The sequence below is a fragment of the Coloeus monedula genome (assembly GCF_965178545.1).
Source record: "Coloeus monedula genome assembly, chromosome: 4".
In the NCBI taxonomy this organism is placed as follows: domain Eukaryota; kingdom Metazoa; phylum Chordata; class Aves; order Passeriformes; family Corvidae; genus Coloeus; species Coloeus monedula.
This window is the reverse complement of record NC_138784.1, coordinates 64,331,783-64,453,678: the sequence shown is the minus strand read 5'-3', so window position 1 is coordinate 64,453,678 and position 121,896 is coordinate 64,331,783. Positions and strand designations below refer to the sequence as shown.

Below are 121,896 nucleotides of genomic sequence, written 5' to 3'. Positions count from 1 at the left end.
TAAAACCAGGTGGTATCAACTACCCTCTGGAGTTCTTACATTTCCTCATTAACTAGAAGGAGCCTAGACAAAAAACCTCACACTAGAACCCTATTTTCAAAGCAGCTGAAGCTCAGTGAGACAAAATTCAGACTGATGTGTTCATCCTGTGCTGTCCCTGTCTACAGTCTCTGCTCTACAGTGCTGCTACCTTACATTTTGAAGGAATGCTTTTGTGCTAAATATTTCTTTCATTTTACAATAAAAATGATAATGGAAAGGCATCTAAAAAGTGAAAGAAATTTAACTGATCTGTTGATTTATGCATTATTATACCAATTATCAAGAGAATTGCAACTGTTGCAAAGTATTGACACAGTCCTCTTGCAATTCAAATGAAGTCAAAACTGAAAGATCACAAAGGAAAAAAGGGCAAGTTTCTAAACCCTACTGATGAATCTCAATCAGGCTGGAGCTGGAAGAATAAACATACAGCCAAGAGCTCCTCCAACAGCTGTTGAGACAGAGTGTGCTCACAGGGCTTTCATCAGCGCTAGCAGGGGTTAGTCTGTGGAAAGAACAAAGGAGCCTCAGAGCCTGGGCCATGGAGGGAGAAGCAGCGGAAACAAAAAGGCCACTTGGACGACAGTCAGAGACTTCCCTAAGTCCCATTCTCTTCCCCTCCCTTACTTTGAGGAATACCTTAACTGTTTCAGGAGCCTTGTTCACTCAGGTTACTGGCTTGAGCATGGTACTGACTTCAATGAAGCTATTTAAAAAAAGGTGCTGTTCAACATGAGCGTGAATAGCAAGATGTTTTTTTTTAGTAGTAGTTGAGAGACTCTTTCCTATGATGAATTATTAAACAAAGCATACAAAAGCACCTCCATGAAGGACTGGCTTCCATAGCAGATGCTGACTGATTTCAGTGAAATAACTCCAATCCATGCTGATATTCAGCGATTAAAGAGAATAAAAAAAGGTATTCTCACACACCAAAATAAAGGCATTTTATTCTACCAACTCTGAATCGCACACTTTGGTACTAAAATATTGATTTCAAATTGCATCTTATTTGTGTTGCCAGGAGGATTTAGTAAACATATTAAGCACCAACTTGAGGAAGAAAACTTATGTATATTTTTTGTGTTTGACTGGAGCAAAACATTCTTCAAGGAAACAGCTGTCTAGACATGATGACAATAAACCCTCTATTACTGGAATGGCGGGAAAAGAGGTTGCCCTCAGTAAGCAGTACTTCCCAAAAATTCATGAACTGTTTGCCAGGCTGTCATGTGCTTAAATAATTATTTCAGATATTCATTCTTCATAAGAAGCCTTATGTATTATTTCCCAGTGTGGAACACACTGATGGTTTACGGGTTTTTTTCCATGAACAAAGCTTTGCTCTGTTGAGAGAGCTGAAAGGTACATTACACCCATCACTGCCGTGTCAGGGGGCAATGCTTCATCAGCCCCACACTTGTGTCATGGTATAATTTTGTAATTCTTGCCTTATGAACTGTGTGAAAAGGGATTATAGGCACACAGGAAATTAGCACAAAATTTGTTGTTAGCAGTAAAATAATGCTGATAATGGTTACAATGCAATCAGTAGGGCCATTACTGCTCTCTAATGATTTCCCTGTGGTCAAGACTCAATCCAGATAAAAATTCGAGGGAGATCCTCCCGTTACTAAGGCAGGAACAGATTTCTGATTAAAAAGAAAACAAAAACATTTAATTTGTCCCTTTTTAATGAGAGCTTTAGTTTCACATCCCACTTCTGGGAGTTGCTCCATCAGGATCACCTCCTGTGCCTGCACAGCTTCAGATTGGAACTAAAAAACCAAAACTAACCCAGTCAGATAATCAGAAAAGGAAACTGAGTATAAATTGAGAGCAAAACTCACAATTTCGTTTCATGATGCAAGCAAAAGGGACAAATGGGTTACAACATTAATTCCACCTGACAGAGATAAGAAATTGGGTTGTTTCTTTAAACCAAGAGCTTCTTTCTACATCTAAGAAAGTTGGGAGATGTTATCAAGAATACATCGTGTTCCATCTTAATGCAAAGAGTGCTGAAGAAAGACTAAGGGTTTTTTTAGATGCTTACAGCTTTTGCACCAACTTTTTAATTTTATGTATCAGTTTTAAGGTGGCCTGATACACCATACTGAGTTATTATCTGAGGATCTCTGAATGAGTCAGCTTTGTGGTTTCTAAGGAATGTGTTGTGCTTCTAGGAATTCAACCAGGAGCTCCTGGTCTGTAGATAAGGCCTCTGATGTGCATAGCCAGACTGATGGCTCAAGGAATATGGATAATAATATTTACATAATAAGGTCTAAATCTGTGAATTAGTATTTATGGTCGTGAAAGAATTAGGTATTAATTAATGGTAGAAGTGAAAAAAACCCCAAAAAACAACAGATAAAAGTGGAAACACAGGAAGAGAAAGAAGAAATACCATTTCACTTCAAAGCCTTAGGTGCTACTCAGATGACAGCAGCAGTAGCAAACACTCAGTAGTATCTTGAGGTAAAAGAACAGCAATGGATTAAGTTTTCTTCATGGTATTACAAATTCTTATGCAAGACCATTCACTTTTCCTTAAAAGTAGGACTGTAAAGACCCTAACCTGTGATTGTCTCTTTTTACTCAAAGATTGGCTTTGATAAGTAGGCACTTTGTTGAAGGCAAAGTTTAATGCTCACATCAACTGTGAGTGTTTTATGATGTTTCCTGTGATAATTTAAAATTAATCAAGTAAAATTAACCAATTTTGAGAAAGTACAGATAATTACACCATGGAATCATAATGACCTTCCCAGGGTTATCAGCAGTTTTGGACCTTTAGGAGTCACAAGGAAACCTTTACATTTGAACCAAAGAAATTTGCAGAAGTAATAACTGTCTGTTTATTGGATAAGCCACCTGAAACTAGTGGATTTCAAATCAACTACTGGACTACAAGAAAAATTAGGAATCCTTACTACAATTCTGGGAAGATTGACTTCAGTTCTATGTTGGTTATAAACCTTCGTCTCGTCTTTCCAGATTCCCTCGTCTTCATTCCCTTCTATTCGGGCTCTTTGCTCCCATCTATTCCTTCAGTTTCTGCTGGTATGCTGGTCTTTCCCAGATCTACATGGTTGTTCCTGTCATGTTTCTGTATCTCTACACCCTGATAGTAATCATTAATCACCTCATCCCTTTCTGTTTCTCAGATCTCTTCACCTGTCAAGCTACTACTTCCTTTTTCTCACTGAAAAGATGGGGAAACTTCTGTGAGAATTTCTCCTGCCTTAGTTTCAGGGACTAACATCAGAGAAGCTTCCAAGTTCCCAGGATGATGCACTGGAGATAAGGTGCCACTCTATGGCTTGAGTGAGGAGTGCCTAGGAGTGCCCAAGAGTCTTGAGAACCTTATGTGAAATAATGGAAACATATTTGGCTTACAAAAATAATGAAGAGTCCTTTTTAGTGAAAGCACAGTCTGAGAGAAATTTTGTTAACTACTTTCACAACAAGAAAAGCTTTTCCTACTACACACCTGACTGTGATGTCTTGCACAAACTCCTCCACCAACCTGTACAAATCCTTCCAGTTCTTTCCCAAACAACGACTGTAGGATGGATTTTACACACAGGCCACAAGTGAATGGCTGTCCTCCACACCCACTTGTCCACACAGCTGCTCACCAGCTCACATCATGACAGACCCAGCAGTCTGCTGGGTAAACTACATGTTAACAACATGCAGCTCCTATTGTCCCAAAGGCCTTTAACATCCTGTGTAAGATTCTCTAAGGGACTGTCATATGGTTCTTGATCTGTAAATATTAGAGAATAGTTCATCCATCAGTTCTGTTGGCTCTCTTTCAAGAACTATAACAAGTGGCATGGTCAGCATTGAAACAAAAGAACAGTGACAGTTGCTTTGTTTGGGGTTTTTTGTTGTAATCCAGTACCATTGTACTAGTCAAACATACCTAATTTTCTTTCTCCTCCTTCTGCACTTGGAGTCCTGTTGTTAGAGGCAGACTCTTTATTACTCATTTCCATATTTCTTTCTGTTATGTTTTACAGCAGAAGAAAACTTCTGTCAGTTGACCTCATCTGGCCTTAAATGAACTCCAGATCTGGGTGCAGGAGACTTTCTCCAAGTCAAAGTCTCCCCTTTTTCATATACTTACAGAATCAGTCATTTCATTGGCTGTTTTTCACTCCTTTGCTTGCCTCTCCAGTTGTGTCATTCCCAAATACTCATGAATTAGCCCCATCTCATCTCTCTAAAATTGCATCCATTTGGGAGCTCTTGTCTGTTTTCTACTTTTGCATCCAAAATAAATATTCCGGTCACATTTTCAAGCTTTATTTCACAACGGTGAAAATATAAGCTGAAATTCTTGCCCTTGATCTAAGGAGCTTTAAGAAAAATGCTGATTACGAAACTTGTGGTAAAATTGTAAAAGTTGGCAATATGGAGATTGAGAAGAAAAGCATGTCTGCTTTGCATTTTGATTATCAATCTGCTTTTCATCCACGCTTTGCAGACATACCTGATCCTGATCTGGCCTTTTTATAGCTCCAGAACTTAGCAGTGATGGGGAAAAACTTGGTACAGGATTAGCTCTTAGAACAGGCTCAAGCTGTTCTGTATTTGGGTACATCAAGCTTGGTGTGTGTGCCCTCACAGCCTCTCCACTCATATGCCACCTTTAGCTGGCCGATATCAGCCAGCACATTTCAGAAGGGAAATGGTAATTACAGGCAGGCTATAGATAACCATGGAGTAGTACCATATCAGTGCTACAAATACTTTCAACAGCTAAAATAACCCCAAGCAAACAAACCACAACCCCCCCTAAGATTACACGAAGTTTTACCTCCTTTGCAGATGAAAAGCAGGATCAGGCCAGGCCTAGTCTGAGAGGACACCCCAAGTTCTGCCAGCAGTTTACAGACAGAGACTCCATCTATTCAACAAGCAACTTCAGAGTGCACAGCCTCAGAAAACAGGGATGCTACTTGAAGTTCTGGAAAACAGCTAATGCTGCCTGGGGGATCACAACCAGGGCAACCCATCAGGGGGCCTCCTGATCCTGGTGAACACCAGGTGACTACAACTCCAGGCCTCACTGACAGGCTGCTGTCTGAGGCACTTGGATTCACTTCGTGATGAAGCTTCCAAAAGGATTGCCCCATCTTCTCTCTGGTGACCAGTGACAGTAAGGAATTACCTGGAGTCGTGTCAGGGAAGGTGTAGGTTGGATATTAGAAAGAGGTTTTTCGTTCAGAGGCCGGATGGGCACTGGAACAGGCTCCCCAGGGAAGCGGTCACAGCACCAAGAAGCGTTTGGACAACGCTCTCAGGCACATGGTGTGATTCTTGAGGCTGACCCGCGCAGGGCCAGGAGCTGGACTTTGATGATGTTTGTGGATCCCTTCCAACTCAAAATATTTTGTGATTCCGTGATTCTTCCAGTGTGCCCGAGGGGGAGCCTGGGCGCCCGCTCCATGGGGAAAACGAGAGCCTTCGAGTCCCGCGGGTCACCTGCACGGCGGCCGGCCGCCGCGGGAGGCTCGGAGGCGCTGTCCCGCCGCTGCCGTGCCCGGTAGGAAGCGGAAGGGCCGGCGACGCCGGGAGCGGGCCGGGAACCGCCGGAACACCCGATGGGCGCCCCCCCCACCACGGGGCGGGCTGAGGGCGGCGGAGTCGGAGCGGCGCCGGGCCGGGCCGGGGCGATGCTGCTGCGCCTGGCGCCCGAGTTCGAGCTGCGAAGGGACGTGGTGCCCTGGCTGGCAGAGCGGGGCTGCGCCGCGGCTCTAGGTAACGCTCCGGGAGGCCGAGGAGAGCCCCATCCCTCAGGCCGGCCGTCCCTTCCTCTCTCCGGCCGCCTCCGTGCCCGCCCGCCCGCGGAGGAGCCGGGCTGCGCGAGGCCCCGGGTGCGGGTCCCCAGCGGGACCTCGGGCCGCGGGGGCCGGGGGATGGCGGCTGGGGAGCGGCCGGGGCCCGAGGGAGCGACCCTCGGGTGCCGGGGGACTCGAGGCAGGCAAGTTTGGTGTCCTCAAGGAACTTCTCACATGCCGAAAACACTTTTACACATCTGCTACACTCCACAACTTGTTTCTTCTTCCTGCTTCTTCACACGTTTGGGGCTTTCTCTTTTTTTCCTCCCCTCCTCCCCCTTCAAAAAAAAAAGTTTTATCATTGCTCCCTCTCCCACGCTACTCCCCTTTCTGGGAGGAAAAACCCCACAGCCTGAACACTTTCGTGTGTCTGGTAAATGAGTGCTAGTTTAAAATTAGATGCAGCGTCAGCTGTCACAGCACCGTGCGATCGCCAGCATAGCGAGCGCTCGGGGTAGTGGTTGGAAAAAAGTGACCTCCCGTATTCTTGGCACTGTGGCTTTTTGCTTGTTATTAATCTGCAGAGCAGCTGGCTCAGTTCTGCTTTTCAGAAACCGATGAAAACTTTATTCTAATAAAATAATAATACTGTAATTGTTAGTGCTTCAGTAGAAATATCATCATGCACGGTGTGATGAGCTTGAAATGCCTTTAGTTGCTTTTACTTTACTCAAAATACTTAATTTGCTTCCCACATTGAGGGTCTGTTATGAAATAGACTCCTAAGATTTTGTTTGGTGACAAATCAGAAAGTATCATCTTGGAAAATAAGAGTATTATTTACCAAGCCACCATTTACAAAATCTGTTAAAAAGTACTTTGCATTTTCTACATTTACTGAACAATTGTTGAAATGTGTACTGGAGGGATCTGAGGTACAATTCTGAAATTCTCCATGCATAACTGATTAATCTATGAATTTATTAGTTCATCAGTGATTAATTCAAAGATAAATCAACCTATATGTTAATGGCATAAAGGTCTCAAAATGGCACTGACTTCTTTTTGGGAAGGGGAAAATTGTATTGAGTCTTTTAAAATGTAATAGACTCTTCATTCAGTAATGTTCCTGGTGATACAGAATCATAAAAATCTAGTTTGGAAGGTGCATCTGATCAAATACCAGCACTGCTGTATTTCATTTTAACTCATCTTTGTGTAGTGACTTCTTCCCCCTCATGCAATGCTGTCATATTAGGAATGTGAAGGTGGGAGGTAGGGATTTGAAAAGATTAATTTAAACATCAAAGAAATATCTAATCACAGAAAGCAAGTAATTTTCAGGAGTCATGGTACTTTTGTGTCAGTTTTCAGATGTTAGTTATTCATATTTATTATTTTCTTTCCTAAGGACTTGAAAGCACTTGATAGCATGTGAGAACTGCAAATTGCATGAGAGCTGGGAGTAGCTGTGATGAGAGGAAGGGAGTGGCAAGTGAAGGGAACCAGCCTTGTTCTCTTTATTCCACTTACTTTCATATGAGCTGCATATAATGGCCTTCAGGAAATCCAGCTCTGCATTCTCCTGATTATGTTGATAAAAGCTGGGTGCTGGGCTGGCAGGCTGGGTTGGTTCTTTTGCAGCCCTTCATCTGCTGGTCTTGGCTGTGGGCATGAGGAAGGAGTTGTAATTCTATGTGCAGGGTTTTACTGCAGGACTTTCCAAGGGCAGAGGCTATTGCCACTTCTTTGCCTCCATATTCCCACTGACTGTTCAGTGATGTGAAACTTTCTTCTGATTCAGAACTTTTTCAGCACCTTTAGAATGTCTATGTCAGATGATAGGGAAATTCATTGACACAGAGATTGCTCATGGACCTTCTCTACCAAAATTCTGTTCTGAAGAAGTTTTTCATGAGGGAATATGGAGACTGTAGTACTCATCTTGAAAGTTTGAGGTAGTGGTTAAGTTCCAGGAAGCTTCTGATAACAGAAAAAAAAGAGTATATTGTTATCTTAGACTCTCCCAGCTGTCACCATCTAGCCCTAATGTAGTGGTATTGTAGTGTACTTCAAGTGATCTGAAACCAATAGAAAGTGATGTGTTGCTCAATGTACAGGAAGGATTTTCATTGTCATCCCACAACAAAATAGAAAATTTACTTCCTTCTGATAATACTTGAAAACAGTTTTTTCAAGTTTTATCACTGCAAACTGTACAAGCCAGTTTATAGTATCAGGCTTGTTAAAATAAGTTTCAGTGTCTTCCTTCTAGCAACACTTTGTGATAACCACCAGGTAAATAGTGTCAGACTTGATTAAATGCTTACAGAGGGTTGTGGAGAGTTCTCTATATTGATGCTTACTGACCTCCAGTCCACCTTTATTATAAAATTAAGACCAGTAATGCAGCTTCAACCTTACTAAGGGCAAAATCCCAGCTTTTAGTAAAAATTCCATCAGAGATGCATACATTTTTGATGGCTGAAGTGATTACAAAACATAAAAGCAGTATCAGGAAAAGCATGCTTTTTTGTCACCTTGAGTACAATATTTTATCCTTTTTTCTGGTGGTTTTCTTTTTATTTTGTACTGCTTTGTCTAGATAAGCTCTTTTCTTTCTGTGTCCATCGTAGCTTTCGACTCATTTGTTTCCATTTTAACTGTACTCTTTCATTCACATCCCATATGTCCTTCATTGTTTAGTTCCCTGTACTTGTAGGTAGGTTGCCTATCTCTCTATATGGTATTTAATCTTGTGGTTCTTTGGGTTTTGATTGTTTTTTTCTTTACTTATTTCTTTTTGGAGGAGGAGAGGCTAAGAATGGCACAGAAATGTTGGTGTTGTAGAACTAATGTCTAAAGATGTAGTTTATTTTCAGGTTTTTCTTTGAGATGCTGAAGGAGCAGGTGTGAGCAAATGATATATTCCTCAGGCTAACTGTCTTCCTGAAGTGTGTGGAGAACTGGAGTATGACTGGACTGTTTGAACCCCATGTTGTGTATAATGAATAAATGCGAGGGGGTCTTTTGGTTTGTTTTTTTTTATTCTTTGAAAAAGCACATTCCATTTTCATAACAAAAGGTACTGGCCATTAGAATCACAATTGTAATGAAGAGGTAGGAGTTTACAGAAATAATTTTTTTCTTGCATGTTTTGAAATCCTGTGACTATTTGTGTTGAAGTTTATCAGGTTTAAATCATGATGTAAGAAGTACTCTCTGTTTTTCCAGAAGGGAGTAATTTTGGGAGTAATAAAATGCAAATAAGTATTTACATGTAAAAATATATTTAGCATATTTGCTTAAAATGTACATAAATTATATTATGAACCATCTGAAATGAAAATCCTGCGCCTTTTTGTACTTCTTATTTCAGACACTTCTGAGAATTCATCAGCACTTTACATTGTAAATGTTGAAAGAAATGGAAAAATTATTTATACCTGGAAGGTAAGTCCATCTTGGAACTTTATAAAAATATAGTTGAGAATAATACTGTATGTGAATTGAATTCAGTTCTTGTAGTTTGATTGGTTTTGCAGTGAGTGTTAGAACATGGAAACACGACTGATTACAACCTGGGTGGTTGGGCAATGGGAAAATACCTGTCTCCACTTCAGACAAAGGTTAAGAATGATGAAATGGAGAGTAAAGTACTTACCTGATTAAATCCATAGGGTTTTTGCCCTTGAGTTTTTGTTGGGCCAGAATCTCCCCATGAATGAGATGCAATTTTTTAAAATCACTTCACAAGCAGCACATAATTTCATCCTCAATTTCTCGGCAAAGCTTAGCTATTAAACTGTGAGCAGTGTTTTAGTTAAATATTTTCTCCTACTAAGATGTCTTAGGATACCATTTATCTAACCCTATTTCTGCACATACCTTTCTTTAAGATTTATCCATAACACTTTATTGAAGTAGTCTGAGGTAACCACTGTGATGTCCTGAAGTATCTAGAGCCGACTTCTTAACATAGGATTTTGCTCTCCATATATTTGTAGTTTTACATCCAAGTGGGTTTTCTAATGGTTTCAGAAGGTGAAACTTCATCTCATTCCCATCATTTCCTTGATGAGACAAGCTGTGCTCCTTGACTGTGCAGCTCAGAGGAGTCTGTAGATCCAGCTGGAATCTGGAGGATCTTGTTTCTTGAGGAGTACAGATATGAGGTGAACTCCAGTAGAGTAGGGCTGCTTTCATTCCCCTCTGGCTCAACAATGCTAAAACTCTCCAGCTTCCCTAGGGTTAAGGGAAGAGGTGAGGCCTTCATCAAGGTGTAATACACGTTAACTGTGGGTGGATGTTTCCTTTGGTACAAGCATAGGGAGGGGAGTCTGTACAAGACAATAGTAACCATAAAACCAATTCTAAAGTGTGTGTCAAATTTTGGGATTTTTTCATTGCTCAAAACTCTAGAAGACTTAATGCAACTAATCATCTAGCTCAGCAGAAGATCTGGTACTCTGTGTGTGTGGTGTTGCTGCATTCTGGTACCTGTGGAATCTCACACTAAGCTTTTCTGGGCCTCTGACAGTCTAACTGCCTTATGTGCTCTTCAGGCTCTTGCAACTGGCACAAGGGATGAGTTGTAGCTCAAGGTTCACACATCTATATGTAGGTGTCTGCCTGCATGCTGGGTGTCTAAGCTCCCACTGTAGTCTGTAGGGATCTGGTCAAAACAGTTGGTGGAGCTTAGGGAACTGGCCACTTGTTGCCTGTTCTTTGGGAAGAATTGTATGGCACTTACACAGGATGTAAACTAGACTGAGCTGGCCTGGCTTGTTCCCCAATAGATACAAATAGAAAACAACCTTTGTCTTCTAAGTGAGAGACAGTTAAGTGTATTCTGTGTGAAACTAGGAGAAGGTGGAGAATGAGTTTTATTTTCAAGCTCATTTTAGAGTATTATGTTGTACAGGGGCTTTGACGGTGTCTGTATTTTGTGACATTAGTAGTGTAAAGGAAGATATTTTTAACAGAAGTGAATTCTATTTGCAAGATAATGCAAGAATCTTCAGAGTGCACATGAAAACAAGTATCCTAGTTTATGCATGGCCATGGGCATTGATGTAGTTCTGTTACCAGTTTTGTAAAGTGTATTTTTCAGTATCTAAGTACAGAAGGTGTTAACGTTTCAGACACACTTGAAAAAAAAAGTTATTTGTGAAAGCATTTGCCTAATCTTAAATTAGGAAGGCTGGAGCCTGTGTCTTAATATAAAGACATTTTGTTTTCCTTGTTTAAATCAGAAGTCAAAGACTTTTGTCATTGCCACAACAATAATGAGACACTCAGAAATAGACCCCTTAGGAAGCGAATACTCAGGCTTTTGTTTCAAATTCACAAAGACACCATAAATTTGTAAATAACCACAGATCTCTCCCCTCTCCCCCTAAGCAGTTGTTAAAAACAATGATGCTCACTGTGTAAGTTGAAGCCTGTGTGGCTGGATTTAATTTCAGCAGTTTAGCAATTTAGTGCCTATACCCAGAGTACATTAATAGACATCAGTTTAATTTGCTATCCAGTGTATGCTGCAAAGCAGAATTTTCTTTTTTAATATATTTTGAAAATTTAAGGCATGGTAAAAATTAAGAAGTAGTAAAGTTGTGATTTGTAATCCCAAACATTTGTAAGTGCCCCAAACAAAATCATCATATATTAATTATCAATAAGCTAGAAAGGGTATGTATTATGTTACTCTTCAAAGGCAGAAGGCTAATGGTGAACTTGTAAAATACTTAGCCTTCAAAAAATCACTTCCTAAGACAGACCTGAAATCCTTTTTCCAGGCTACAGCCAGATCACTGGGAGATGATTTTTGGTGATGTTTGATGTTTCTGTGCTCCCTTTTGGAGCAATGACCCACCAAGTTGGTGAAGTTTGGAATACCAGCCTTAAGTCTCCAGGGGCCGCAGCATCCCTCTTGATTCTTGTACAGACATCTCTTTTCCTGGCCTTACTGCCTATAACTAAAACCAGTTTAGAAGCAAAGTGAGAGAGAGGCACTTGGTTTATGCAATGGCTTGTGGGCTGTGGATTGGCCACATTTCAGCTTTATCCCATGGGTTAGTTCTAAAAGGAAAAAATAAATCTTTGTTCTCTTGGAATTAGAATTTGCTTTCTTGGAATTAGATAATTGACTGCCTGTTTATATGTAGGACAGGGAAGTGTGTGAGGATGTGTGTCAAGGGGCAGGGAGAACAGGGGAAAAAAAAAGAGCAATGTTTAACTTTGTGTATATTTATATTGCTAGTGCTAATTTGTTCTCATCCATAGGGAAATCAGAGAAATACTCACATTGGATTGTACGATCTTCAAACTAAACAAAATGAGGTGAGAGCAATGCCAGGTTTCTCTCTGGTGAAAGTGCTGTAGTGTTTCAGATTTTGATGCTTTGCAACACAGTATGTTATGTCCTTAAGGAGTGTATCCTTGTTTGAAATAGAAAAGATACTGGAGAAGGTATTGGTACAATTCTCAGTAGTATTAAAATGCACCACACTGCAGAACATCTGAAAGGCTTGAGAGTAAAGCATCATGTCTGCAATCTTTATTTCTAAACAACCTTCTAAACAACAAGTCCTTTCTACTCCTTTTCACATTGCACACATGTGCCAAGAAGTAAATGCTTGGGTTTTTCTTTATATGTGCATTCTTGGTCTGTTTGATGCTACCATTTGTAAGAGATTATTTTATTCTAAAACTAAATATACTACAATTCAGTAACTAGAACCATGATAACAGGCCTTTGCAAGTGTCCCCATAATAGTATGAAATGAGTGAAATTTTGTATTTACATAAAAGTCTGCTGTACTGCTCAAGTGGCAACATAGAGCTTAAAAGAACTCATAAAAAACAAACATGAGAGAAAGGAGAGCTGTTACAACTGAGCCTTGAAATATGGTTCTTCTGGCCATGAAAAGATTTGGTTTAAAGGCAGAAGCTGTGTACTGGACAGTAGCATTTTCCTAAGAAGTAATTAGATTATTTCCTTTATGGAGTTTAAAAAAGCACTGTTATTAACATTACCATGTTTCTCTGTAGCACCTCTATGTGTTTGAGAAGGATCTGCACATAATCAGCTGCTCAGTCAACAATGAAAGGACGTTATTGGGTAAATATATGTTTTATCATTAAATTTTTTTGATAAAGATTTAGTTTAGTAGGATGATTCATTTGGGTTTAGAATTACTTATATCTATTTTGACCTATGTGTTGTCTGCAGCAGTTTATGAATTTCAGTGGATCCATCATCAGATAATGTAGGTAACAACATAAAGACACAGCTGTGACAATATTGCTGTTTTATTAAAACATCTAAGACACACTGACCCTTTGTTTGCTTCCTCCTCCTGCATTCACGCATGCCTCCTACATCTAGAAGGGCTTCTGTTGTTCCTTTAACATGTATGGTTTTGGTAAAAGAATTGTGATGCTCATTTTTCAAGGATGTTTAGTAATATTACTATCAAATATGAACACTCACTGTGGTTGTGTTGGTTTTTTCTCCCCCCACAGCAGTCAGCTTCTGTCAATATACAGAGGAAGAAAGAGCAAGTCAGGTCTTACAGTCAGGTACTGCAAGTGGATTGTATTATACTATTTGAAATATTCAACCCTTTTGCTCTCTTTCTCATGTAATTTCTGTTTGGAAAACAAACTTGTGTACATAAGAGACTGTTATCTAAAACATATTATTTTTGCAGTATCCAAGTATTTAACCTTGCTAATCGAAGTTCATCCCATTAATAATGTGAGAGTCCTAAAGGCTGTGGATAGCTCTGTTCGAGTACAGGTAAATTATTCACCTAATCTAAGGATAAGCCTTTTTTGATATGCTGTGCTAGGGAGAAAACATGGTTTAGTGCAGAAATACCTCATTTTATCTTGCATCTGTTACAGAGATAATGTCACCCTGTTTCTTCACAGAAATAAAAAAATGAAACTTCTTAAAATGTTTGGTGTACAATATTTCTCCAACATGAAGGCTCCTTTTTTTTTCTCTTCAGTCTTCCACGGTTTGCAGTTATAGTGACTGATGACTATTAATATGTAATAATAGCTATTTTTATTAATTGAATATCATTAGTGTGTCTGATTTAATTTAAAAATACATAAATATCCAGAAAAAAAACCCCAAAACATTTTAGATAACTGTTCTAAACTACTTTGGTTTTTTACTTACTTTTGTGAAACTTTCTGTGTAGTTTCTTTATCCAGTTGAAGGCAGAAATTCTTCTACAGAAAGTCGTCTCTTGCTAGTTTCAGAAGATAAATGTGAGTTAATATTTTCAAAGTACATTGTTATTCTTTTCTTGAAGATGATTGTTATAGATTATGGTTTTGGTATACTTAAATTGGGGAAAAAAAACGGGAAAAAGAAGGGTGTGAGTTATTCTAGGTATTCCTAAGGTCTTTCAAAAACTGTATCATTTACTGGATTTTTTTCAATGTTAACAGAATGGCCATCTTTGTCTACAATTAGTTGCTTAGCTCATGCATTCATCAGTTATCTTTATTTCTAAAAAAGCTAAAATAGATTTGTTATAGCTGCCTATGTAAATTCAGAGCAAATCAATTGACTGAAAGATGGACTGTCATTTAACATGTGAAGTGGGATTGGAATGGGACAATAGTTCCTTGGATTCAGCTAACATTGCATGTTGAGCCTAATCTAATGGCAGGGAATGGATAAAGGTGGGCACTTGGAAAAGGCTGGGTTTTTCCTTCTTATTATAGAGTGAGATTGCTTTCCCATCCCCTTGGAGAGGCCCATCTTCCCTGAGCTAGACACCAGCCCTGGGTAGACTGAAGTGGACAGAGCTAAACAGAAACACAAGATCTGCTGGGTGAATCTTGCACTTCTCATGCAGGCCAGCTGTGGATAACTTTAAGGAATTTTGTGTTGGAAAGGACTGTGAGGGGTATTCGTGATAGGAAGTGAAACAGGTCAGGGATAGTCTCAGACATGGGCATGCTGCTCTGCAGACTCTTTCTTTCCACGTGTGCTCCTTGGCTTGGTTGGGCACATTCCAGTCATTGCTCTTTGTGCCTGTGCTGTATGATTTGGGCAGGGAACTGTGTCCACAAGGTGTTATGGCTGAGGCCACTCTCAACTGAGGAAAGGAAGAGAATCCAGATCTCTGTCTAGGCACCTGTGCTCATGTATCACAGATTTCCTCTTACACTGAGTTGAACTTTCCTGGCCCTAAAGTGTTCTTACAGAATTCTCAGAGGTGGGCTTGTGTAATAAGCTGCATAAAAGCATTTGAAAATGTTTGTTTGTAATTATTTTTTTAATATTTTAAAGATATTGAACAATTTGACATTCGTGTTGTTGCAGAAGAAGAACACAAAGTGGTAAGATTGAAAAATCATTGGGTATGAGGTTTTCTACTTTAATTAATTAACTGAAAGCCTTTGTAGTTTTATACTTGGGCAACACATAGTTTATAAAGAAAACATTGATTAGTATGGCAACTTATGCAGGTAACCACAAAGCTGATTGAAAAACTTTACACCTTGTAATCTATGAGGAAAGTTACTTATTTTATTGGTTTTTTTATGTGTTGCTGAATGCTTCTGTATGTTAGAAGTTGGGAGTAAACATAGTGTTTATTCATTTTTAAACCATTTAAAATATTTGCAACCATTTAAAATATTTTCAGAGTCACCTTCCTAACCTTGCCTTTTGTGAGTCTGTGTGAACCCAGTAAAGGATTCACTTAAAAAAACAAATGAACAAAATATGTAAAACTTAGATACAGTCCAAGTACAGTGAATTTTCCAATCTCTTTTTCCCCTCATCTCTTTTTCTGTTTTTAACATGAATTTGTCATCAACTAATTGTGGATGCTCTGCTTGAAAGACTTACTATTAATAAACATTCATCTAATATAGTAAATAATTGTGTCCTCAAAGCCTATGTTTTGCATTATGGAGGTGAATGTAGGCTTTGAAGGAAAAGTTAAGGACCTGACTTTGGTCACTTTACAATCTTTCATGGTTTTCTCAGTTTATCATGGCCTTTAAAGCAGATGGGTTTTATATGCTAGACTACAGTAGTGGAGTAAAGACTTAAGTATAACCAGAAAACGGATTGATCTGATGTCCTTCAGACAAACAGATTTGTTTTGGTTGAAATTAAACCTCCCTATATCATTCAAGTGTGCATGTATACAATCCCAACAGTTTTCCATCGTTCTAGTCTTTTCCTTACTTCCAGCCCTCTCTCTCAAATGGCTGAGACTTTGGATAGAAATCTCTTTTAGAGCTGATACATCTTCCTTCAGTAGTTAATGTAGCTGAATCTGAACTAACTGTGGTATTTCTCTCCTCTCTGAGGAAGGGTGCCGCTGCTATTCTTCATTCACTTTGAGTAGTTTAAATGGTGTATTTCTTGCAAGCAAGGAAGCCTGAACGAAAAGATTTGTTAGTAGGTGTACCCTGAAAACTGTGCTTCCGATCTCTTTAAACTGAGCACCTTGCACACAACAAAGGTGGACTTCGTGCTGCTGAGATGGAGTCTGTTCCTTCCAAGCTCCTTACTGTTTGTGCCTCTTCTCTGACTGCCTTTCTCTTTAAAGCACAGACTGTGCATAATTTTTACAAAACCTTATTTGATGGTTTCTAATATTTTTATTCTTTCCCTCTAGGTGATTCAAAAGTCAGGTCAGCTACCAAGAGCCAAAGTTGTAGATGACCTCGTTTGGGCACAGTGGGATATGATGGAACAAAGACTCTTCTACATTGTTCCAAAGGTGAGATGAAAGTCATTCTTGCAGTTTTGTTCCTGCCTATCTAGAGACAGTGAAGTTTTGAGTGTGTGGGGTAGGAAGTAGGAGTTTGTTTTCATTAGGATAGTCTGTCTTGTTCCTGCCTCAAATAACCCAAAGCAGAAGCCAAACTTGCCTTAGCTGCTATTGTGCTTAGTAAATTGCAAGAAGACTTCTGGTCTTAGTGCTTTCTATAAAAAAGGTGGGCTTGTAAATTTTTTTTTTTTCTTTAGAAAAGTCTATTATTCAAAACTATCTAAATCTATCCAAAACTGTTGAGAGTAATACCTCTGTTCTAGAGAATTCACATCTAGAAAGTATTTTGTATGCAGACTTATTGAGTGACCAAATGAGGACAGGTTCTTGGCAAGAAACTCTGAAACTCTTAGAGTTCGGATTTTTTATTTTGTCTGAGGGGCTATTTGCACCTGATGCATTCTCTGTAAATAAAAAAGGGTTTTTATTTACTCTTCTTAGCCATGAAAAAAGTGAATGTTAGGAAATAACAGGAAGTGAACTGTGATGGAGAAATGTATTCATGTTTTTGTTTCAGAGATACCCTTTTTGAGCTGGCCAAAGTAAGATACAGTTCTTTTTGCCATATAGGTAGATATGGAAAATATTTTTTAAACTTTCTAAAATGTGTGAGACATGTATTGCTGTGCTTCAAGTGAGAGCCCACGCAATTATATATGATTGGCAGATAATGATCTGGGACAGGAAGGAAGCATGTCATTGTGCTATTGTGAGGGATTATATGTGGTTTTTAAATTCTTTTGTCCCCTAACTTCTGCATATCTGTTAGCAAAGCAGTTTGAGTGTGAAGAATGGTTCTGAGTATCCAACCACTTTTCAGTCTATACAATATACTTTCTTACTTTAAAAACATGTCCTTTTTAATTCCAGGAATCAAAGAGTACTTTAAGGTGTGTCCAGTTTTATCCTGATGAAAATTTTAACTCAATAGTAAGTTCTGAGTATTTTATTATATAATGGTTTTTAGTGGGATGTAATTATGTTTTCCAGGTACTGGTACAGAGATCTGTTTGCCTTTTTTATCAATGAAACTTTTTCATAGGAAACCCAGGGTTTGTATTTCTGTTTGTTTTTGGGGATTTTTTGCATTAGTTTCTTATCAAGAATACATTCAGTCAGATTCAGATTTTGCCACAGTATGGTAACTTTAGTGGAATTACACTTTTATTGACCTAGAAGGCAGTAAGTGACACTCATGACACTATTCTGATCTAATACTCAGCTTTTGAAAAAGCAGACTTATCAAGTGCACTAGACAAAGAAACTATGTACTGATTTTTTGTCAGTTTTAAGTGACAAGAACGTTTGTTGCAGTTAAAATACAAAGAACAGAACATAAAAATTACAACATGTCATTGTTACTAGACCTTTGACCCAGTGGCTGAAAATTCCTGCAATGCAGTGATTTTTTTTCTCTTTTTAAAAGAGAATCTGTTTTATGGGGGTTTTTGAAGTGGCTGTAAGGATTTAGAGGAGGATAAATAAACTTGTTAAAATGTTGAACCTGGTGAAATGTGACTATGACGCATTTTACTGGTCTGAAATACTAAACAGAGTATATTGATCTCTGTAAAGAACAAGTTTGTTTTCTTTTTTGTTTAACAGCTGGAATCACACCTGGATATTGCTGTAAATGACACACAATTGAAGTAAGTTGTTTGGTTTTTTAATGTTTTGTTTTGATTTCTTTTTAATATACATGGTAACATTTTACAAACCCATGTAAAATTTGTCCAAGCCACAATATCTTTGTTTGCAGTTGCTTGCATGGTACTGGAACATAATAACATGAAAACTGTGTCCAGACCTCCAGTTCTTATTTTCATCAGGGTCAACTGTAAAAAGTAATTTAATCCTTGACTGCTTCTTAGTGCCATTTAAAAAATTATTTGTCTGAAGAGCAATTTGTCTCTAGCTATAGGTTAAATCTTCTGAGTATGCTACACCTATTTAAATTAATTTGTTTTAACCTTGGGCATGTTGTAATGGTGATGTCGAAATTTCTGTCAAGGGAAGCTCTGCATTTTTAATTGCTATTGCAAGTTTCATTGGGCAGTTAACCAAACGAGTAGCTCCTTTTTATAGCCTGTGAAGACACTGCCTGTATTCTGTTCTCCTCCAGCATGCTCTTTCCATCAGCCTGCACTTTTAAAGACGAAGATTTGTCTGATTCTGTGTCTGCCATGCACATGACTGCATCTGAGCTTGTCTCCTGAGGGCTCCCTTTTAATTGAGGGAAAAATCTAGTCAGGATGGTTTAACTCTGTCATAATCCTCATTGATCTTTACATTCCAAAAGGGCTTGTGTATTTTTGTGAATAAAAAGGGAGGCCAGAGCTGTTAGGTCAGGTATCAGTAGCTGAAGGTAGTTGAGTTTTACCCTGCCCAAGCTGTGGCTCTTGGAATGCCTCAGTGCTGTGCATGAGGCCCAGTGTGGTGCTCCTGCATGTGCAGGCTGCCCCATAAAAGGGCAGTGTATCCTCTTGCAGTTGGTGCTGAAAGAACACAGCTCTTGTAAGAGCTTCAGTGCTGTATTTTACTTTATTTTATTTTTTTCAAAATTACTGCAGAAGACCTAGGGGAAAATCCCTCCAGGATCAAAATACTTTCTGGAAAAAAATACAACCAAACAAAAAACCCACCCAGCAACACAAAAACTAGAGCAGACTGACTACAATCTTCTGCTGGGTGTTTGTTCTGCAGGGTGAAAATAGGCTTTGTAAATTTAAAGATACATAAGACCATTAAAGCACAGGCAGCATGAGACTGAAAATGTAATGGTGTAACAAATTCTGTGTGAGTGTGATTTTGTGCTTTTCTTTTCAAGCATTTCCACTGAAAGTAGTGTCCGTATCGCAGATTAAAATGTAGCTTTACAGACATGGGCTGTACAGTTAGTCTGCAAAACCTTTGAGTTATCAGTGTCACAAGTATTTGGATTTACAGTATGTCATGAGAACTTGCTTTCACTTCAAAGTATGGGAATGGCTGGACAATGCAGTAAGTGAATATGAAGTTGTCAGGTATGTTATAAATTGTTGGATAACAGTGTGCAGTTTTGGGATTCTTGTTTCTAACAGCGTTGAGCAAATTGGTTAAAGCCTAATTTAACTTTCATTACAGAACATTTGATTATAATTTAATTAGTATATTTTGATTACATAGTGACTATTCTGGTGATATTTTTGTTGTGATAAATCTCTGTGGATGAAGTGATTTACTTAGTGATCTTTATTTGATCATAGACTTGTGAATTTTGGATATGATTACTGTCAAGATCAAGATGTTGCATCTAAGTCTTTGAACCTTCAAGTTTTTACAAGTAAAGCAGGTAATGAACAAATACAAATATGGTCAAAATTACATCCACTAGTAATTATCATGCAGTATAGTCCTAATTGATTACTGAATTTCTTCATACAATATTGAAAACCACACAAAAATACAAACATTTATAATGTGAGTGTGAGATTTGTATTCCTTTAGAGCATACTTGACAGGTAACTGTGAGGAGAGGGAGAAGGCAACTGTGCTTTATTTGCCTTAATAAATTTTACCTTCTGAAAGCTGCAGTGAAGTTGAGCTGAAGTACCCAGGGTTTTACATATCAACACCAACAACAAAACAGTCACCCAGAAACTTTTTAGTAGCCCAGCTTCAAAGAGCTGGTACCATGCCCTCCTCTAGTGAAATATCTCAGTCTAAGAACACCGTAGCATTTTCCAGTCAGTTTCAGAACACCAAAGTATGGTGTTGTGTGTTACATTAAAGCAATCTAATGTTAAAGCTGACCAGAATTGTGTTAGAAAGTAAATTCAAGGAAGGTTTTGTCTGGGTCTCTGATCTAGTATATATTTGTGTTACAGAGTGGACATATGTACACAGAGCATGCGCAATGCAGGCTTTAAGAGTTTCGTATTGCTGTTAGTATGTGGTGTTTAGAGGGCCCAAGTATGTGATACTAAACTTGGTATGTGCTACTCAAGGATTTAGTATATATATATGATTCTTTAAAGTAAAACCTAACATGTTTGTTAAACCTTTAGGATTTTGGAGTTTCCCTTCATCCTAATGTATGCCATGAACTTTTTTGCATTAAAAACTGGTCTCAAGAGGTACCTGTTCATCACAGCTTTTTCCAGCTTCTGAATTAGACCACACAGGCAGGCAGAGATGGTATCTGTTTAACCTTTGAGTAGTCAGCAGAGTTGTACCGGGAAGTGTTGCAGGAGAGGCTTTACATGTCACTCCCCAAGGCCTGCTGTGCACATCAGTGAACTTCTGAGCTGTCTGCCACTTGCGCTGAACTTACCATTAATGCAAATCAAGTGAAATACAACTTCCTTACATGGGTTTTTCTCCTACCAAGGCAAACTGCACACTTATAAAGAGTAGAGGGAAGGAATTAGAAGTAAGAGAAAGACAAGTTTCTATCTTTCAAATGTAGATTAGGCTTTTTCTCTCTTAGCAAGGCAATTTCTTATATAAACAGCCAGTCCAATAATGGAAAATATTATTGATTTGTGTATATGTTTCCTTTTAAACTGAAAGTCCTCTGGAGTTTATTCAGATTGAAGCACCTCCTTGAGTTTAGGATGAAATTCAGTCATCCTCCAACAAGACTCTTATTTGGTTACTCTGAAATAAAATGTTTTTTTCTGTCTGGTGACACAATATTTAAAGTCTGTGTGGAACCTTTCACAGGTGCTTTTCACTGCACTTACTGTAAAACGCATAATTTGAAAATTGCACTGACTAAATGAGTTTACTCTATGTGGCTTTTCCTTGAATGTTGCTTGAAACTGAGGATTACCTTGCACGTGTCATTTTGGGTAACTAACAGTTTGGAGCAAGTTATTTTGGTGCTAAACCATACCTAGTTGCTGAAGAACACTGTGGGTAATCACACTAAAGTTCCCTTTTGTGCCTCAGTGGTGATTTGCAAGACTGGACTGCAAGTTCTTTGTGGTGCAGACTGTACCTTCTGCGGGACTGCTAGCACACCTCTGATATTAATGCCAGTATCCCTCCTTGTACCATTCAGCCATCCCTGGCAAAGCATAATTGGCAAAACTTCAGACTGGAATATTCCATGCAATTTCCCATTTTTATGAAACTGTTATTGGCTCCTGTCAATCTGAACTCTGAATGAAATCACTTTTCCTTTCTCACTTCTCCATTCCACAGCAGAAAAGTAACTCTGTTCCTTACACTCAGCACAGATGAAATCTCTCCAGATAAATACCCCCATGTACTTCTTGAGTAGCTGAGATCAAGCAGTTCCAGTCTCAGAATTAACTTCGCATGTCCAGAATTCAGTGGTTATTAAGGAAACACTGTGCTGTTATGTTTTCTCTTAGTGCTTTAAAAATATTTTTCTATTGAATTTGCGCAGTATTAAAAAAAATGCAGGCAGTAAGAGGTCTCAATTAGCACTGCAATAGGCACTGTTTTACCATCACCTAACCATCTGCCTGAAAGTTAGGCATCTGGACTATGTTTCTAAAGAGAAATAGGCATCTCCAGAGGGTGATTGTTTCAATCCTTCTTTCTTTGTTAGCTGTATAGGAGTCTAAATGAGAGATGTTTGGATAGCTGAAGTGAGGCAAGTCACTTCTAAGTCAGTACAACTAGACAAAATGCCCTGGGGCAATGTTGTATTTGAGTTGTGGCATTTGGATGCCCTGTTGAGATGCTGTTACAGCCTCATGTCTTGAGTTTTTGCTTGAACAGAAATGAAGAATTTAAAATTAAAGTTTCCTTGGGAAAACTTAATGTCTGCATATCATAGGTGACTCTTAGAGTCTCAGTGGGGTGACTTTATTGAGTGCCAGAGCTGTAACTGCCATTTCCTGAATAGGAGTAGAACTTAATTTTAAAATTTTTCTCTTTCCTTTTCCTTTTCCTTTTCCTTTTCCTTTTCCTTTTCCTTTTCCTTTTCCTTTTCCTTTTCCTTTTCCTTTTCCTTTTCCTTTTCCTTTTCCTTTTCCTTTTCCTTTCCTTTCCTTTCCTTTCCTGTCAAGATCTTTTTTCCCTTTTATTTCTGGAAAGATAAATGTCCATCTAAGTATATTTTCACGTGTCTTCTCACCTCGAGACATTCAGCTACAGCTTTTACTGTTTGCAAGTGATTTTGAAATGGGTAGTGTGGAAGATCTGGCTTTTCACACTAAACACTTACCATACAGGTGCGACAGGCTAACAAGCTTTCCCTGCAGCAGCACAACCCAGCTCTAATTTGCAGAGAGCACTGCTAAGGGTAGGAAATGAGTCTGTGGTGTATTCTCAGTCTCTGGCTGCTCTACTGGGATTGCCAGAGCTGTGTCAGGTGTAACAGCGCTTGGACACTTGCTGGTCTGAGGCTGCCATGTTTCTGCCTGTATTAACAAAGCACCATTTGTTATTTCCGGTTGTTTGTAGTTCAGCTTGTTGACACATGGACCAAAATTGTTGAGTTGAAAGATGCACATCCTGTTAATAATCCCCCATAGCTGCTGTTTCTGTGGTCAGCTTGCACATTACACACTGACACTTCAGTCTGAACATGCTCGCTTGCATGTTGTGCCATTTTATAGAGCAGTGTACGCAGTAGCCTCCAGCATGCAAGAAAGAAATGTACAGTGCTGGAAGGGAGCTGTTGATAATAAAACAGCCTTGTGGGTTGCTGGAGCTTTTCCAGTCTTCCTCATGAGTCCTGATGCTGCTACTTTAAAAATTATGCATGTTCTGAAAGAAGCCAAGTGCTCTGGCAAAATGCCCTGTCTGTTGTCTGAATGAATCAAATATCCAAGCAAAACTGTATCAAACAACATTCAGTCAGCTAAGAATAAGCAGAAAGAAAAATTGGGTCTCAAGAAAGTAGTTATGTTCCCCAGAAGGCAGAAGTGTGAAGTGTCTCAGCCATATCTGTATCACAGCTATGGAACAGCCTTGTGGTGTGAAATACCGAGGCATTTAATCAAATGATGTAAGTTGGTAGCTGTGCTTTTTTTGTACTTGTGCTTTTTCTGTACTGTGCCATTTTCTGTATAGCTTCTATACACATATTTTTACACCACAGTACCTGTATTTGTATTACTTTCTTTTCTTCTTTTAAATGATAAACTTTCAATAAAGGTAAAAGGTGAGTGGTCATATTTGCGGATGAGCTTTTCCAGCTCTAACATGAATGCCAAAGCATCGGAGTAAGGGGATTAAAGTTTTTATAAGAGATGAAGGCAGGTTTACCATCCAGTGGAGTCAAAACAGGATCAGTCTAATGTGTAATTAGGCTGGGAGTGAGAAACATTCCTGTATGCAGTACCCTGGCTGAAATAAACTTGTCCCAAGGACTGACTTCTCTCCTGAAAAAGGAATTAACAGTTCTTTGGGCTGGAAAGGGGAGAAGTGACTATCACTTCTGGTGTGAGAAAGCTCTAGTAGTGTATTCATGCTGCTGCCAATATGAGATTACTTGAAAAGCAAAGAAACAGTGCTTCACTATGTTGTTGAGCGTATCTGACAGCTCGTGAACAGAAGATATCTGGATTGAGGCAGTCTGTGGAGAAAAAGGCTTGATCAGTTTTCTGGCTGCAAGCATGATTTCTCCTGGGAAGGGCTAAAATGTAGTTCCCCTAAAGGGAAGAACTGGCCATGTCAGGACCCAGGTTTCCAGCATGCCAGACTGACTTCTCTGTTCTTTCTTGATTTTGCTTCATTAGCTAAATGATGTTTAGAGTCCATAACAGATATTCCTGTAATCTTTACCTTTTTTGAGAAATTATTTTTAGTTTCTAATTTGAAACAGTCTTGCTTTAGTTTTGTACAGTATAAAGATGTCTAGATATTCAGCTGGACAAGTGAATTTTCTTTCCTTATTTTGTCTTTTTAGGAGGCCTGTGTGTGTGTTGTAGTCTAGCCTCTGATATTCCTCATGAGATCATGTACTCCATATATTTTTTACATAAAGGTAAGACTAACTTGTTAATTTAGTGTGCTTTATTTTGGAGACTGTCAGTGTTCTGAAAGAGTCACACGCCTTTCAAAACAAATAACTACCAAAGTCTGCAGACAATAAACTACTGTGGCTGGTGTTTAAAGACAGCAGCTGCCTTTAGCTGCAGAGTTGACTTTCCTGCTGTAGACTTCCTGCCTGATGCTGAGTGAGTAGCTTCAAACCAGTGGCCTTGTAAGTGGTTATTAATTTGGTCCCTTATTTCTAGCCAGACTTTCCGGCGTGCTGAGCACAGACATCAATGAAATCTGTGGGAGCTTGCAGGTGTGTTGTACTCATGCCATAAGGCATTTGTATGGGAAATAGAGCAAACAGCTCTTAGCTTGAATGTCTGTTTAGAATTCCAGTTGAGCATGTCATTTTCACAGCAAGAGGTGCAACACCCAACTCTAAGAATAGTTGCTGTGTAAGTGGTGCTCTAGCTCTTAAAGTTAAGACCTTTGGTTTTGTTTTAAAATAATAAAGGACATTGTTTTATTCCAATCAGAATAACAATTCTCATTATCAAGATTTTCTTATTTGATACATGGACAAGAGAGGCAAATTATTCTCAGCTGAGAAGCTGCATAGTACAGAATAACTGTGTTCAAGTGCACAATGTGTCTCTCTTCTACCTTAACTGTTTGCTTTCGTGTGCCAGGATGTTTCTTGTGTGTAAGAGCTGCACCAACATGTTGCTTTGCTGATGGAACGTTGTAGGATTGAGTGAACTACCTTTTTGTGTTCTTGAAGGCATTAACAAATTGGAGAAGTCTTTTTTGGGTGTGACACACAGTGCATTGCACTGCTGTGAAGGGCTGATTTCCCCAGACGCACCTGATGTGTAGCCAAAGGGTTGTTGGATTGCTTGGAGCCAGCCATGGCTCTTGTACTTCCTGATCTGTACTAGAAGGAAACTAGGATAAATATGGTGACATTGACTAGCTAAATCTGAAATGACCTCTGTGGAATGGAATTGTTCGGTGCAGAGCTGTTTGTGGTTTCATGTAAGATTCATCAGTTGTACAAGAGAATTTTAATAATTGTCCTGCAGTGACCCACAGAAACAGGGGTGTATTGGGTCCATAACCCATATTTTGGAGACATGTAAGGAATTCAGTTTGTTCTGCAACCTCTGTAATCTCGACTGGAAGCTTCCCACCCGTGTTAAAACAGTCACTGCAGCATAAACAGAGAAGTCACGATGTTGCAGTTGAATTTTGCAGTGCTGGTTTTAGCTCGCATGTGCTCATGCTGGCAAGTAACAAAGTGATGATGGAGAGTATACTGACTCATTGCAAGCTAACTTCAGTCAGTATTTTGTATGAAAAGCTTTATCTTTTGACACCTCTTCATCTGTAGTGTTGCTGTCGGTGACTTTTTCCCTTGGTGGTCCTGTAAACTGTGGATCTTATACTGAATTTCCACACATTATTAAGTAGCATCCTGATCATGACATCATTAGTTACTTAAATCTCCAGCTTTTCTCAGAGCCAGAGGAAGTTTGATGGCATTGTGTCATTCTTACTGAGTGCCAGAAGTGTGGTACAAGTCTAGATTAAAACAACAACTGTGCTGATGCAAAGCCCATGCAAACACAGCAGGTCTGAAATTGGCCGTTGTATAAACGGAGCTGAACTAAATTAGAGCAATAGGGCATGCAGATAAACAAAGTGGAAATTCTTTAAAGCAGTTGAAAGACCAAAATGTGAAACACAGCTATGTAAAGGATTTGTGTTTGTTTTTTTGGGGGGGGGGGGGGAAGGGATTTTTACACATCCCAAGCTTGCTCTGGGATGGAATGCTTCTTTAAACACAAACATAGGCTGTGCAGTGCATGGCTGGTTTTCACACACTAATGAATGGCACTGTGTAGGTGCCAGTCTACTAAGTGTGCAGGAACTCTGTTTAGGATGGATTAAATCTGTCCATGCAGACAACCCCATAAAACAGTGTAAAATATCCCCGTTGAGTCTACGGGCACTGCCGAAGTTTCTAGCTATAAAGTCATAGGTGGATTGTAACAAACGGTGTTTATTGTTGGAGGTTTTTAAAGTATTTTTGTTTTTCCCCAGGTTACAACAAAACTTTTACAGTTTCTCTAGAAAGAACAGAATCTCATCAATTGAAGGAAGTGGCTTTTATGAATCTTGGTGGGTTGCTTGTGTTACTTCCCTGTGTGATTGCCATTCTGTTTGCAGTAGGGAGACAAATGGCGAACTCTTCGCTGAAAGGAAAGGATTTTTTTTTCTTAACTTTAGGTAGCAGTGTTATTTTGCTGCTTTTCTTCTGCATGACTTCTGTATTTGGCATTTGATATTGCAACACCTCACCATTAGTAGGCAGCTTCCTCTGAAATTGCCTCAGAATCTGTGCTGGACACTAGCTGCTGAGTTCTTGAGTCTCTCAAGTCTCTTGAATCCTCCCCTAGAACTCCAAATGTACTGCTAGTGTTTCCTGTGTTAGTACAAGAGCAGCTTTTAATTAACTCCTTTTATATTTCCTAGATATAATCAATTCCTCACAGAGAAGTGGGCCAGGATGAGAATCATGTGAAAGAGCCTCTTAAAGCAAATAAGTGATCAAGTGCTAAATTGACCACTGTTGTTTCTTTAAATAGACTATTATGTGGCTGCTTATTTGCCTGGCCAGTTCCTGCACCTCCTGAACATTCAACATCCTGACCTGCTGTGCTATAGTTTATTTCTGACAGGTATAGTAAAACTGCTTTAAGTAATTTCATTGTTGTGGAAACTTGTTCGTATCTCTTTACATGAAAGTTGTATTTCTCAATGTTTCGTTATTGCGCAGTGTTCTGACGAAGGAAGGATACTGAAAAAATAAGAATGACATTTTTGCTACTTTTCATTTTAGACAGAATCTGAACTGGCATTTTATACTTTATATATTTCATACTTCATATATTTCATACTTCTTGCTTGTTATGAAATGGAAGAAGACCTTTCACTGAATTTGAAATTCTCTGCCCTGGTTTCATAGTTTCCCTTCCCCCAGCTTTGCACATGGTTCTTGGTCCTCCACTGTTTTCAAATTTCACATGGACATGTAAATTTGATTTTACATTTCCTTCCTCCAATTGAGTTGCTCAAAATGTGTGTGTTTGGAGGGTGTGGGGAAAGGAAATCTGTGTTTCCTTCACCTGATCACGCTGATGCAATTTAATTTAGAGTCTCATCTGAGATGTGTGTTACTTCATTTCCAACAAACACAATTTCGTGGGAAGTGGTTTATTTTTGAAAGTGGGGTGCCTTTGTTTGAAAACAGAAATCTGTTGTCCTGATTGGGTGAAGGAGACATAAATTGTGGAAACTGGTGCAGGGGCAGCATCACAGGAAGCTAATACCTATTTTGTATGCATAATGAAATAGTGTCCTGCTAAAAATGAGTGGAAAGCATCACTGATGTATGGTGGGCCTGATTTCTGATGCAAACGGTCTGAAATACAGTATCTGTATTGTACCATGGTGGTGAACAATAGTACTAGCATAAATAAAGTGGTTTTGGTCAGATGCTTCAGTGAGTAATCTTAGAGCAGAACATTCCTGTTCTGGCCATTGGGATTGATGGCAAGAGATCCACCAATAGAAGTTTGTATCATGATTCTACAGATGTACATGTACATTCTACATGTACAGACCTGTACAAGCCGTACCAGTAGGTGCTAATTCTAGTGTTGAACTTGTGCTACTGTCCTTGTGCTCTGCTCTATTCCATCACATGTACTCTGATTTGCCTTGGGGCAGCAATGTAAGCCTCAAATCTCTACACCTTCTCTGTGTCAGCCATAGGGAAGGAGAGCACTGAGTATGGACTGTGCTTGTCTGCTTTCCTTGTCAACACCATTCCTACTCCTCTTCTGCATAATACCAGGGCAGCTAGTGCAAGAGGCAGAATCTTTCTTACTGCTGGGGGCCTAGGAGTCTTAAGAGTAATACTGGTAACAGGCAAATTTATGTTCTTACTCCTTTTTGTTCTCAAACCAATGTTCTTCAGGTGAGGATGCAAGAATTGACGCATTACAAAACTGTTCCATCCGATCCCCATGGGTGTCAACAGCCCTGGATTGTGAAGCAGGAAGTCTGTATGATGTGAGCATCAGTGATAGTGCCTTGCTGCAGTTCCTACAAAAGAGCAAACAAGACTATGAGAGACTGGCAGCTCTTCACTGTGCCCTGCTCTACTTCCAACACACAGAAGACTTGGAAATGCAGGTGGGAAAAGAATCTCCTCTAAATTATTTTCCAGTGACTGATGTCATATACAAAGCAGGGGCAGGGCATGAATGATATCAGCCAAAGAGAAGTCCTAATTCACCTGGCAGTGCCAAAAGTCTCATAAGCTGGGCTGCCCTAAACCCCCTTATTGCTCCAGACTGTCCTGAAAACATTTGTGTCTCTATCACTACTCCGTGCAAAGTGCTACTACTAAAACCAAAGTTTCTATACCCTCTTACAATGCTTACTTAAACAGAGAGAAATGACAAGCTCCCTGTTCTCATTCTGACAGATTATTCGGTGGATTTCTGAGAACATGTCAACATGCCATTCTTTTGACCCCATTCAGGAATTTATCATAGGTAGGTATTTCTTTTCCTGCATACTGAGTTTTCCTGCTTGCTCCAGTTGACACTGAGGGGAGGCCATGGCAGTACAAACTGACTCTTACTTCTGAACTTTTTGGTTATGATTTATGATAACTAATCTGCATTTTGTGGCATTGAGAGACAGTATCAGTAGTTTAGAAGATACATAGACATCTCAAAATCAGACTATCAGTAAAACTTTTCAAATGCATTCTTCTGTCCAATGGAACAAATGGATTTATCATTATTTTAGGTCTCCAGAGACTGGTTCCTCAGCTCCATTCTCCCCTAGCTATAGCCCAAACCATTTTTTCAAAAGGATTTGGCTTATCATGATACTCTCTTCTAATAGCTGATTCCTCAGTCTAGCCAGTGCACAGTCTTTGCACAAAGGACCCCTGCAGTGCTGAGCTGTAGCCAAGCAGCTGACCTGGCCCTGCAGCCATCTGGACTTCTCTTCCTCCTTTTGTGCACAGAATGGGACCAGTTCCACCATGGAGGAAGCTGTTTCAGAGACAGCAGCAGGATTTGTCCCTAAAAAAGTGTCAGATAAGGAACTGTGAAGCCTACTCTTGTTAACTGATAGTTTATACAATCTTGCCCTTATAAATCTTTTTACACTACATTCAGCCTCCCTGTACTGCAGAATGTGTCCAGAAACACAGAACCTGGATAAACTCCTGCCCTACACATCACTGCATGACTGGATTGGGGTAAGATAACAGCTGGTACTGTAATTAATAGCTAGAGGGGCTGGTTTTTATCCCTTAGTACAGTCTATAGCTTGTGTGTCTTACCTTTTCATAGATATGCTCCAAATTGAAACCTGTGCTTTATGTCTATTTTAGTTTGCCAAGTCTTACCCTTTGTGATGTTTTCCATGAGTCAAATTTTTTGTCAACAAATAAAAGCATTTACAAAACCAAGAACAGTTATTATAATTGAATGGATGGTTAAATATCTCAGTTTTCATAATGAAGTATTAATTTATTCCTTATCATATGAGGTTTATAATGAAGACAGAATACATTTAACCAACAAAATCATGCAGTTATTTCCAGGACAGACAGAACCAGTAGAGTTAGGATTTACAAGTAAGTTTGCAGAAGCAAAATAACTTCAAGCAAGACTTTACAATTAGAGCAAATAGTGTCTTTTAATTTCTCTGCTGTGACACTGTTCTAATAAATTGGGGTTTTTTTTTAAATGAGGGCACCGTTTTGGCTAGGTAGAGAGTTTCACAAAAGAAATGGGTGATGGGGATTCATTTAGTTGCCCCACGTTCTCTGCTAAATTATAAGACTATAAATAATTGTTCTGTATTTATAGGTGGTCCCTGGAGTAATATGTGCCACAGACATTATTTCTCTACCTGTGTTAGAGGTAAGTTCCAGTATAAAACCACATTTGTATTTGGAGATTAGTAGCTGCTTTTTTTGTGGGTTGGGAATGTGCTAAATATTAATGATGCAGCCCTATCCAAGAATAGTTGTGAACAGAAAATTACCCTGTTGGAAATACTTATGCAGTTATTAAAATATCAGTTAATCAGACTCAAAGATGGTGGGGTTTTTTTTCCCTTTCTGAAGACACCTCTATTCAACAGGGAGGATTATTCACTAATTAATTATCGTTAATCAGATTGGTACCACTTCACTTTATGGCTTTGGTTGCTGAAGGCTGAGGTGGCATAACAGACAAGTAGGATTTCTACATATGTCTACATGTGCCCACTTTGAGGGCTATTTCATTGTGCTGCCATTAGTGTGGATGGTTAGTGACCCTCTCATTTTTTTTTTTTTGTCCAGAGCATCCTGTGATTGCACTTATGTCAGGGCTTTGGCTACTAAATCTAGACAAATTCCTGCACAGCCTGGAAAGGGCAGTGGGCTGTGTGGGGAGAGCACATGCTGTTTGGGTAGGAAATTGCACTTTCCGTTGAAAACAACATGAATGATTCTTCCCGTCTTCCCATTCCACTCCCTCAGCTCCAGTTTAGAGAAATACTTGAAATTTTCCTAATTACTCCCCTACAAAATCTGAAAGAGGATTTTAATAAGCAGTTTGTTGTGGAGAGCTAATGGGAAGAGTGAGGAGTTTAAACACACCAGCAACACACAGGATTAGACTCTGGATACATGACAATGTTGTTCCATATAGGTCTTTAAAGACGTGCTTATAATTAGTCATAAAGATTGACTGTTCACAGAATCTTTTAAAAATCGGTGGAATTGCCCACTGCTCTTTCACTCTGCAGCAGTGCTGCACACATTCATGGGGTTTCTGTCAAGGAATCGGGCTTTGCATTCTTTGCTTGGAAAGGCTGCCCTGGGACCTGGGACACCTGGGAAAATCAGACCTTGAGAAAATTTGTTGCTAGATAATCCTTGTAATTCACTAAGGTCAAAGTTAGCAGGCCTTTAATTTGTCTGAGATTGAACCTCAAGCCCCTGGGGGCACATGCCTTTAGCAGCTATACTTCCTGATTGTGGAACTCATTTCCTATTTCTGTCTGAAACCTAAACAGATTGAAAAGGTCAGAGTTGAGCTAAAGACAAATATTTCCTGCTACTTTTGATGGCAAATTGCTCTGACTCCTGCATGAGGACAAAGATGTTAATGCACAGGGTAAGGTTTAATGCTCTGGCTGTTTTATACCACACCAGTGTCACAAACCCACCATGGCTTGAGTTTAAGTGGTCAGCTGGTGTTTCAGTTGGTGCATGTTATTGGAGTCAGACCCTGGTGACAGATCTGGTCCTACAAGTAGTATTTCTTTTGCAAAGATTTTATGACATTTCACAATGCTATAAACAATGCTGAATTGTTACTTTGAGACATTTTTTTGAGTTCTCAAGCCCATGAGTTTTTGAGAGCCTTTGGAAGGCCCATGTCTATATTCACAAAAAAATTGTGCTATTTGGGTATCAGGTGTTTTTATCACTAAATTCCTGGTCATCAAGATATACTGAGAAAGGAGGAACAGTTAGTCCAATTGTCCAAAAGCTCTACATAAGGATTGCAATAATACGTCTAATTTTTTCCCCCTTTTTAAGCACAAACCAAACTTGCAGGGGTGCAAATAAGTTCAGTCAGAAAGGGAGAAGGCAGGAGGAAGAAGGGAAATAAACAAAATAGGAGGAGGTCCAGGGGAAGAGTGAAAATATATAGTGCAAGAAGTTGTCAGAGAACAGGAAAAGAGCTTCTCCCTCATGCTGTGCTGAACCCCTGAGATGCAGAGTGATGTTTTAAGGAGTAGCTGCCTGTGCAGCTGCCAGGTTGGTTACAGAGCTCTCTGAATGCCATCACTGCTGGGGAGACACAGCACTACAGTCCAGAGAGACATGGGCCTCTTGAAGACAATTGTCACCCTACATCTTTTCAAAGGGTATAGTAGAGAGCTCTCTATCTTCAGTCAATAACCCACTACTTATGAAAGGCTTCATGGGAGCTTTTCATGGATTGCAAACTGATAAGGCCTGGCTTTGACTTCTGGTAGTGCAATGTCTTTTAGGTGTTCATGCTTAGGTGTTAACTCCTGACTCTCTAGAAATGTCTCCTGAATAAACACCTAAGATGAAAAAGCCTTCTCTTTCTAGTCCTTGTCCTGATGATCCTCAAGAAACAATATATGTAATTTTAAAAATCCTTTACTTCAAGCTTTTGACTTTGTAAATGAGATCTAGTACAACTCAGCTTTTTGGGATTAAAAGCAGACAACTCTGAAGTCTACCACTTCCTGTAAGACATTTCATATATGAAAGAAAATTGCTGTCTTGCTTCCCTCTGCCACATATCCAGGTCCAGTGTGGCCTGAACACAGTTTTGCAGTGGTGGTGCTGTTGCATGGATTGGTCACTAGATGATACCCTCATGCTGTATTTAGTATTTCTCTGGTTTCATATTGGTAACATTTAGGCAACATTCTGCAGTAGTAGGTTGTAGATCTCATGAGTTAGGTCCAACAGAGTGAACATATGGTGCCATATGTGCTCCTAGTTTGCAGCTGCTAAATATAACTAACACGAAGCAAAACCCAAGCTGCAGCTACAATAATAAAGTGACAATAGGCACTGGCAGCAAGAGGAAAGTGGCTGGCAGGATTGAGTCTTGGAGATTTATTTTCCTTGACAAATTATAGTTTATAGTAGGAAGTGGGTTCCCCCTTTTGAGGTTTTCTTTTAAAGTTATTGTTCTTGTAGAATAGTTGAGAAGAGAGAGCAAAATTCAATATGTTAGTGCAAGGTGGAGGAATATTGTGAACTCAAACTTGTCTTTATTCAAATGTCATTACTGTAGTGTCTGTGTTGGGAGATATAGTATATTAAGAGGTGCGAGAACAGCTTGTACCATCTCTTCTTTTTTAAAACTGTCAAAATGAATTGCCTTAATTTCATCTCTTCCTCAGCAATGATCACATCTTACCCACCTTATAAACAGCAGCTTCAAATTTTATACCCAGTCCAAGAACTAGCTCGGGAAACCGGTGTGGTTTTGTTCGGATTTTGTTCCTCTTGCCTGTGCACAGCTGAGTTTAAATTAATTTTAGCTTTAGAGTCAAATGCTTTAGAATTGCTATGGAAATGTTTGGATTTTGTTTCTTTTCTGGGAGGAAGCAGTGTTACTTGAGGTTGGTAAATGGATGTTTGCAATCTAAGTATTAATGCAGCTTGAAAATGGTGGCAGCCTGCAGCTGTCATGGCCATGGTGGTATTCCTCTTTTTGGAGCTACTAGAAACCTGAAATGGGATTTATTAGACCAAATGTAAAAACATTTATATCTAAGTTAGTAGCCTAAGGCTCTTTTTACAGTCAGAGGAAGTCTAGACAATATGGCCAGTGTAGTCTGTGGTGCAGTTCTTCCCATCTCAAACGTGTAAATAGGTCAGATGAATTGTGACCCAGAAATACTCATTTCTTTCCAGGCACCAAATCCTGATCTCAAGTTTGAGTAAGTGCTACCACTGCCATGCCATCAAGAGAAATTAGTTGAAGCGCTTTGGTTTAACTCTTTTCACTTAGATTGTTTTGAAGCTACATTAATCACGTATCTTTGCAGTCACTTAGTGGGAGGGTGATGAGGTATTTCTTTAAGAGATCAGGTTATATTCATGCTTCTTCTGCAACACTTTGCAGTTCCAAAACTCCAAAGGCTTCTGGGAGAAACTCAGCTCAAACCTGGAGAGTGTGAAGTATGCAGAGCCACACTTGCACTACCAGAGTAATGTGCTCAGGAGGGAATGGCGTAACCTTTCAGAAGAGGTGGGTGAGAGGCACTGGAACTGAAACACTGGAACTCTTCAGAGCTGCCTCTGAAATGGGTGTTTTAAAGTCAAGCATGGATGAGTTGGCTTTTTTATTTTGAAGGTAAATAAATGGGAATCTGATTATGAGAAGTGCAAAGATTTGCAGTCATTTCACCTAAGGTGATTGCCTGTAAATTTTGTTCTCTTAAAATAATGGAAGAAATTAAACAAAAGCAGGGTTTGCACTGTATTATCACGTGGTTTACACGTGTGTGAATGCCTATGAGCATGGGCACTTGGAAGATGGTTTGAGGCCCCACTGTGTATTATTTCCATTCAAAGGGAAAACCAACTTTATTTCTCATCTTCATTCTGTCAGGGAGTATTTTATTTGATCTGTTCAGTTCATTTTGTGATTTTTGTTTGTTTACAAACCAGAGAGAGGAGAGAAGAGCCACAGTGTATTTGAGGAATATTTTTGAAAATGCCAAAAAGTATGTACTGGTTTCTATTATATTTACCCTATCTTATTTTGCACAAGTATGTTGAAGGATTTAATGTGACATTTAATTAGTTGATTAGGTATCTGATTGGATATCTTTAAAGAAGATTATCCTGGTGAAAACTGGTTATTGGAATCCTTGTCATCACTACAGTATGATCTGAAACACACACAGGGCTCTAGAGCTAGGGAATTAATGGTAGATGTGAAGTTATTCTCATGCAGTCTAGACAGATAGAATTTTTTTAATGCTATCTAGTATTTTTACTAAATTTAGTCATATGTACTGTTCTCAGATTTCTTTAGCTGTCTTTGAAAGATCAAAGGCTCATTTGAATTTTTAATGATCTTATGAAAGCCTTCAGAGTATTGCATATGAAACACACTGATTTTTGTTTCAAACCCCAGGGTGCTTTCTCATCTGGACGCTTGGGACTCTGGTAAGTAAAACTTTTCTTTATGTAGGCCTTAGCTGTAAGACTTTGGTTTATTAGGATATTTCCATCCACCTGTTGTTTGCTAAAAATAAATTGCTATGTGTGTTTTCAGCACAGAAGAGTTTGAGGATTTAAGATGAGAAGAAAACTTTCACATACTGACTAGGAAATGCTTGAAAATAAAGCCCCTAGTTCATACTGGATGTAACAACATAAGCAGTAAAACTTAGTCTGCTAAAGAATATCTTCTTCAGGATTTTTCTTGTGGAGCAGAGTATCAATGACACCATGTTACTGTTGAGTCTTGTCCACTTACAGCTGCCTTTGCAACATCAGATCTTGTGCAGGAGATTAGGGCTGGTGAAAAAACATGGTATAGAGAGAGCAGGTGTGATGAATTTCCTTAGACCAGAAACACTTGAGATTTTGTGATGCCCAGTTCCTCTGTCACAAATAAGTAAAACTGAATTTAGTAGTGTATTATGTTCCTGCTGTTCACACATCAGTGCCTTCTGTGTGCCTTGCCACTGTGTGCTGTGAAATGATGCTGATCTAAGTGCTGCTCGGTCCTTTATTACCAAGCATTTTCAGTGTACTCATTTGCAGCCCCTAACACCAGTCATCTGTGTCGCTGCTAGTTGTTGCAATGGGCTCTGACTTTGAGAGACTTTGTATCAACTTTGTGAACCTCAGCTTCATGTTTTCAAAGGTGCTTATTGATAAAGAAGTCAGATGTTTAACTGTTACTAGAGAATTTCTAAATAGCTGCCAGTGAGTAACAAGCATCAATGTAGTGTTTCCCTGTAGATTGATCCTTGAGTCCTTTAAAATCAAGCAGTACAGGTCTCTGTGCTGCTAAGTGGTGGTATAAATATATTTCAAGGTGAGCAAAACCAGGTGGAAATATTGTAAGAATTCAGCACTTGGTTCCATAAAGTGTTGAGTTGGTTTTATCTATATCATGAAATTGAAGATTGTTTTTCTTCCTTTGTTTTAGTAGACAGGAAGCACTGATTAGGAAATACAGGTTATTAATTCCAGTAGACACTACAATTTCCTTCCATTTAGTTAGAAAAGTTGTGTTCTTTTCATAGTGGTCTGCAAATCTGAGTAACAGAAGCAGCCAGACCATGGGAGAGAATCAGTGGGAGGTGATTCCCTGGACTATTTACTTTCTGTCTAGCCATTTCCTTGGAAAACTCATGCAGCTGCTATAGTTCGTTTGTTTGTAAATGACAAGATCTAAGCAGCGCATGCATTAGCACTGGTGTTACCAGAAGGTTCTCTGTGCCTCTTTACTCTCTTGAGTCACCACACTGTGGTAACTCTTACTTAAATATTAAAGAAAAGAAGTAGTGGATGGCAGATAAATGGTTATTTTCCATTTCTCAGTTCTCATGCAGGCCATGGTTCTTCACTATCTTAGTTTTGTAGCTGAGTAGATCAAACCACAACTTCTGTTTGCTTGTCTGTTCCTAAGTACTTTTGAAGCTGGTTGAATTCTGGTGATATTTCTGTAGTGCCATGTCCTTGAATGATTGTTGCTATGTTTATTTCAGAGGCGAGGCTGGTACCTCTCTTTGAAGAGGAGGACTATCAGCAGCAGTTGCTCATGGGACTGGTATGTGCTTTTGTCAGTATGCACTAGAGGACGCACACGCTCCATGGATGTGTGAAGAGTCACCGTCTAAGTTCCAGTGCTGAGTGGAAGCTCACTCAGAGTAGCTATGGGGCAAACATGGCATTTCCTAAGTTTTAGAGTTCATAGTCATTATATCATCTTAGCAGGTCATCATAAGGCATAGGGCAAAAACAGGAATAGAAAGTTGATTTGTCAAAATGCTTTTTCCCAGTATAACTTTGGCTAGAGACTGGGAGGTCATCTTAATCTGTCAGCTATTTTTGGACTACTTTATGCCTTTAAAACATATAAAAGTGAATTCCTCCCCCACACAGCTTTTCTCAATTTGATGAGCAGATATCTTCTTGCTCCCTGATTTAACACCTTTTTTACTGTTTCTTTTTCCTTCTCCCTCACTTCTGAGACTACTGTGGCCATTCTGATGTCCCTTCCTCTTTTGCACTGTTTTCACCAGTGATCTCCCTAAAGGATCTATCATCTATTTGCTTCTGGGCAATAAATCCTGTCTCAAATCTGTACCTGTCCTCCTTCTGTCTGAATACACATCTTGGCTTATCCCTTGTTCTCTTACTTTTAAAACCATCTAACTCTTCAGCATGCACTAGAAGATCTCAGCAGCGAAGAGCAGATCAACACTGTCCTGTCTGTTCACATCTGAGGCAAACTTTCCTTCTTTGCAATCTTGTTTCCCTGTTTCCAAGTTTTGCCTCTCATTCTCTGAAGCTTCTCTACATTCCTTCCCCTCTGTTTATTGACAGATCCAAAAAGCAGGTCACTGCTGTCCTTTGTCTATACCTTCCTCATACCTGTATTGCTGTCTTGACACACTGAGATTAATCTACGTGTAAGTTCCTTCAGACAGAGATTTTTATTTGCTCCAGTTTCACTCTGAGCTTCTTAGTAATTCTCAGCAAAGAGCCAGCGTGGACTTGAGTTGCAATCTGAAGCTGCATGAGGTCAGAGAATATTTCAGAAAGGAATAGGGAGCGGCATGGACTACATGATAACAAACACCCAATTTTAATGACTTCACAATTAATGTTTAACCTGAAATTGCCATTAATCACTCTGATTCTCAGGTTCTTGGCAACTACAACAAATTGTACTTGTGCTAGTTTTCTCTATCATAAAATCTCAGGTTTATTTGTTTGTAACAAGTATTTCTGTTCTCAGGATTCAATATTTATATTTAAATCCTTCTTTCACCCTGTTCCCTCGGCTTTACACAGAGGGGTGTGAGAGCTGTAAGCTTTTCCTCTTCAGTATCATTGAAAGCTCAGCTTTGCGTTCATTTTGCTGAATTTGCACCAAGTAACCATTTTGAATATTCACATCTGCTGCTGAGTTTAGCAAGATTGTACAGTAGCTTGGGATCTCACTCCAGAGTTTTGTAATGGGGAAATGTTTTGTTGAGCCAATGCCTGTTGATCAGGCCCTGCACCTGCTGCAGCTTTTGTGTCTCTTTGAAGATGCCCAGGGATACTGAATTGTTGCCTTTTTTTTTAGATGGTTGCTCAGCTGAAGGATCATCTTATGAGACATCTACAATACGTTGGAAAAAAGAAGATTGACCAAATAGTTTTGGATTATGTTGCAAACCTGGTTAGTTTGATTTCATAGTCACTATTCTGAGCAAGTGTGTATTTGTTGGATTGTAGATCCTTGGTTGTGCAGCAGTTGTATATAGCATATATTTGGCGGGAAAAATTGTTTTTAAGATGTTTAAACATATTTTTCAGCCTAATATTGTATATATTGATAAAGGAAATTAGTATTATTTAAATATTATTAAAAGAGTTGTACCAGTCACTCAGAATACAGAAGAAACTGTTCCCATTGCAGCTTCTACAAATATGTTCTACTCCCAGAAATACAATGGGAGCTCATCCTGAAGGTTTAAAGCTGTTAGATCCATTTGGTTTCCTGTAGAACACATTGCTGCAGGTCTTGAATAATGAAAGTGCCACCAGGGGAAGTAACCAATGAACAAAAAAAGATGTTACTACAGTCTGACTTGTGGGTAAATCAACACCACTCCTACACAGTGCCTTTGGTGGGCTGTGCATGTGACAGGAGACAGTTTTGTGTGAAGAAATCTTTGTAAACTACTGTGAAAATTTGCTTTCCAAATTCTTATTTTTCTTTTATCCTCTTCAGAGACCTTAAAAAAAAAAAAGCTACAAAAACCATAACTGTTGTGTACAGAAGTTATGTACTTGGTTTTGTCTGTCTCAATATCATGTCCTTTAAGTGCAGAATGCAGAGTTCCCAAAAGCTTGCATGACAACTGTAAATCCTGTTCTTTGTGCCATCCTTGCCCCAGTATTCAGTAGAAATTCCCCACAGTGCTGTTTTCTAGGGATGAAAACCTTGTGAAACTTCCTTGAGGCTACTGATACCTGCATCACCTCCAAAGTCCTGTATGAGTCAGTTGCACTGTCAATGTCACAGCATTCTCTGAACCACTGCAGCCCCACTGCAGTTCCTGACTTTTTAAGCCTCACTCTAACAACTTCACAAGTTGTTTCACTGGTAATTGGCAGACTTTTATGTATCTGTGTAGGAAAGAAACTAAAACTGGTGGCTGATTAAAATAGGAACAGTATGTGAACCAAAGCTGAAAAGGGTGCTGAAAAGAACACAAGTGGAACATTTATTCTCCTTTCATTTGATTTCTAATAACAGTTTGTTCATTTTTAGTAAAAACTAAGATAAAAAAATCTGAAAACATCTGTTCAACCTTGATCTGCAAGGCTTAATTATTGTAGACTAAGTCTTGCAAAACAAATCTTAGTCCTCCCCACAAGATAACTCTCAGGACTAATTCTCTCAACTCAACTGACAGGCTTATTCTTAGAAAAGCTACTGTAAACAAAGATAATGGGCCTCTCGAAATTGCTTCTGCTTTTGCTGGTGCACCTTAGATACTGTTTGGAAATATTTAGAAATTATTTAATTTTTAAACTTGTGTTACCCCTCATCCTAATTAGAAACTCTTACATCTCAAACATTTCTATATCCTAAATGTTTCAGAGTTCTTCAGGGTAATTAACTGGTTTGAGTCTTCCCACAGATCTCTGTACCATCAGTAGTGAGTAGCAGAGCTATTGAAACTAGTGAAACAGAAAGAGACTTGAAATTTGTCAGCTTTCATAAAATATTTTGCATTGCATTCAGGAGCCCAGGAGTGGCTGAGATTAGGCTCTGTGGTGTGTAGTCACTGTGTAAATCAATTGCAGCAGAAGTCAGAGAAGCCAAGACTTGGGAGCACTGAGTGTTTCTTATGAAACAACAGGCAAGGGGTGGTTGCTTTCCCAGAACTGTTCTTGTGTACAGAGAAATAATGTGGGGAAGTGTGAATGACACATCTCGGTGGGACTTCCCTGTTTGCTGAGGAGCTCTGCAGAGCTGGAGCGTGTCTGATTCCCAGTCCATGTGCCACCTCTCCTGCAGTGGTTGTTGTATGTCCACAGGCTCTCTCTCCTCTCCAATCACTTTATCTTAGCTTTACTCCATATCTGTTTCTCTCACTCTTTTGATTTCAGTGAGGCAGGAAAGGGGAGCAGTAACTTACCGAAGCAGTGTGACATTTGCTGCCCTGGCAGCAAGTGGAAGGGGAGGCACGGTGAGCAGGCAGCCTGTGGCACGGGAAGGAGGCAGACCTGAATAAATTGCTGAAATGTCTCTGCAAGTCACTTCAGGAGCTGTACCTTTTCCCCTGGTGTCTGTGGCCAGCTGTCCTCTGATGTGGGCTCAGCTGCAGAGGAATAGAAGACAGACACCATTTGGATTTGAGTTTCCTCAGGAGGAAGAGGACTGTGTCATATTCCTGCACAGGAGGGGATCTGAAAGACAGCAAGACCTTATCTCACTCTCTTTTCTCCTTTGCTCCTGGTTCTTTTCTTTGACCACTTCAAAGTCTTTCCTGTAGAAACAGCTATAGGAGCTGAGCACACAATTCCTTTAGTGGAACTTCAGTTTCCTTGGCACCATTGCCTGGAATTGCAGATGTTTGAAGACAAGGTGACAGCAGCATCAGCCAAGGCCCTCCTGCATGTGCTGTCTTGCTATTGGTCATGTGTTTTCTTATTAGTTTAGAGCACTCCAAGGGAAATGGCTTCACGTACGAGCCCCAAAAAACTTCATATTGTGTATCTGTTACTCAGTGAAAATGGCCTTGCCCGGTACGGGTGTAGCTCTTAACTTGGTTCCCCCAGACACCCACTGCTAAGCTCGGACAGGATGCTGCCTGTGCCGCTTCCATCAGACAGATAATGTTGCCTTTCTCTCATGCACATTATCTTGTGTGTTACTTTCTGAAAAAAAAGTTTGAGACACGGCTTATCTTTCTGTATGTATTTTCTACAATGGCAAGGATAGATGTTGACCTCCAAAGCGAGATGTGCTGTTAGTGAGGATGTCACATCACAAACATTCATGTATTTATGATTCAAGTATGTTGTGATAGCTTGGATGACTATGACTTAAGAAGTTGTTAGCTTTCTGTGCCCTGTGAAAGCTGTACTGTTTGCTGTGTTGTTAAGCAAAAAATATTCATTCTGGAGTAGCATACTCTTGAAAAATGTTTGTGTTGCACAAAGAATAATTGGTGTTTTTTGGAACTTGTAAGAACTTTCAGTTCAACATTGGTCATTCAAATCCAGCTGCAGCTCCTGATGCACAGGCCTTAGCTGCACCCTCTGTGCTGGCCAGAGGTGAAATTCATTCCAGCAGCAGGTGTGGTTCTTGTGACCCTTCTCTGGAAACTGGAAATCACTAATTTCCTAGGAAACTTGCCATATTCCAGAGAGATTAAATTGGATCTTTCCACTGCATCTAGGAAGTGTGGAGATGGCAAGTATTAGGTAGTTATTTTGCATCAGGCAGCTGTGCAAGCCTGGCTCAAGTGCTGGTGGAAGGGAAAGGTGCTACCTTGTAAATCTTTCTGGCCAAGGAACATCACTGAAGAAGAATATTCCAGTTCTGGCCTTTGCATGTGGACCTCTCCTGCGTGTCCTGTTTCTCTCTTGCTCAGAGCCTGGGACAAGTCAGACACTGGACAGGGCAAAGCCTACGAGGGGAAAAGAAAGTGGGGAAAAAACATTCCTGGATTCTGACCATCTGGAGGGAGAAAAAGGGTTCCTAACTTCTTGTGACACCTCTTTGCAGAACGGGTCAGACTCGTTTCCTGAGTTTCCTGGGATTGATTGATTGCTGTGCTTTGAGGGCCAGAGATAAAAGGTGCAGAGGAAGTGTCTCAGTGGTGTTACTGAGATGTGGAAGTGGTCACACATGACAACGATGAGGAAGTTATTTCAGCTCTTTCATGTGTGGTTTCTCTTTCAGCTGCAGAAGCTGAGATGGCCTAAGTGAGAACAGGGCTTGTGGCTTTGGTATATGCTGACTGTGTGTGGTGACCGACAGTTTGGGAGCACAAAGAACAACCACACGGGCCAAGGGATTGTTTCACTTCACTGGGGACAAAAAGGAAACTCAATAGATGAGGAGAGGCATTTGCTTGTCTCAACTTTCCTCCTTGCCAGGACTAGATCTGTGATTCCTCCTGCCGACTTTTCTTGGCAAACTAAGCATTCTACTGTCTCCAACGTTAGCCACTTTTGCTGAGCCTTTGGGACTGTTCCTTGCCAAATGCTCAGCCACTTGGACATGCTGGTTTTGCTTTGATGGCAAAAAGGTCTTTGAGAATTTGATGCAAGAGCATGAGACCAGTTATCTCCAAGAAGCAGAATGTGTTCAGTTGCTGTATGTCTTGCATGATGCTTTGATGAGCTGGAAGAACTTTAAACTTCTGGAACAGGGCAATTCCATTACAATTCAAATTTTAATAATTTTACATTTTAAGGTGCTAGGGGAAAAAAAGTGAAGACTTAGTAGGAGTCCCATGAGAAGTTTTTAACAAACTGGTGTGTGGAATGAATAAAGGGCAAGGGCCTGCTGTACGCAGGCTTCTGGACACTGTCTTCTCTTTTTTGTTTTAGCTGAATCTGGTGCATCGAATAATGAAAGAAGTTTGGAGGAGATACCAGCTTCACTCCTGTGTCTTCTGCTTGTGAGCAAGTGATTTGTTAAAGTTTTCAGCCTGCCTTTTAAAATATGGGCATAATGATTTTGGTCATCAACAGTAGTACGCCTTTGAACAATCAGTGCCTGTGCTGCTGTCAGTGTCAATGTGACTGTCACTTGCTCTTCCTAAGGATCCTGCTGGCCCTCCCTAGGCCAGTGTGAATATTAACCATGTAGGCAGTGTTATGGCCGGAGTTCAAAGTTGCTGAGTTTGGAGTGGTCCTAAGCTGAGTAGTGGGTGTTAAACACCTATAAAAGCCAGGTCACTTACACCAGCAGCTTTCACCTGTTGCTGCTGATTTGAGGTACTGCTGAGAGCCTTGTAAATGTGCAGCAACGGGGGGAGGACACAGAGGCTTTGTGTGTCTGCAGCACTGGGCAGCTGGTGCTGGGTGAGACACCACAGTAAACAAGTCAGCATCCCCTGGCACTTCATCCCAAAGGCAGGCATTCAGTGCACAGCCAGTATGGCAAATTGACACTCTCTCCCGGACAATGTGGGCACCTTAGGTTCTTAATGTGTTGCTACTTTGTTAACTACAGTGATGAAAAAGGAAGTGCAGGAGAGTTTGAGGTGTTCCACATCATGAGTCGGATTCTGGAAGCAGCAAATGGCATGTGCATGCCTTTACCTCCTGGTAAGTTCTGTGGTTTACTGTTTTAATCGTAAGTGAGGAGAGCAGTACTATAAATTCTTCCCAGCAGAGCACTGGTTGCAGCACATGTGTCAAGCTAGCTTTGGCAGTATTGACATCTATTCAAGTCAGTTATAGAGGGGAAGGCCCTTGATAAACCTGTACAAGTGAAATGAAGTAAAACTAAATAGTTACTAGAAACAGAGAAAACTAAACAGAGGTTTCCAGTGGAATGCTTGGGTGCAGTCTTATCTTAGAACTAAGATTTAGACTCCTTTCACATATATGTATTTTTAGACAACTGGACTTCAGTGTCAAGGGCTACAAGGGAAAATTCTATCCTGTAGCAAATAGAGTGTTTTTTCTCATGCTGTTGCCCTGCTAATAATTTTCAGTTTTATCCTGAAGGGATTACTTCCAGCCTTGATGGAAGAGCTCGTCTGGATAGTAGACTCACTTCCTAGAGCTCCTCATAATTGTTTACGGCATTTTCAAAGCACTTGCTTATTTTTATTAGGGCAAGACATCTTGACATCTGAACATCTTAATGCTTTCCAATTCTGTTTGAATCTTTCTGGATTTTATTAACTAATCTGTCTTCGGTCTTAGAAACTGCTTTTGGTATGAGTTTGTCCCTCAGTCTGTGTGGGCACAAATGCTGCCACACAGTAGTGTTACCTGATAACAAGACCATCATCAGGCTGGTGTTAAAGGAGAAGTGGAAGTGTTAACACTGCCCGTGGGAGTGCCTGGGTGGCAGCGACATCCTGAGGGTGGTGAGGCCTCAGGTTTTGATTAATTAGGAGGAGAGAAGGAGATAAAAACCAAATTAATAGAACAATTCAGATATAAAACTTGGAGACATTTAGTGACAGTGTACAACTTTAATGACTGTTTTCAGTCCCCTTAGCATTCTTCTTTCTGACAAGCTTGTGCTTGAGAGGACTTAGAAGATGTCTAAATAAAACTACATGACTCAATAAATTGATTTCCTCACCAACTAGAAACAATCAGAAAGTTAAGGGAAGTGATGGCTTTAGCTAGAGTAATGCCAGTCTCCAATAGAGAATTAGAAAAAAAATACATATTGTACTAAACAAGTTTGTCTCTTTCATAGGTTTTCACACTCTGCATCTGGGTCTTGGTGTTCGATGTCTCCCTCTGCACACCCTCCTGCACTATATTGACAATGGGGTCTTGCAATTGACAGAAACATGTGTCAGGAAATTGCTGAAAGGTACAGTGAACATCCTGTTTCATTTGTTACCAGCAGCTAATTGGGAGTGTTGTCCCTGGAGCCGCTCCCCTTGGACACAGGCTTTACTGCCCAGGACACTCAGCTCTTCTTAGAGTGTTGTTTCAGTGAGGGCTGTAGCTGATGGTGTTGCCTACCTGAAAGGAGAAAGTCAGGGCTCAGGCTATGTGATTTGCCTTACCATAGCACACAAAGAAATATCTCTGTGGAGAGAATTTGAGTTTGTAGTTTTTCCACTTGAGAGTTCTTAGAAAAGCAAATACTAAAGATCATCATAGGATTTGTTGGGGAATTTCTGTGACTCTATGAAATTGCACACCTGTGTGTGGGGAAGTGTCTTGGTTTGAAAGACAGGTGTCTGCTAAGGAAGGCAGGAGTCTCCCTTGGAATGGCAGATGCAACCCCCCTTCCCTCCGAGTTATTCTAATTTTGAAATCAAGGGGCTTTTAGGCAAAGATGTAGAAAATAGGAGTAACAGTTCTTTACTATTATATATCTGTATGTGTATAACCAGTCAAACAAACAGCAATAACTATGGCAGTACCAGCAAACAGAACCACAAACCCAGTGCCAGCCTTCTCGGCTGTCAGGCCCTTTCCCCTCGGGTGCAGTTCCGCTCGCAGCCGGCAGGGGCGCTGGCGGCTCCCGGTGAGCAGGGCAGGTGCGATGGTTCCCCCGCGGCTGCAGGGGGCGCTCCGGAGCGAGCTCGGGGAGCACGCGGCACTGGCGGCCTGGGATCCCGGGAAGGGATGGGACAAAGGCTTCACAAACCCCTGGGCAGCCGATCCCGGTGTCCGGCCGGACTCTCGGGAACAGCAGGCTGGAACGGCAGGGACAAGCACAAATCCCGGGTGGGAGATGAGGTGTATCCAAGCGGGGAACCCCCCGGAGGCCTGGGCAGGCAGGGCGAGCAGGGCTACAGCGCAGCGAAGGCTCGAAGCAAGGGCGGAGGCAGGGCAGCCACAGCCCGGCTCCCAGCGGGGCAGGGAAGGCGGGCTTGGGATCCCAGGGTTTCTCTGGCAGAAGGAAATGAAGCAGCCCAAGAAGCAGCCTCCCTCTCTGTCCAAACGCCGGAACCAACTGTCCACACACCCAGGTGAAACAAAAGAGTAGCCAAATGCACCCCGCCTCAGTAGCCAGGTTTTTTGTTTTTCTTAAATACCCAGCAATTTGTCCCCCTAGCAACACATATGGGGAAAATTCCTTTAACAGAAAAAAACCCCAGGAGAACTCCTAAAACCCCAACCGGAAGTTGGTCTGCTATCCAGCCCTCAGCTTTTGCTTTATGTTTGGGACAAGAGGAACAGGCCTGTCATGCTGACCTCATGGCTGGGAAAGATTATGGAACAGATCACTTGAGTGCCATCTGTTGGGGTTTTAGTTTAGTCTCAGGTTTTTTTTTCTGTTAAAGGAATTTTCTCCCATATGCATGTTGCTAGGGGACAAATAGCTGTACTTAAGAAAGACAAAAAGGGAGTGGGGCGGGCCTGGCTACTTTTTTGTCTACACCTGGGTGTGGGGGCAGTTCGCTCTGAGCGTCCGGAGAGAGAAGCTGCAGAGAAAGGAGCTGCTGCTTCTTTCTTTTTGGCCGTTCTTCTCTTCCTGCTGGAAACAACGCCGGGACCCCAAAAGCCGCTTTTCCTGCCCTGCTGGAGGCCGAGCTGTGGCTGCCCTGCCTCACTGCTGCTGCTTCGAGCTTTCGCTACGCTGTAGCCCCGCTCGCCCTGCCTGCCTGGGCATCCGTGGGGTTCTCCCATCTGGATACATCTCGCCTGCCACTTGGGATTTGTGCTCGTCCCTGCCGCTCCAGCCTGCCGCTTTGGCCTGCTGCTCCCGCCTGCCGTTTCCAGCCTGCTGTTCCTGAGAGTCCGGGATCGGCTGCCCAGGGGTTTGTGAAGCCTTTGTCCCATCCCTTCCCGGGATCCCAGGCCGCCATTGCCGCGTGCTCCCCGAGCTCGCTCCGGAGCGCCCCCTGCAGCCGCGGGGGAACCATCGCACCTGCCCTGCTCACCGGGAGCCGCCAGCGCCCCTGCCGGCTGCGAACGGAACTGCACCCGAGGGGAAAGGGCCCGACAGCCGAGAAGGCTGGCACTGGGTTTGTGTGTGCTGTTACTGCCATAGTTGTTGTTGTTTCGTTTGACTGGTTATATACATATACATATATATATATTTAGTAAAGAACTGTTATTCCTATTTCCCACATCTTTGCCTAAAGGCCCTTGATTTCAAAATATAATAACTTGGAGGGAAAAAGGGTTATATCTGCCACTTCAAGGGGGGGCTTCTGCCTTCCTTAGCAGACACCTGTCTTTCAAACCGAGACACCATCACATGGCATGTGCAGGACAACCAGGGGATTAGACCCAGCCAGCATGTGTTTGTGAAAGGCAGATCATCTTGTCCAACCTGATCTCCTTCTATGACCATGTGACCCACACAGTGGATGAGGGAAAGGCTTTGTTTGTTGTCTACCTGGACTTTACGCCATTTGACACCATTTCCCACAGCATTCTCCTGGAGAAACTGGCTGATCATGGCCTGGATGGGAGCACTCTTCACTGGGGATAAAACTGGCTGGACAGCTGGGCCCAGAGAGTGGAGAGGAATGGAGTTACATCCAGCTGGTGGCTGGTCCCCAGTGGGGTTCCCCAGAACTCAGTACTGGGGCCAGTCTTGTTTAATACCTTCATCAGTAATCTGGACAAGGGGATCGAGTGCTTCCTCAGCCATTTTGCAGATGACACCAAGCTGGGCAGGAGGGTAGGAGGGCTCTGCAGACAGGTGTGACCAGGCCACACTGATGGGCTGAGGTCAATTGCGTGAGGTTCAACAAGGCCGAGTACCGGATCCTGCCCTTTGGTCACAACAACCCCAGGCAGCGCCACAGGCTGGGGCAGAGCAGCTGCAAAGCTGCTCGGTAAAAAAAGACCTGGGCGTGCTGGTCAGTGGTGGCTGAACATCAGCCAGCTGTGCCCAGTGATGTGCTATTTCTCCAGTGTCCGAGAAAAGGGACAACAAAATATGCTGTATCAATCTGTGCCTGGTCTTTATAAATGAAATATTATAAACTTGGGGAGTTGTACTTAGTCAAAGTACTTTTGAATTACTGTATAAATTTTTATATAAAATGGCGAAGTTATGTACAAATATACAGAAATACATTTGTATAAATTATATAAATGTAAATAACAGCCCTTATTTATGTAGTATAATGTAAATAATAGTCCTTACTTTAAATTGAAATTTTCATTTCACTACAGAGGTGATGTTTATTCAGAATGTCTTCAGTGAAAGTTGAAAGTTATGTGATTACTACTTGTTTGATATGGTTTTTTTGCCTCTTGCTTATAGATCTGGATGACACTGAACAGAATGAAAAGCTGAAGTTTAGTATTGTCATGAGGCTTCCTGAGGTAACTAATGGCTTTGGATATAATTTCTTGGATTTTGGAATTGATAGGAAATGCCTCCTTATACAGAGGGTCCAACCAATGAAAGATTCAGCTGTAATTCAAATAGAACCTGATTCAAATATAACCAGAACATCCATAGTTTCTTCATCTGCTGCTCCTGGCCTGTAGGATACCCTGATAACTTAAATTATAAATTTGTCCATAGTGTTTTACCAAGCCTTCAGTACCCTACAGGAGTCAACAAGACTGACACTGTTCTGCTGAGTACTCATCTCCATAAAGCAATGAGGATTTAAAGAGAGTTTATGGGAGTTTTGTGTGGGGTTTTTAGCATCCACAGGACCTTCCGCACTTGTGACCTCTGTGTTTGGTTCCATACACTTAAAAAAATATGTTCAAAAGCTGGTAGAGTAAAAGCTGTAAAATCCTACTGTACCACAGCTTTGTGGCAGGGATGAATTACAAGATCTCCCCTCAGCTAAACCTCACAGTCTCATCTATTCACAAGGTGACTTGTGTAGCCACAGGCTAGAGCTGATTACTGGTGCTTCATAAAATGTTCTAGCAGAATGCGAGATGCACTCCTCCTTCTCCCCTTTTGCTCTTAGTGCACAGCACAGGACTGCAGGGGAAACACAAGATGTCAGGGAGCAAAGGAACACCAGGGATCCCCCTCGGGGAATGCCTCGCTGCAGAACAGGCTTTTCTCCACATAAATTGCCCATTGTTTGCTCAATATTAAGCTCGTAAGCTTTCACTTAGAGTTCAAACGGCCAGAAGTGCCGCTGGCGTTTTCCTTCAACAAAGGCTTCTTTATTTGGCAGCCGTTTTTAGAAAGGGTAGAGAAGGAGATCTCCACAGGATGTTCTTTGTCCTCTGTGTCTTGTTTTGGGCCAGGGCTGGTGAGCTGGGGTCAGCACAGGGCCCCTGAGCTGCCAGCCCCAGGCCTGGTGGGTGGGGAACTCCATTCCAACCACGCTCTGACGTGAAGGGCTGAGCTGGGAGAGATTTAGGGAACAACTACTGCTAGCTATGCACAGTAGACCAGTGCTTTGTTGTATCTATTTACAGCGTTGGGAAAAAATGCTGGGAATAGTCTGTTTGCCAGAAAGGTCACTTTGGGGTGACTCAGACTATTTTGAGCAGGTTACATGCAGTGGATGACTTCAATTTCATCAGAAGCAAGGATTTAAGCACCATTAAACTGTACAGCATTTACTAAAATGAACAGCTGTCTGCATTGCGGTGCAGCTGAAGGGGAGGGACAGGGGAAGATCTACACAAGGAAAATAGCAGAAGGTGGAGCTAATTTCAGTGTGTTCCTATTCTTTTGCTTATTGGTTGGGATTGGAAGCTTTGGGAAACCTGGTTTTGAATCTCTTTTTGCCCCGGGAATGTAAGTCAATGTTATCAGTTTCCAGGATAACAGGATCGAAACTTCTGTTCCCAGTATCTTTCCTTGTCAGCGTTCGGCTTGTCTAAGCTTCCTTAGACTGAGCCTGAGAAGCCCTGTCCTGAATGAGCCTTGAGGAATGGGGCATCTACATTATTCTCTGGGGGAAGAATAGATTCAAATCAGTCACAGTAAAGGATAAAGATTCAATTAATACTTAAGTACATGGAACAGTGGCACTGGGACAGACCAATTGAGGTGAAGACCAAGCGACGAGGTTTTGATTTCCCACATTTTGGGAGCATATTGTGATCTCTTAGTTACTGGCTACAAAAGGAAGGCTCCATGGCTTCCTTCCATCAGAACATGATAACCTCTTTGTCATCAGGGTCTGAAAGCAAAGCACATCTGCATTACAGGGTGGGTTTTGTGTCAGGTTTTTTCTCAATTTTCTTAAGTTTCCATTGTCTCGTATTTATGTTCTCAGGTTTTTGGGGTTTCTTTTTGCTTACTAGGCTCTTGGTCAAAAGGTCCGCCAGTACTGGAATCATCCAATAAATGCAAATTTAATTGCACGGAAATATGTGAAACTTTTGCTTGAGAAGCTGGGAAACAGGCAGGTAAGGGCACAGAGGCCGTGTTTTTAAATCTTATGCTTTGACAGTGTTGAGATTCCTGAGCTTTCTGTGGACTATAACACACTAAAGAAACACTGAACCTTGGTACTGTGTGACTTTGTGAACTAACCTGAAATGGTCTCCCTTGTAGTGCAGCAGGCCTATCCCTGAGAGACTCTCAGTCCCTGTGGAGTTTTTGCCACTGAACTACCTGGCTAATATGTTGACAGAGATAGAGAATCAAGGTAATGTTAATTCTGTACTTTGGAAGACCAGTGATCGTTACCCTCTGATGCTCACTCAGATGTATTCTGCCTATAGTGACATAATTGAGTTATTAGAACTTCAGTGATGTCTGAACACATAGGTTTGGTTGTCTTTTTGCTGAAGGAAAGTGTCAGGGGCCAAGATTCTCCATGTATGGGGAGAATACGTTCTCCATGTATTCCTCCCCCTGCTATCTGGGGAGGAAAGAGAGTTAAACCATGTAGCATTATATGAGCATGTGTCCTGGGTCATTTAATGCACTAGTACCAACACAGCCACTGTGCTTCAGTCTGGGTTTGGATCTCCAGTGTTGAATTGGTTTGGAAGTCCAGCCTCCAGAGAGTCTTCCCTCTGTGTGGGATACAATTGACTCACATCCCACTGATAGGACAGTTTTTGCCATGGATGAGCATCCAAAAGGCACCACTGAAAGCTGTAGGTATTTTGGGTACGTGAAAACACAGTCCTATTAGCCCTTATCTTTTGGTATTGTAGATGAAGCTGTTTAATAGATTGCAGGACTGTAAGTGTACAGAAGCATGTACAATTTTGTAAATACTTCCTTACCATGTTTCTCTAGGTGTGCATCCACATGAAAAACAAGACCATGTAAATGTAAGATTTGTAGAGGAAACAGCACTCAAGCACACTATGACACTTCTGGGCCTCAAATATTCCTGAAATACCGTGCTGTTGAAGAAGGCTGTCAAACTGTGGTGCCTCTGTAAAAGTATTCATTTAAATGCAATGTTGTTTCCCAAATAACCTGCAGTTTTGGGTAGCTGCCAGTACTGACATGAGCTACTCAAAATGGTGTTTGGTCCAACATACTGAGGTTGAAATTACTGACTTCTAGATAAATCCTAGAGAAATGCATTTGACATAACCTCAGGTTTGAAATTTATCTGTGGTTTCATTTTGAAGTGGTCAGAGAAGTGGAACAACAGCGGGTATCAAAACACGCTGTGAAAATTGGTATAAATGTCACTTCTTTTAACAAGACAATGCTAGAAAAGGCAGTCCAGTTGTACAGTAACAAGAACCAGTAACTGTTTACTTGGATTAATAAAAGGATTTCTTGGTGTGTTTGTGTAAAGCAGGTAAGAATAACAAATGACTTTTTATGTCAGGCATGAGTAAGGAGGTATTCATTCCTTGTGGTGGTGTCTGTTACCTTACGGTACTTCTGCTTCTGGAGCTGCATTCTAATATTTTCACTTGTGTAATTAGCACAAAATATAATCTCCTTAAAGTGCATGTGACAGATTTTGTTGGGAGTTTGTTTGTTTGTTTGTTTGTGGGGTTTTTTGTTGTTTTTTAAAGATATGTATAATATATTGTAAGCAATATAGGATAAGAAAAAAGCTTTAGAAATTTATTTTAACAGTGGCTTGGACAGAGTTTTACATAATTCTTTTTTACAACTTCTAGTGTTACAGTTCAAACCTCAGCTTCAGAAAGAAATTAGGCAGGCTGTTTTTCCTTTGTTTTCAACTTCTGTTCATATGTAACTGAGCCAGTGTTGTTTGTTCTTTTGTTTTAAATTCTGAACTGTGACATTAATTTAAAATGGTAATAGCAATTTGCTACACAGAGAAAATTGCCAAGTTGTGCCATGCAGGATTTCTGCAGCCTTTATTGGATTTTATGAAAACTACAAAATTCCAGACTATTAAACTAGAGAAACTCATCAAATTGGATATATTTGGGAGGTTTTCAAAACAACCTCTGATATTCTCTTTGAGTAGTTTCCATTGATGCTCCCTGTTCCTTACCAGTGAAATAAAAAGATCCAGTTCCTGGGAGTGACTTGGCAAGCTCATGGTCACTCCCTTGTCATTGCCATCTGTGAAGGTTTAGCTGTCTCAGTGACTGCAGAGTGGGAAGGAATATTTTTTTCAATATAATTAGAATTTCTCTGGGAATTGTAAATTCCAGTCCCAGACTGCAGAAAGCCATGTTGGTTGGTGTATGTGTATAAGTGGTGGTTACTTTGTATTATATTAATAACAAGAGATTTTCTAGCCTGTTCTTTTTAATGAATGTATTATAACATATCTTCAAATGCAATAAAACTTCACCTGGAAAAAAAAAAACAAGCATAGCATGAGGATCACTCACTTTTCTTAACACTTGGAAATACTGCACTGCATTTGGGATACCAGGAGAATGGAGCCTGGATCGCCGACTAGTTAGCTATGCTTTTGGCATGAACAAATACTTTGTTTTCAGTATGGAATTTGGCTGAACACCTACAGATCTTCCTTCAGTGCAGTGTAAATGCTGCTGACTCTTGTGATCCAGCAGCTGGTGCTGGTGTCTCCTGCTTCAGGTGCTGTCTGTTCAGATTTCAAGTAGCTTTGCAGGAGGCTTTTTGAAATGTCTGGGACTCGAGCTGGGCTCACTTGGTCTGAGGGGAGCCACGTGGGGCTGCAGCAGCGGGAGCCTCCCCTCCTCCGGGATAGCGGGGGCATGGCGGGGTACTGCACCTTGTTCCTCCTCTGCAGGGTGCTGTCAGAGAAACACAGCTTGGTCACACAGGGGTTGTGTGCTTTAAAACTCCAGTGCTCTCCCGAGCCAATGTACAAAATCCATGACAAAGGAAACACCATTAGTCTAATCCCTGGCAAGGCAGGAAAGCTGAAATGGTATTAAAAGGAAAGCATGAGGTTTTGACCTTGCAGATGCGAGTTTGTCCTTTTAAATAGTAGACAGTGTGAGCCCGTCATACTTTTGTTATTTGTCAAGGAAACAGATGAGACGAGCTATTAAAAGCTGTAATAATTGTGCACAGAACATCTGAGGAACAATTCTGTTCTTGAACATAGTTACTGCAGTGAGCCTTTATCCACAGCACTGAAAGGAAACTTGAGTCACAGCATGAGAAGATGTTTCATGACAGAAGTTTCTTATTCTAAACCATTATTATTCTGTAGGAGCTCTCTGCTCTGGGATCACTGACCATCTCAAGGACAGAGGCAGTGTCCAGCAGGGTAGGGTTTGAAGCACTGTTTGCCATGCTGTCCTGCCTACCTCAGTGTCTTACCCAGCAATCCAATTTCTTGCTGCTTCCGATCTGATGCTCATTGCATCTTATATGTGGGAGATGCTAAACTTACTTCTCCTGAACCCTACACTCCACATTTTGCAGCTTTTCCTTGAAATCCAGTGAAAAGTAGTATTCCACTGATGGCTGTCCTGCCCTTCAGCCACAAGATAGTTACACAAACTACTTTTATAATCAAAGGTGAGGCTTCTAGTATATGATCTCCTCAAGATTCAATGACCAGCTCTAAGCAGTGTTGCCAGACTAGTGTTAAAATTCCACAAACCCACTGTAGTAGTTTTCTCTGTCTGTACTGTCATCTGCACTGGCTCTTGGAGCTCTTGCAATGTATGACAAAAACTTACTTTAGCTCTGGCTTCAGCTGCTACGTTTTGCATCTTCTCACTGTGTACTATCTTCCACCGTTTCTTTTCTGCTTCTATAGGAGCGGGAAGGCCTTGACTTATTGTCAATGAAGCAGTCATCACAAATTGCTCTTTGTCTCTGATTTCCTGCTGGAGTTTAATGGCAAGCGCTTGCTGCATGGATAACTCTGCAAAAAGAGCCCTTATCTCCAGGGTTTTGTCATTTATCTTCTTCTGCAGTTCGTTGGTCTGCAATGCAAAACATCTGCACTGTAGTTAGGGCTTCCCTTTAGGCACTCGCTGGGCATGATACTTGGGGCAGCATTAGGCATGTGAAAATAAGTCCAACTTGACAAGGTTTTAAACAGTGGTTGAATACTTGAAAATGACTTAATTTTTGTGATCACTTAGAATGAAAGAAATTGGCTGCTCAAGAAATCACAGTTACTCCAATACAAGAAAAGCACATTTGTCTTTGCTTCTTGTCCTTTTCAGCTGGACAGTAAAACTCCCCCAGCCCCCAAAGGCTTGGGATCCCAATTCTCTTTGAGTTTATGCATAATTAACTTTGTAATAAAGCTGGAATAAGCCAAATTACTACAAGATAATTGAGTAATAACGCTGATGCAGGGGCTATGGGTTGTGACATTATCCTTGGAAGGGGGACAAACAGAAAAGGAATGTGACAAGAATCCTTGAGTCTCACTGAAGATGATTTTAAAAAACCAACAAAACTTAAATACTCTTTAAGTGACTAATAGGGAATTGGGAGAGTCAAAGCACTTGTGAATGCAACTTTTGGCACACTGCCATTCTTACAGTAATTTATTAGCCCATGGCCATCATTTCACAAACACAGTTATCAACCATGATATTTCTGTGTGTATTTAAAATTAATTATTAAAAAATTGTTTTGAGCTTTCATGTGTGCCAAACCTAACATCTAAGGAAAAAAATTCTACTCTGGCCTTGTTTTACATTAATTACTTAGCATTTTTTTTCTGACTTTCCCTCAGCTCTGCTCAATTTGCAGCTTTTTCATTAGGAATATGGGGGCTAGGAGCATTTTTGGTCTTTCCCAAACAATATTACTGGCAGTTAAAAGCAAATAGCTATAATTATATTTTTAAAACTGTATTGGAAACCATGTTTCCTGTGTGATTCTCCCTACCTGAACAACAAAAGTACTTTGAGCCAGATACCAAGTTCAACTTTTTGTATGTTGGAGTAGAATTTACCTGGCCTTCCTTTTTTTTTTTTCCCTTTATTTTCTTTTAGCCTTTGACATGTTTGTTGTAGAAAAGCTGTTAAGTATATTTGCAAAATGAGGATCCTACAAAGTTTCTAAGCATCTACTTCAGAAAGTCCTAATCCTATATTTGGTGAAAGGTGCAACTTTCTTTTTAAAAGCAAGTACATTCACTATTCATGTCTGTAATTTCTGAAGACTAATTTATGATTTGCCTATCAACATTGCCAGCCACTTTTGTAATTTGCAAGTGAATCACCTCTGCCCAGATACTGTTTCATTCTGTACAGGCTGGCAAGCAGAGTGTGCAGTGCCCTTCTTACCCTCCTGGTGAACAGCAGCATGTCCTGCTTGCCGTTCTCCACCATGGCACGGATTCTGTCCGTCAGATCGGAAATGTTCTCGCAGAGAAAATCTATCTTCAGCAGTCTCTGCTCCTTCTGCAGCAGCTCTGCCTCAATCTGCAGTAAGAACGAAGACACGGTGTAAGGAAAGGACAGGGGAAGGGGCAGCACAAAGTGTTCTGTGATTGCCTTGAGCTGCTGAAATAATACCAGTGAACAGCCATAAAAAACCAGCTTCACCATTAGTTTTCTCAAAACTTATGCCCTCTCTGCCAAATAGCAGGCCCAGATTGGTTCAGTTGGTTACTGTCAGTCATACAATTCTTCCATATCAGACCATGCCCTTTTGGGGGCAGGGGTTTATACCATTGTCACTGCCTTACTGTGCTTTTCTTGAAAGCAATGGAGCTTTTTTCTAGTCATCATTTTTTTTTTAATCTTCTGGTTCCTTGAGTCACACCATAATGGAAGGTTTCAGCTCTTGCTTTAAATACTTTTTCCCTCCTCATGCTAAAAAAAATATGGGCTCGATAAACAAATGACAACTACAATGACTTTAAATCCCAAGGAGATTGAAATAGACATTTAAAGTTATCATGACTCCAAGAAATGTTTCTTTTTAAAGTGCAGGGTGGTGATAGCAGGCTGTGTTGTGGCCTGCTTGGCTATGCAGAGCTCCCTCCTGTCAAGGAATATGGGACAGTAAAGCAAAAAGCTCAGGTAATTCAAGCAGTTATGCTCAGGGTCTGTCTTTACAAATTGGACTTCAAAAGAAGGACTCCGAGGTGTGCTCAGAGCTTGCTGTTACTGCCCTCACACCTTCAGAACCTTTTGCGAATCCCCTCCAAACACTGAATGCAGCGGGAGGAGTTTTGTGCTTCTGTAAATGGGACAGACAAAACTATATAAGAAAATGTTCCTTTACCTTCTTCCCCTCCATACCGAGGGCTCTGAAACTGGCTTTCCACTGGACCTAATGCTTCCCTTTGAAGTCTCTCAGGGCAGTCACCAGCAGTGCTGCAGTCAGGTGTTAGCTGCTGGGCTGGCCTGGCTGCTGCTTCCACCAAGCTCTGTTCAGTGGTTCCTTCTTCATCAGGGAAGCAAAGCAGTAGAGCCCAGCCCTGACAAGGGGGCAGTGTTTGATTCTGTGCCACACAGGCAGACTTTGTTAAGAGGCTGGCAGGTCTGCCTCTTGCTCACAGCCCATGGATAGTGCTAGAACAGCTCACTGCCAATTACCAAAGACTGTTAGCAGTTTATTATTCTGCATTTATCTCCTACTCTGCTGCCTTTTCTGTGCCTTCCCCTAGTGAGGTGGGTCTGCACTGAAGTGCCAATGATGTGAATGGAATCAGCAGAGGATGCTGCAGAGTCAGGGGTACCTGACACACCCCTGCCCTCCCCATCCTCTCCTGGAAGAAGTCAAAATGTCCCATGTCCAGTTGACCTGGAAAGCAGACACTGGGATGGAGTTCCAAATAGCCAATCATGACTTTAATTCCTCTCACAGAAAATTTATTTTGAAAATAAAAGACACTATTTGCGTTTTGTAAGAGGCCAAGCACAGCAGGATAGCTCAGGATGTGGGAAGTGACATTACCTGTTCAATCCTTTTGAGCAGCTCAGGTGGAGATGGGTCCTTCCCTCCCATTTCTTGCTTTCTGCTCTCATTTGTGGCATCACCATGGTTTTCCTCAAGCTGTTTAATCTTGTCCTTGCACTGGGAATACTAGCAAACAACGAGCCTCAACAGTTATTTATTCCCACCAAACTTATCATCAGATCTTGGTTTGGAGACTTCAACAGACAAGGTTTTCTTGTACTGGGAAGGAGGGCAGGTAACACAGAAAATTATGAATCATTTTTACATTTTCTTGTAAAAGGGAACTACAGTGTGACAGTTGCAGGACAGAGGAAACCCTGCTGTTTGACAGAAATTGAGTTCCACCTGTTTCTTGGTCCTCGGGCTACTTTTTGGTTTTTATCCTCAGGAATACAATAGAAGGCCCTGCTTCCCTGCTGGTTAGCACTGAAAGTCTCATCCCTACAGGCATCCAAGTTTTCTACACTAACATTCCCAGGCATGCGTCCTGAAGTGACTCAGTGGTGACACTGAGCAGTGTGGTACCCTCGGGACTCACAGAGGCAGGTGTTGCCTGACCTTTCTCGTGTGAGACTTTCCCATGGAATAACACTTCCCAGAACATGCTAGAGGGACATCCAGGGTCAACATAAATACTCGCTGAAGGAGTCACTGGGGCCATTTTTTCATGTTTGGACTTGCAAGACTGACAGTGGCAGGGCTGTGTGCTCTGATGTGCACCTGGCTGTCTGTCAGTGAGCTGACATTACACTACCCAAATGTAAATGTTAACCATCCACTGCAGGTGATGATTGATTATGGAAATACGCAGTCATAGGCTCTCAAAGTTATGAAGAGTCACCAAAATATAAAGTAAATGTTTAGATGTTGCCAGGATGAGGTTTGTCACTGGAAGCTAACAAGTAATATTTAACCACAAAAGAGAAAACTGACAGATATTCTCAGGTGGCAGGGGAACATTACCAGAACTCTTAAATATTTATTTTCCTAGTAAAAAAGCACCACACAACTCACCCCTGTACACTAAAAGCAGCTAAAGTAAAAACCTTAGATGAGTGTAATGAACAATTTCCTCAGCAAACCATGATTCTGAACATAGCTAGGTACTGGAAGTTATATTTTGCTAACAAATAGCTAAAACTCAAGCCCAAAAATACACAGAGTGGAAGAATGTAAAAGCAAGGCCAGTACAAACAGCAGGATGCAGTTATGCTTCCAGTGATCTTTTCTATCTGGGGCCAAATTTCTGAACCACTAACTCAGGGGAAAATGCCTTGTTGGAGGCAGTGGTATCTTAATGAGATTAGGGGCAGCTCACCAAGGAAAATTTTTCAGGACTGAATAGTTAATTTAGAGAAGGACTATTGCAGCAAAGCCACTGTCCAAAAAGCCATAAAAAATTTCATGTTAAATGTAAGTACTAGCCTTACTTTTAAATGCAATATGAATTGGAAGTGATCAGATGAAAGCCAATCCAAAAGTATCAAAGTGGATTTAGAGATAACCATGTAATTCTGTGTCTGCTTAAGTAACATGACTACAGGCATCTTTCTTTATATTTTTCCTAATTTGTAGTGTTTTCCTTGGACAAGACTTTATCTAAGTTATAAGAGATTCTAAGTCTTAAATTTTTAAAAAATCCTTTTCTTTCTTTCTTTCTTCTTTCTTTCTTTCTTTCTTTTTTCTTTCTTTCTTTCTTTTTTCTTTCTTTCTTTCTTTCTTTCTTTCTTTCTTTCTTTCTTTCTTAGAGTGGATTTGATACAGGGAATAGGAAAAGGCTCTAGAAGAGAGGCTACTTGGATTGTAATCAGTCAGGATTGATTGACTGTTGAAGGATGAGCACACAGGAGAGAACACTTGTTTAGATAAAGCAACTGGTCTGAAAAAGTGGACATTGGGTCCTTTTTTTAAAATCTCAGAGAAAGTAGGTGAGGTATGTACAGCACTAGAAAAGGGCAAATACAAGACCTATTTTAAAAAAGGGCAGGGATGGAGCTATGGAACCACAGATCACTTTCTGAAGAATAAATCTGGAACACATTATTAAGTTTTCTTTGTAGGTATCAAGAAGAGAAAAAAGATAGGGATAACAGCCAACATGGATGTGTTGAGTCATGCCAAACCAGACCAATGTCTACTATGATAATTTCACAGGTGTACGAATGACAAATAGTCGTTCTGATTTTTATACAGCTTCAATATTTCATATTATATTCTCATAAACAAGAAAACAAATGGACTCTTGATGAAAATATGCAGTAAATACCTCATCAGTAGAATGAGGTTAAGCTCAGAGAGGTTGCAAGTATTTTTTGGAAAAGATTCAAATTCAAAATTACCTTGGTCTGAAAAAAGGTCTGAACCAAAAAGATAATAGTAAATAAAAAATGTAAGTTGCTACATGTAGGCAGGAAAAATTGCCTGTACAAACACAGAATCAAAGTCAACTGGTTGGATGCCCTTTCTTTAAAAAAAGGTCTGGTTGTTACATACATTTACATGAAGATGAATCACTGTGTCTCGTCAAGAAAGGTGCCACCATACCTGGATGCATAAGCAGGAAGGTAACCTGCAAGATGCCTGCATGAATCCTTTCACTGTCAGCCACAGGTACCAGGTACTGCACCTCTAGACAAATAAAGACCATATTGCCAAAAATAAAAGAAATGCAGGACAAGAATGAGCTAAGAAAAATCTCTGAGAGCTGATTGAAAGAAACAAGGTTGTGTAGCCTAGCAAAAGGATGGGAGAGGAACATGATTAAAATCCTTCCGGAAAATGAAATGTTGCAGAAAGGAAAAGAATGGCCCGTTTGTCATGTCCCTGGAGAAGAGAATACAAACCAATATTCTTCCACCATAGCAAAAAAGATTCAGGCTAAAGGTCAAGGAAATCTTTCCACTGTTAAGGAAAGACTGGGATAGCTTGCTGGGGAAACTGGTTTGCCAGTGGTGGCTTGAAAGGAGAGCTTAGCCCTCTCAGGAATGACACGCAATCCAATGCTGGTGTCAGTGCAGATTGCCTAGACAAACTCTTTATCTCTCTACTAGTCCCATTATTCTATGACGATGATGATGTAGTCTGGAGATTTTCATGGGATTGTGCTAAAACCTGGACAAATGTTGTTGCCAAATGCCTCAAATAAACTGACAGTCCTTGTACATTGCCTGAACTCTAAGGCATGAAAGTCCCATCTATGTCACCGTGACAGCTCAGCAGGTCTACGTGTTGGACTAATTAATGACTAATGCTAAGTATTGCCCATTGATGGATGAAGGCAGATTAGTTTTTATGGGTCACTTCAGTCAGCAGGACCAGTCCCTTGATTTGCAGTCCCAATTAAAAGTTACATACTTTTATGCCCAGTCAAAACCACCTTACAGTCTCACCAGGTACTTTTTGTGTAAAGAAGTGCCTGTAAATATTTCTATTTTTAAATCTTTACATTGATGGTAACAAACCTACCTAGTCCATGTTACTAGCTCTTGCTTAGAAGAGGTCTGGTCCTGCTTCAGACGATGGTATATTTTTAGCTACACTATTCACCAATGTTTTGTGGAAATAGGCAGCTTCTGATGAAAAGCATACAAGTGGAACATACATCACTTTGATGATTAAGCAGCTCATATGGAATATAGGAGACCCAGGTGAAGTGTTTGTTTTTGCTGAATTGGCACACAGCCCTGATCTGGGCTTTTCCCCTTCTCAATGGGCACTACAGCTGCTAAGATTATGGGTCAGTTTTTGCAGTCTGTAAATATTTCTGATTTCAATTTTTTCATTGATATTTGTGAAAATACCTAGTCCATGTTACTTGCACTTGCTTCAAAGAGGTCTGGTATTGCTGAAGATTGAAGGAGGCAGGAAGGGTAGGAAAAGGGGAGGAAAAAAGAGGCACAGGTACAGGATTCAGCCTGCCTAATCCAGATGGTCTGTGGCCATGATAACTGAACAGAAGCTGAGTCAGATTTTAACATGGGGTCAAATCTGTAATCAGTACAGGAACTAGCAATTTGAATTTGGTAACCAACACCAGAATTCAGATTCGGCTCATGGTTTATTTAAATCATGGAGATAAAGCCAAACAATCTGAAACTTCTCATTGGACTTAATTCCTGTTGGCAGTGGGAGTATTAATGCTGGAATGGTTGAGCATAAGGACATGAATGAGTTAACAGCCAGTTTGAACCATGTAATATTTAGTAATCACAGCATCTAGTTAAATTTTAAAGGTTGGTAACCGATTATTTGCCACTGTTCACTGGAAAATCCCTGACTTGGGAACATTTATTAAGACTACTGCATGTATAATATCACACCACTCTGTATTTTCCTACTTTGTACTTCTATGTCAACATTGCAAATAGATTTAAAGCACCTGCAACAATAGTGTCCCTTTAACAGTGATTTTAGGTTTCACATGAACTATCGTCATGAAGGAGAAAGTTGCAGGAATTTAGAACAGAAAAAGCAAAGTTTCATGATTGACCCTGTCAGTTCACAAAAATCATCTGCATTTTGCTACTACTGTATTTGACTCAGTGACCCTCATTCTCGTTTTAAACCTTACCTGAAAACTTTGGGGTCTTTTTGGATTTTTTTTCCTTTAGTCTTCTTCTTCTTTTTTTTTTTTAATACTGCCTTGATTCATTGTTTAAATCTGTGATGGCCCTGTAAAGTCCTTTGGGGCATGAATTGCATGAGGTATTGGACTATGTTTTATTCTTGTAACGGAGCATAAAATTTCTTCAAAAGGCCAGAAGTAAGAGAATAGTGCAAGCACTATTAAACAGTGAGTCACAGCTCCCATCGATGTGAGTTTGAAAGGCAATGGTACACCCTAATTTATGATTTTGTGCAGGCACTAACAGAGTATGTATGGGAAAAATTACCATCTGGAGATAAGGTCAAAAGTAAATGAGCCATTTCAGAAAACAAGGAAAGAATGTCCCAAGCACTGCAGTTTGTTAGCTGTTTAATGCTATTTTGTAACTAGAACTAAAACGTACACTGTTTTTGTGCAGAAGAAAATATATGTGGATTATATCATTGTAGGCAGCAGAGTTTCCAGAGTAGGCTCAGGGTCAAGTGTGAATTGAGTTATTATTTTAGAAATTTGATGGTCTAAGTGTATTTCCCACCCCTCCACCTACTCCATCAATACAGTATTAACAAATTTTATCTACAGTCCCATTTATCCCCCATGACTCCCATTCTCCAGCTTAGTCATACTGACATTTCAGACTATGGGGTGGGTTAGCTGGGATTCCATACCCAGGAAACATTTGGCATGTGTGAAACAAAGAGCATGAGCCTCTTTAAGTGTAGAAACTCACATATGTGAAGTTAAAAACATGTATCAGTGTTCTCCTAGACAGGTGTATTACTAAACTTGCTGTTTTAATAAACCTTGTACATCCAGATACATATTTTTCTATGAAATCACCTTAAATTTTAAAATACAGAATGATAGTAAAAAAAGGCTTCTTTTAACACCAACCTGTATCTGAAGTCTCACCAGATGTGCATCCAGGGCATTCCTCACTGGGAGCTCTTTAAAAAACAATTTAATCTCTCTTTTTTTCTCAGCTACCTTCAGCTTCAGAAAACTGATCTTTTCATCCATAACTTGCATCTTAATATCTCCATTTCTACACAACATCTCTTGCCTCTTTATTTTTTCATATAAAAGGCCTAGTTCTTCTTCTCGTTCTCTGAGCAAAAGACCACTGAAATAAGGCCAAAATTAAAAGATAATTTAAAAAACTTACTCATATTCAGTGTATTCCATTCAAGAGCACAAAAAGTGACCTTAAAAGATAGTAATAATCTGTGAAATTATATGAAGCTTTCACAAATATAATTTTAATCTAATGGCAGCATTTTAAATAAGTAACAAAATAATTGCAATGCTAAAATCAGGAAACAAACTCTTGGAAAGGTTACTCTTTTCTCTCACATAATTTTTAAGGTCTTCTGGCCTTCCACAGCATTTAAAAATGGATTAAGATCAGACAGTTTTAGATAATCTGCATTTTTGCAGATACCTTTTCTGTGCATAATGCACAAACAGAGCAGGAGGCTACAAGTTCTCAAGGCATTCAGTAGCCAAGCTACAGTATTTTTTGAATAATAGTTATAAAGAATGAGCATGATCACCAGTGGAGAAACATCCACGTAATGCAAAGCAGCACCAGCAGTGCAGTGAGGGGGACTGGTCAGCAAAACATTGCAGTGCCACAGACATTTAGCATTCCTAATGAGGAGTGCTCATAAGCTGAAAAATATTGTTGCTTCATGGATGCCAAAATTAAACACTACCTTAGATCAAATTTACAAACGTACCTCTCATTTTGTTGCTGAATAGCCCTTTCACATTTTTTGCGTAGTTGCAAAATTTCCTCTTCCATGTGTGTGGCTATAGTGGTAAGTCTGTCAACATTCAAATAATTTTCCTTTTCTTTATTCTCTAGCATCTCTTGTTCAACTTTGCAATAATCCTTTTTGATCAACTCTGTCATTCTCTCATTTTTTTTAATCTTCGCATACTCTTCCTGCAATTTTCTTTAACATAACAGAAATGTGGGAATGTTTTTAGTCCTTTCAATTTGAAACCAATTTCAGCAATTAATAGCAGAGCTTAAATTTATTTCTCAAGCACACAAGTGCTCCTCTATATCTCTGTTTCACAGAAGCTTTACAACAAGAAGAAAGACTCTCTGAGAGCAATTTTTCTTTGCAAGTTTTTCCAGCTTGAAAAGAGCTGGATTCTGGCTCAAGAAAAAAGTGCTATATAGGGAGCACTGCACTACAGCTCTTTTTTTCTCTAGTAGGTAGCCCAAAAAATAAAGTTCAAGAGCATAGGCATAAACTGTGATGAAAAGTCTTAATGTGTAGAAATCCTGCCTTTCTATTTAAAGAACAATGTTTGAATTATTTTGTGGTTGCAATTCAAAGTTCTCCAAATCTACTGTTTATAAAACATGTCACAGCATTAACACAAAAAAGAAAATTATCAGATTGCCCATTTGATAGATGAAAAAAATCATAGTGGAAGATAAGTGACAAAATCACATAAAAATAAAGAACAGATCTCATTTTTTCCAGCATCCTTGTTGATCACTGGATAATGGTCCTTCACTTAAAAGACAGATTCTTGTCACCAAATGGACTATTCTATCTCACAACACAGAAATTAGAGTTACTGCATTTGATCTGTGGTATCACTTCTGGGTCGAGACACAACATTTTCTAAACCAGGAAGATATTCGTGTCAACATACAAAAGAGGTAGTGAAAGGAGAAGCACAATCTCCTGATAAAAAACAGACCTGCAGATGAAATATCCTTCCCTCATGAGCTCCATCATTAAATTGCTGAATCGCTCTATACAGGGCAGGGAGCTGCTTCCTTTCATTTCCCCCACATGTATAACACTTTGAGTACCACAGCATATTACTGAATTGAATTAAACTTCTGTAAGCCAAGTTTCAGACTGAAAGTATGACAGTATTTCAGAAAGGCAATATGTTTTAAATATTTTCTGAAAAATACTTGTCTTACTTGGACTGATACTCTGTCCTCCAGATTGTATAGGTTGCAGTGAAGTCAGTGGTAGTGATACTAAAATCTACTACTGGGATTAAAAATATTTTTCATAGGAAAGAGAGTTACTGAAAATTCAATACCTCTGACTAGTTTTAAATCTAGGTTTGCAGAGCCCAAAATATTTGTTGGATCTGTACTGAGTAGGGACATCAATAATAATTGTATATTTCTGATACCTATACAATATTTATGTCTTATTAGCCTTTTTTTCCCCTTCTTTCATCACCTGGGAAGGCCTCAAAAATTTTGCCACAAAATGTCAGCCTGTACATCCTGACAAAATCACTTCAATCACTGAAGTTCCACTTCTTTTTTAGGTATCTCTAGCATGACTTTGAAATCAAACTACTAGGAGATTCACAATAAACACTTAGTGTATTCTTTCTCTGAGCAATTTTTTGGCACCAAATAATGAAGTTTGGGAAAAATCAAGTTATTTTTATCTACTCAGTTTTGGTTTTCCTGTTCTGCTCACATAGTTGGCTATTCACTGTCTCCATATTTGCCCAAGTACGGATTTCCAAGACATTGTAATTCTGTCTATATTGCAGAATTTCATCACTAAGATGACAAAAATATGGCAAAAAGATATCCCCACTAAATAATGGTGTAGAAAAAGAGAGCCACACGCACCAGGTATTCTGCCTCATTATCCTTGTTGTGAATGTAACCTTTCATTTTGTCTATGATTGCTTGGAAATTGAAACCACATTTTATCTGAAATAAATGTTATCTAATAAACTTCAATGTGAGTTTGAACCAAAATCTGTTCTAATTTGTTCTAATTTCATGATTAGACAGCCACATTCTTAGCTGGTGACTCCTTTAATAGTCCCATGCACACTTCATTGGGGAATCAAATATGTCAGACCTCTTCTTCTCTAAGGACAGCAAATATGAGTGCAATGGTGTTGAAACAGCATGATAATGGTAAACCTGAGAGGTGCAAGAACTGTGATATAAAGGATGGGAAAGTGAGAGAGTAGCCAGACAAACTTGAAAATTACTTTCTGCCAAGTAGTGATGTCCAAGCTAGTTGTGGAGTGTTAGTGGGATAAGAAATTGGAACAGGTTATGGAGGGATGTTTCTAAGTGCCTTTGTTTTAATCAGATTTTAAAAATCAGGATAATAACTATCAAGGATGATATGGACATAATCGAAGATGGAATAGATTCTCTCCTAAGATTTTTTCCAATCTTACATTTCTATAATTGTGAACTACAGTGTACTGTAAACTCACCTTTCCTTGTTTGCAACAGCATTCCTTAAATTTTCTATTCTATTTTCTAGCAATTTTACCCGGTTTTCAGCTTCCCTTGCTTTCCACTGAGCAGTACGCATCAATTGTATACAGTTTTCCTTTTCAGTTTGCATAAGGTCATACATTGTAGCAAATCCTTGGAGTCTGAAGAAATGAGATGTGTGAAAGAAATAATTGTTAGCATTTTATGCGTACATTACCTGGATAAAAGTTGCTTTAGAAGACTTTTTTTAGATCATGTATTATTTTCTTACTCTTTTTGGTTTTCTTTTTTCATCTTTTTACAGGTGATTAGTTCACGATCCTTTCTTTTTAGTTCCTTAACAACACTTTGGAGTTGAATCTGAAATTTAAATAATATTTAGTGAGCACTTTAGATATAGTAAAGAAATGTCTTTGAAGAAATTACTCAGGACAACTCTTAGATAAGAAAAAGACCGTGAGGGGACTTCATAAGAACTTTTTCTTATTAAAATGAAATGTTTTTATTACATAAAAAACAACATTAAAAAGCACAGTTTTTCCATTTATATTAAGCTTACAATTACTATTAGCAATGTAGATAATCTAATGCTGCATCTTAAATGCTTAGTTCCCTGTATCTGGAGTTCCACTGTTTCTACTGATCAGCCTGTCAATTCCATCACAATATAATTATTTGGCATATGAACCATTGAAACTGCACCTTTACAAATAAAATTTCTTTTTTACTCAATTCTGACTTTTAAGCAATCACTGATGTTTGAGCAGAATTGGGTTCTGTTAAGTCTCTGGACTTTTGATTCCAGTTGTGTTCAGTCCTCATAGCATAGGCCATCAATCTTAGATGGACAGGCCTTTTCTTCCCTCCCAGTGGTATCAGGAGGAGGAGATTGGTATTAGGGAAAGCTGGCGGATGATGGGTTGCAACTTTGGGCTTGTCTGTGTGTTCCTGAATTTGTATTATTTTAGTTGTTTTATTTGTTTATGGACTGATTTTTATTGAAGGTACAAAGCCTGACGTTTATTTTTATAGACAGTCAGAGTTTCCCAAGATGGTAGAAGAGTCGCTTATCTAATTTATCTGAATACAGACATACATTTTGGAAAAATAAATACCTTGTTCCCATATAGAAATTTGGTATTTAGTAAATTCTATGTGACACCACAGCACATGTCATGCCAGCAAAATGCAGGTAGCAAATACAGTGACTAGTCATAGGAAAAGTTTTCTTTCCCTCTTTCTCTAAATCAATATAATTATTTATGCCTTGAAATGTAACAGGAAAATAGAAATTTCTGCCTCTCCTGGGAATGAGTAGTAGTTCAGTTTATCTTCTAATGTTCATATATTTGTAAAATAAACCACACAGTTTTACTTCTGAGAATCTCAGGTGAGGTTATCTGCTTTTCTGCCTCTTTCTTTCAAATTGTTCATTTTATTCTACAAGCTTGAAAGAAAATCACAGAATCTCAGAATCACAGAATGTGCTGATTTGGAAGGGACCCACAAGGACCACCAAGTCCAACTCCCAGCCCTGCACAGCACCATCCCCAAGAGTCATGCCATGTGCCCAAGAGCATTGTCCAAACGCTTCTTGAACTCTGCCAGGCTGGTGCTGGGACCGCTGCCCTGGGGAGCTGTTCCAGTGCCCAACCACCCTCTGGGGGAAGAACCTTTTTCTAATATCCAACCTAAACCTCTCCCAACACAGCTTCAGGCCATTCCCTTGGGTCCTGTCACTGGTCACCACAGAGAAGAGATCAGTGTCTGCCCCTCTGCTGCTCCTCACAAGGAAGTTGTAACTGCAATGAGGTCTGTCCTCACTCTCCTCCAGGCTGAACAGACCAAGTGCCCTCAGCTGCTCCTCACCCAGCTTCCCCTCAAGGCCCTTTACCATCTTTGTTGCCCTCCTTTGGACACTCTCTAAATGTCCTTTCAATACCTTGTTTCAATTATGGAGTGATATTTTAACATACTGCACTGCACCACAGATTGCCGATAAAACACCCCAGTATTGTGAGCTTCCAGTGTTGTGATGGAACTTCAAAGCTAGGGTGGGAAATGAGACCACAGGGCTCCCCTCACTGGTAGTTTAATTTCTCCCTATACCAGCTTATACTTTTGAACAGCCTTCCAAATATGCAATTTTTTACCTTGGCTTTCTGAACATTCCTGCATTTCAGTTGCTTCTCATCAGCTCTGAGCCACGTCAGATGTGTAAGTGTGGATAACTCATTTCTGCATTTTTCCTGCTCTTTAAAAAGCAAGCATTCTTCAGCAATGCATTCTTCCAACACACGGGCATCCATATCTGATATCATTTCCTAAAGAACATGAAATTTAAATCCTAATGCAACAATGCATCAGTGTTGGCAAACCCAAAGCTGGAAATACTTTGGGTTTATCTGCAATGTAAACAGACTACATAGCTTTAAAAACATAATAAATTATTGCTTTAAAACACCATGCACAATCCCTATAATAACATTTCAAAATACATTATCACCTAGGAGCATTTCTGTTCTTCAGTCTAACATCTTTCAGCTGTGGTCCATTGACGCAATGGATCTTTATAGCTATATAATCTTTAAGTAAGTTCCGTGTCAGATCTTCAGGAGGAGGTGAATGGAAGCTTCCTAGGCCCCACTGACTATGGCACACAACTTACGTATCCCAAAGAGTGACATGTAGGTACTGGAATGCATATGTATCCAAATAGAAGCTGATTCCCACCTGATAATGTTAATGAATTCAAACAAAACACATAAAGAAAATGGATATAAGGGTAAGAAGACAAGGAGGCTTGATCTTAAGAATGTATGCCTGAGATAGATTGCTTCTTATAAAGTCATTTATGTAGTGGCAAGTACTAATGCTCTTGTAATGCAGATATCTGCATTTCCACAGTCCATATGGCTGTCCTGAGTACAGACAGACATCCACAAATGACAGAACTGTGAAGATGAAAAATCATAATGTACAAATGCTGAATTTTTGTTGTTGCAACAAGACACGGTTCCATATCCAAAGGAAATATATAACAACATATTTCTAGCTGCAGTGTCATTAACAACATTCATAAAGACTTAAACTAGAAAGTAGATTTGCTTTCTACCTTCTAGTATATGGCCAGTAACACCAAAAAATGTTTTTTAAAATGAAAGACGAATGTTCTTTAAAATTGAGCAAATACTACCGCATTTTCTCACCAGAAAGCTGCAGCTAGAAACTCCCTTTCCTTTTTTCCTTTATTCTCATGATAGAAAACCAACTGTTAAAATGAAAAAATATGAGAAAGCAGGACTCAGCACCTGTTCAGCTAAACCTCTCTTGATCGTTTCAATTTCCTTCTGCAGTTCTTGTCGTCTTTCTAATAATAGTGCATTTTTTTTTGAGTTAATTTCTGCCTACAAAAATAAACCAAGCACAGAGTGATGCAAACAAAAAATGAGGAAAATGTAAACTGCAGATGCTCTATTAGAAGTAGCTACTCAAATTAAGAAATTAATTTCCTTTCCTATTGTAATAGCTAGCACAAGAATGCTTCATTGAGTAGAGTTCCTCTGCCACTTCATTGGAGTTTCTAAAATTTTTCTTTCAAGAACTAGGAACACTAAACTTCATAAATTTAGAAGGGTTATGGTTTTCAGCAACTAAACCGTCATTAAAAAACCAATAATCACAAAGAGAGTATATGAAACTGTCACCTTCTAAATTCACAGAGGATTTTCAGAGTGAAATTTTGATCTTACTAAAGGAAAAAAAATAGTTTGCATCTACGTAGAATGGATATCACATTTTTTTCTTTTTGCCACTACAGTAGGATTTTCATTAGGCTCTAGAAAGCCAAATCTAACAACACAAACATTTATATATTATTTTTCATTATGGGAAAATTCATTTATTCAATCAGATTTTAACCTTAATTATGTGAAGAAATACATATTAAAACATATCTGATCAATCTCACTACAACTACTTACATGACATAATTTCTAAGACAAAAAGTTGTTTTGGTCTCACTGTGACTACCTTCACTTAAAAATTCTTTATGGCTATAAGCAAATAAGAAATAAATGCATTAGGCTAATTATGCAGGCGTATGTTGCCTCTCTGTAATTGATGGGGACAAACATTTTAGCAGGATCTGCTGTGATAGGACAAGGGGAATTAATTTTTTAAAAAAAGAGGGACGATTAGATATAAGGAAGAATTTTGTTCAACAAGGGTAGTGAAACACTGGCACAAGTTGCCCAGAGAGGTGGTTGATGCCCCATCGCTGCAAACATTTAAGGCCAGGTTGGACAGAGGTGTGACTAACCTGATCTAGATTAAGGTGTCCCTGCCTATAGCAGGGGTTTGGATAAAATGACCTTTAAAAGTCCCTTCCAATCCAAATGATTCTAATTCTAATCTGTAATTCATATGGGTGGGGAAAAATTACATTTACCAACACCTGGAAGATATTCAAAGATAATACACCCAACCCTGTGATATCTTGCTCAGATCTCAATCAGATGTTAGAGTTCAAAACACTATAAATCAATACTGAGAAATTAATGTTTTGCAGTTGTGATTTTCACTTCTGTGATAATATTGTAAAATTAAATGCTGTTCATTTGCATTAAGGGAAAGGGGAACAAGAGACACAGTAAATGTCAAAGTGTGGAGTTACTTTGGTTGCAGCTCCCAGCTCTGAGATTTGATTTGACTTAGGTTTACTAAAAGATCAGTAAAGCTTTTCCTAAGAAAGTGACTTTTGCTCTTGTGGTGGGAGCAAAAATAGCTTTTATGTGGAGCATATATTAGTTACCACTTTTCCGGTGTAAAAGCAAAAAGCTCATATAAACATTTTAATCCATTAAGGACTTTTGTTCATGTAAGACAGGGCTCAACTTAGGCACTTTTGGCTGTCTCTGTGTTGGCCTGCCCAAGGAGAAGGCCCACATGGAGAGGAGCAGCAGTTCTCTTTCACACACAACGTCGGCATTTAGCAATAGCTGACCTTTCACAACTTACTAACAGGAAAAACACATTTGAAGGAAGTGTTCCTGTAATTTCCTTATTCTACAAGTCAGTCATTCTGCACTTAGCATATGATTCAAAAGAAGAAATTTGGGGAACCACACTGATGTACTGCTGCTTCTGCAATCACATATTTATACAAACAATTAATTCTTGTGATTTTTCCACTTTGAATCACAATGAATAAATGTAAATCTGGGGGTTTAAGTAGTTAAAGAAATTTTATCTACTTAAAATACTGTTTTTTAACTTTTGCTAGGTATGCTCCCAAGTCTTACAAATTAAAATTGTCCCAATATAGCAAAAGCCAAGCAGAATCAAGTTTGCCACTTGACTCTGCCTTACTGCAGTGCTGCACTTGAATTCACCACGCTGCATAGGAGCAGTGATTTCACATCTGCTCTTCTAACAGAGCCCGGAAAGGAATCAGAGAAAACACTGAGCATGGGAGGATGGGCTAAAACAACTCTGTTGCTGTGGCCTGTTTGCATTAGAGCAGTATCCTGCAGCTGCTGGAGTAAAATCCTGATTAGAATGCCACTTCTGTATCCCGTGGCATTCCCTTTCCCCTACTCCTCATGATGATACTATTTGTAAGACACTTACAAGGTCTTGTCCTTCCACAGGGTGAAGGAATTGGGCTGAGAAGGGTTTGGATCTCACCCCAGACTGTGGACTCTAACCACAGCCGTTGGTGAGTTATGGCATTTGATTTTAGCTTTACATGTTTTTGAACAATTGTGGTTCTTCATCCAGAAACATCTCCTCAGTGGGAGCACAAGAAAAAATACCATCTCCCAGATTCTCTTAGCTGATACTAAACAGAAACTCTTTAAGCTTTAAGATCAAAGTCTGGAATATGAGTCAGCCCTTTAATCATTATTTCAGGAAATTCAATCCAAATCTCTGTTGTGTAGTGAGAGAGCTTTCCTCCCACTTCCCAGGTGAGCTTATATTACTAGGTAATACACACATGAATTGAGAAGGAATTTCAAGGGAGACGAAAAAAATTGTTTAATAATATTAAATATTACCAAGTAATATTTGGAGTTGTTTAAATAGCAAAGCTAAGTATATATGGTTTTGGTACATATAGTTATTTTTTAAAACTTTGAAATTATGTAAGACTCTTTTCTGCCCTGAATTGCTCAGAAGGACCAAGAAAAATTTCAAGGACAGTGTCAAGGTAGGAAACAACAAGTTCTGTGAAAAAATATTCACCTGACTAAACAAGATTAATTTTATATGACTCAGAATCTAGACTAAACATGGAGCAAGTACAGGAGAAAATATATATAAGAAAGAGAGAATGGAAGAACTAGTGGTGAGAGGAAGAAAATATAAAACATTTATAGACAAAGTAAATTTTTAAGAAAGAATTGGAAGCAGAAAAGAAAGAAGATGCTTTGAATACACAAGCAGAATGATACTTCCCTTTAAACTACTATAGTCAAAAGACTAAGTAAAACAGAAAAGAGTAAAGCATTATGGAAAGAGGAATGGGTAAAATACTAAAGCAAGAGGAAAATGAGGAAGGTGAAACAGCAGTCTTCCCCCCTTTCCCCTATTAGGACTGTCAAGAGATTTCATAGAAGTATTTCTTACAAGAACATTTACAATCTTTATGATCAATGCATTCATACAGACCTCTGATTTGAGTCTTTTATGCTTTGCCTTATCTCGTTCCAAGGAATCACAAATCCCTTTCAGTTGTAACTCCAACTTTTTTAAATGTTTCAATTCTCTATCTTTCTGTGTTTGGTGGTGACTGAGAATATCTTGTTGCTTTTTGTTCTCCAAGATACATTTATTTAAATTATTTTCCAGAATTTGTCTATATAGATGGATACAGAATTTTAGAAACAGGTAACCTAATCAAGACATATATGTAAACAGGCACTACTATTTTAATGGGTTTTGCATACCTCATCACTATGGCTCAGCAGCGAGACAAACTCGTAAACTACTGACAAAAATCACACTAAAAAGTTGCATTTTTATAACTATAATCAATTATAAGACCCTAATTATGTCGGTGAGGTCTCACAGTCTGTTCTAAATGTGTTAAAAATTCCAGGGAAACTAATACATGTAGGAAGAAGAAAACATATATTTTAGTCTGATGGAACATTTCCAAATAAGATGCCATGGGCCTTTAATACAAAGCTTGAAAGGCAAAAACATTGTTGCTGAGCATATGGCCAGAATTACAACTATACATCCCCCTCTGCAAAGGAGGAATTATTTGATGCTTGCCTTCAAACTAACAGTTTATTTTACTTTACCAAGTAAATATAAAATCATAATTGAAGGGACTGTTAAAGAGATGATTAACCAATCCCCACTGAAATTCAGGAGTACGTGAGCACAGACATCTATGATCCTCACTTGAAAATGAAAATACTGACATATTTTTTCTTCTTCAATTTGCTTTCAGTGGGTTACGCAGGAAATAAACTATGTGCACTAAAGAGAGAAACCCTCTAAAATATTTCACTTTAAGAGCAAAATCTCACAGCATTTAATCAAATGCTTATGCTTTTTCATGCTCTTCTTCAAGCCAGATCCTAGATTCCAGATTCCAAATTTTTATGTAAACATTTCTGAAGTCAGTACCAAGCCTGATCATTTCTGATTTTCACTGGTTGCAGCATAAAGCTTGAAAATAGAAGCAATAAAACAGAAAAAAGAAATGGTCTTTTGAGAACAGAGAATCATTCACTCTTTCCATGTGACTCATGTCTCTTACTCTAACCTGTCTGATAGGACAGCTAATTCCTTCTCTGTGCTCATTTCTAGTAATTTTGTCAAAGTAATGCATTCTCGTTCATTGTTTGCTATCAAAGTTTGTCTCTCATCCAATTCCTTCATTACATCTTCTCTTTCTTGCAAAATCTCTTCAATCCTTCTTTCAGTGGATTTCAGGGTTCTATTCAATTCTTCTATTTGGTCATTTAGGGCTTCATTCTTCTTCTCTGCATCGCTGTGGATATATTTTAACAAAGCAGTAAAGGTTAACTTTTCCACATGCATAATAGCCACCTGCACAATGTAGGTTTTAGAAATTGCTTCTCTGTAACACAATAGGGCAAACTTCTTAGATTTATGATGGCAGAGTTGCATTAAGCAGAGTAGTGAGGAAAATGTAGAAGAAAACCATCACACAAGTTTTAAACCTGAGAAATTTAATGCAGTTGAACAGTTTCTGTATTACAAATAGGGATTGGAAGCAGGAGATACAAAAACTTCAGTGTAACCCTGTGCACAAATGGTACAAACCCCATCATTCATCTGGATGGCAACTGGATTGCTGGGATCTGTGAGTGATGCGGCTGAAACTGCACAGCACTAATTTGATTTTACACTTACAAAAAACAGCACATGCCATGCTTCAGAGGAGAAGAACCCCAGCTTCACAAGAGAGAGAAAGAAAAGGCTGTCTGCTGGCTTACATTTCCCCTGATGAAGTGTTAGAGACTGCAATTCATGTCAGGACCTTACAGCAAAGCACCTGTGACTCAACAGCAGGTACAGAAGGACCAAGGGAGAAAGGGCTTGTAGCTCAGGCCACACTGGCAGCTGTGGAAGTGTTAGTTTAAATGTTGATCCTAACTTTAATCAACAACTATCCTCAATCTTTTTTATAACCAAGGGATGAGAAGAAGTCATACATATATATATATTAATGTATATAGAATTATTTATTAAAAACATACATTTTTTTCTGGTTCAACTTCTCAGTTTCTTTTGCAAGTTGCTTTGGAACACCAAGGATCCTAACTAGCTCAGCCTAGTGATAAAACAGAAAGGTTTGATTAATAGCCTCAAAATCTGATGAGTTATCATAGCAGTAATATTCACTTAGAACTGCTGTGAAAATCGGTAGGAAATATGTTTTTGAATTACTTGAGTTTGTCCCAGAGAAGTGTAGCTGCTACTTTTGAAAGTAAACATCGATATTTACAGTTTTAGTATGTCTTCAAGATAGAAATTATGCTTGAATATTATTAATACATCTTACAATGCTATTTATATCATGGAAAGAAGTAGACCCAAGTATGTTTTTAATTCCCAGCATAAATCTGTACAAACTGTAATCTGAGCAGCCTACAATAACACAACATAGCTAAGATGTCTTTATAGAAACCACTTTTTAATCAAAACCATGACTATTATTATTTCCTAAAGGAGTAATAAGGATATGGCACAGCAGCATGTTTCATGCCTATTGAAAAATGGTCTGATATTTAATGTAATGACAGAATGAATTTGGAATGACAAACAACATCAAGAAGATTCACTGCTCTTTTGGACAAAACATGTACCCCTATACACACACATGCACTCACAGATATATAGGCACAATTAATTTTGTGTTACTTTTAAATAAGTCTGCGTCTCCTGAAGCTTTTCCATTTCTTCCTCATCTGTTAATATCAGCTTTTCCTTGGATGAAACAGCTTCTTTTATCGAATCAATTTCTGCTTTCCTCTGGACTACTTCTTTGCTGAGCTCATCACAATTTTCTTTCAACTGTTTAATTCTATCGTCTTTCTTTAAAAATCAAGTAAAAGTCCAGATTAATTGTATTTTCCCTTTTACATTTTGCAGGCTTCTGACAACACAGACTCACTAACATTGAGTGATGATAACATTTTTAGTGAAAAGATATGAAATGTATTTTTTTTACCAGATGTGTGTTTCTTCTATCAATACTATCAGAATGTTATTTCCAACAAAGCCACATATATTCCTCAGGATTTATAACTGCAAAGGTATTTTTCATGTTCACATTTTAGAACCAAAAACCTGCAGCTATCTTTACATGGAGTGTCCATTTGCTGAATATAGTAAATATTTTCTTGAGTAAACAAAAAAATCCAGATCTTTTCTGAATCAGTTATTTATTGCTTGCCCTAGAGTTATCAAAACAGAATGATATAATATAGCCTATAAAATCTGCTTCTTTTAAAATCTATTTTTCTATCTATTCTATTTTAAATAAACTCTAAAAATACATCCTGTGAAAACATTTTCAGTGATGTTTTTATATGTTAGATGACATAACATAAAACATTGCTTTTCTCATGTTTTGTACTTACCTTTTCTTTTAACATTCTTTCATATTCATTTTCCAGAAGCTTTTTTTCTTCTCGCAAACTACAGTAAACATCAAAGCAGAACTAAATGTATTAGTAATATAATAACCATTACTGTAATATAGTAAATGGTAAGAAAGTATGAAAGCCTATCCTGTGTTAGACTAAAACACACAGTGAATTATCATGAAAGGTGCTCAGATTTAAAGGAAGTTTGCTGACTGGTAGCTGAAGGGGTCCTGAAGGACTGAGTGCATGTATGGAGGTGCACACATTTTTTTCTACAGTGCACACATCTAAACATTTAAACCTGATTTTTCTTAGTCTGACCACCTGCAGGGGTGCATTCATTCCTCACTCAACCTTGCCTTTTACTAGTGGCACCCTATACCCACAGTTCCTCCCAACCTCAAAACAAAATGTTGACATAGAAACGTGGCAAAAGCAAAGAGGAGTTGGGTAATAAATAGCCACAAAAACATCACATATCAAAGAAAGTGCAGTTGCTATGAGAAACCTTCTTCCTATGAATGTTTTCACATACACATTTACTCTTCAGACAACCATAAGTGAAGCTCCTCACATCTGGACTGGATCCTGTGAAAAAAAAATCCTGAAAAGTGGCAGCAGTTGTAGGCTAAGTCAAAGGAGTATGGTAGAAAACTAAATTGAATAGCCACAGTGATCTTAACCTATATCCAAAACTAAATTGCAATTTAATTTCAGGCAACAATAGGGACAGATGCTAAAGAAGTGAAGAAGGAGGAAAGGAAAAAATAGGAAAGCTCTTAGATCTTGTGGATGTTTAGTAACACTGCCCTGAGAAGGATGAAGGAATGATTAAAAAAAGGGAGTTATACCAACAAGCTTGTTGGATTTACAGTAGGGAGCTTCTTGGTAGCAGGTAGGTAAATACTGCCAAATACAAAAGATTATCCCTACTGAAGGTACATCTGTACATCCCCAGTGCATGCACAGGACAGGTCTACACCTATAGTAGGTAAATGGGCTACAGCAGTCTGTATGCCATCACAGCCAAACTGAGCTGAACTGAGTCACTCTGCTATTCACTGGGAACAAGGAGGCAGGTTCCTGCAATGTAATTGGTACCTACAATGACATTTCAGAGTCTCAGTCTATAAAGAAGTAAAGATTTCAGCTAAGAAATAGGTGGAACAGACAAATCCTCTGTCCCAGGTATAGCAAAGAACTAACTTCAGTGCTTAAATTTGTTTTTGTAACTCCAGTGGGAGTATGTGCTGGTCAAGTTTTGTTGAGATCCAAGGCAGTCTGGTAGAATAAATAACTCTTTAAATTAGGGAAACATTAAGAGAAGGGGACAAACTTCCATAAAACAGTTGTGTCACTTGGAGCTGTAAACAGTGGCAAGGGACTCCTGGGCAGCCCCACCCACCCAAAGCAGCTAATACAGTTACCTCATAATGTGGCTGATACAGAAAAGAGGCAGCTGATTGTTATTTCTTTTTTTTCTTCTGAAACCTTCCAGCAGCAGTGTAAGATTTTGCACGGTGATGGTGGTTCAGGTTTCAGAAAGTGTGTGGTCATGGGAAGAGAGATCAGTCTCCCATCAGCCGACCTCATGGAGGATCATCCCTAGGACCTTATGCTCAACCCTTTAGCAGTGCTGATTTAAGGTTCCCTCCCCTACTCCATCACCCCCACCCTCTCAATAAACTCCTTCTTACATTTGAATCCTCCAACAAAAGGAGTGAAGCTTATACCTGGAAGTCTTAGGCAACATATTTCCAGTTAAGGAAAGGAAATAATTTTAAAAAAAGAGACCTGGGTTGGTGGTGTTGCAATATAAACAAAACAAAACAAATCAAAACAAAATCTATCCCATGAATAAGAAGCTCTGGCTCAGATGAAGAGCAAAGAGAAAATAGATGCAGAGTAGATGCTGTTGATATACAGCATGCATGATATTTGTATGGGCAGAGTACAAGTATGCCTCAACATGGACTGGTAAAGTCTAAAAACTAATTTGAATGCCAGTTTTTGAACACTCACAGAGTGAACGAGTTTGCAAAACAAAATCTTTTAAAGAAAAAAGTTGAATTTAAATCAATCATCCACCAAAATTGATAAAATTGATTAAAAAAAAAATTCCAAAATCATATTCTAAACCCATTTGGCAGTACTCCAAGTTGAATTCCTTGGGACTGGCATAATCACACTAAGGATAATGGACATCTACTTTGCACAAATACCTGTAACTGTTTGACTGCTACAAAATATTATTAAATAAGTCCTGTGCAAAATGATTAAAGAGGTACTACATGGCTTGTGGTTAGTCCATGCTGTGCCCTCTTTCATCTCACGCTGGATGATCAAAAGAGCAATACCAAAGATGAGGAAGGAGAGCAAAGTTGACACTGTTTTCATTTTGTCACATTCCTCACTCATGAGGACAGATTCCTGTGGAACCATTCCAGTTTCACAACAAAGACTTCTCCATCCAGCAAAAGCAAAATGATTTGAACACCTCATTTTCCGTGACATAAACAAAGGCAACAGTGAACTGCAAGGACCAAGATACCTAAATAGCCAGCTGACCAACTGCTTCCACACAAAAACCAGTGGAAGTGTGAAAAGAAAAAATAGGTAAAAAGAAAGAAGTTAAATCTCTCTCTTTTGAGCAATGAGTTTGATCCAGTTGCGCATACCCAGAAGTCAGACAGGCAGCCCTAAGCTAACACCCTGGGCTTCCTTACTGTCAGGGATAAAAACTGGGACCCCAAAGGGCAGGTCATCTGACATCCCAGGTGACTGTTTTAGGATGATATAAATTACCAGTCAAAGATAACCTACATCTCTCTGTGGACTCTAAAGGGGAGGCAGGATTATTAAAACACATTTTGAAATCAAATTAGATTCTTCAAAGAATTTAAGTTTAGTCTCTGATTTAATAGATGAACACAGAAGCATAATGTAAGATAAGCAGAGAAATTTTGGTCTTTCAATTTAGCATTTGAATCTTTTAATCTGTGTTATATGGATAACGACCCCATGACTGTTTTACTTAGACATGAATCACAACAGCAAATGAAACAGCTGCAACTGGCATTAGGCATTTAAATTTCCCATTATTTTATAGTTCTTCCCTGATGGATGTATTTTTCAACATCATGTGGATTTTATTATTATCATTATTATACCTCTAAGAACACACACAATGGAAAGAAGATAAACCTCTTAAGTTTAAGCATTAATGTGTGCAGATGTTTCTAACATTGCACTTCTTGTTTTCATGAAGCCTAATAACAGCATTGTACATGAAAAGTTGTCGTAGATGCAGATGTAATGAGTTAAAAAAAGGCAGTTGGAAAACTGGGCCATTAATAAAAAATACATTCCAGATTTTTCCCTGAGAGACATTAACAGCTGCAAGCTGACACAGAAATAAAAAAATTAAGACAGAGAGATTAAGAAATGCAGTGGCAGCGGTCAACAGAGGTCCACTTCACTTCCTCAGCTCACAAAATAACCACAACACTATTATCATTCAAAGTCCCATCAGGAAAGAAAGTGAACTCCTTCAGCTACTCTGTCTCAAAGCTGGGATTGCTTGGAAAACCATAGAAGGTGTTCGGCACCTCACAACTAAAAACTAGTGACTACAGGTAGAAGTTATCACAGCTGACAAGCTGCCAGCACGAGCTTCCTGTAAGGCTCTGAGCTGTAATTAGTTTGTAGGTACCAGAGAATGCAGTCAGAAGACCAGCTGATAACAATTTCAGCTGTGACTCTATTTATTTTACTTATGGCGTGTAATCCTTTATGAGAGAAGCTATGGACAAAAGCTTAAATTTTCACTTTTTAATTTTTGAGTGACTAATACAGAAATAATTGAAATATTGAAGTATTGAAATAGTTTTCCTTATTTGCAATGCTCCTACAAGGACAAAGTCAGTTTTGCAGTCCTGACTTCCATGCAGTTGCACAGAGTACTTCAGTGACGAGCCATTTTGTTACCTGCACAAATCATCGTGAGAGCTGGAGATTGGACCTAGGCTTTCAAACAAAATTGTTTTCAAGCATCAGGGACCTTTAATCTCACAAACTCTTGTTATAGATAAGTTTAGTACAAATTAATTGCTTTATTTTAAATTAATTGTTTAGATGATAGATTTAGATTTAATATTTATTATTTCTCAACAATAAACTACTGTTGATATCATTGTGTACTAAAGAAAAGCAGCTCTTCTTTCTATTGTCTCCTAAACCAGAACTCCAAGCCTCACATGAACATTAAAATGAAATGTCTCCTCAAGCCAGAACAAATCCTTGCTGATCACTGATTCTTTCCTTCTTGTTCTGCTAATTTGCTTTTTTGCTCTATATTCTTACTTACTGGGGCTTCTTATCAATTATATGAAGATATTTCATGGCTCTGAATGCAATTTTAGCAGAACTGAGTGGAGATGACTGTTTTTCCTTTTACTTTATTACCCTTGCCAAGTAGTTATTGACAGGAAGAATACTCCCAGAGTCAGCTCTGACTTTGGGATAGTGGCCCAAGCTTGATAAGCTCAGTAAAATCCTTCCAACCCTTGTTCTCCCTGTGTGCTGAGCTCTCAGGCAGACACACCAGCAGTGAGCCCAGTACATCCATATGGCAGAACAGGGCACAAACTGGATGAGGAGGCACATATCTACAGTGGGAACACACCCCATCCACGCAGTCACCCTCAGGGTGACTTCCCTGACAGCTGAAGTGTGTCAGAGAGGCTTCTGAATACCTCATGTACCTATTCAAACTACGAAAAAAGTCACAACATTCCTGAAACCCTGATGATACTACAATGCTGAAAGCAATTTAAGTTTATTCTGGGAATGTTGTCTATTCATTGGAACAATAAAGAATTAAAACAGAAGGTGAAATATCGCCTTCAGCTGTTAAAAAAGGTCTGGTAAAAATTGTTTACAGAGGCAAGCAAATAAGAAATGAAATAGGGATAGAAGAGTATGGAATAGTAAGGGACCTTGACACGTTTGCTAAAGTTATGGCATATCTGTATGACTCCACAAGAGAGAAATGTCATTGTTGTCAGATTTGCATCTGAGTGCAAAAAAGGTGCTAAGTACTCTTAGCTATCAGAGAAAGTGAATTAAAGCAGGAAACAAAGGTATCAGAGATAAGAAGGATGCTTCAGAGAAAGAAAGGTTTACAGAAACAGGGGAATGGAGATCTGCAGAACCAGGGAAAGAAGATCAGATTTCTCACTTACAGCTGAGCAGTAGGTCTGAGTAGACATTCTAAAAAAAGGATAAAGCCGTAGATAAGAGACACAGATAATCCCTTCAAAACCTTTCCCCCTCTGTGATCCCTGCCTGCTATACATACAAAGGTAAATAAACAACATGTTTGTTTTCAGACTGAACAGCCATTAGTCATAACTCCCAAGGCAAAATTCACTTGTAAGTGCCAAGTACAGCTGGGACTGTATTAACACAGTTGGACAACAAGGAAAACTCTGTTCCAGAGAGATCAAGGGCCAAGAGAGGTTGGACCATGACTTTTTATCCTGAGAAATGAAGGAAACCAAGCAGCGACCTAACAGCAAACTGCTAATATCCTTCCATGCAGCTTCCCTCCCCTCTGTCTGTGACATTGTCCATGCACACAGATACTTCAGAAAATGTTGCTTTATTCTTTGGATAAAACCACAAGCATATAGATCTTCATTTTATATCAGTGTGACTGTTAGATCACCTGCTACTCACCTATTCTGGACATTAATTTTCACTGTCTTTCACAGGCACCAAACTCATCCCTTCATTACAAACATGTATTCATACCCATTATCTGGTTTTCTTCACAGTCCATTTCTCATTTCTCCACTACATTCACTCAACCATTCCTCAGACATAATGTGCTAATCCTGTTCATTCTACACTAGCCCAACTCAAAATCAGTATAGTTTCTTGAATATTTCTGGAATTTCTCTCCCAGTAAGCAAATCCTCACATAACCAAGGCACATCCTTCTCACTTCACACCCGCAACATGCATAAGACCCAATACTACCATCAGGCATGAAACAGATTCCAAACAAGGAACAATTAAATAATCTGTAGCTCCCAAGTTTGAAAAATCAACAAATTAAAGGGGAAGGGGTTGTACAAAAGAGATCTATCAAACCATTCTGCAACAGTGAAAATGAGGACAGGATCAGATGTTCATTGTCTCATCCAATACAAGAACTACAGGGCACTAAATGAAACTGTAGGAGTCAGGTTAAGAAAAGCAAGGAGGTGGCAGTTCTTACATAGTTAATCTGTGGAACTCATCGCCCAGCATGTTGCAATGTCAGAAGTTTGTTCTGGAGGAGATGGGAGAAGTTCAAAGGAACAGGGGTCAACTGAGGATTCCTAAACACAGAGGACTGTATTTGGCTCATGAAATCCCCACATCACGAGTGGTTGGGGCTGCACTTTTGGTGTCCATTAGATAATGCACCTCCTGCACCTCTGGTCAGACTGCACAGCTGGGTTTGATCCCAGGCAATACATAAGACATAAGTTTCTTACTACAGTGGAGGAACATTTTTTACAGCATGACTGACCCAAAAAGTGGATTTTTAATCTTCAAGACATTCCGTTCGTATATAAAGATTAATCCAGTAAATGTTCAAGGGTAATTGAAATAATACCTACCCTGCACTTTGTATAGAATAGAATTCTACTTTTGACTAGAGGTAGAAAATACAGAATGGGAAAATATTCCCTAAACATATAATTTTTTTGAAAATTGATGCAAAACCAGTAAAAAATGTTCATAAGATATGAGGGCAAACAGTTAAAAAGCATAATACTTTTGAAGACCTCATTTCTGGACTTCTTGGAAATTGCAATAAATTCTGTATTTAATAATTATTTCAGGAAATTTCATGTTTCTTAGTTATCTCATAGCAAATAATTTTTTCCAGATGCTTTCCATGTTTCTTTCCCACTCCCAATTTGCTTCATTCTCAAGTTTCTTTTTCTCTTAGAGCAAACACTTGGCTCTAAAAAAACAGAAAAAAATCAAGAAAGAATTGCCAGAAAAATCTGTTCCATGCAATGCGTACAGTGTTCCTGATTTCCTTGCAGAATAATAATCTTAACTGCTGAGATGCTGACATTGCGTGTTTGTATCATACACACACCAATGACACTACAGCTGGATTGAAGATGGGTAAAAATAGAAAGCCCCCCACAAAATAAAAATCTGATTTCATCTGCCTAGGTACATATTTTTTTACAAATGCAATACTTCTGCTTGTAATTTTGCTGTAAAATATGAAGATAATTGAAATGTATACAATACCAAGCTAATTCTGGACTGTTGTCCTTACAAAGAAATGTTAAGATTTCACTCCTCTCACAGCAAATTTATAATTTTTCTGACATTAGAATATACAAGTATTTCTTCCCCTTTGAATACCTGAACAGAAAAACTTGAATGTACTGTGCTACTGATGTTAAAAATAGCACTGGGTCTATTTATGATATTGTTCCATAAAATCCAAGCCAACAGGTCTCTGAGACACTTTAAACACTGGTATTGAAGGTGTCCTAGACTAGAATTGTTCATGTTAATTTTGCCTCCCTAAATATTATTCATGCAATGTAGTAAACTTTAAACAGCATTTTAAAGGACACCATACCATGTTCTAAATTTAAAACTATCTACAAATCTCTCACCATGGTAAATTTATTTATTCATCGCTGACATGTTGCTGTTACTGGGGAAAGTTTGTGGCAATTCATTTAACAACAGCCATCAAGAAATGTGGCCGTGTAAAATGTAAAGGAGATTGAATTTTATTCCATGTTATCATCTTTCTAGATTAGCTATGATGAAATTAGCAGCATTTGACCACTTTCACCTACCATTCCACCTTCAACCGATCTTCATACACTCTTCCTTTAACAACATTGTATTCACTTCGGCAGCTAAGAAGTTGTTGCCTTATTTGGGAAGCTTCGCTGGAAGCTTCATTGGGGAACTGTTCTGCTTTTTCCAGTTCACATTGTTCCAGTTCTGCACTCAGGAGTTTGGCTTCCTGCAACAGCTGGGTCTCAGACTCCTGTAAACTACATTAAATAGACAAACTTAGAACTAGTCAATGAGAAGCACAAGTTTTGTATTTACACTTCTTTACATACCTACAATATTTAATTCAAGATTTTCAAGAAGAGATAGAATTAAGATCTGAATAATCTTGTCTGACCTCCTAGGTGACCCTGCCTTGGAGAGGAGGTTGGACCTCCTAAGTTCTGCTCGAACCTGAATCATCCTATGGTGACATGAGAGCAGTGGAATCTGGTCTCAGGGATTTTTTTCTGCATACCTAGAGCTGGAGTGAGATTCATCTCATCTAATTTTAACCAGATGACAGATGGTTACTTAGTTAAATTTATCTTTCTAGCACTTCCTAGACACAAATTTAGAGACAGGGAATCCATTTTATCCTAAGAAGTGCCAAAAGCTAGATCTGATTCAGTGTGGAGACCTATAATGGTGAAGTATTCACCAGGACAAAGCCCAGTCTGGCCTATATGACAACTTTATTAAGAAACACTGAGACATCTACCCAGTGATGAATTACATCTTACTACTGCTGTAGTGCTACCAAGGTCTGAAATAACTCATGTAATGATACACAAGCCAAAAATACATTTGTGGGCATCTGTGGAAGCCTGTAGATCGATGATCAGTGATCTGATATGACTTGTATTACCAAAGTGTAGCTCCACAGAAACAACAAACTAGCTCCAGTCAGTGTCAGGAGACTGGTATTCATAATATACTTATGAACTTGTGTGGTGACAGCTGAAAAACATCCTAAAGGCTGTTAGCAAAATACATAGATTATTATGGAAAACTCTTAAAGGGAACTACAGTATGAAAATTCATATACAATGCACCACACATAAGCCTATGCTTTGTGCTATAGAAATCATTGTGCATGCCTCCTCAGTATTACTATTTTTATGATTCTATTATGATTTTTATATAATGGCATGCTAAAATTAGTCACAATTATGTAGAAGAATAAAGAAGTCTATCACTTGCCTTTTACTAATTAAAAATATAGTGCAATTTAATTTCTTTTTAAAAACAAAGGAACTTAGAATTTCCCATATTGAGAAACTCTAGACATAAATTTTGGCTCAAATTTGACATTTATGGCTTAGACAGAAAAACAAAATTACATATCATATAAAGAATAGAGTTGAGATGGTAAAATGGTGATAAAAATACAAAATATAAAACTGACTATACTGCAAAAACATAGTCGAAATAATGTAGCCAAAAAGGTTTTGATTCATACAACATTTCTCCCCAGATAACCACTTCCTTTTTCTGAACTAGAAAATAAGAAAACCACAGACTTCAACAGAAAACAGTGTGCCTTTATAATGAACAAATAATTTCATGTGTGATGTATTTACACACATACACTAAGGGAAAAATAAACTGAGTTATTAACACTGCATTCTGTATGATATTTAAATCTTCTTTAAATCTAACAGAATTTATGCAGTTGTAGGAGAAAATACAATTGGTTGTAGTAATACACAATTTCAAACAGTTCTTTCTTAACACATACATTTTACATGCAGTTACATAAACACATAAGCGAATTAATAAAAACAAAATTCTTAGTATTGATTTTCTTCAAGATAATTAAAAAAAAGAAAAACAGAAACAAGAATTGAGTGTTGAATCTAGATTTTTCTCTCTACAGATGCCAATGGTATTTTTTCATGCGTTGATTTAAATTTAATTGATAACAATGAAGAAATAACTGCACATCTACACAATGTACACATATAGAATGACATGACTGCAAAAGTAGGTTTGTGCAGTCTGATGTGGCAGCTTTTGAATTTGTGAAATAATTATTAATTTAGCAGAGGCTTAAGAAAATAAGATTCCTAATCTGCCAATGATTCTTCATTATTACCTGAGTATATTCTAGTTTGGGCTATCAGAAATTCATACTAGGTTCCTAAATTGAGATAATATAAATAAAATCTACAACAAGGCCATAATTGAGTGACTAAAAGGGTCTGCAGGGGCCAAATACAAGCTCAGACACTTCAACTTTAGATGCAGCCTTACTGCAAAGTGGATGGTTGAGACAGCACCACAGTGGGATGACAGCCTGTTCTCAGCAAATGTAAATTCAAAAGCACTTAAGACTTTGAAGAAAAGTATCAAAGATGTTATCTGCCAAGTGACATCTTTCAGCATTTCAGAATGCCAGATTATGCCAAACTGAAAGCAAGAAATAAAGGACTATTTGCCACTAAACAGAGGACTGCACTATACACTTACAGCTCTGTGTACACTGGCAACAGCCTTGGAAACTACCTGCACAGAGACTAATTGCATTCATCATATTAGACAAATTTGTATTGTGTATCAGAAACATCAGTTGCAGTAGTTTGGCACAGATGTCACAGGGAACTGTGCTGCTTAAGAGGTATAAGGCTTTCTCCTTGAGATTTTTATATGCTAACAAAGGAAAGAAGAAAACACACAAAACACACACAGCTTGAAGACCTCCTCCTGTGTCATTTGTCTTAACATGGCATTGCAACAACACTAGGACAGAGGGGCATTAATTAGGAAAGGAATTGAATTAGGAAGGGTGAAAAAAATAAGTTCTTGATCCACAGAACTGTACTGCACATGTTAGGGTGAAGAACTAACAGTTAAAACCAGTATTGATTCTGTGAAGGGTTCTTTGCAGAAGGAGAACATACACACATATTGCACTTCCCACCAGGACAGTGCTTACAGCTGATGGAGAAAACCAGACCCTTGTGGATGTCTGTATAAGGAAGAAGTGTTTGGTCCCTATTTCTTTCTATTGACTGTTAAGGGACCCTTGGTACCTCGTTCAGATGAGCATGTCCACTGATGTTAACATATGGACAAGTGAATCTCACTTTTGATGTCTGAACCCCACTTTTGATGTCCTTAAAATATACTAGAAATCATGATAGATTTTGGGTAATTGATTTCACTTGCTTTCTTTCAGCAGTAGGAGAAATATATCCATGGGAATTAGTGCATGTTCACACATTGGTGTTTTGCTTTGACACATGACCACATCTAATAAAGAATGTGACATGATTCTCTCTGATCCACTCTCTTACAGAAGGCCATTTCATACTCCTGTGAGAATGATGGAAAGAATGAGAGATGTAATCTACCACCTAACATTTTCATGCTTTTGGTGCATGCTGTTAAGGGTAGTTTTAAGTGTGACAGAAAGACAGCTGAGTCCTGCTTACACTGAGGCCATATTCCACTTGCTATACACACAAAGAGATTGCCTTTACAAAAATGAATGTCCCATATAAAAGAATATTGTATAAATACATAAAACATGTAGCAATATGTTTGCATTTTTCCAATGAAAGACAGTTTTCTAACTAACACTGGCTAAAAATCCACTAATTAGCAGCTACTGGTTTTCTGCTTCAGCTCAGTGAACACCGGTATGGTAGAAAACTTAGCAATCAATTAATCCAAACCCCACATAATATGTTTGATCTGAGCAGTTAGAAAAGTATTTTTGTATTTTCTAGGAACCCGAACTGATTTAGTAATGCTGTTTTTAATTTGTCTTCTCAGAAAGATTTGCTATCTCAGTAATCTAAAATAAAGTCAGATGACATTTCCCAGAGTCAGAGCCATATTCCAATTCCCCATTTTATTAAGACAAAATTAGAAAACTCAGATATCCTCAAGAAATATTATTATTTCAGTATTTTGGGAACCCTTTTTAAATTACTTTACATTACTTCAAACTTGTTGCTATTCAGATTGCCAGGATGCACAGCAAATCCCAAATAAGCAGGTATAACCTGAATTAGGTTTAGAATACTTAAATTAGGCTTTAGCTTCAATGACAGAATTGCCATAAAGGTTTTGATGTGGAGTGTCAGTGAAAGTGGGATAAAATATTGTTAATACAGTGGAAATTATGGTATGTATCACAAAAATGTGACAGGATTATCATGATGCTGATTTTAATGATTACAGGTATGCTGTAATATAAAAATTATTATTCATAAATACTACAGTAGTATTGCCATATTTTCAGTAGGACTGCTCTGTTCTGGGACACCCTGGGACACCTGGTACAGTGTAGTATTGTGTCCCACTTTGTCCCTCTCTATTTCTCTCCTTCCACCCACATATGCCCTGCCCAAGCCTGGCATCAGGCCACGAGCATGATCTCTCTTTCCAGGATGTACTGGTGCAGGGCAGGCTCACAACTACTACAGCTAATTTCCGAATTTCACTTAGACTTCGAAGCTTAAGCTTCTAATCAAAATCTATTATCTGTCTAATGTGACTGTCAATATTCACAGAGGGTAAATTCACACCTATTTAGGAATGACAGTGTAATTTTCCTTCTTAGAAATGAACCTTTAGCTTCTTCAGTTGCTCTCGATGACGTCAGCTCAGCAAGTCAGTCTTTTCATATATTAAAATTCTGGCTACATGATCTTCAAATACATATTTATTTTAAACTTGCAAATTGTCTGTTGCAGTCTGTATGTCCACTCCCAATATTATTATGTTTGTATTAGAAACAAAGATGTTGTTCAAACAAGTATTTAAGTATCCCAAGTTACCTTGAAATTTCCTATTAAATAATACTGGTTTTCAGCCTTCTGTTCTGGATTCCTGTTTATGAACTCCAACTGTAAGAAAGCCTTAAATGATAATTACGCTTCAGCATGAGCAGAAAATTACTTTAAAAACATAATGCTTTGGCTACTGAATGTTTAAAAAGGAATATTATACCTTATCACAGCCTTATGCAGCTGGGTGTACTGTTCCTTCAGCTCGGCTACTCTGGTGTCTGTAATTTTTCCAGCAGAAAATAGCTACGGAAGGCAAACAGACAGTTATGAAATCTCCCAAGCACTAACACTTTCATTCTGCTGCAACTTTTATAACTGTAATTGGCAGGCTTACAGTTTATACAGACTTTAGTAACATAAAAAATTAAATACACAACCAAATCAAATGCACAGAAAAAACCCGCTTATTTACATAAAAATTCAAAGCATAAATATAAGAACATAAAGAATGTGACTGTCACAACTACAGTGCCACCTGTACTGTACCATTTCTTCTCTGACTTTTTGTCTGTATTAATATTTCATGATAATTCTGTCTTTGAACTCAGGCTCTAAGCAACCTCTTTTCCACATTGCTTAACTGGATCAGTTTTGGTATAAACCCTCAGTCTGGCCTGCTCAGGCAAAACTGAAGCTTGAAGTGTCTCCGCAGGCAGTAGGGCTGTAAAAAAAAGGAGCTGGGCTAAAGCTGGATTATCCTCAGGCAACAGAACACATTACCTTACATGCCTGTGCAGGTCTTAAGCAAGCACCAAGATCAAACAGGTCTTTTAAATACCTCCAGGGAGAGTGACTCAAACACTTCCTTAAGCAGTCTGTCCCAATGCTTGACCACGCTTTCAGTGAAGAAATTTTTCCTGCTATCCAATCTACACCACCCCTGGTGCAACTTGAGGCCATTTCCTTCTGCCCTATCCCTTGGTACCTGGGAGAAGACACTGACTTCCACCTGGCTACAGCTCCTTTCAGGCAGCTGTAGAGAACAGTAAGTTCTATCCTGAGCCTCCTTTTCTCCAGGCTGAACATACCCAGCTCCCTCAGCTGCTCCTCATCAGACTTGTGCTCCAGACCCTTCCCCAGCTCCATTGCCCTTCTCTGGACATGCTCCAGCACCTCAATGTCTTTCTTGTAGTGAGAGGCTCAAAACTGAATGTGGGATTTGAAATGTGGCTTCACCATTGCTGAGTGCAGGGGGACAGCCACTGCCCTGATCCTGCTGGCCACACTATTCCTCTGTGATATTTCTTTAGAAAACCTTTCTTTTCCTCCTTTGGTCACAAGTCAGGAAAACCAGGTTAAATCCAATTAAAAAATGTAAGTTGATCCAAGGCTGCTAGCCTTGTGCAGCAGCAAGTCAAATCTGCAGCTTCTATGGGACCCTGCCAAGAAATGTGATTATGCAGGTCTCCTGGAATAAGAAGTGAAATTATCACAGCACCAAGAAAATCCCAGAAGTTATAATTCAACCTTTAGAATATTCACAAGAAACCATCTAGAACTAATCCTATGGTCAAGATGCAGAATACAAGTTAATATCTCAAAGCAAGTATATATTTTCTTTATAACTGTTTAAGTATTTTTGAAGATCTGTTTCAAAATATTTCATGGTAGCAAAGAGAATCTTTGTTCCCTGAGACGCCGAGAAAAGAACAGAAGGTCTGCCTTTCATTTGCTTGCATGAGATTAAAGATAAGCAGCTCTCAAATATTTATTTTGGCATTCTCTATGAACAAAGATATTGTCCACTTAAGTTCAAAATACTATCTAGGTCTTCTGGGAGAAAGAAAATATTTCCCTTTCTGAACCCATTTATTTCTTAGCCTCATATGTAGATATAGTTGTCCTATTTGTGTGGTACCTCACTAAAGTGCTTTCTCCATACTCCTCTGATCTGTACCTGTGAGTTACAATTTTTTTTTAACTGCTTAGGTTCTCACTACAGATCTAAGCCATGTTTTACAAAGCTTCCACAGAAATAAACTCTGGTCCTGGAGGCTGTGTCTTCTTCTTTACATCCATAAACTTTTTACAGATTTGACACCTAATTTCTCAGTTCAGTTCTGCGATAAGAGCTCTATTTCAGGAAGGTTGGTCCTACACAATGTGAAGACTTGCAGCATTGAGGACTACACAAGACAGACTGCATGGATAGCATACCAGCACGTCAAAGGCAGTGAGACCTCCTGGAAACTTTCACCACCAGATAGTTCCCATTACCACAGCATTATCGGGAGAGCCGTCAGAGAGACAGCACTGGGCTACTCTGGCCCCAGGATTTGCTATTAAAGCCTGTTTTCTCCAAGATTCTTGGGAGGGCAGAAGGGAAAGATGCAACTGTTTGAGAGGAAGAAATAGTTTGTGGAGGAAGGGAGGAAACATGTCATCCTACTCTAGAAAAATTGTATTAATTGTAATGATAAATTACAGACAAGAGATGATGCCCCTGATATACAGATGTGTAATTCTTTCAAGGTGGCCTGTCCCACATTAATGATAAAGTAACCAACAGTATTTATGCACTCATAGTTCACTTTATTGCTCAGAAGGTCTCACATTGCCGGGTTAAGTGAAATGTAGATCTCCTCAGTGTAACTAATTACACTGCTACACTGAAAAGTAAAAGAGTGAGTGAAAAGATGGAGTAGTGAGGAAAAAAAAGGGCTTGTAAATGGCAATTGAGGATGACTTTTTTTTCAGTCCTGTGTTAACCATACTGCCCCGGAAAGAACTGAGGTAATTATAATCTACTGGTGATCTCAGATCTAGAGTCTGGAATATAGCCAGATAAATATTCTTGTTGAGTCTTCCAGTCCCATTCCATGTCAGTTGTACTTAGCTGTATATTGCTTTTCTCAGATTTTCTTTCTCATTATATAATGAACTGGGACCCCATACATGTTCAAACACACTCAACATTGATAGATCATCTGGATAAACCAGAATAATTTTTTGTTATCTAAATGCAGAATTACTGGAAAGTTGGATGAAGATTTGTCTTTTAACAGATGGTTGCCTGGCAACTTTCTGCTTTCTGTTACCCCATACTCCCATAAATGCAATTACATTGAAAATAGGGAAGCCTGTGTCTTATTATTGCATTTACTTGCATCTTTTCCTTTTAATTTAAAATTTCTGTTATGTTTATTTTACCCTATTAAGTTACCCTTAAGTCACCCTATTAAGTTACCCTTGTGATTTTCTAACTTTGTTACAATTTTTTATATTGCTTTGTGATTTGAAGTCTGGCTTTTCTACCAGAAAAACAAAACAAAACCAAATCCAAACCCAAGTTCCGAAGCAAATTTGTTTCCTTCAATCAGTGAAAAGTCCCATGAAGTAAAGTGCTGGGTAATTCTGTCCTATTGCAAAAAATGTGGAAGAAAACTCAGCTGAAAAGGTGAAAGGGAAGGACATATCCTTGATATTTTTCTAGCAGGAAAAGGTAGATTTTCTGGTTCTGAGCAGGAATCCTTTAAATATAGGAGTCCATGAGAAAAAGAGAACATACTTATGCTCAAATAGCTGTACTGTACACCTGAATAACTTTTCTCTCTACCCATACAAGTAATAAGTTCATATTCACTTGCTACCAACAGTTTCCCCACCAGACCTGTCCTCAAAATCTTCTCATGAAACTTCCAAGAAAAAGTGAGAACTATGTGAGGTTACACACTATCTGAGGGACCTCTTTTATATCCTTCCAGCTTGACTTCAGGCACACTAGCCCCTGGATCTAAGACCACAGTGTTTTCTCCAAGGTTGGAAGATGGATATAGATAGATACTTGTAAGAAAGAGAACATGTCAGAATATGAATGGGAATTAAAACCATAGAAGGGAGAGGACCCACCTGATAAATGAGGTACTCATCCATGTGAGCAAAACTAGTGAAATCTGGCCCTAACTTTATCAATGCCTCCTCACTCTGCATTAAGTACAGTGGGCATTCTCCCTTTTACCAGATTATATTCCATTCTTTCTGACAGCTCAAAACAATGCAGCAAGGAACTCATCTAAAATTCCAAAACAAGTTTTCTGTAACTCAAATGTGATATAAATAAGAACTCTAGGAACATTTCCCATTTCAAAGCTCCTAAAGTTCTTTTGGGACTCTCCAGAAATGAATAAAATTCAGCCAAATCTTAAACATAAATAGATGATGGAATCTTAATATTAGTCTAACTCTTCATAGTCTTTTGATAAAAAACCACACAAAATAAGCACAGAAAATAAATAAAGTCACCACCAAGTAATTACCAATTAACATCAATTACTTACAATCATTATTTAAGTGAACCACTTGGGGCTTCTTAGGAAAATCTCAATTTCATCAGTGCCCAGGATCTCTGCATTTTGGAGAAACGATGTAGCCAACACGTGTTTCTAATTATGTTTGCAGTTACTGCAAAACAACTAAAATGTATTCTAAGCTCAAATTGAATAATAACACTTTCCCCTTCTTCATGCTAAATTGTAGGTTTTGTAACTGCAACAAGACGTTATGACTACACTTAATGTTATTTTAACAGATAGAATGTCTAACATTTTATATTCATTGGCTATTTCAAACATCTGAAAGGTCTTGTCAAACAACACTTTTACCTCCTAATAGTCGACTAGAGAAAAATATCAAGGGATTAATATATTTTACAGTTTGTATACACTCAGGATTTCAGTATAGTATTAGCCCCTTGGCATATGGCTCTTCTGGCCAGTCTGCTATGACAGCTTTGGAATTTTCTTTCTGTGCTGTTTATTTGAAGAGCTTTTCTTACCTCTTTCATATAATATTTAAAAGTTTTAAGCATTCAGGGAAGAGATAGGGTAAGTGCTCCTCTTTGAAAAGAGAGCTCTGCATCCTCTGTCAAAATCCTCATGAAGCCACATAGTTTGGACACTTAGCACAGAGCTCAGGTGTTCCTTATTCCGGGGAGAAGGCAACGCTGCCTTCTCAGGGGTTGTTTCAACATTGTAGCGGGGCACCAGGTACAAGCACACTGAACCCATGCTGTGGCTCCTGCATTTCTATCCATATTGCTGGATACCAGTCTCCACAGAATCATAGTGCTAGGGATATCTCCTGGTGTTCGGCTTGCCTGTGCCTCGTATCTCCAAATTATCTAGGCAAAATCTTGGACCCATGATAATGGAATAAGGGAACTGGAGATTCCTCCTTAAGCTCAGCCCATGGCTCAGAACAAGTTCATAACTATAACTTCTCACTAATTCTGAATATCATGTCCTGGTTGCTTCAAGATGGAAAATGAAGGAAAAACAATGAAAAGGTTGTGCTTCTAACCTCTCTGTCAATCTTAAAAAAAGCCAAAACACAATATGAGAAAACTGCTCAAAAAATTACCAGTCCTGATGCCAGGGAATTTAACAGGACTTCTGTGGCAATTTCAACACATAGGACAATTTTTACCATCTTCACAATTTTCTTAGAGGGCTTAAGGCATGCACTTCATTTTTCAGAATGCTATATTTACACAATTGTTATTACAACAAAATGTAAAGCAAAATATAAACTCCATGTCATATAAGAGAGGAATAAAGTCAGAAAAATTAAGGCAGAAAGGAACCTCTAGATGCCATTTAGTCCAGCCTCCTGCTCAAAGCAGGGATAGCTTCAAACTTAGACCAGGTCAGGTGAGGGGCCTGTCCTGTCAAATTTTGAAAAAGCAGTGACTGAATAAGGATACAGTGGCTGAATATTTATTGCACCCGTTATAAGATAGTCCCTGTATTCTGCTGATGTACTATCAGCTCTCTCTAATTTTTACCCAAAAGAAGATACTGAAGTATATTGAATCTAAACATTGACTACCTTACTTTGTCTCACTTGCATATTTTTCCCAAACTGTGCAGTTGGAGACTGAAATACATTGCCTTTAGACTTTAGGAAGTATAAGGAAGGCAAAAAAACCCAAAAAACCCACATTCAAAACCAGAATAGAGACTAATATTTAAGCTTTTAATTATTTTTAATAATAGAATTTAACTAATTAAATTATTTCAGACTGCTTTGCAGCATTTATAAGTAGTAAGAAACATTCTCAGTGAGGCTCTTAGTTGCTTTTGACTACAGCAAGACCCAAAGATGACTACCTAGCTCAGCCCAAACACCAGGCTTTTAGATCACCTAAACTCTGATTTTAATGTAAAGTGTTACATCACAATTTATATATATCCAGAAAAAATACAATCTTTACACTTTTTATTCAGTCACCATGCATTTTTCAATGTCTCAAATATTCATACAGAGTTGTGGAAGACTAACACAAAATTATCTATAATTTCTCTACTCAACAATATTTCAGGCTTCAGCACATATTTAAAAGTATTTTAAAACAAGAAGATAAAAATCACTAATTTAAGACTGTAAACATTTAGTTACACAATAAATTATAGCTATTGGTATGCAATTCTGCATTCCATTTTGGAGATTGGGAAACATTGAAAGTGCACACAGAAATAGCTATATTGCAGATATTTAGGGAATGATATGTCTTGCTCAAGTCATTATTCTAGAGAAAGGTTATGATGGTAGAAAGTAAAGAAAAATGCAGTGAGGTTTTAAAATTGATACTGTAATTAGAGTTTAAAAATAAGGTGTAATCCCTCTCACCTGGTACTACATACATTTACTACAGGAAGTAGACTCTAGAATAAGTATGGGAAGTCCATAGAAAAAGCCCATTTATTAGCTTTTCAGGTAGAAAAATATTTGTCACTGAGTTTCCTAAACATTTAATTTAGGTGATAAACAACAATACTTGAAGCTATGAGGTTATTGGTAGCACAAACGCAGTCAGGTGGGGGTAAAGGCATACACAAAAATCATAAATACACTTACAGTAGATACACTGTACTGCCTTACACTGAACTTCTACAATTTTACTTTTTTAATTACAGAGGGATGAACCAGGCATCCTTCAATGAAAAATAAACTGCTTTAGAGCCTTCTAAAACTAACAAATAATGACTAGGAAAAATGATATCCTAAATTCTTTCCCAAGGCATGGTTCATAACAGTTGTTTTGTCCCCCAGTTCATGGGAAAAAGCAATCCCTACATGGAAAATATAAACATCAGCTACAATCAAGGTGGTGCAGTGGGTGAGAAAATACTGGTGACCAATTGAGTCTTGCATGGCTCAGTAAAGAAGGGCATAGGAGATGGGTAAGACAGGCATTTTGGGAAAGGACATGGCTTTCCTGCTGTCACCTGTTTGGCTACGAAGCCTGAAACCAGGATACTAAATAACCAGCACAGTCTTGGAGCAGGTTTGCAGGAATCAGAAAGGAATTTTTCTGTAAAGACACAGGAAGGAGAGGCTTTTGTATTTGGTATATCATCACTCTGAAAGTGCATTTGGGTTTATTCTCTTCATATATTGAACCAACTACAGCATCTTCTATGGCTACAGATAAAGGAAATAGTCAGCAGTAAACTGTAGATTTAGAGCAGGCAGATCAGATGTCGTGAGAGAAATAGAATTAATAAGAACATAGTTTTGTGGATCTCCTTCTTTACAAATAGGGTCCTCAACAGAAGCAGTGATTTTCTTTGACCACATGATTTTTTTAACATGTATTATATTTACAGTTGCTGATATAAATATATCTACTACTTACATGCTCTATGTCAGCGCTGCCTTTCTGCCTGCTGCCAGAATTTATAGATAAAGCAATGAACAATTTAAGCAGGTAGGAAGGCATGCAGCCACTAGTTCTATGTAATCTGTATCTGAATAAGAATATTAACAATTAATATCAAATGGAATAGGACTGCCTTTCCTTTCGTCTTCTGATGTGTTCTCATAGACACATAAGGAAGCTGAATAGGTAGTCCCACAATCCAGCAGACAACAAAAGGACTGTTTGCATGAAGAATGACTACTGAGTTAAAAAAGAAAACAATTCAGTTAATCAGAAAGAATTCTAAATCAGAATTTGTTTCTAGTATGGAATTTTGGTATATTTGCCACATTTTCGAAAATCCTGAAAATTAATCTAATTGCTTGTCATCCTCTTTCTCAGCCAAAATGTATCACAGAACCACTGAAGTCTACCAAAAACACCAGAAATATTCCTGCAGCAATTGAATCTTAACACATTCCACCTCTGCCACCAAAATGCTTCATTATGAATGAGCCCCAAAGTACTTCAGGTTTGTTCATACCAATCATGTGAACTGCTTAGACAAACCTGGATATTTTGCAGCAATTCTTCTGCAGGAGATGTCGACTCCCAGAACAAAGCCAGAAATCAAACAGATGCCAGATTGTTGTGTTTTAAATTGCCATAGTCACTAGTTAAATTAACATCTGCCTACAGTCATAACTTTGTTGTTTTCTATTTGACCTACATTCCATTATCTGCCAGAAAAAGAAAAAAACCTTACTGTAAAAATTCATGGGAAACGGTTCACGCTGGTTTTGATAAACTTTGGATAAACAATCCTCAGACAAGTCTGATAAAACAAAATATATTGCTTCTTTAACCTTGTAATCACTGCATAGCTCTGTGAACAGAATTAAAATCTTCAGTAGAATTTAAGAGTATCTTGAGCTGTCAGTTATTTTCTTTACCTTTAGGAAGATGTCTATATGATAAAGATATCTCTTCAGTCCACAGTCCTAAAAAGTAGACTAGAAGAGATTAAAAGCTACAAGAAAGTGAGCTTTAAGTAAAAAGCAAAGACCTTAGCAGAAAAGTCTCCGTTACAGCCATCAGCTGTTATTAAGTTAGATCCTTTCACAGTTGAAAAAGATTGGCTTTTGGGTTTTGTGACTGCTTAACTAGTTTCAAGTTTTAAGTACTGTAGGAACGCAGAGTGCCAAGAATATTTATCTGCCTGTTTTTAAGGGTTCTTAGCCCCCTGAACAGCACTGTTTTAACCTCCAACCTTGGAAAAAATTACCAACGATCAGACAAGAACTAGAAAATACAGTGGTGTGAATTAGGTGATAGACTACTATGTAAGATTGTCACAGGGTGAAAAATTTAGAGGTTTTGGGCTTCTCTTTGTACTAAATAGATAAGAGTAAAAAATATCAAAATGGAGGATTGTTGTTCTCTAAACCTTCTTCTCCTTCTTCTACTACTCCATGTTCTGCAGTAAAAGTAGTTTGGAATGATTGGATAGAGAATTCTGCAGTTCCTGCCCATATTACTGAATAATTGGTAGGAAAGTGAAAATAATATATGTTTTTAGTAACTAGTGGTTAAATTATCTTTAAAAGGCTGTGTAAATCTTGATAGAGAGCCTCTACTCCTGCTTCCTGTGCTCTGTGCTGTACCTGGGTCATGCTAGTGGTTCTGTTCCTCTGATAAGACTTAATAAACAACTATCCAGCAGCATTGAAACTCAAGGAAAAGTCTCGGTTTATCTTTGAAACTCCTTGCAAGGACTTGTAGAAAATTCTCTCTCATCAGGAGGGATTTGATTTATGGCAGGGTTCAGTGTCACTGTATTATGCAGAACACTCTAGATCTAGAGAAGTCCTATCTGGGAAGAAACTTTGTTTATCAACAAACTGCAGGTCTCAGTTTAAATCTGGTCCAATATTTCTGCCATTAGTTAAACTGCATCAGCATCTCACAGCTTAAGACTACTCAGTGTCCTTTCTAAGGGCAAAGAATGCTGAAAATCGCAGATTTGACAGTTTGCTTCATTTATTCCCAGAAGGATAAGAGACATGAAACATGAAAAAGGCTGTGTCATACTATTTTGGATTCCTGAAGAAAGAAGAGAGGTGTGACAAGTTGTTGGGAATGGACATTCCCTGAGAGAATAGGAAGAAAGACCAGTACTCAATTACAAGAGTGCACAGGTAGGGGAAGCATACAGACTGGTGGAGAAATGTATCTTTTGGACTCCAAGCAGACTGGTGACAGCTTAGCAGCAGATCATCAGACCAGTAATGAAATCAGGAGGATAATAGAGCAACTCAATATTACAGATGTCTCATCCAAGGGAGGAAGCAAATATCCCAAAAGGAAGATATATATATAGGACTAAAGAATGGATGTCTCAAGACATGATGTTTGTTTTCAAACAGAGATGTTTGAAAAGTTCAGATACCTCACCTCACCTCACTATCTGAACTTCCTTTTTTTTACATTCAGCATTAGCAGAAATTTCTGCCCTTCTAGATGTTACAATATTCTAAAGATAGTTTAGGTTTTCAATGCAGCACAGCAATCACAAATTACAACAATATTTGTTATCCATTCAAATACTTCAAGGCAAATCATAGAATGTCATCTATCAAGGATAATTATTATTCATTTTACAGATACAGAACAGTTTGTCCAGTTCAAAGTCAAAAAGCAGATAGCAGAGTTAATTGTAAACTGAACAAACAACAGTGTGGGGGGATTGTGGCTCCCAAATAACAAGGACTTAAGAATTCTATTCTATTTCTAAACCCTCTCAAAAGAGGCTGGTATGGCTTTCCTCCATTTGACAGTAGCAGCCACACACAAGAACAAGGCTCTGAAAATACCTGATTTTAGACTAATACAATGAAAAATTAGCATCCTGTTAATCAAATAAAAAATTTTAAAATTTTACTTGCAAATTAAAATCATACACTTTATCTTTTACAAACATTTCAGGTTTTATGCATTTTTAACAAAACCAGAGTGATGTCAGTATCTTACACCTGAATGGTGAGGGGTTCCTTTCACCTCACTGCTGGGGAGCTATCATGATCTGAAAGGGGGAGACACAGTTTTGCCACATAACTAAAAGCACCACAGCTTTAAAGATGTTCCTTTAGAAAATGGGGAAGGTAAAAAAAAACCCATTCAAAACCCATCTCCCAAGAAAGTGCCCAAACTTTTGTGCTATGCAGGAATCTGAAGGAATTCTTGCAGCGGGTTAGACAAGTAAGTTTTTTTACCAAGCCTCCTCCCCGTACTATCAATATAAGCATGTGGTGTGTATAAAGTTAGTAACATTAGAGAGAACATAAACTTGTGGATTATATGTGTGACTAATGTCTGCTTAATGTTTAATCTGTGTTATGAGTAATTTCAAATAGGGTTTAAGGAAATAAATGGTTCAGATTGGACTAATTTAACAAGAACTGGTGTAAATACCATTTACTCATGCAAATTATATCACTCTTGACTGACCTGTGAATGCATAAAGACATATCCACGTAGCCTTTTTCTGAGGCACAGGAAAAATGACACAGATCATGAAAACTGCATAGGCACACATGGCAAAGGTGTCTGTGGAATGAGAATGAGGGAGTACATGGCAATTGTCACCTCTAGAAGGATTTCATTTGGTACGATCAGCAGTAAAATACACAACTAACTCTGAAAGTTGATATAAGACACAATAAAAAGAAGAGCAATACCTCAAACTGATGAGAGCTCTTTCCCTAGGTCTCTGCCTCACTTTAGATTTAGAATTTGGGACATTAACCAGAAGATCAGGATTTTCTTTGGTTTCCCATACAATTAGTCTAACAGGTAGGATCCCATACATCAAAGGGGAAACCTTCACTTGAAAAGGCTCAATAAGAAGTACCCCATATCAGATAATAGTGAATTTTAACTGTGATGTGCCATACAAATTATGAATATTCCAGATAACTATTTTAAGGTGGACTAGGCGAAATATTAAGAAGAAAGTGCTTTTCATCCTTCTGAATTTGTGACTCTGTACTGAAAAATGTTTGTAACCAAAACTCCATGTGTGTTTCAACATCTTTTCAGTTTTAAGTAATTTATATGAATATATGCATTAAATTTGAAAAAGTTTTAGGGAGAAGGGGACTGACTGTCAGTAAAGCTATTGTTGTGATAAACTTCAAACTGAGAAAAGGGCTGGTTTTCATTTTCTCCACCTGCTGTGCTAAAATCATGGTCTGCTTTAGAAAATAAGTTTTAGACCATTCAAGTGTTAAGAAATAGATGTTAGAAGACTGTTATAATAAAGAGCTAGGTGATTTTTTTCCAAAAAAAGAAAATCCATGTACAACAAGGAATGAAATTAAACTGCATAACATGCATTTCATCATCTTGCTTACAGAAACTAGCTCTGAGTCAGGAATACTCACAGAAATGTGGTACTCTTGCAAGCACTACCTAACTTTGCTCTGCTATTAATCACTCGTGATGCAAGCACTCCCACCCATTTCTGAGAACAGTGTAGGCTGTCTGATAAGTCACAGGCTTCAAGCTGCCCTTATAAAGTTGTTCCACTTCTGCATACTTCCTCATACTGCTAGTTTCTCGGTGAAGATGAAGCTCCTCATTTACATAGTCCTGCTGAAGTTAACTCTCCTTGCTTTAACAAATGTCTTTGCAGTTGTTTTAGAAGAGGAAGAGAATGCTAAAGAAGCAAAAGTTACTGAGACTTGTCCTATAAAGCTCAAAACTAATCGGAAATGTGATGAAGGAGAGGATTGCCCTTATCAGATAAATCTGCCTCCGATGACCATCCAGATACCCAAAGAATTCAAACTGCTTGAGAAGACTCTCAAAGAAGTACAGACCCTTAAAGAATCAGTAAACAAGCTAAAGAAATGCTGCCAAGATTGCAAGCTGCAAGCAGATGACAACCAAGAAAGAGAAAGAAGTAATGAATTCCTGCTACCTAACACTGCAGAAAACACCGAAAGCCAAGATAACAGAGTAAAGGAACTGCAGAGCAAAGTTAACAGAATGGCAACCAGCTTAAAAAATGCAAAGAGCCAGATTCAGACACTGCAGGGTCGTTTAGAGAAGCTGAGCCTCATAAATATGAACAATGTGGAACATTATGTTGACAGCAAAGTTGCAAATTTGACATTTGCTGTGAACAACCTGGATAACAAATGTTCTTCTAAGTGTCCAGCAATGCAAGCAAAACCTGGTATGTAATCTGTTAATTCTTACTGCTTGTATAAACTTTCTGTGCATTTTACTAGTATTAGGTAAACAATTAAAACATATATTTTACCCAAATAGCTGTGTTATTACCTTCACAAGTATCTGCTCTTGTAGTGTTTATTTATACTCCTGCAAAACATTTCAGCAGCCACTAGAGGGTTACTGAGAGCTGCAGGTGTTCAGTCCCTCCTAGAATTGGACTTCATTAGAGGGATTCAAAACATTAAGTATTAAAGGACAATTTTTTTGCAATTTAATAAGTAAACATGAAACATTATTTTACACCATAATACCCTTCATTAGAGACATTAAACATCAGTGACGTACACATATTTTCTCCTTGGATGAAAAGGGGTAAATTTTCTCTAGGTGTGCCTTAGAAAACAGTATTTTTATTTTTTCCCACTGCAAAACTGCAGATACTCTGAAAAGGGGTGCAAGACATCATCAATCATTAAGTGAACCTAGAAAAATGCTTCGTTTTTAACAGATGGATAATAAAATAATTTTCCTATAATCCCAGCAAACATCTGAAAGGCTCAGCTAAAAAAAGCTTACTAACAGCACTTCTTGACTGGGTAACACATGTACCAGCATTTTAACACTAAAACCTTTGCATTTATTTAATATAAGAGCAGTATAAAACAGAAAACAGGTGTTATCACTGACAAACAATTTTTCTTTTACCATTTAATTCTCCTAATTAAAATAAAGGAATAGAACTAATACTCTCTTTCTAATGCTTACTGTTATTAAGGCAAGATCGAGGGGTTTTCTAAAATTCATAAAGTTTTTATCTTACATATCAGAATCCTTGAAAACAAGAAATGTTCCCTAGATTGTCAATGTATTCTATCACATCAAACATAGGAAGATTAAGCCTTCAAGAGACAAAACAGAGAAAGATCAGGCTGCATTACAATCTTTAAGTCTCTAGCTTAGCATCCAAGATTAAAATAAAACTGTTCTTCTGTCTACACATATTGAAAACAGAAGGATCTGCAAGTGTACAGTGTATGTACAACTGAAATTCTTGAAAGTGTGAAAAGAGCAAATAAGTAATAATAAAGGTAATGCTTTTACTATATCAGCAATCAGCTAAATCAGATAAAAATCACTACAGATCAATTATGTTCATTCAGACACAAAACATTCACAAAAAGAATGAGTAATTTTTTGTTATATTAATAATGGGCAGTGAATCACATTCAAGTACTGTACTTCATAACAGACTAAATTAATTTTAGATATTCCTTACACTTATTGAAACAATGAGTAGCATTCATAGCACATGATCATGTAGATATTCCTTTTCTTTTACAGCAACATGCCAAAAGCACTTGTAGCAGCAATATATCCATTATGAAAGCCAGCAAGGAAAACAGCTACAACTTTTTCCTATCCAGGAGCTATTCCTGCACCCACTGAAAGTAATAGTAAAACTTTATTTAAATAAGAGTTGAATTAGATTATAGAAGCATTTTATCTTCAATGTATATTCTTTGACAATATCTGCTCTGAAATTTAATCCACCAAAGATCTTACACAAACTTCAGTGAAATAAATGAGAATGTATTGTGAATTTAGACTTGGCTTTAAAGCCTTTGACTCATATACTTTGTGGTTGCATAAATGTCCAGTTTTCTGGCAAACAAGAAGTACTGAATCTTATTCCCTGCTGTAGCCTGAGATCAATCCTCACTTTCAAGAAGTAGTTAATTTAAATTTTCTAGGAAAAATTACAATTTTTCCTAGACACCTACAAATGAACATGCCCATACATTCAAATCTGCAATGGGAATGAACATTATGGTTTTGACTCTTAACACAGAACTTCTGAGAGCTCTCCATATCACTTAAGAATGGATTTTCCCTCTGAAGAAAAAAATGGGGGGTATTTTTCTTCTGAGTAAAACACATCACCCATTGGTGGAAAAAAGGTACCGTTAGTAGTAGATGCTAACATTCGTCCTTTCTCTAAAGCCAGAGATGCTACATACACAGGAAAGCACCATCACTTTTCCACCTTCACCTTTCTAGGAATCACACAACAGATGTGACAATTTTATTACTTTTTTCCTGCTTCCTAAAGTACAGTCCACATTAACACAAAAAGCATTCCTAATGATGTTACGTTCTCTATCAAATAACATTAGCTTAACAATAGCCGGGTTAACATCATTCCCACACAGACAAAGTTCTTCCTCTAACATATTGCCAGATGGAGCTATAAATTATAGACAGGGTGTGCAGCTAAACATTTAAATACAAAAAGCAGCAAGTGTGCAAACACAAAGCATTAGAAATATGGACTGAAGAAATCAGTCTATATTTGTAATATGGAAAATTCTAATATGGAAAATATTATTTCAGAAATCAGAATTTACATGAGATAATGAAAGGATAGAGTAGAGAAAATGAGAAAATGGAAAGCAAACAATCAAAATGCCATTATATTAGGCATTTTGATGAAAAAACGTAGTTTAGATGGGGTTTTTTGGACAGCTATCTGATGCAGAGATCCTACGTGGCATCTGTTATAAAGTAAATCTGATGGAAAACGTGTTTGCCTTGGAACTGAAATTGCTGCAACACTATTTCCAAAGTAAAAGTATCTCCAATGCAAGTTCTGTATGCCACATCAGTGTGGGTAAATTTTTTTTATATTTTTAAATTGAAATTATGTTTATTCTAACACTACCTGTTCTTTCACCAGTTATACAAATAATGCAGAGAGACTGTGCTGACCATTACACAGCAGGGAGAAGGAGTAATGGAATCTACAGGATTAGCCCTGACCCCAGAAACGAGAGCTTTGAAGTTTACTGTGACATGCAAACACAAGGAGGCGGCTGGACAGTGTTGCAACGACGTCAGGATGGCAGCACTAACTTCAACAGAACCTGGAATGACTACAAACATGGCTTTGGAAACCTCAGCAGGGAGTTTTGGCTAGGCAATGACAAAATTCATCTCCTGACAAGGAGCCAGGAAATGCAACTGAGAATTGATCTTGAAGATTTCAATGGAATCAGAGAGTATGCAAAATACGACCACTTCTACGTGGCCAACGAGTACCTCAAGTACCGTCTAAGTGTCCACGGCTACAGCGGCACTGCAGGAGATGCCCTCCACTACAGCAGGCACTACAACCACGACCAAAAGTTCTTTACGACCCCAGACAAGGACAATGACAGGTATCCCTCGGGGAACTGTGGGGCGTACTACAGCTCTGGCTGGTGGTTTGATGCCTGCTTGTCAGCCAATCTCAACGGCAAGTACTACCACAAGAAATACAAAGGTGTTCGCAATGGCATTTTCTGGGGTACATGGCATGGTATTTCTGATGATATTCCCACTGGATATAGGCAACCCTTTAAATCAGTAAAAATCATGATCAGACCCAAAAGTTTTGTGCAGTAATTCTACACATTTGTCTTAACTAGTTTGCATTGGATTGCACTCAAAATCATACCTACTCAGTATTATACTCAGAAATCAAGTATTCAGTAATGTTTGGCAAAAGATTGTTCTAGACAAAACAACATACTTCCACATAATTTTTTAGAGACCATTTGACCCATATAATGTATTAAAACCAGCACTAAAATACCTGAATAGTTATCACTAAGACTTAACACCAGTCAAGTCTCGGTTTCGTTATGTAAATATTCTAAACATTGCTTTTGGTGCTTTTACTGACTGTGATATACCACATTTCATGATCTACAACATTTATATGGTCTTCCACAAATTGTGTCTGAATGACTCCTACATTTTAACTTGGAAATAATTCAGAGGTGTAACTAATATAAATTTGTCAACACTTTAAAAAAAAAACAACTAGTCTCTCTAAAACAGCCTTTTCCTATCATCTATCCTTCACAACTTCCAAGTTATACCATAGCAATATCAATATAACTTAGGAAAATTAATAAAAATTATTCTTTTTAAAGAACTAGAAAACAGAGGGCCACATGGTTTGCCCAAAGACACCAAACAAGGCCTTGAAGAAAACAGAAAATGAAGATGATTCCTCAAATTTCTTCCCTTTATCAAAGATTTTTCAAACAAGTTGGTGGAAGAATTGAATAAAAACAGAGGAACTAATTATAAAATCTTAGAATCATTTAGTTTGGAAAAGACCTTTAAGATCATTGAGTACAAGTTTTAACACAGAACTGCCAAGTCCACACTAAGCCATGTCCTGAAGTGTCATATCTACACATGGAGAGAGCATGTAATGAACAACATTCTTGCTCTTTTTGGTTCCTCCATTCAAGCTCAAGGTCCTATTTGTCATTTGTAGGAGAAAGGAGCCATTATGTAGATTATTGCACATTTATAGAGGCAGGTAGACAGGTAGGAGGAAGACATCAATAAGAATCCATATTCTTTGCTTTAATGCCTCTAAATACATACAAAGAGTTTCCAGTGCCATTTTGCTTTCTCCTGAATCCTTTATGTAAGTCAAATGTTACAAGATGCTCTTGTAGAGAGTCAAGCTCTCATTTAAATATTTCTCAATCTAGGTATCATTGGACCCTAAAATTAAAAAAAAAATTACAAATGTTTTGTGACATAAGAAAAGACTGTTCTCCCCATTTTTAGACTACGTGTTTCGTAGTCACAGAAACATAAAAATCTACTGTCAATTCTAAGCAAAAAAAGAGAACATATGATGAAAGATTTTTTTCTAAAATATAACAAATAAAAAAATCTAATTTTCAAATAGTTCAGGAAGCTCAAATTAGAGATACTGTTATTAACTCTGACATTGTAGATAGTGAGCACAAGTTTGACTGCAGATATCTATGCCATGTCTCTATAGACAGTGACCAACACTGAGTGGAGACACAATTTATCTTAGCAAGAGGCTATTCTACTGTCTTGCTTATACCAATCCTGAGATGCAGAAAAACTACACTAAGACTCTATTTCGTTATCAAGTAAAGTGTGGTCATTGCTGGCATAGCCTTTTTGATTAAAAGAGACATAAAAAAAAAGAATATAAGTATACACCTGACCTAATACTTTATAAATATGATCTCTACTGTTTTTTTAAGATTATAAAAAACTATTAGAGTTATAAGTTATGCAAACGAAAAACACTGGCAATTGCTAAATTGTAAAATACTAATATATATTTTAAAGAAGTAAATACTTTGAAGGATAATTCAGGTGTAATTTGGTTTATTATATTTCAATTTTAAAGAGCGATGAAAACTTTTAATTGCAAGATGTATCATCTTTCCTTGAGAGTATGTTTTGAAGCAATAGAATATTTATTTTGGGATAAAAAATAGTTGTCTAAACAAAACAAAAAAAGCAACTTATCAAGTATTGGTTAGAAGAGCAAATATCTAATTGCATATGATTATAATTAATCATTTTGCATGAAATGCACAATTTGCTCCTATTCATTATATGATAACTAGCTAAGTATGATTTACATTATCTACAAGCTTCTACTTGAAAATGTCTTTTTACTGCTAAGTTGTTAGAAAAGAAACCGTCCTTTTAAAATCTTGCTTAAAGGAAACTTGGTAAAACAGGAATTTTAACAGAATAGGAAAATGTGACTAAAATCACTTACAGAAGCTTTGTCTCATGTCTTTAAAAACAGAAAGTGAAAAAAAAAGAAAAAGAAAGTGTAATGCTGTTACAGAAATCTGATTATTACCTGTCTGGAACTGTTGTAGCTGAATCTCTGTCAATGTGTACTAGTTTTACAAAGTGTAACTTCATCTACTTGTTGCAAACATTATTTTTGTTTTTTCTTGGTGTAATAAAATTATGTCACACTGTTAAAGCTGTACTACTGTAATAGATGTATATGAGGACTATAAAAAAATTCTCATAAATAATTTTATTGAAGCAGTAAGAAAACACCAATAACCAACACAGATGACTATGTGACATATGTATTGACAGTTCCTTAGAGATCTGTTTTGTGACCCTTTAATTGCCAGATAATACCAAGGGCTGAAATCTCAGACATTTTTTTGAAACTATTAATATTTTGGAAGAGAAAAAAGTAATTGCCCAATCAAGAGTCTACACAACCTTTATCTTTGACATGAAAGAGGAGAAGCAAACCAATGTTTTGACCTTTCAGATCACATAGAAGAGTCATCAAAGCACATGAATACAAATACCACCCCAAATTAAATTATACAATTTTTTTATACAAAGAAAAAGCCCTTGATTTCTGCCTAAGGCTTAATAATTCAAAACATGTCTTTCAATCTATGGAAAACATCTATGTAACACTAATTATCATATGAAAACACTTGTGGTTTTAATCTTGTTAATATTTAAATTGTGAATTTTAGTGGAAAAAATTACTAACAGTGCGTTTCCTAGCAAAATTCCTATGGCTTGTTTCCAAAATATAAAGACACAAGCCCATCTGTTCAATGTGATCAGCCAAGCAGACTGTCATGTCTTGGCTTTCTATGCTTTGCTTAAACAAAACCAAACTAAAATCAGAAAAAAACCCCAAACAAACCAGAGAAGAAAGAAAAAGAAGGTTTGAAAGCACTGGTGCTTTTTCCTTCCCTTTTTAATGCAAATACCTTTTTCCTTAATGGTGTTTATTGGGAAAGACTGCAGTCAAACTTAAAGTGAGTTGAGAACAACAGGTAGCTTGATAAATTGGTGAGAAAACCCCTTACTTTTACATGTCTAATTGAAAAATAACTTCAGATGGTTGCCAATCCCTACCCAGACCCCTGTTGACAAATTAAACCAAAATCAAACAAAAGTGCCAAGTTTACTTAGCTTCTATGATTTACATGTCATGGAAAAACCAAAGCAGGAAGTATGCAACTTTGAATTTTCATAGAGAGAAAAAAAAAAAAAAAAAAAAAAAAAAAGAGAGAGAAAAAATAATTAAAAAATGGCCTACAAAGAAAGAGGATTTAAATATATTCAATATCGTTTTAGATTTTGTGTGTGTGTTCGTTTTCTTTCAGGAAAGAAAGAGAAAATAGTCCATATAGGCCTGAAGACATTGACATAAGTTTTAAAGAAAAATGGCTAGGTCCTGCTAAATGCAAACATTTCACATACTAAATCGATCTCTTTCATTCACTGCTTTAATTAAACCTTTATGGAACTATAGTTCTTCTGCCAGAAGTTAATTTGGCTGTCACCCTCAATGGTAACCAGAAACAGAAAACAATGTTTTAAGACGGTATGTTAAATCTAACCCTCACACAAGTCAGGAGAACATGGAAATTATGAAAGCAATATTATTTTTTAAGTCCTCATTCATCAGTTTTTTCTGATCTCAGGAAAAGAGTAATCCATTTGGAAAATAATAATGGGAAAAATAACCAAAATTAACTGATTATGTTCATATAATCAAGATGAACCGTAAGTTTAATTAAGATTGCATTTCAGCGGGAATAGTATGCCCTCATTTAAAATTACACAGTACAAAACAATAGTAGGCTTTACACACTTTTAAGCAATTACATGGAGTGAATAATTTTTATGGAGAAGCAGGATCCACTTTGAGAAACAGAAATTCTCGTGCCTTTCTTCAGACAGAGTACAAAAGCCTCTCCACTTCCCTCCAAAGTTTAACCTCCATATGCTAAATCCAAATACAAGGATTCTTTCTCATGCAGATCTCTAAGGCTCTGTTTATTCAGGAGTGTTTGGACCCAGGTGCTTTGAATACCAGGAATCCCCTTTTTAACATTTAAAGTAACCTCATGTGTGTAACAGATGATTCTTCACCTCTAATGTTTTTATTGAATGTAAGATCGGTTAACATTTCTCTGGCTTCCTCATCACATGGCTGGTAGACCCAATTTTAGTACAGATTTGCCTTGTCTCAAATACATATTTTAGGTTAGAAAACAGGAAGAGGGAGATAGCTTTGGAAAACAATACAGCAATATACTTGTCAAGTCTCATGAGTTTCAGAAAGGGCTCAGAAAAGGCCAAAATGCAAGATGTTACAGTTAAAGGTTATTCCTTTCACTAGTCTCACAGTCTTAGAGCTCTAGCTCCTCTGTATGGTATGAAATCTGCACACTTGACTTTATAACAGCACAGAAAAACAAGACATCATAAATACTTTCAAACAGCCTTTTCAGAAATGAACAGAAATACCACCTGCTTTGTGATAGTTCAAACACACCCAACCACTTCCTGGCCTTGTTTCCTCACAATGTCACCTGCAGTGGTAAAAAGAACCTCTCCATAGAATGAGCATGTTACACCAGCTCTGTTCCCATTCCTGCTGTTTGAAGGCACCTGTACATTCACCCAACTCCTCTACAGCTTTTTTAAGAACAATCAACTTTCCTTTGGCAACAACCAGTTGCTTTAACATTCACAATACAAACTATTTCCTACTTGCTGAAAGCTGGTGCAAAAAACCATACCCTAGCTTACGGACACATTTTCATTCCTAGCTGACTTTCCAAGTGACCACACTAACACAATCAAAAAAGATTTATTTAATTAGCAGTCAGATTCCTGTGCATGGAGGTGGAGATAGTATCTTAGCTGTCTGTGTCAACATATTTATATGCTTTTTTGTTGGGCCAGGAACCTTTGAAGCTTGTAGTGTGGAGTGAGCCAGGATCAGCTTAAGTTTAAAACTGTTGTTCGCATTCAACATTCAAAGCTGTGTCAAGATTTTTATATCTTTGATAGAGGACACACATATTTGGTGAGTACTAAAACAAATTATGCACTGTTGTAGTCACCATGCAAAAATACAGTGATGATCATACTTTGTAATAGCAGAAAGCACATTACAGTTTGTATAGGGAGGCAGAAATGAAAATGGTGCTTATATTAAAAAAAAAAAAAAAAATCCTAATCTACCAAGGCAGTTTTTCTAGGAAACTTTTCATTTAAAGATAAATAAAAAAAATTTTAAAGGAAAGTTGTTTACAAACACCATGTAACCTAAGTTAGGAGAGAATTAAAACCCAGTTTGTTAGCAAAAGAAATTGGAAACAACTGTAATTTCTAGAATGGTGTTGTTAGATGTCATTACGACACTGAAGAACTATATGAAATATTGATTCCTAGTATTTATATTTGAAAGCTGTAGCCAACCTTTATGTGACTTCCTCTTCTTTCCTGCAGCACAGATGAGAAAAAAGAGAAAAATGGGAAGTACCTTTCTCTCCTTAAACAACATTCAAACACTGAACATATGCATCGTTCTATGACTTTAAAGCTCTTCCAGATAGTAGATAGACATGAATCAGGATCAGATAATCAGAAACAAATTTTGCTTGAGAAGTCTTTGTTGATTTTTGGTAAACATGGAGATTTTGCTCTGTGTTTCCACTAAAATCAAGATTTTGGTTAGCATTTTTATTAGCAGTTCAACCACTTTTGGCAGCCAGGAGTATAAATTCACTAATCTCAGAAAGACTCTGAGTTTCAAAATAGTAATGAAAAATATTCATGAAAGGTTTTTTCTGCTTCCTGATGGCAATAGGACATTTGGACTTCAGTGATGAAGAAATGTAGCATGATAGTGACAATTTCCATCAAAAAAAGCAGCACAAGTGAAAGATTTGGTGCTGGTATCACATAGGGGGCACTGACCATTTTACAGGATACAGAATGTAACAATTTGCAATAGACCAGTCAGGAACGTCTTGCAAAGGAGTTTATTCTTTTGCAGGTTTAGATTTAGCAAATAAATGGATGATGTTTGCTAGCAGAAAGGGATTATTGTGGTACCTTCCAAACAAGGCATCCGCTCACTGGATCTGGTAAATAGTAAAGCACTTTTCATTCACAAGTACACTGCTCTGCAGACTTAATAGCTGCCTCAGAGCATCCACTGCAAAGACATGCAAGATAAATGTTGCAGAATCATTTTTCTGGTATGGTTTTAAAAATGGATGTATACATTTGACTGAACTATCTTTCTAGCCTAAGAACATATCAACAACGGGAAGAGAAAGAAAAAGCACAAGACATTGTCTTAAGTAAAAAGTCCTCAAACTGGGAGAAGATACTCACCATTTGATTTCTCTTCAGGGCTTTTTTGTTTGATTCACTATCAGACTGGGAAGATGCATAGAGTAGGGGTTTTTTTTTACATCTGGGATTGGGATTTGGGCAACAAAACAAAAATTAAGCAACAGAAGAGGATTTGAAAACTGTAATAGATTGCAAACTAAACATCAACAACACCATTATGACAAATGATGCTTTATTTATATATGTTCCCATTAAAACTGGATCAGGTGGAGGAAGTAAAACACAACTTGAGTAGCCAGTGGGGAAAAAATGTTACTGTGCAATCTGGTGAAGAGCAAAAATTATGGGAACAAAAATTAATAGAAGGGGCAGGAGGCAATTCATAAATTGGTCTTTTTCAATTTTCATTCTGCATAATCTTGTCATTTTGAGCATTTAATCCAGTTTCATGTCATGTTTTGTTGCTTTTTCTATTCAAATGACAATTTCAGTTTGTTCTCTGCTGCTTTTGCAGTAATAGTATTGTTGCAGCAAGAATGATGTAAGGATAAAGGGAGAGGTTAGGTGTACTATATTACCATCTGCTGCAAAAATAATTATAAATTTGCAGCAAAGGGTGAATACAAATTTAGATAATTTTGTTGAAGCTAACTACTACAAAATATACATTTAATAAAATTATGGCTCTTTAAATTTAGACAGTGTACACGTATGACAAAATTCAATACATTTTTTGCTGCCTTTTAAGAATAAGATTACATATACATGGCCTATAATATACTAAAATCAAAATAAAACCAGCATGATTGATTGCATCTTAACGTAGCATTTATTCAAGTAATATATTTATTTCATCTCACAGGTACTAGACTATGTAGTTTTCCATGAAAGTCATTAACATAATGCAGATTGATTTATTTCCAACACTAGAAGAAAACAGGGTATGAGGAAAGATTCACAAGTCAAGAAATTAAATTAGAAGTGTTAGAGCAAAGATCTTTATTTCAAGGACACAACAACAAAGGCTAAAAGAAGTGGAAAGTTCATTTTGTGAATGTATGGCAGTACTCAACAGAGCAGGACAATGTCAACTTGGTAATAAATAAAAACACTTGGTGAAAAGAAGTCATGACGTAGTGGGTGGCTTTTGTTCAAACTCTGTCAAGTTTTTAGTATTTCTACCTAACCCACAAAGCTAAATAATGTTACTATGTTTTATTAAAAATAAAGGAGAGAGAGTTTGCATGTTTGACTTCTTGCTCTTTGTATGTCTGAGTACCTGCTGCTTGCTTACATGAGAAAAATGAGACTGGCTTGACTGGAAGAGGGCATATATCTGTTTTTAAAGAAATCCTATAATAACAAAAGATGTCCCTTCTAATAAGTACATGCTGTGCAGGCATAAATGAGCGGTCAGTGAAACTGAGATAATATGATACAATTCTGCTTCTGTGGAAAAATCCTGAAAGCGATTCCAAGAAGTTGAAGCCAGCATCAATGCAACAATCTCTATGGTGACTGAAGTCATATATTTATCCCTGAATTATGTATAAAGTTCAACAAAAGAAAACAAATACGTCAGTGGAAGAGAAGAAACGTAAATAAGTGATGAAAAGCCAAACTCACCCATAAAGTAAAAGTGCAAACTGTTAAAAATTATGGTTAAATAAACGAGCCATAGTGCCCTTCTAGAAATTGACAAAACGACGGGAAGACCTCATTTATGAAATATTATGCAAATTGCTTACTTTGGTTTTCCACAGCATGTTTTCTCCTGAGTTGGGAACAGCTCTAAATACTAAGGTTACCCTGTATTTGCCATTAATGGTTTACAGTGTCATCAGTATTAAACAATTTAGCCTTAAATTTGATATGCAGAATAACCACTTTGGAAAGACCTTTTTTTGAGAAAAAAAATCAGGCAAATGATCTAATAATTTTCTAGAATAAATCTAGAAAAATAAGTTTTCACCATGGTTAAAAATAAGGAAAACAAAGCTGAAATGCAGAATACATTTTAGAAGGGGTGTGGGGGCGCTTTCGCCGCTGCCTTGGACTGAGAAGAAAGGGGGTTTGTGCTGCAACAATACTGGAAGCTGTGGGCTCCCCATACACTGCCATTGGACTGAAAGCAGCAGCTTCATGCTATGTTCAGTATGATCTAATAGCAGGATAGGAAAGGGCCAGTCCTATTTTCCCCTTCACTCCAAATTCTTGCCCTGTCCTTCCTCCTGACTTTAGGTTGTAGGCAGAGAATAAGAGCTGGGCTAGCAAACTGATCTGACAGATCCAAGATGGAAACAGGCCAAGGTAAAGGAACTTCAGGTAAGAACTTTGAGAAAAACATGAAATATGAACAAATCCTGGTAAGGATACAAGAGAGATGTACATTTTTATTATAAAAAGGGCAGAAATTGGCTGGTCTCCATTTTTAATGTGTGAAGTGCATTACTCACTACAAAGGAAACTTAAACTGGGATATAGGGAAAACTTTTTATAAAACTCTGGCAATGATGACATGCTGGAAAAGCATACCCAAAGAGCTATCTCCATTAATTAAAGATTTAAAGAACAAATCAGATAAATATCTGTAGAGAATCCACTTCAGTGTAAATTTTGGATTGGATTATCTCTTAATGGCTCTTCTGGCTTACATTTTTAAGGATTCCATTTGGTCTGTATTTGATAGCTTAAATTTTAAAATATTTCTAGTAATCTGAAAGATTTCTTAACACAAAAAAATCTGCAAAAGAAACTGAGTTCCAAAAGGTTTCTTCTATCACCATCATCCATTAATAGTGCCTCAGGAGCCACTTACCTGCGATTTTTCCTGCAGCCATGGAGCCTTTCTAAAAATCATGATGCAACTACCTCTACAGATAGAATACTACAAGACCAAAACCAAGACCTCTGTATTCTAATTCCCCTTAAGGTAATGATCACTGAAAAAAATAACATGGTTATCTATCAAGCACAGCATTCCCAGCAAGAACATGATACTGCTTCAAATTTTCTTATCACTTAGAAAAAAATCAAAGAAATAGGGAAGATATAGATAGTCTATGGTAAAGACCTCCAACTATTAACAACAAAAGATACACTTCAGAACAACTACTTTGCACTGCTAGAGACAGAGAAAGCTGGGGCACATAGTACCTCATCTAAAAACTGAAATGCAGGACTTGATGTTACATCAGTGGGTGCCTCGTCCTGGCTATGAACTATTGAAGTCGGTGCACGGGTAGGTGACTCATTCTCAGTTGCCAATTCTGTGTCAGGGGGACTTCCTTCACCAGCCTGACTCATTGTTTACAGCTCTAGAAAGCAACAAAAATACCAATACAGTTCATTAGATCCAGGATATATATGATTGTGAAAGATAAATGTGTAGTGTAAAAACCACTCCATCAAGATGTCAGACCCACATTCAAATCACAGAAGTCACCATATGAGCAAACTAGGTAAGTCTACAGTTACAACTTCATGAAAGACTTCATGCAAGGGGCTGCACTATCACTCTACCATCCTTTTGAGTATTTTTAAAATATCCTAAAGAAAGCTCTTATTCCAGTTAGGTAACACAGTCTTTTAATAAATGCACAGAGAGATAAAATAAAGAAAGCTGGAACAAGTAGGGATATTGGAAAAGATAATTTTGCTACACTTATATTTGAGAAAATCCCCTATTCATTGCTGTCATTTAGGAATAGAAATCTCTAAGATACTTGCATTAGAAAAAGTTAGACTAAGGACATTTAGTAATTACTTCTCATCAAGATGAGACTTAATGCCATAAAGTTTCTATAATTCCATGTAACTTAGTGTCTACTACCTTGGTCCAGCACTTGAGAATTTTGTTCCCAAGTTCATCAGAACTCTCAGACGTGTGTGAAAATGCCAATGTGGATGAGGGAAATGGGAGGTGGAATACAAGGGGATACAATGCTCCTGATACCATGGTAAGACAGCAGTGTCCATCAGGTTGGTCCTCATCATTGTATCAAATGTGAATTAACATCTGACAAACCCATCTTCTGGCAAAATAGCATCTTAAGAGTTTTGCATATCCAAAGAGTTTTAAAATACCAACCTTTTGCTTGAAGAAGCATGAAAGATGACAAAAACATTTCAGGAAAAAGATATAAGAGACATGGGATGATCAAACAGAGGCAATAAGCATCTTATAGAGGGAAGAGAAGGGAAGAGGGACTTGTGAGGCACACAGAAATCTTGCCATGACATGGTGAGATAAGGGAAGGCATAGAGCATTTATAGAGCAAAGCACAGTGCAAAGCGGAGATGGAGCTCGGATGGAGAAATTCAAGAACTCCTTCACAAGTTCACTGAAGTTGTCTGTAGATGACAGGACTGGACAGATCAGTATCACAGCATTTTAGTGCAAAATTTTGGGAGAGAGATCATCAACTTCTGCAAATGTTCACCTGACACCAGAATTAGCTATTATGCAGAAGACATTATGTTCTGCTATGGAACCATATCATTATAAAACCCATATCAGCTGCCAAAGATGCAGAATCCTCTTCAAATTAGGCAGTCTTGACATCATTCAGCCTTTCACATAACATATGGGAGACCTTTCTCTTTTTTTAAAAGAGAACATCTTATTATAAATCAAGGACAACCAAAACTGAAACTGTAATAAAATTAAGAAGAAATTTTGAGAGTATTTCAATAATATATACCAGATCTCTCCAATGAAACAGCCAGAGAAATTTGGCATTCCACAGCCAGAAAGCTGACAGTTAAGAAAAATATAATCTCTTTTTATAATTGTGGTAGAAAAATGGATACAAAAATGCTGCCTTGTTTGTATTCACCTTTTGAAAAGTCACTTGTCTATAAAGGTATTGAAAGTTAAACTGGCAAGTTTATTACTTTCTTCAGTGCTGCTTGGAATTCCTTCAGGAACATTTTGACTTTTAGAGAGATTTCAGTGTCTGTATTTGCTTACGGAAAGAAAAAGCAATTTCATGATCCCTCCTGGAGGAGTCAAAACATTGTGAAATAACTGTAAATATCATAGAGGCCAAGAAATAAACTCTGAATTACTGTACATAAACATGTATACACATTTATAAATAGCAAGCAATTTTTCATCTGTAAAGAACTGCTGAATATTTTAGCATATGCATTTTATGCTTATGGATACTGTAGTTTTATTTGTTCCTCTCAACTTACTGAAACAATTTAGACAGAGGAAAAAGCACTGTGGCAGAACCTCTAAGCAGAACAATGCCAAAATGCAAGAGTTTCATGGGTGTAGGCATATTTGTTCATACTTGTATGTGAAACACACCGTTGACATCAGCCAAAAATATACTTCCTCCCCATAGAATAGTACAAAAGAGTCCTTACCAAGACTCCAGTTTCCTGGGCAGGGAGAGGCCAAAAAAAATCTGAATCTGAAAAGTTTATATTATGTTAAGACACAACTATAGAAATCTGAGACAGAGAAAAACCATTAGACAGCCTCAGCTGGTGTGACAAGCCCTCGTCTCCATGCGATTTTAAGAGGGGGCAGACTGTAACAAAACATATGTATGTTTATGGAACATTGAAATAGGTTTAGCATTCTTCCATTACCTACTATGCTACTAAATATATAATTCAGCTTATATAAAATTCTATCTATAAACCTCAACAAAGTGGCAATTTTGTGTCTGCAGTATCTGGTAAATAAACTCTCTAATTGAAATAGTACTGAAAGGTGGCATGATTTCTAACTTCAAGGAATAGCCCAACAAATATGGATGTTTTCAAACTGTAAAACTGCAAATAATATCACAGCCTTGATCCAAGACACAGAATTGCAGAGAACAGGAATTACAAGGCTGTTTTGGAACCCGGGTGAAATCAGGCTGAGAATTCTCTTGTGAACAGTTTCAGGGCAGCAACAATAATAAAAGTCTGAACTCAGATTCCCCAAACTAATTTCAGCATCTTTACTTCTGTCTGTCTCTAGCAAACAGCAATGTTGATACACAAATCAGTGCAGAATCCAGGTAGGTGACACTTAGCTGCACTGACTCTTTTCAGAGTGACAGATGCAAAAAGTAGTAAAATTTTATTCTTAGCATAAAGAGATGCAACTCCATGTATAAAGATGCATCAACTATCTCTGCACACTTCCAGCCTACACTGGATGCCTGGGGAGGGACAAAAGTACCCACCAGTCATGGTGTGGTGATGCTTCCCTGAACCCATCCCCTTTCTCCTTGAACTCATACAAAACTTTCAGTATTGATAAAATCCAGGGGAATGGAGATTTTCATTTTACCTGTGCATGACATGAGTAACCAGTGCTTCTTGTTGCTTTTGAATCTGGCTCCTTGATGTCACCTACTTCTTTTACTGGATAATCACAACTTTTCTATGCCACTACGTTTATTCCTAATGTTGAATCTTCATTTGACAATCCTTTCTCTAGGCTGAAGCAGCCAATCTACCTGCTGTCACTGGCATGAAAGTCCTTCTCTGCCTTCCACTGTCCTTATCATCCTTTTCCAAAACTTTTTCAGTTCTACCATATCCTCTTCAAAGAGAGAGGATGAGACCTACAGATAATATTAATAGCAGGAGCTCCATAGATTTATTTGATCACACGGTGATCCTCTTTCCACCCCCTAAAGTTTTATTTTCTTAGGCTTTTCCCCTTATGTTAAAGAAGCAGACCTTGTGTTTTAACTGGGCAGAGCCTGTGCTTCAGCATGAAGGGATGTGTCTTTAAACAACAAGATCATGCCAACATTAAATTTAAAACTACATCATGTACAATAGGACATTATAATACAGATGTGAATCAGAATAAATTGTTTGATTAGACTGTACAATCTCACTACTTTGGGGAAATGAGAGCACACCACACACCTGAACTGCTCAACAATCTCTGTCATAATTTCCACTATTTTCCCTTGTTTTCAAGTCTCTGCTATTTGGGATAGAATCACCCTGAGCCACACACAGGCTTTTTCTGCTGGAGTTCTAATTAAATATGGCTGAGATAAGGAGAATTTGAATGGTAAGATTTGCCACTTCCTATTTCACATGGTTTCCATGAGGAACTTAATTTCCTCAGAAAATTTCTGGTAGCGTGACAAACAAAAAAATCCCTGAAATCCAAACTATTGTGTGCTTTGCAATGCTAAAGTACAGAGGAGAAAACAAACAAAACATAATTTGCCTACCCACTGAACCCTAGATATACTTTGAGAATTAAGAAGATTCAAGGAAGCATTTCAGAAATACACCACTAAAATAACCAAAATACAAATAAAGGTGGCCCTATTTTCCTAAGAAGTGAAGTCACATTATTTCTTCATTACAATTATAGCAAATGGGTAAAATTAACCCTACCCAGGCAGACTAAGTTTATAACCTGTGGGTACCTGCAGCAGTTTGTGATTGTTTGTGATAAATTCCAAATACAAAAGTTAGAAAAATGTATTCCTTCTACAGCCTCTCCTGTAAGTATTTTTTATTTAATTCCTCTTTCCTTGAAATCTCTCTCTCACCTTAGCCTAAAAGTATCTCTGATAATACTTTGGCTTAAAATCTATTTTATATCACTTTATAAGTTCTAGAGGTTTTTTACCTTTTGCATTAAATACTGAATATTCTTTGGCATACAACACCACCAATATCTGGTAAAATGGCAAATAAGCATTGTAGTTCACTAAGAAATCATGCAGCTATCAAAAGTGGAGCTCTAATTAAATTTTCACTTATAAATTTGATATACCTTTCTATTCCTGCAAATGACAAGCCAGAAAGCAAAAGAAGAAAACAAACAAACAAACAAACAAATATTCTTTCACTGTTGGAGTCTGCTACATGCTATACCAGCTGATCCAAACAAAAGCATGAAAGTTAAACAGAATCAATATAGCAAAAATATAGACAACGTAAGTAAAACATTAAACACATGAGGTTTCATATGTATGGAGAAAGAACTTCTTCCTAGCAATTACTTTTTATCTGTTTTGTTCAGTATCTTTAACAATGTGAATATGCTTAGAGTGTATCTAATGAGAAAACCCAACAGCAACAATGAAATATAAACATAACTGAGGCTTAAGCATCTTGGAATGGTTTCTGGAACTAACTTCTCGACTATGCAAAACCGGACAATATTAAAGGTGATGCAGAGCACAGTTTACTGTGGATTGTGGGCACTGATAAACTTCTGCCTACATGAGGAGCATCAGGTACCAAGATCCTGAAGGAAAAGGGGGCTGTGGGAAAGCAGCACTGTCATTTTAAAGGAGGTGGTAGTCAAGGATAAGAAACAGCAGCACTGACTCAGGGAGAAAGGGAGGCAGCAGTGAGCCCCACCTTACCAGAGACCGGATTCCCTTGGAATAGTGGGATCACGGAGTTATTTGCTGAACTGGCTGTCATCTAGTGGAGTCATAGCACATTGCAACACACTCGTTATACATCTGTAACTTTCCCTGACAAACAATCTGACACCCAAATTTGGTATTGGTCTCAAGGGTGAGAATTTTGTAGGTTTTTTTCCCAAAATCAACTATTTCTGAAGACTTGAAAAAAATAATTTGCAGCCTTCATAATGTTCCAAGATATTTCTTGATACTTTTTTGACTTTCTAGAATTCTATTTTTCTATACTAGATTATCACAAAGCAGGCTGGCCCTTTTTGTGTTTCACCTAAGGATCTTTTGAGACTGAGTAATGTAAACCAATGAAATAATTTAACTTAAAGGGCTTTATTGGTGTATATTAAACTTTCCACAGTGAAAATTACCGATGGACCAAAAAACTAGTACAATCTTTTTTCCTCTTGAACACTGAGAAGTCGTTTTGGATTCATAAATAGTCAATGCCAGACAGAAATGGAAACAGGGCTAATGAGATGAAAAATGTTTGATGACTAAGTATCATGCTTGCATGGTTATTTATAAAAAAGGAACACATGGAGTGCAAAAGTGAGACAGTAATTAAGTAACAGGCCCAGATTTCATTATTTCTTGTGTTGCAATGTCGCTAAGACAATGTGGCTTTCTGTGCATGTTTCTCTCTCCGTACTGACAGTAAACTACAACTATGACAAGAACTCAGCCCCTGACTGAACATCATCTATTGCCCACATGCCCCACCCCCTTTTTAAAAATTGTTATACAATGATAATGTGGGCTATGAAGTCCAGAAAAGTCTTTTAAACTGAATTAAGTGGTTCCCCGCTTGTTTGTAAACCCTGTAAGGACAATTGTCTCATGGTGTACTTGTGCAGAGCTCAGAAAAATATTTATTTGGTTGGCTTTAGAACTGCTAAAAAGGAGTACAACACATAGCATATTGACCAAAACTTACTGACAGCAATCCGGGCGCTTTGCACTATCATTTAAAAAACCCAACAACAAATAACTGTTTTTCCAACACGTCTACCAAACTGCTTCTACACCAGCTGACCGAGGACATTGCAACACACGCAGACTCGCCGTAGGCTTAAGTGCAACGCAGGCTGCCCCGGGTACCTCGTCTCCTCACGCGCGACACGGCACGGCCCTGGGCCCCGGCGGGGTTGCACTCCCGGCCCTCAGGGACTCTTCAAACAGGGCTGTGGCGGCGCCGCTGGACTCGCTTCCCGCCTGTACGTCGGAGCCGCGGCTTTGCCTCTGTCGGCCCCGGCCCCGGCCCCGGCCCCGGCCCCGGCCCCGGCCCCGGCCCCGGCCCCGGCCCCGGCCCCGGCCCCCTCGAGTCCCTCCCGGCCGCCGCAGGGCCCGGCCCGCACGAGCGGCGTCTCCGTCGCTATGGCAACCCGCGCACCGCCTCCGCCCGCCTCAGCTGCCCTCCACTCCTGATTGGTTCCGGTGTCCCGCCCCGCCGCCCAATAGGAGCAGACTCTCGGCAATGCCCCGCGGCCCCCGCTCTCCGCTAGGCCCGCGGGCACGGCTGTAGTTCCTTCCCCGCGCCACAGGACTACAGCTCCCAGGAGCCTCCGCGGCGGAGCCACCGCCTGTTTACCGGCCGTGCCGGTGTCTCTCCCCGCGTGCAGCCGC

At 38.6% G+C, this 121,896-nt stretch overlaps 4 protein-coding genes across 7 annotated transcripts in view; 3 read left to right on the top strand and 1 right to left on the bottom strand.

Moving 5' to 3' along the window:
* Positions 1–5,677: 5,677 nt before the first annotated feature.
* On the top strand, positions 5,678–52,742 carry GSAP (gamma-secretase activating protein). 4 transcript variants are annotated; one of them, XM_082280314.1, is made up of 31 exons: positions 5,678–5,817; positions 9,217–9,290; positions 12,123–12,179; positions 12,891–12,960; positions 13,365–13,421; positions 13,553–13,641; positions 14,054–14,123; positions 15,157–15,206; positions 16,502–16,606; positions 17,528–17,587; positions 18,263–18,306; positions 19,903–19,988; positions 24,528–24,605; positions 26,705–26,782; positions 27,250–27,342; positions 28,644–28,861; positions 29,157–29,226; positions 29,863–29,945; positions 30,562–30,615; positions 34,369–34,494; positions 34,917–34,972; positions 35,389–35,420; positions 36,977–37,038; positions 38,566–38,661; positions 43,059–43,129; positions 43,687–43,781; positions 44,896–45,015; positions 48,385–48,446; positions 50,355–50,459; positions 50,608–50,701; positions 51,304–52,742. In XM_082280314.1, exons 1-31 carry the CDS (start codon positions 5,733–5,735, stop codon positions 51,402–51,404), a joined length of 2,541 nt encoding a protein of 846 aa, XP_082136440.1. In that variant the 5' UTR covers positions 5,678–5,732; the 3' UTR covers positions 51,405–52,742. The 4 variants fall into 4 exon arrangements, 3 of the variants coding, with proteins under 3 accessions (XP_082136440.1, XP_082136438.1, XP_082136439.1); XM_082280312.1 differs by adding an exon at positions 13,072–13,108 and having other exon boundaries at positions 13,365–13,641; XM_082280313.1 differs by lacking the exon at positions 26,705–26,782 and adding an exon at positions 13,072–13,108 and having other exon boundaries at positions 13,365–13,641.
* Positions 52,743–53,066: 324 nt separating this feature from the next.
* CCDC146 (coiled-coil domain containing 146) lies at positions 53,067–115,162 on the bottom strand (the record flags this gene model as incomplete). Its single annotated transcript, XM_082280373.1, has 17 exons — positions 53,067–53,234; positions 54,135–54,383; positions 55,707–55,844; positions 57,328–57,456; positions 62,831–63,059; positions 66,179–66,343; positions 66,454–66,542; positions 68,336–68,506; positions 69,494–69,589; positions 72,855–73,041; positions 73,963–74,190; positions 74,924–74,997; positions 75,588–75,761; positions 76,310–76,367; positions 84,205–84,408; positions 89,150–89,232; positions 115,013–115,162. 17 exons carry the CDS (start codon positions 115,160–115,162, stop codon positions 53,067–53,069), a joined length of 2,592 nt encoding a protein of 863 aa, XP_082136499.1.
* On the top strand, positions 101,129–107,768 carry FGL2 (fibrinogen like 2; the record flags this gene model as incomplete). The annotated part of the gene is made up of 2 exons (XM_082280315.1): positions 101,129–101,867; positions 104,601–107,768. The coding sequence occupies 2 exons, from the start codon at positions 101,129–101,131 to the stop codon at positions 105,305–105,307; spliced, it is 1,446 nt and encodes a 481-aa protein (XP_082136441.1). The 3' UTR covers positions 105,308–107,768.
* A 6,722-nt stretch (positions 115,163–121,884) lies between the features above and the next one.
* Positions 121,885–121,896, top strand: part of FAM185A (family with sequence similarity 185 member A) — a 40,171-nt gene continuing 40,159 nt past the window's right edge. The window contains exon 1 of the mRNA XM_082280287.1: positions 121,885–121,896. This exon is cut by the window's right edge and continues 475 nt beyond it. The gene's annotated coding sequence lies outside the window, so the exon portion shown is untranslated.

Coding starts and splice junctions, on each gene's coding strand:
- GSAP (XM_082280312.1), top strand. CDS start 5,733: ATGCTGCTGCGCCTGGCGCCCGAGTTCGAGCTGCGAAGGGACGTGGTG. Junction 13,109..13,364: donor TGGATCCATCATCAGATAAT/GTAGGTAACAAC, acceptor CTCCCCCCACAG/CAGTCAGCTTCTGTCAATAT. Junction 17,588..18,262: donor ATGAAAATTTTAACTCAATA/GTAAGTTCTGAG, acceptor TTTGTTTAACAG/CTGGAATCACACCTGGATAT.